This window comes from Pezoporus wallicus, unplaced genomic scaffold (assembly GCF_028554395.1).
Source record: "Pezoporus wallicus isolate ANWC-B61680 ecotype Strahan unplaced genomic scaffold, APGP_CSIRO_Pwel_v1 contig_8542, whole genome shotgun sequence".
NCBI lineage: Eukaryota > Metazoa > Chordata > Aves > Psittaciformes > Psittacidae > Pezoporus > Pezoporus wallicus.
Window position 1 is genome coordinate 897883 of NW_026640148.1, and position 144179 is coordinate 1042061.

General features: G+C 45.0%; 1 protein-coding gene across 2 annotated transcripts; it reads right to left on the reverse strand.

Annotated features, from left to right (window-relative positions):
* Window positions 1-26536: 26536 nt before the first annotated feature.
* TXNRD3 (thioredoxin reductase 3) lies at window positions 26537-87665 on the reverse strand. 2 transcript variants are annotated; one of them, XM_057417655.1, is made up of 17 exons: window positions 87661-87665; window positions 46438-46571; window positions 40127-40187; window positions 38502-38611; window positions 38216-38329; window positions 36994-37066; window positions 36038-36157; window positions 35496-35638; window positions 34021-34136; window positions 33687-33912; window positions 33364-33459; window positions 32865-32941; window positions 30264-30420; window positions 29971-30078; window positions 29049-29144; window positions 28057-28191; window positions 26537-27788 (listed from the first exon to the last, which is right to left on the reverse strand). In XM_057417655.1, exons 2-17 carry the CDS (start codon window positions 46558-46560, stop codon window positions 27726-27728), a joined length of 1818 nt encoding a protein of 605 aa, XP_057273638.1. In that variant the 5' UTR covers window positions 46561-46571; window positions 87661-87665; the 3' UTR covers window positions 26537-27725. The 2 variants fall into 2 exon arrangements, 1 of the variants encoding a protein (XP_057273638.1); XR_008973249.1 differs by lacking the exon at window positions 26537-27788 and having other exon boundaries at window positions 28150-28191; window positions 29971-30035.
* Between the last annotated feature and the right edge of the window lie 56514 nt (window positions 87666-144179).

Genomic DNA, 144179 nt, shown 5'->3' on the forward strand with positions numbered 1-144179 from the left:
GCTAATTCATGAGCATCCCATAGGACCAGAAACAAGGTCCAGACCCCTGGAGAAGGCAACGTCAAGTCAGCTGCAGTGCAAATCTGTGTTGATAACCTTTTGGAATTGGGTCACCACCAATCGTTCCTGTGTGTGGAGTTCTTAGAGAAACCCATCTGGTCCTGGCATCCATTTGATCTGCTCTTCATGCTGTTACCACAGCAACTGATGCTTTAATGAAAACCTCTCAGCAAGTCAGATCTACAGATGGCCCCACTACATCACAAGGTAGCAATAGTGGATGCTTGAGGCAGGGCTGGGAGGCATTTGTTGCATGTTTACTAACAGGGTTTTCAGCCTTGTTTTCCATTTGTTCTTTTTCCTTTGATAGAAGAACCATCAGCACACCATTTTTTCTGTACCAGGAAGTACGCTGTAGGTTGGTCCCATCAACGCTGGCTTTCTGTTTGGGCTGCTCTGCAGCCTAAAGAGCTCTTAGAACATTGGGTTTCTGCCTTCAGTTTCCATATCACACACAAATCGAACACTTTTGGCTGTAAACACGATTGCTGAGAGATGTAACAGCAGCCACGCGCCCTTTCAGAAATAAAAGGCGCTTTACAAAAGTAGGAAAATCTAATTAGATCTTCCCAACGGCATCTGGATTGGTCCTGTTGGATTTGAACCAAATTTACCTAATACTTCAGGGAATACAGAGCTAATATTCCAGGTCTTTGCTGGGTAATTTCATGTTTGGCAATACAGCTTTTAAAAGTCATTTTATTGGGACGGAGGGAGGGAGGGAGGGAAAGTGTGTTTGTAATAGAGGATATCACATGAGCTGATGTAAGCGGTGTTGTTCTCCCAGCTGACCACTGAACTAGCTCTGACATAGGTTTTATTTCTGTCTCTGGCATAACAGAAGCGCAAGAACTAAATCTGAGCTCTGTCAATCTTTGTCCTGAGGAGAGGAACAAACAAGGGTAGTTTTGCCCCAGCTCATGAACCTGATGTAGGCTCCTAAAGCAACACCTACATAGACTAAATATGCTGTGCAACGCAAAGGGGAGGGTGAGCTGCGGGTGAAGTGATGCTGGGGTTGGTACTAGTTTGCATTGTCCACATCTTTAAAGTCAATACTGAATAATGCCAGTGGAGGTTAAAGGGAGGAAGGTAACAACTATGTCCTTGAGTTGCTTTTCTTACTACTCAAAAGCAAGAGGTGGGACTAGTTTAGGCTTCAGATGTTCTATGTCATGGGTATTATTTCTATCAAAGGCCAAGAGGAAGGAGAGAAATAGATTGAAGGATACTAATGGGAGAAGTGAGAAGTGTGGAAGATAACTAAGCCTGAAACAGCAAAGCACATTTCAGTAAAGCTTCACTATTACACAATTTGCTCACCAATTCCTTGCAGTCGAAGGAACTGAAAATATTTCACCACAAAACCCCTCCTAAATCTTTTTACCACAAGAGCATTTGGTTTAAAAGCTTATTAATTCCTCACGGATCAGATATCTTCCAACGGGCTGCTTAAAATGAGGCAATGAAAGAACATCAGGTAGATTTCTGTTTGCGGAGAAGTCAGAGGGACTTTTGTTTTCATGTTTCCAACTCTTTCTGCTCTATCATTTCTTAACCAAAGTGGAAAAGAACGAGAAAGAATAAATCATGGTGGTTGCTCTATCAGGAGCAGAACAGCGACCCATGAAAATGTCTGGCACAAACCTTCCTGCAAACACATTTGCATGTTTAGTAGCTGAACTTTGCCTGAAAAACCAACCAACAAGTCATTAGCGCAAAATAGAGTGGAAAACACATTCTAAAGGCCAAGAGAGCAAAAGCAAACTGGAAACGTTCATGTTTGGGAATTGGGTTGTCCAATGAAAGCACCAAGAGACCCATGGTACTCAGGGTCTCAGTTTTGAAGATCCCAAATGGCAAGTTCTAGAGGGCATCTTCTCTGCCAAATGGAAATATATCCCTGCTCATGGCAAGGGGCTGGAACTAGATGGTCTTCAGGTCCTTTCCACCCCAAACCATTCTGTGATTCTGTGAGCAGGAGGAACAGCCCAGTAGGAAGAAATGATGTATACCCTATGCAAATAAGCCCAAATTCTGAGGGAAAATTGCAGTAATTTAATGATTTTCAATGGAATAACCCTGTAACTACAACTAAGCTTTCTGCTGACATCAATCAGGTAAAAGCTATTGAGGAAATGAGGGAAGAAACTAAGTTAATTGAGGAAGAAAACTTCAAATCTTAATTTGACCCCTTACTGTTAGTGATTCATATAATAATATTTATATAATAACATTGAAAATCTGATTTGGAAAAGCATATGTCACACCATGACTCTTCCTGAGCAGTAAATCACTACCAACCACTTTCCATCTGTGAGGGCAGAGGACAATAATTCACTTGTCTGATAACAAGTACCATGTTTGTTCTTGCCCTTCTCCAGTGACTTCATGGAGTTGTCTTTAACTAGGAGAGCAAAGATGCTTGCAGCTCCTGTCTCTGGTCCAAGCAATTGTTTTAACTGCTCCTGAGTTATTTAACTGTCGGTGTTGACAGGAAGCTGAACATTTCTGCTCTGATGAGGGTTTTGTTTTAAGGTGTCTCAGACCCCTCTAACTTCCTATCTTAGAGACCTAAAAAGACTGCTATTGGCTATGCACACACAAGACTCCCTCTTTCAATCTCCTATTTGCATTTTGCAGGAAGACCCTCAGGAATATCGGAGCTTGCCCCCTGATCCATCCCATTACAATCAATTTTCACAGAGGCAAGATCACAGTCTCAGCTTCTCCCTGCAAGCTCCCACTAAGATCATAGTGCCTTCTGCTCTCCCAAAGCCAGCTATTAAGACAAATCATATGCACAATAAAACCAGATCCTACCAGCAGTGTACTGTACATTTGTATTCCAGACAAGATCCTGGTGTATGCCAGGGTCTTAGTCGCATATTGATCTGGTGGAGCAAGTACAAGGCACATAAACTTCTGGTCTGCATTAATTTGGACTATAACTCTTGGCAAGGTGTCCGCTGCAAATGGTCTCCACCATGTTTTAAATCAATTACCTGAAGTAGTAATTGTTTGTTATCAGTAAGGGGAATTTAATAAACAAGGCATCCTTGTTAAATCAATCACAGAGAAATCCAGACATTCCCATTTCAATTAATTCACATGAATTTATAAAAATGAGACTGCTGGAATTATAGTATTTCAATAGAGAAAATTAACCTTTCCAGTTCTTGTAACTTGGTATGTTACATAAACCCTGTCTATTTTCGATCTGTTGACCTTTACTTCTGGTGAGATAATTAAGTATTATAAAGAGGCCAGGCTCTAAAGCCCGGACTGTTTTCCTCTTTGGAGTATTGTCTTAAGAGAATCAGTGAAACAAAATGATGAGTTATGTTGTTGTATCAGCAGAACAGCTTCTACAACATACCTCTGTTCCTACCAACTTGAAATATAGTGTTTTAAATGGGCTTTACTTGTCCACTCACCTGTAAATGAGCACTGCTGGAGCAGCGCTGAGCCCACTTCTGCTTTCCCACCACCTACATCTGTTTCCTGCTTCTGTGAAATCACTGCTGGTTTACATCAGTGTGAATTAGGTCAGAAACAAGCCAGCGACTGCTCATTGCTGCTAGCGAAGAGCAGCAGCACTGACAGATACATAATAATGCTCCTCATCTCCAGTCAATTGGATTTAGACCACGCGGAACTGTAAGTACACAGCAAACTCGGGCAGGGTGACTGGCAAGCTGGAACAAACCTGAAGTGTGTCTTAAATCCATCTTTCCCATGAACTTTAATCAAGAGCTATAAAAAACCCACCCCAACTGAATACAATACGAATTTAAACAGTGAAGAACGTTAAACCAGACGCTTCCCGTTACCTCGCAGTGACTTGCAGGAAAACCTCATCAACATAAGATGCTCAGCCCCGGTGTTATAATCATCACTCACCTCCCTGGAAAACAAACAGCACGGTAATGTCTGCATTTGCTAACACTGTGTACTGAAGGTAGATACAGAGGAGAACAAACATGTTGTTCTAAGTAACAAAAGAGGATGATTACAGAGGGGATAGGAGCTTTTGGAATGTGCTTTCGGACATAGGAGTGTCTTTTGAGAACCATCAAATGTATCTTCAACTGAAAACTATACATTAAGTGTAATTATTATTTCTGGCAGCTTGCAGGTGGAAAATAAAGCATTTATCCTGTCATTGTGGCTCACAATCTCAGTGCAGGACACATGCTGTGTCCTTCTGGAGCATCCACACCACTGTTAACACACACATTCCTTCTGGATTGTCCCCGCCACAATTGTTTTCCATGTACCTCGTTTCTCTTCAAAATTATGTGTCTAAAGAGTTTGTCCTTTGGCTGTTGTGATTTTTGATACCTTCCCCAGCAAACCCCATCCCTCAGTTGTAATCCTCTATGAAAAGCATAATTCAGCCCTCACTTGCTGGCCAGCCACCAGCTCGACATCAACCATCCTCTCCTCCCATCTTCAGCAGCAAACCCAGACCTTTCTGTGTCTGCCCTGCCTGTATATCAGGTATTATTTGTTGTATTTATCCACATGCTCTGGCTCAGAATTTGCCTGTTCACATCTTTAAGCTTGTAAGTAAGTACACTTCATTAGTGCATCCCCTCCATCCTTACGTTTCAGTCCATCAGCCCTACAAGACAGATCCTTTCTTTAAAACCACAAATGACTGCTCTGCAAGATCTGCTGCACTATTTATAAACCCAACACACATTTATCTGTTTATACAGAAGGTTCCAGAGGGCAGGGGCTTTTCTTCTTTGCCTTAGCATAGAGCTTGTCATTTAAAACGCTGCTACTAACAGCCACTACAACAACATCGACAACGCTACTTTGCTGCAATTAGGAGGGAAGCTTGCCAGCAGAGGACCGGGTTTAAACTCTTCTTGACAAAGAGAACAATGCTGAGACAATCAGTTAAGCCTCTGTTTACAGAACCCAAAGGGGTATCTAGAAACCCCAGTTCAAACACAGACTGTCTATACAAGTGACATGTCATGTAATGGATGGTTTAGCTTGGCAAAAAAACAGAGACAAGTAAACAGAGTAGTATTAGCTGCAGAAACTTGCCCCATGTGCAACAAAATGCATGACCTGCGTTTAGAGGCAGGTTTTTTTTTGAAAGATAGCAGGTTTTTGGTTTCTTGATATATTTTCAAGTATTACGTTTGATACGCAGCAACATGTATTACCATATTCTGCTTCTGAGAAGGAATAAAACCCACATGCTAAGGATGATATTAAAAGCTGACAACACAAAATCTTTACTAACTCACTTCCCTGCAATATTTTTATTATGACATCAGTCTGTCAGCACAAAATCCAAGGTAACAGGGCTTTAATCCTGTAAATACATTGCTCAGAAGCAGGTTTTCACCCAACAACAATACTCTAACAGCCTCTGAAGGCAGAATGGACCCAACTGTTACCCAGCCATGACCATGAGCCAGATCTCATCCCAGAAGGGAAGAAGCAAAGAGAAGAGAGGATGATGGTGTTCTTCAAAGCCAAGGAATTCCTGAGGTGTCCCTGGTTGGTGGAATAACCTTCCAGGTTGTATTCGTTGATATAAATAAAAAGAACACCACCAAATCTGTGCCCAGAAGAGGCCAGAAATGGTTTTTATTCATAGCAATAATTGCTCTGTTTTGGAAGGCAGGCTGGATACCCTGCAGACAGAAACAGGGCAAGACTACTGCGATTAGAGAAACCAGAGCCGTTTAACATATTTAGGTTTGACACTGTGTTAGATGACAGAAACAGCAAAAACCTTCTGGGTTTGACTGTTTCTGCCACAACTGCAGAGGCTTTACTCTGCATTGGCCCCTTAGGGTTTCTACAAAGAGGTTTCACACAGTATTACAGGTGGAGTAGGATGCCCAAGGTGCTCTGGAAGCTTCCACCACGCACATACCTGCCCCTCAGCAGACATCAGCAAATACATCTTAAATCCATATTTGAGAAACTAAATATAAAGAACCTGGGGTTTTTCAGATCACCAGCAGATTCTGTTGATAACAGAATCATTTACTCTGTGTGTTGTTTTAGGCTTAGATTGTGTAATACAGGTTGTTATATACGCTCTGGTTACCATCTTTCCTTGTGTAAGCTTGCTTACATTTACTGCACTGTTTCCAAGTATAACCTATAAGGAGAGCAGGTAGAAGGGAGAACAAATCAAGACTAATGATGCATAGGAAAACTTGAGGCTATTCTTTGACCTCCTTGTCAGCGTTTTGAGAGAAGGCAGCTTATTAAGAGATCAAACCCTACATCTTTAAGATGGGGTGATGTGACCTGAACTTGAGCCAAATTCAAACATATTCAAGTTTGCCTCTGATATGAAAGGTTCAGAGGGGGTTCTGCAGAAGGTTTCTCTCCAATAGACAAACTGATAGAAGGGTTTGTGCACCTCGTTGTTATTTCAGGAGACTATCAAATCAGTAATTTATTATATGGGCATAAATCTGATGAGCAAACTTAGAACACATTGTTTCCTTTACCCTCAGGAACACCGTTTGCATAGGTTAACTTCCAGCTAATGCGTTAATCACTTCCTCACCATGAACTGAAACCATCTGTCTTTACATCAAGATTGGTTATGTGCTTAATAAGAAAAGTAAAATCCCCTACCAATAGCTTTTAACTATCATTTTGGTGTTCTAAAGACCAACATTGATAGCTCTCAGATCAATTTTATGAGCAAGCACATAAGGACAGTTGCTATTATCTCCATCCACATGGATTGAAACCCACCAACACTGCAGAACCTTTGTAATAAATATCCATGCTAATAGTAGAGATTATTCAAATCAAGCATTGACCAACATTGCACCTAAGTCAACCAAAAAGATGAATTATCTGAACAATTCTATAAACTAGAAACCATGTTCCAAGGAGACTCCTTTGTAGTTTATTCCATAAAAGTTGTATCTAGATGGATGGAAAAAGATGAATCAGTGTACAAGGAATTACCACTGCCAATATTGGTGGGTAAGTAATGAAAAGATGATTGGCATAAATCATTCAGAAGCCTTATTGCACAATCCTGATCCATGTGTTAGATTGACTGGTGTTCCAGAGCCGAGAGGTACTAAGGGTCAGATTTACTCTGGAGCACTGTATTTCTTCTCATACTGTACTGTAAAGAGAGAGTGGAATTCTCATCCCATGGGAAATTCCAACGTTTTGACATTTATTATCACTGCAAATAAAAAACATTCCGAGTTTGAATCACCGAAACTCTTATATGAAATAGTAAAAGAATATCAAAATAATGTAAATATCATAGAAGTGGAAATGAAAGAAATAAAATGCCAATATAAAATATTACAGCATTGCCAGAAAGAAATAAGGGAAAATTATTCATTTTGATATTTTCCCATCAAATTTAATCTAAATCAATGTAGTCACTTACGATGATTCATTTTTGATGAAATTGCATTGTCTGGAAAGAAAATGGTAGGTTTTTTTTTTCACTGGCTCTCATTATTAAAGATTGATCAGATTGTGCAAGTGGTGGGGAGAAAAATCATTAAGAATTCCACTTTTGCAAACTTCTGTTGAGAGTAATTTTGATTAAAGTTTCACAATCCCCAGGAAGGCAAAGCAAATAGGCGCAGTAATTGTTGAGCATATTCAAAGGGCTTACAGATGGCTCTAAAGTGACTTCATAAAAGACAGCTAACTGAATTGCTAACATGGATCCAGCCCTTTGAACACCAGCTCTGCCTTCCTCCTCTGCGGGTCCTGTGGTTATTACACATCCTTGGTAGCATCCTGTGCTTTGGTCTTTTCTGTACTTCTATAGTGTAATCCTGAATATAGGATTTAGAGCCTCTCTGTTGAACCAACTTGACAGTGTCCAACTGACCATCCTGTTTAGGAGGAGATATTCTTCTTGGTATGTTCTTCCTACCATTTCAAATATTGCTCCTGCACCTTGTTTCTATAGTGTTAGGTGTCAGCTCTCTTCTCCCCTTCTGTCCTCATTGTGATCCCCTCATCCACTTCACTTTTTCATCCTCACTCACCTCCTTCTCTTGCTTTTCTGTTTTCCTACCACTCTACAGAACTCGTGTTGTCACAGACCAGAATCTTCCCTTTCCACAGGAATAATCTCCTCACTCATTGACCTGTCTCTCATCCTGCATTAAGTTTAAACACTTCAAGGCTCTTTGGGGGAAAAAACCACATTTCTATAAATGGTTTGACTGCAGAAAACAAAGAATAAGTGAGCAGCAACATCTTTTCTGCAGGGATAGCAATTCAAGTCTATGCCAAGCTAATTAAAGGAACTCATGAAGATAAGGGATGCCTTCTGTTCAGATGGTGCTATATTTTCTTCCTACAGCCTGCACTGCTTCCATACATCCACTGTACATCCACTCACCAGGTGCAAAAGGAGATCAAACCTCAAGTGTTTCAATGTCCTTCACTGATTTATTATAATGGTTCTACCACGAATCCAGCAAAATGATAGTAAAATCAGGTTGAAACAGCAGATTCCCCTGGAACTGCTAATAAAGCAGTAAGTAGGACAAATGAAAGAAATCAGTGTAGTGTACTTCCTTGCCAAAAGTTCTGATGCTGTTGTGCATGGAGAAAATCCGGCTTGGAAACTTGAGCTGGACCTATTCACACATATTGAACCTTTCCCTACCTTATCCATCACTAAATTTCTTGCAGACATTAAGTGACTTATATGAAATACTACAAAGAGCAAAAACATCAGTAGAAAGTGCCTTGCTTGTCCAATTAGGAGCACCAAATCTAGCCCTTGGATACCGTGGCTCTATGAATGATTTGGTACACTTTCTGTACTAGGGTTAGGAAATCGTGAAATAGAAATAGTAAAATAAGCCAGAGGCTCATACAAAAGTATTTCTTCCTGTATAGTCAGTATTTCTCTGGTCAAAGATGCCAGTTTCACAAGTTCTCTCCCAAGGAAGTTTTCTCTTCTCCTTAAGTCCATCTAATTACTCATAGGTGGCCCTGCCTCGTTCCACCCTAAGTAATTCCTGTTGGCACTTCTATGCTATAATTGTGGACATCTATCACTGGCAGTCCTCTCGGCAGTCTCGTGACTTGGACACAGCAGAATGGAACTGGTGTTTAGCATTTGCTTTGTGCGTTTCCAAAGCACTAAACAACAATTCATTACCTGCGTTTGGCAGACGCCCAGAAAACTCCAAGCCCTTGTGAAGACGGCGACATTATCCAAATCTATTCTCAGAATCCTTCATCTGCATTTACTCCTGCTGCAATTAAAGCATTTCTGCTTATTTCCAGCCACCTGAGAGCGCCAGAAAGATGGTGATGTAAAAAGATAGGGGAGAAATTCTTTATTATGAGGGTGCTGAGGCGCTGGCACAGGGTGCCCAGGAAAGCTGTGGCTGCCCCATCCCTGGCAGTGTTCAAGGGCAGGTTGGACACAGGGGCTTGGAGCAAGCTGCTCTAGTGGAAGGTGTCCCTGCCCGTGGCAGAGGTTGGAACTGGAGGAGCTTTAAGGTCCCTTCCAACCCAAACCATTCTGTGATTCTACATAATTCTTTCCCCTTTATATTGGGTATCTTGCAGTGCTGCGTATCACCAGCCCTTTTGCGAACAAGTAGAAGGAGCCAGATTGCTATGGTCAGTGTGGTATTAAGAAGAAGGTGGACAGAGGTATCAGCTTAAGCTCTGGGCTGCCTTCACACAACTGCACGTCAGTAGAGTGAACTTGAATTTGCCTAGAAAAGATGCAGCAGGAACACTGGGTTTGCTTCACCCAAGCACATATTCCTACCGTGCTAGAATGGACTCAGCAGACAAAGTACAAGCCCTGGCATACTCAGTGCTTAAAAAACAAACCAAACAGGTAAACAAAAGCATCACAACACAAGAAAGAAGAATAATAGAGGGCTGGGTAAATGCCTAAAACACTTTTTGGCTTGATGTGTTTTTCTGGTTTCACATTGCTGTCTTTCCGTGCCTTGGATGAAGCGTTGTTATGTATAATTACCATTAATAACAATATATTACAACTTGCCATGATCAGCACACCAGAGAGGAAAGAAAACCTAAATTACATTCTTCTCACAAGAACAAGGCTAATAAATTGGCCAGGACTAAATTTATCCTTGATTACAAATGGGGTTTAGCCATCGAAGCAGAACTATTTTTCTGCTAGTACAAGCAGCATGAGCAAGGCAGCTCTTTCATTTACATGTTTAAAGGAAAAAAGGGAGGATTTCCACCCTTTTAAACTCTACTGACTCCCAAATACTGGCATGTCCATTTCAAAAGCAAAGCTGACAGGGCTAGCGCATGGAAGAAGTGAAAGGCCAGAATTCCTCGGTGTTTTGGCTGAGGGAAACTCAGATGGAAGCACCCAGTCTGAATGAGGAAACCAGTCAAGGTGTGAACTTGCACTTTACACCCCCTGGATGAAATCTTGAGCACTGGGACAATTCCTTCCCTGACACAGATTCCGATACAGCTGGTATGTTCCTAGGAAACACTGATGATTCAAGTCCACGTCTCTTCCTGACTGCTGATTTAGTTGAGAAGTGTTCCTCTTGCTCTCGGTAAAATCTCAGTTCTACCTCAGTGCTTTAATTTGATGCTCTGGCACAAACTTCAGTACAACTCTTGGGCAGTCACTTCATTTCCTGCATCCCCACGCTCTTGCTGTGATTCCTCCCCTCTCCACAAGCTTTTCAGGGAAGTGGAGTGTCTGTAATTGTGCCTATAACTCATTGCTCCATCTTCACATCGCAAATTGCCACTGCAATAAAGCTCAGGAGTACTCAGTGCAAGAAAGCATTTCCTGATGCCTGGAGAGCTCAGCCCTGCTCAGTCGCAGTTCTTGGTTTGAATATTAGAAGCAGTTTTTCATATGCAACGATCCCACGGATTGCACAATGCGACTCCCGGTACCTTTAGGATTCCAGCAGGGTCACACCCATCCATCCATGGATAAGTCAGCGTGGTAACAACCTTCCCACTGTTCATCTCGCCATGAAGACGTAGTAAACTCAGGTGAACCTCAGCAGTGCACACAGCCAAGCGTGTGAGAACAACGCTCACCACGTGAGCGTCTCTTCACCCACTGACTCATAACAAACCCTTGGTTCTCAGCAGCTGCACAGTGCTGCAGAATGGCTGCATTATTCACCCGGAGCTGTGGGGCAGCTTCCTTCAGCGATTCTGGAGTTAAAGCTGGCTCCAACAGAGCCAGGGGTCAGGTAACAACCACTTAGGGCTCCACAGAGACCCCGGGTTAGATAACACAATGAGTCATTCCATGCACTTCCCCCTTAATCCCTGCCTGGGGCCACCATTAGTCTCCCACTCGCTCTGGCAACTAAATAGGGATTATTACACCTCTGGGTGTATGAGTGCACATGTGTGTAAGAAGGAAGAAGGATTCTGTTGGGTTTTTTCCTATTGCTACACAGGTAGTTCTCTCACGGCTTTCAGGCAGAAACCATTGAAACCAATGGCGTGTCTGAGGATGCAATTCATAGGCAGAGGTTTGCGCAGTACAGTTTAAAATACACCACTACTACAAAGAAATGACAAACAATGAAGTAGATCTGCCCTGTACTTGCAATCCATTTCTCTACACTCATTTTAGTGAAAACGGATGATTTAATAACCTTTCCTTGCAAACAGCATTACAGCTCTTACAGAACCCAGTTTGTAGTTTGTGATTTTTCGCATCCCATCAATACAACTCCCAAGCAGTTTTCAGGTGCAGAACCAAACTCCATTGCCCTCCAATACCCCTTTCCATACCCTCTGAGACTTCCGGTGTTACACAGGTTTTTCTGTGCAGTGGGAACTGCCATGGTAAAAGTACAGTAGGGAATTTGTCTAGGAGGAGTTTCACTTAATGCCCAACGCACCATGACCTATACTGGTTGGGTTTAACAATCCGCGACTGCGTGGCTGAGTGCGTGCAATGATTGTGAGCAATCCACACCCTACATTACTGTAAAACCATAGAACCAACTGGGTTGGAAAAGACCATTAAGATCATCAAGTCCCGCTGTCACCCCAGCACTGCCGACTCAAAACGCAGTAGTTCCTGGTTCCCATCTCTGCTCTGAAGCAGTGGAAAAGGGATTTGGCTCTGATTCTTCCACCCATAGGTCTGTATCAGAACCACGAGGACAGAACTATCAGAGAGAGCAGACCTGGTTTGCTTTGGCACCTTAACCTCTGGGTAGGAGATGGAGGTTTCTTACCTCTGATGGTTAATTTAAAGAAGTTTGTACACTTGTTGAATGCCTTTGGTAGCTTGGGAATGAAAGTTGCTCAGGTACAAGGCCCTTTGGGACAGGGCTGAGAGCAAGCTGCTCTAGTGGAAGGTGTGCTTGCCCATGGCAGGGGTTGGAGCTGGATGAGCTTTAAGGTCCCTCCCAGCACAAAACAGTCTGTGGTTCCATGATGCTTCATAGCACATTAGGTTCTTCTCTACCTGCTCCATGGCACTCCTGGATGTGCCTTGCTGAAGGATCTGGTTAACAGCTTTTTGAAATGGAAACTGGAAACGCAATGAAAACTAGACTTTGAATGACAGCCTAATGCTCAGTGCTCCAACTCAATCCACAGGCTTAATAATGTAAAAGGACGCATCATGCATAGATGCATACACAAGCAACAGCACAGGTCACCTCACCATCCCCAGGTCTCCTGCATGCCTCCAGCTGTTTGCATGCTAGCTCTCCATGGCACACCATCACCAGAGATAAACATCAGATGGGTGCTAATCCAAACTAATCCTTGCCATTATGGATGAATGACATCCATTAACTGTTGTGCTGATGCTTTAACTGTGGTTTCGCAATTCATTGAGCGCACCAGTAAAAGCAAAGCTTTCCTGGCCAGAATTGGAGCAGCAATGCAATAAGCTTCCCTGTTGAAAAGGAATGTGAGAACTTACAGTGACAGAAAGGCAGCAGAAACCATAGTTCATATTGCGAGTGCTGTAACACTTTGCTTTACTTTTTGTACCTTAGATGTGGTCCTTTTTTGTATTTTTCCTCTCTCTGAAATACAAATGAGATAATGGAATTGTTGCTCTATCACTTGGCGATTCCCTAGAAACACATTAGAATAGCCTTTGGTAATTGGCTCCGCTGCAAAGCAAATGAAAGCACCTACGAGTCACTATTACATTATACAGGAGCCACGATTTAGCAAGATTGGAACTATTTTATTAGACAGTAAGACATAGTCTAGCTGGAAACGCTGCCTGCTTGAGAATGCAGTCATTACCTGAAATGGTATTTTCTGGTTTACTTCGGAGAGACTATTTTAGGGGGTCTAAAGAGAAATAAGTACTGCTTTTCCTAGTGAAACTCAAGCGATCTTATTTTGATTAGGGGAGAAACTATACATCTAGTCTTGAAACAAGATGAAAATGAAGCTAATAAGTGTTTGCTTGAGTATTTGCACGGGATAAGTCTCCTGGATACCTGTGCCCACAGCTGATGCAGATACAGCGCGCTCTGATGAGCGCTATTCCCGCAGGTATTTTTTGCTTGTCTTCGGTTAATGCATCTCCACATAACCCCAAGCAGAGTTGCTTTGCAGTACAGAGGGACTGGGAACTCTTTGTGACACCCCTAAATCCCACAGCCGTTTATGTAAATAAACCATTTCACACTCCATCCTCTTTGCACACACATCAGCTCTCAGGGTGCTACCTGCAGAGGGGCTACTTCAGGAGACAAAACACGTAGGCTCCCTGTTTGTAATCTGGGCTTTCTAAGGGTTGGATTTAGACCTGAAGCAGGCTCAGAACACAACTAAAATCCTATTAAAATGGAAATGAATTTTCTGACTCTTTTTATCAAAACTTCCTTCCTTTCACTTCCCCTCATCTCCAGCAAAGGTGCAATTTAGTGTTCGTAGCTTCTTATTTAGTCCAGCAGAATAAACAGTATTAGCAAGGTGAAAGCTTGTATTAATGCATAAAAGCCCTGGTATTTTTTATAGTATAATGAAGAGAAACTTAAACAGCACAGCTTCCTTTATAGTCAAGTCACAGAATAACTTCTTCTATAATGTGAGGTTCATAAATAAGGGAAGCAAAAGCATTCAGCTAATTTGAGACTCTCAACGCTCCATTTGCTATAAACAGGTTCCGGCAGCAAAGGCTTACAGAGAAAACAAGCAGCAGTATAGAACCAGCAGTTCTTTCTTCCCTATTTAAGCACTTATTCACCCTCTTTGCCTTTATATTTACACTTACCTGTCTGTCCAAGTAAGATGAAGTGGCTCCAGTCCGTGCTATACAGTTTAATAGCTTGGGAATTCCAGTCCTTTTTTCCCTTCTGCTGCATGCTTCTCATGTCTTCAAACTTCTCGCTTCTTTCTCCTTAGAAACTCTTTCTAACCTCTTTCTCATAATCCATTCATTAATGCAAATCACTAACAGAGCCTTTCAACAAGTAACAGAGCTTTTCAAGGCTCAGTGGTTGAGCCAGATCAGTTTTGAGAGCTGTGCCTACCTTACCTGAAGAAGATGGACTAAATCACCTTTAGAAGTCTTTTTCTATGTCTTCTCTGTTTTCTTCCCCCCATAGAAGAGGACCAATACTGACATTTCAACCAGAAGTCACTGACATCTATAAGGAACCAGAAGAGATATATTCTTATTGTCTACATTCATATATGCACCCCCAAACACCATTATCTGATCTAGTTTTGGATAGAAATCCTTATTTCTAGTTCTTCCTTTACCAAGAAAGGAAGAAAAAGGGACACCTGAACGGAACACATCAGCAACTAAGGGATAAATTAGAATAAGCAGTGCTTTGAACAAGGTACAGTGTGAGAGGGCAAAAGTAAAACCAGCTCCTTGCCATGTAGGGTCTGATGTCCTACAGTATCCAAAGTGAGTCCTTCCATTGGGGTACTTGTACAGAAGGTTGATGGTGGAGCAAGGACACAGACAGAGCATCGTGTATGGGCGCAGGAGGAATGCTTTGATCTTAGCAATAAATTAAAAGTAGCAAGGGAAAATGATAAGGTAAAGCTGAAGTTTCACTAAAGGAAAAGGATTACCTGAATTTACCCTATAGGGCTTCCAGTCAGCTAGCCCTCTACTGAAGAGCAGGCCTTGTTATAATGTATTCCAATGAAGTCCTACATATCCACTTCATGCTACAATCTTGTCTCAACTGACATGTTTAGATGGAATCAGCACATGCTTTATACATTATTTAAGCACTAGAAAGTACTGGAAGCTTTCAAACAGTGATAGCAGAGTTGCAGATGATGAAAGACCAACCCTACTTGAAGATGACCAGTTCCAGCTTTGCTGGAAGCCATGCTTTTTGCTAAGATCTTGGTTGGTTGGGACCTTTCCCAGGCATTTCTTAGTGAATCTACTCCTCATTCCGAACTTCAGAGCTTTACCCAACCTTCCCTGTGGTAGGCTTCTTTCTGGAATAGCATGTTCCCATGTTTTGCAATCCTCATTAAATCCACAGACCTGTCGTCAGCACTCGGATGGATTTTCCAGCTCCCCTGTAAGGACTGGATTATGGATAACCCCAGACCTGGCTAAGACCATTCAGATGCTTGGAGGTTGTAATAAGAACAGCACAGCAGGTTCCACTTCGTCAGGAATCAGTGCTCTTTCACCACGTAGGGCAAACACAGCAGAGAAAACCATGGACTAGCCAACATCAGTGGTGACAGACTGCAGGTTATATTGCATGTGGCACTCTCCCAAAGCAAATCACCTGCTCCTATAAAGAGGTTTTTGTGTAGTTTTTAGATTGTAGTAATTTGCTGAGAGCTCAAGATCAGGAAAAACCCCAAATATCAATTACTTGCTACTAATGGCTACTGGAATCAGATGCAGCAGTGGTATGGATGCGGCAATAGCAACGACATGGCTTTTTCCCTCTTGTTAGTAGAGATTATATTGCATTAAATGGTATTAAGAGGGTGGAGAGAAGTAGAATGCTCCTAAGACAGTGATGTATTGTGGAGCTGGATGAGCTAATTTTAAACCATTTAAAGCCAGGAGCTGGCAGCAGGTTTTCTAAGAGCTCAGTTAAGACTCATTTACCTTTAATCGTGCACCGAACTCACCCTGTGCATCCCCAAAACGTAAACCCATCACGCGCTTAGAGAGGATCAAAAACCACCGTGCTTGTTCCTGCAGGTTACAGAAAACTGCGTTGGGAAGCGGTGATGCCAAGAGGACATGACTTGCGTTTTTAGGCTCGTGAATGCTCTTCCACGGTAATTAAAAATGACATATCCTATTAAATCACTTAGCACGTACCTTAAAGCATATGATGCAGAGGGCTCTTGAAAAAGCCAATTACACCGGCTAGCGCTGTACAAGGCCAGCGCTTCAAAGCAATTTGCAGATTTTATGGGTTACATATGCTTCAGAAAGGGAGAAGCTTCATGGTTTTTCCTGCCAAGAAGATAGACTGCAAATAACATATAAGGCGCTCTGCTTCGTTCTCTTGTTGGTGCTGTGAGTTGAAAGGCCATTGCATAGCTGAGCCTGTAGAGCACAAACAGACACAGGTTATAAGGGAGGTCTTTGAATGGAGACATCCCACTTTATATTGATCTTTGGTGTAAGAAAAGAAGCATTGATGGCTAAATGATGCTTTTGGTATGACTTTGCCTATTCCCATCAAAAGAACTGCTACGATTCATGGGTAGGAGAAGCCTTGAGTATTTGCCATGTTGTTAAACCCAGCTGGGGTCAGAGTCAGACATACCCCACAAGCAAATTAAAAGCAGAAATGGTGCTCTTCATCTTCATCTTGTGAGCCGAGAAGGCTCAAGTCATCTCCTAACCTCAGCATCAAATCTGACTGTAGGAGCTGGAAAGCAGGACCTGTGTTAGCATTGTTAACCTCTTGCTGAGCAGGGAGTGTGTGGCACCTCAAAAAGCCCTCCTTGAATGAAATCCAAGTTCTTTCTGCATTTTTCCTTAAAGAATCACCTCTTTGTCACTTGGAATTCAGTGTTTCATCTCCTCAGCAATACCTGTAAAACACCCGCATTGTGTCCACTAAAGTAATGTCACTGCCCCATCCAAGGACCCAAAGAGAAATGAAGTATTTGGGTGCAAAAGGAGACTTGTGACAACCTAGTTATGTCCATGACACACACAAAGAGCCCTTTTTATTCCAGCATGGGGCTGCTTTCCATAATAATATCAAATCACATGCGTTAAGATTAATTCCCAAGGAAGATAGAGAATTCCTCCATCCCATTATTTTCCTGGGAACACCATTAGAAAACAGACAAATCATGGGATAAAGGAAAACCTACTTTTTGTAATGACAAGCCCATAAAGGCTGAAGTTGGGCCGTAGCCAAAGGGCTTTTTAAACCTCTAAAGAAGCTTTAAAAAACGTTAAGACCATACTTTATCATATTCTAAGTTATATACATTTATATTTATAATATAAACTTTGTGATCATATTTTTTCTGATGAAGATTGCAACAAAGCCATAGTCCTGGAATTATTCTAACGTTTCGCATTGGTTTTGACAGCAACAACCAGATGTTTCTGCTTAACAGCAATGCAAAGTCTGGGCCAGCCTAAGAGTAAATTAAAGACATGTGAGGGGCAGGAGGTTATGGGAGAGATTTCTGGGGGGTGGCAGCAATTAGAACCATTGACACCTTATTGTAAAGTAATGAAGATCATAGAATCATAGAATAGTGTGGGTTGGAAGGGACCTTAAGATCATCCAGTTCCAACCCCCTGCCATAGGCAGGGACACCTCACACTAAACCATGGCACCCAAGGCTCTGTCCAACCTGGCCTTGAACACCGCCAGGGATGGAGCATTCACAGCTTCCCTGGGCAACCCATTCCAGTGCCTCACCACCCTCACAGTAAAGAACTTCTTCCTTATATCCAATCTAAACTTCCCCTGTTTAAGTTCTAACCTGTTACCCCTTGTCCTGTCACTCCAGTCCCTAATGAAGAGTCCATCCCCAGCATCCCTATAGGCCCCCTTCAGATACTGGAAGGCTGCTATGAGGTCTCCCCGCAGCTTCTCTTCTCCAGGCTGAACAGCCCCAACTTCCTCAGCCTGTCTTCATACGGGAGGTGCTCCAGTCCCCTGATCAAAGATAACAGAACTATACAAACACATCTGAATCAGTGCGCTCTAAGTTCGGTTTGAGCAGCCAAATGCCTTGGCTATCCCAGAGAATGAATCCTGGATGTCCTCCTGTAACAGTCCTTCAGTGAGGTCAGATGTTAATGGACAAGGGAGGAGAACCTGACTTGTGTAGCTGCTGGAGCTGGGGGAGAGTTTCTAGCAACATCCATATTCATTACAAGTCAACACCATCCATCATTTCAAGTATTGATAGGCTCCAGGGAGCTCTGTGTCTGAAAATGAGAGGAATGACAAATGCCCTGAGGATCACTGATCCCAGTACCCGCCCCTCCTGGAAGCTGACTACAGCTGAAGTGCTCATCTGGAGCGTTAAGAGCAGACACTGCCACAGGTCCCTTCAGAACTAAAGCAGATTGAGCTAAAACAGTGGTGGCTCATTCAAACAGTGCCACTGTTGCCTCATGAGAACATGAGATAGATGAAAACCTGCCACCATGGACTCCAGCCCATGCCCATCTCATTGCAGGGTCCTTGGAAGAGGACCAGGGTGTGATAACAGACACACAAAGGGATGGCAGGGACAGGCAGGAACAAGCTGGAATAGTGAGTTCCCTGAGCTTTCATAGCAGATGTGACAGCCAATAAAACCAATACGTTTCCATACGCTGACACAGGCTCTGCTCACACACCAGTACTCACATGTGGAGATTGTGTTGGAAAACTAACATTGGTAAGATCAGAGCAGTGTTAACTAAGGGGGAATATGTAAAAGCCCAGTATAAAAGGCCTTACTGAGACCCCTTTGTGACGGCAATAGAACTTGATTCTGTCTCCATCAATTAGTAAACCTGCTTCCCAAACTCCAGCAAAGGAGTGGGATTACACTGCAACATGCTCAAATCACCGTGTGGAAAACAGTAGTAGTGCAGAAGAGAAGGAAACAACACAAACAAGCAACAACTGAGGCTAAAGAAGGGCTCCATATAATATCCTATCCTTGCCAAGGCCACTGGCATCCTGATTTTAGCATAACACAAATGTGCTATACTCAAATAGATATACAAATAGATATACACAAATAGATATACACAAATATGCTATACACAAATAGATATACAGTAGATATACACAAATATGATATACATAAGTACATAGAGGCTATGAGACTATCACTTTGTTTCTTCCAGGTAGGCAAGAACTCCTCAAATTCAAGATTCTAATCTTTCAGGTTGAAGTAATTAATGACTACATTTAAAGTCTCATCACTGTAATAAAGGATGACTTAGGAGGATAAAAAAAACCCAATTTAGTATAAGAATTACCTTGACATTTTTATGTTTCACTTTGATAATCATTAGGTTCTTTAATGTACATTATTTTTAGGGCTGGGTGGAAAAGCTATTTTGATCATCAGAGTATTAATCATCTTACAGCACAGAAAGCAATGAGAAGGCAGCAAGATGAACACTCCATGGCTCAGCACACCAAGTCACCTCACCAGAGGCAGCGGTGATGGGTGATTCCACAGTGCTACTGGGGGAAAGGCACCAGTGCTGACCAGAGCCAGAGATGAACACAGCCCCTTTTCTACTGCATATTGCACCCCTTGCTTCCCAACACCAGCCAAAATGCTTTGCAGAAGAGCTGCATTTAAATCAGTTCTTTGCCTTATGCTTGCTCTTCCCTGCTTCTATTTGAGCACAAAATTTGATGTCACAAACAAAAAGGAGAAAGAAGACACCCCCCCATGTAAAATGTAACAGGTATTTATAAGGGGAAACACAAGTGACAGCAACTAAACCAGTCTGGAGGCAATAAAATGTAGGGTTTTTTTTTCCATCTCATACTTTCTTATACACAAAAATCACTAAAAACCCCCTTAGTGATAACAAGAAACATGCTGAAAACGATTTCTTCTCAGAACAGAAGAAAACAAGCCCATAAGCACAATGTGCCCCAACCCTGCTCGGGACCTCACCTTAGAGCTGCTCGAGTTCTCAGCTGTATCGATTCCTCCATGCCTGACAAATACAGCTGGTTTCCCTACTGTTCCAAAAGGAAGTAACTCAAGGCTCAATCTGCAGTTTTTAGCAGCAATCCATCCTTGCTGTCAGATGCCACTAGGATGAAGTGCAAAGACAGTTTATTCCCTGATTACAAGTGCAGACTCTTGGAATACTAGAGCGATGCACAGATGGTGTGACACTGAACGGAACAGCTCTGCCCGACTAATACTGTTTTGTGGTCAGTGGCAGGACAACAGGGGAAGAGCCAAACCGTAAAATCACAGCTCAAAAGCATTAACTGCTGATAATAAAACAGGGATTGAAGGCAGAAGTGTAAACCTGAGTGCCTGTGAGAAGGACCCCCATTGGAGGGGTTTGGGGACTGCATCCCCTGGCATGGAACCGGTGCTGGAGCACTGGAGATCATAGGATCCCAGCCTGGTTTGGGTTGAAAGGGACCTTAAAGCTCCTCCAGCTCCAAGCCCTGCCACGGGCAGGGACCCCTTCCACTAGAGCAGCTTGCTCCAAGCCCCTGTGTCCAACCTGGCCTTGAACACTGCCAGGGATGGGGCAGCCACAGCTTCTCTGGGCACCCTGTGCCAGCGCCTCAGCACCCTCACAGGGAACAGCTTCTGCCTAAGAGCTCATCTCAGTCTCCCCTCTGGCAGGTTAAAGCCATTCCCCTTGGTCTGTCCCTACAGGCCCTTGTCCAAAGCCCCTCTCCAGGTTTCCTGGAGCCCCTTTAGGCACTGGAGATGCTCTAAGGTCTCCCCTTCAGGAGCCTTCTCTTCTCCAGGCTGACCCAGCCCAGCTCTCTCAGCCTGGCTCCATACAGGATGATGAGGAAGGAGCAGTGGGGATGAAGCGTTATGACCTGACCACAACCCTCCACCCCCCATCCCCGTGCCGCAGGGGAGGAGGTAGAAGAGCTGTGAGTGCAGTTCAGCCGAGGAAGAAGGTGGTTTTAGTTTTGTTTCTATTTCTCAGTATTTCACTCTAGTATCAATTGGCAGTAAGTGGGGTTTTCTTCCCCCAAGCTGAGCGTATTTTGCCTATGATAGTAACCAGTGAGTGCTTTCCTTGTCCTCATCTCAATCCTGGAGCTTCCCTGTCCTTTTGAGGAGGCAGCTCAGTGGGCATTGATGCCCAGCCAAGGTTAACTCACCTCACCTGGCTTAGAAGAGCTTGAACAGAGAAATGGAGGAACTGAGTTTCTCCCAGGGCCCCTTACAAGACCTAAGACAACTGCTGGTCCCCAGCCAGCAGCAGATCAGCATCCAGCAGCTCCTGTCAGCGACGCATCTCATTTTATAACTTTAAACGCTGTGCAAACAGAACTAATCCTCTCCCTCATGCAATAGCTGCTTATCCCCAGTGATGTTAAGCAACCGGCAGTCACACTGCAGATGCGAGACAAAGCAAAGTCCTGCCCTTCACTGTCACTGCCCACATAAGCAAAGGCGAGCACAAGAGACACAGACACGTTCTAAATGTGTGCATTGCTGCTGATTGAGGTGAGGCTCGGTGAGGTGAACTCCAACCCCTGCTGAGGGCCAGCTAAATCAAATGGGAACACCTCAATAGCAGCAACTCAGGTTTCCCAAGTTAGAAACTCAACTCCTTTACTGAAGGGAAGGGACAAATCAGAGCCTGAAGGGAAGGGACTGTTGAAGGATGCTTCATCCGATGTGGGAGGCCCTTGGCCTGTTTCCCAAGCTTTTTTCCTCCACCTTCCTGGCCCAGACCTTGAATGTTATGGAATTGCCCATCTGGCAACCAAGGAGCACGTTTACTCACCATTAAGAGAAGCAATGCTTGTAAAGGTTGTCCTTGGAAGGAGGGAGTGGGTTATCAAAGGTCAATACAAGGAACATGAAAGAGCAATAGAAAAGCAATGGGGAGATGACAACTCTAATCAACAGCCTGGAAAGGGAAAGAATTAGGGCAATTATGCAGAGGTGTTTGCTCCAGAGAAAATATGGGGCCTTTTATTTTGGAGAGAGAGAGTAGGAAGATCTCATATCCCACAGTGTGGGCCATAAGCTTTGTCAATGGGGACAGACAGGTAGAGCAAGAGTCAATCAGGCAGAAGGAAGCTCTGCCTGCACTGGAGGGAGCAGTGCACAGTAAAATCTGTGCTTCCCAGTGCCCTCACCTGCTGGTGTCACTGCCTACACCCAGAGAAGGCAGGAGTGAGGAGCAGACACCAATTCCTTCCTCTTCTGCCCTGCCATTGACAGCATGGGTCCCTTTTACCATCACACAGTGCGCTCCAGGGACATCCACTCGGTCACCACTGCTGCACTTCAGACCCCATCACTGCTCCATCCACGCGCTACGGGAGCCCCAAGTCAGAGCATGGCAAAAGGAAGATTGGACAAGGAAGCCAGCACCAGGCTCCCAAGAGTCACAGGTTCCCAAGGCAGGACAGTGGTGAACCATGCCAGCACCTCCCCACAGCCATCAGCCTCTGCTGGATGCAACACCAACGACACTGGAAGCGCAACTTAAGGGGAGTTTCCTGCTCAGACACTCTTAGGCTCACACACCTCGGTTCTCAATCCACTTACAGCTCGCAGGTACCTCCACTTAGCAGGCACACTGCTTGGAGCAGCAGGCACAGACAAGTCAAATCAATCACAGCGGGGGACTTGGCAGGGGGTAGCGGGAATGGGAGACAAAGGGAATTTCTTTGAGGACAGAATCCCCCTAATCTTGTATTCCAGATAAAAATAGGACTGCGGTCATTTTTAACCCAGTTAAATAAAGAGATAGCACTTTCGTCCTTACAGTGGACAAATCAAAGCTGCTCAATGATTACAAACCTTGTTTATCACCGATGGTTTCTCTTTAGAGATTAAACCGTTTAGATTTTGACCACTATAATACTTGGACTGAAAGCTTTGTCAGAATAGCAAGTTATTTAAATGAAAGCCAGGAGAAAATACCATAGCTCAGAAAAACCTCCAAACTCTGCTACCTCTAGATAAGAGAGGGATTCTTTTCTCCATTATCCAGACCCATCTGCAGCAAACATACAGCCAGCTCTGGGAATTGGGTAACTCCTGTCCTGCACCACAATGCACACATAAACAACTACAAGTCACACTTGCTGGTCCAAAAGTAACCATTGGATCAGTGATATTTGCTCTGCAACATCAAGCAATAGCATTTCCTATCCTGCCCTGCAGTTCAGAGGCATCAGTGCTACATCCCAAACGTGTGGTAACACTGAGCACAGGACTGCTCCTGGTTTTGCCGTGCAAAGCAGTTCTCTGCATGGACCGATGCTATTTTTGGAGGCAGCGCTGGAAGCCAGGGAGCTCAGCTCCTACCTGTGAGCTCATGCACTGTAATGAAGGTGAAGCTGTTCCGTCACAGAGCACATACTCACTGTGCCGTCTCAATTAGGAAAGGTCCTTTAAGGAGTTCTTAACCAGTCTCTCCATTTACTTGAATTACAACCTGGAGAATAGCTTACGCAGCGCTGCAAACCCACACATAAGTGGTTTGCTCCATTAGATCCACTGTCTATTTTTAGTTAAAACACTTGACCTTTCCTTCCTCTGCTGTTCCCACCTCCTCTAAAGCACATCCAGCAGTTTTTCCCTTGGCAGTGTTCAGGGGAGGCTTGACGAGACTTAGGCACGTAGAAATTCCAGTTTGGAGCTAAAAACCCCTACTTAGTCTTTAGTTTTCTTCCACTATTTGAGACCTGCTGAAAGAAGGGAAACGCTTCAAGTTGTTGTCAAAAGCCACTCCAATGGGAAACAGTGAGAACCTGAATATCAAACAGTTTTGTTACACAGGGAAAACAGTCCTTCAGGTCTTAGTCTAGCATTTCAAGGCTTACCACAGAGTATTCAGCTTCCCCTTTAGTCTCTCACTTGCCTCCTCAGTTCTTGCACAGGGCAACCATCTGCTCACGTTACTCAAGACAGTTTATAGCGCTCAAAATGCAATTAAAACCCATGCTATGTGGAAAGCCATCTACTCATTTGATGGTTGTTCTCCATGCTTATAATAACCATAACCAGAGGGTGCTGAGGCGCTGGCACAGGGTGCCCAGAGAAGCTGTGGCTGCCCCATCCCTGGCAGTGTTCAAGGGCAGGTTGGACACAGGGGCTTGGAGCAAGCTGCTCTAGTGGAAGGTGTCTCTGCCCATGGCAGGGGTTCAAACTGGATGAGCTTTAAGGTCCCTTCCAACCCAAATCAGTCTGGGATTCCATGAATACCCCTTTCAGAATCTGGTGAACAACATTTAGAAAAATAAAGACGTATGCACACCATTTTGCCTTTAATGCCAATGCTTCAGTGTCTGTATTACCCAAACTCACAGAAGATTCAAGGCAAATGAGTTCCAGGACAAGGCATCTGCTCCCTGTTAGCTAGAAGGAAGATTGTTGAAGCTCACTGTAAGCCTCGTTAGACCTACATTAGCTGAGTTACCATCAACGCAAGGTTGAAATCTGGGCAAACATAAGCAAATACTCATCTAAATGCTATTTAGGTAGGTTTAACAGCCAAAGATTCTCCCTGCAGTTCTAAATGTCTACTCCTGTCAGTCATGCAAATACACACTAAGTGTTGTGCTGACTCCCTGCAGTTCCTCAGCCTACAGAGGATCATTTAATCAGCATGTGTAAACCTATGTCCATCTCTCCCAGGTCTTATCAAGCCAAAGCCCAGCTGATACACCTCATTGCACCAGAACGCACGTAATTCCCCACAGGGTTCTTGTCAGAGGCAGCCCAGCGACCTTGCAACACCATAAACAGGTAAAAGCTGTTTCAAAGGCTTTTCAGAGCTGCATCAGGAAGTTCTCCCCACACTTGGCCATTATACCAGGCCTGTAACTTTTTAGTTCCAGTTCTATAAATCATGCATTACTAAGAAACAAGCCTGAAAGGTGCTGGGCAAAAGAAGAATGAGATGACATAGCCCCAACCCTTGGGAGAAGTGACAACCTGAGCGTTCGGGTCACATCACAGCTACACTCCAGGCACAGAATGCTTCAGGATACTTTAGAGAAGGTTGAAGCAAGAAGCCATTCTTATTTAACTCAATCACAGACCAAACTGAAAGAGACTGAAAAACCAGTGTCAGATCTGCATTCAAGGCTATTTCATTGGCTGTTGTAGGCCTTTACTTCACTAATTCTACCTTTTTCTCCAACATCCACTGTCGAGCCTATTATTTTGGCTTTTATCTTTATATCCTGCTGTTGTGGCACCTACTGAAACACAAGCACTATGTTCACTTAAGCCACTGCTCTTGCTCAAAGCTATTTATTGTACATTTTAACTGGAGAGTTTAAGGCTTAAAAGCTAATTGTATGGAGTGCTCAATGCTTGTAAAGTATCACTTAGAGCGCTGACAGCCTGGGCAAAGCTGACATAACGAACATCCGCAATTAGTACAGTTACAGATATGCAAGTGGTAATTACTGATCAATTACCTTGAACCTGCAAATCAAATCTGAATTCGAGATAAAACTCAATTAGTGCTCACTAATAGTAAATTCAGGAAGGGATTTACTGACTTGATTTGTTTCCTCCTTCACTTCAACACGGCTAGACAAGGTGAAATTTGCCATTACCAGTTTCTCATCATAAAAAGCCTCTTGAATGGGTGGTTTATCAGCCAACTTCCATTTCAGCTGTTTAGATTGTACAAAGTCTGTAATATATTACCTGCTATGAGCTGTCCACCCTTATCTCCCCTTGTAAAACAGCTGAGTCTGGTTCATCCACTTCAACTCGGACTAAGGTTACCTGTACACTACTATTTTGCCTTTTCAAACTACAACCTCTGACCTATTAAGAGGGAAACTTTCAGGCCGCTCAAGTCACTGCTGCAGATGTTCTACTGAGTATTTCTATGGGACCAGAAGAGGGAACTCCCCACAGTGCTGTAGCAAAACAACACCAGAAGCTCAGTGAATGTCCCCACTGTCAAGTGAAAACATTCAGCAGTACTATTAGGCACCCACAGCAAAACCTCAAGAGTCAATAAAGCTGAACACCAGCAAGACCTTGCTAACACTGTAGCTAGATTCCACTGGGCATCTTTCAGCTATGCTGCAGTTAACACTTCAACATCAGCATTTAGGTTCTCCTGGAATACACAGCAGTGGTATGAAACTGTTCTCAGCATGAACAGACAGAATTCTGCACACCAAAATAAAAACACATTAGGTTTCTTGAGCAAGCCCCCAGAGGTTGCAAGACAACTTGTTTCTTCATTTGAAAGATTACAGCATGCACTGGTCTCCAGAGGTTGTAGTATTGCCTGTGATAGCATAATTGAAGCACAGTAAAAATCTCAAGCACATGATACCAAAGCATGAGGTCAGACACCATGGAGTGTTGTATGCATTGTTTATTGAACTGAATTCAAATCCCATGGTACATCATAGATTAAATAGTTAAAAACTGTTTGTTCACTATCATACAACGTTCAGAAGAGTCTTTCAAAACATCTCTTTGGACAAAACTAAAGAGCTAAATTCAAGCACGACTCCCCCAGAGCAGAATGCTGGGGGTGGAAGAAAGCTTCAGAGTACAGACTGTACATAACACTACACAAAGCATGACAGCACACCAAGAGCTTGTTCTTTGCTGCAATACATGCTTCAAAGAAATTCTATACAACAATCATTATCATCATGGGCAGGCACCTACCGTATTAGTGGGACAGATTACTCTCAGACCCTGCTCCTGCAAGACTTCATTACTCAACATAGGAGCGCAGACCTGCAGTTCTGGGTTCTGTCATGTTTTACATTACAGAGCTGAATCTGGATCCGAGACTAGCAGCACCAGTCTCTTGAGCTTATGCTCTTCACCTCTGACACACAAGATGCCTACAACTGGATTTTTTATCTTAAAGACATCGTTATCACCTGAGGTCAAACAACTACAAATGTAACAGCAGCGATGTCTGAGATTACTTTACAGTTTCACACTGGGTGAAGTGAGAGACTAGTGCTTGAACCGCACTGCTCAACACTGCATCTTCTCTGTGCCATCTTGCCTCAAATGAACAGACAAATGAAACAAAATGCATCCAAAAAGATAAATCAATCACCTGTAAACTGTTGGCAAGAATCATTCCATTATACATTTGTCCTCTATCTCAGGCATTTGTACAAGACAGTGGAGCCTAGAAGCATTAGCTTTACTTTGTGCAACTTAATTTCCTTCAGGAAGAGTTCAGTCATCTGACCAGACAAAGCGATCTCCCAACCTTGCGTGGCAGCCATCAGTTGTAGCTCACCTCACAGTAAGGTTCCGAGCTAGAACATCATAAAAGCACAGTAGTGCCGATTCCAAACAAAGTCAGGATTTACAGTTCAAGATTTCCCTGCTGTGTTACTGTTTCCATTTGCACCACTATTTGCTGAGGAAGCCTCACAAAGGCACCGCTCCCCGCTGCACTACATACAGTGGTACCGATGCAAGTTTTTGCTCTGCTGCAAAGCAGTTGTATTTGGGCTTCCACAGAACCAAGTGCGCACAACATGAAAACACGTAAAGCAGCAGGTTTAGCCTCAGCAGCCCCTTTGAGTGATGTCTTGTCCTGATGATTTTGTAATATCCATTGTAGTGAACACCTGTAAGGCACCAAAAGAACAGCTTATTTATTGTTGCTCTGTATTATCACCCGCACAGCTATTGGTCTCCTCTTGTAAAGTAACAATGCCAGATTTCTTAGAACTCTTACAATGGAAAACAAACTGCAGTGCACAATGAACACATTTTCTATCACACATCAATATTGTGTGGCTACAAGTTAAGCAAATACCAAATAAATCTCAAAACACAATGTAGTTGTATTTTGTAGTTTCTTTTAAATCAAGCTGTGTCCTCCCCCTCTCTTACCTCTGCACAAGTTGGATGGATACCAATTGTTTCATCAAGCAACTCTTTGGTGAGACCACATTTTATTGCAGCAGCAAAACCCTGGGTGACTTCACCAGCATTAGGTCCAAGAACATGAAATCCTATTACACGATTCTTTAAAGAGGTGAAAGCAAAACCAGAGTTAGTACTAGGTAATGATTAACAAAAGCTCTGGTATGTAACCCCCACTACACTAAAAATAGATGTTGCAGAAGCAGGTCAATAGCAAAGTCTGTTACAAGAAGTGAATTACTCCAGATCATTTCCAGGGAGGCTCCAATACAAGAACTTCTAGCCTTTTTGCAGTCTTTGAGAAAGGGTTAGGGGGCTAATAAGGAAGAGCGAGCTTGCTTCCTCCTAGCTTTAAAGCTAGGCTATTTCATCCTATCATTCCTTCTCTCCAAAGTAATTTTAAACACCAAAGATCTTCCTTTGTCTGTTCTCCCAGACAGCACTGGCACTTTTGTGGCTAACAAAAGAAGTTGTTCTTTTTTGCAACAATAAGAACCTACTGATCACTAGAAATTCCTATTTCTCACCACTTTTCTAGGACCAAGCACATGTTTTCCAGGCTTTTACTGACTACATAAAACTCTGCCCTTTGCAAAGGGCACAAAACACAAGGCTCAGAAACGTGAAGCAAGACGCCAGACAGTGAAGTTATTCAAAACCCACTGGGAATAAAAACCCTGGCAAATTCCTTCACAAACCTATCCTTAAATAGGAACTCTGGATGAAGTGTCATAATGTATAAAGCTACCACTTGCTCAAACAGCTGTTACACCAAAAACCCCTCAAACCAAAGCAATCAGCTCTCTCCAGATTGATTAGACTTCCTAAAACTAATACTTCTGTTAACAGAATGGGTAGAGCTGGCCTCAGGAGGCCAAATAAAAGGTTAAGTCTTCTGGCTAGTCTGAAAAGCCATTTCCAAGCTACACTCAGCACACCCATTCCAGCCTGCTACTTACATTGTCATGTTTATTGCAGATAATTTTTCCATAACAAGTATTGTTATCTCTGCCTGCTACTGTCCATTCGAGTGGCCAGAACAAACTGTGATAAACCTTGGAGGATGACAAGAAAAAAAAGCATTAGAATTTGAGGAGTTCAGATATAATTCTGATTTCTAATGCCTTCACAAATAGGTTGTTTGATATTTAACCCACCAGGTTTTCATAACATACACTAGACAAGACTAGACTCCACTAGACTCCTGATTTAAATACTTGTAACAGCTGTAAGACACAGTATCTTAAGATCATACTTTCAGAAAGAGAAGTGCTTCACTAATACAAAGTTAATACCTAGTTACTGTAAGTTTAAACCTATTCTTCAAAACAGTTAAAAGAAGAAGCTAAATAGCCACGTGGTTGAAAGACGTAAGGAGTCAAACACAAGGCATACAAACAGCTTTAATGAAACTCTTCAAGGAAGTGCAGAAGCCAGAAATTACCATAAAACAGGGAAGTTACACCTGATGCTCTTATAGCCACAAAAAAAAGGTCAAGGAGAAATTAATTCCCAGTTCAAGTACAGCAAACAAGCCAAAAGACAAGTTGATCCCAACTTTGGTACACTTGAGTAGTTACGTCTTTAATTCACAGCCACAATAAAAAGCCACCTACAGTTTGGCCACCCAGGTCTGGCCTGAAATCAAATGGCTCTCTGAAGCATGCAATAGCTACGCACAATCCTAAAGTTATCAAGTTCAGTCCTGGATTTCTGGGAGTCCAATACTTTGTCAGCCAGATGACAGCACTTCCCACGATCACAGACCTGTCTAGCTAACCTTCTGATCTTGTTTTAACATCATGCCTTGAGTGTACAGCAGCAAGGCCCAAGGAAAACACATGCTCAGGCTACAAGTTAACAAGTGTTTGGCGCTCTCACCTCCAGGTTTTGCTTTCCATATTCTTCTATGGCTTTTTCTTCAGGTAACCCACAGCTGCCATACTCTAAAGGAGTAAACACTGTTGTTGGTACATTGATATAGTCACACTAAAATAAAGAACAAAATTCATATTTAGACTATGCAAGTTCTATACAACATATAACAGGAAGAGCTGTTTGGGTTCTTTTATTGAACACTTGCAGTGCCCACAGACAAGTGGACAAATCAACTTGTGTAATTGCTATTTGGAGGCAAAAAAGCATAGAAATAAGTTGTACTCTTATAGCTTTACCTTTGTGGAACTACCACCATAAAGCCTGCGGGCTAACAGTTTCCCTGCTTGAATGGCAACTGGAGTAAGTTCAAGCTTTCCCTCCAGTATATCTCCGATAGCATAAACATAAGGCACGTTGGTTTGTTCTTCATCATTTACAGGTACTTTCCCATTCCTTTAAAACATACAGAAAAGAGAATTGAGATCAGTATCAAAACCTTCTTCAGAGCTCAGCAAAACACAAAGGGGAGAAGTTCTGCTACTGAGATTTTATCCTAACTACTGAGCACGTTTTATTAAATATGCTTCTTCTTTTGTTACCTCAACTGCAAGCTCTTCAGAGCATCAATTACCTCTGACTGACACATGGCTGGAGTCAGTATTCAGTGGGCCAGTTTTGACATGAGCAAAAGTGCGCATCTGACAACAATGAAGTTACTCAGACTTCTGTGAACTTATTTGGTTATTATACAGCTTACAATGTACATTTTCCCTATGGGGAAGAAAGGCTGCAATATCACTCACATGTTTAAGTTGGCTTAGTAAGCTGCTAGCTGCTGCAACCTGATCTTAGTATTTCTCCTGAACAACAGAATCCTGCCTCTTCCTTTGCATCAGTTCTGCACCAATACCAGGTAGAAACAAGAACCAAGCTGAATCTGTAGGAAGCAATTAGTTTGCTCCCTCTTTAAGTCTCTAGATTAACTTGCCATGAGCTGAATAAAATGTTTCATTTAGCAGAATATTAAATTGTAGTTTCTAAGCAAATTAAGCAAATGTATTAAATCTATTTCTTAATTTCTACTTGTTGGCCACTGTGCTTAACTAAAAATACTTCTTTATGAAATATATATAAAAGAAATGGAGTTCAGTGGACAACTGTACTTAAATCCAGGAAACAAAAGATTTCAAGGGTTCACGTAACTGCTACGTATGAGAGTGAGGATAGCAGGACTGGAGCACCTCCCGTTTGAAGATAGGCTGAGGAAGTTGGGGCTGTTCAGCCTGGAGAAGAGAAGGCTGCGTGGAGACCTCAGAGCAGCCTTCCAGTATCTGAAGGGGGCCTATAGGGATGCTGGGGAGGGACTCTTCATTAGGGACTGGAGTGATAGGACAAGGGGTAACGGGTTCAAACTTAAACAGGGGAAGTTTAGATTGGATATAAGGAGGAAGTTCTTTACTGTGAGGGTGGTGAGGCACTGGAATGGGTTGCCCAGGGAAGCTGTGAATGCTCCATCCCTGGTGGTGTTCAAGGCCAGGTTGGACAGAGCCTTGGGTGACATGGTTTAGTGTGAGGTGTCCCTGCCCATGGCAGGGGGCTTGGAACTGGATGATCTTAAGGTCCCTTCCAACCCTAACTATTCTGTGATTGTATTAAAAAAAACAAACCTAAACACGGTCTCCCACAGCATCCTCACGGCTAAAATGAGGAAGTGTGGACTGGATGATCAGGTAGTGAGGTGGACTGCGAACTGGCTGAAGGAGAGAAGCCAGAGAGTTGTAGTCTATGGGGCTGAGTCTAGTTGGAGGCCTGTAACTAGTGGAGTGCCTCAAGGGTCAGTACTGGGACCGGTATTATTTAATATATTCATCAATGATTTAGATGAGGGAATTGAGTGTACTATCAGCAAGTTTGCTGATGACACTAAGCTGGGAGGAGTGGCTGATACGCCAGAAGGCTGTGCTGCCATCCAGCGAGACCTGGATAGGCTGGAGAGTTGGGCAGGGAGTAACTTGATGAAATATAACAAGGGAAAGTGTAGAGTCCTGCATCTGGGCAGGAACAACCCCAGGTTCCAGTATAGGTTGGGGAATGACCTGTTAGAGAGCAGTGTAGGGGAGAGGGACCTGGGGGTCCTGGTGGACGACAGGATGACCATGAGCCAACACTGTGCCCTTGTGGCTAAGAAGGCCAATGGCATCCTGGGGTGTATTAGAAGGGCGGTGGTTAGTAGGTCGAGAGAGGTCCTCCTTCCCCTCTACTCTGCCCTGGTGAGACCGCATCTGGAGTATTGTGTCCAGTTCTGGGCCCCTCAGTTCAAGAAGGACAGGGAGCTGCTGGAGAGAGTCCAGCGCAGGGCAACTAAGATGATTAAGGGAGTGGAGCATCTCCCTTATGAGGAAAGACTGAGGGAGCTGGGTCTCTATAGTTTGGAGAAGAGGAGACTGAGGGGTGACCTTATAAGTGTCTATAAATATATAAAGGGGGAGTGTCACGAGGACGGAGCCAGGCTCTACTCAGTGGCAAACAATGATAGGACAAGGGGTAATGGGTACAAACTGGAACACAAGAGGTTCCACTTAAACTTGAGAAGAAACTTCTTCTCAGTGAGGGTGACGGAACACTGGAACAGGCTGCCCAGGGAGGTTGTGGAGTCTCCTTCCCTGGAGACATTCAAAACCCGCCTGGACGCATTCCTGTGTAACATTATCTAGGTGTTCCTGCTCCGGCAGGGGGATTGGACTAGATGATCTTTCGAGGTCCCTTCCAATCTCTAACATACTGTGATACTGTGATACTGTGAAAAACATAATAAAAGCATAAGGATTGTTAGATATTGTTAAAGAGGTTAAAAACCCCACCACATTCATGGGTTAAGGGAATTGAGCAATACTCACTTCTCATTGATTTTGACACCAATTGTCTCTAAACCAATATTTCTGGTGCATGCATCACGACCAATGGCTAGCAAAACCTAAAATAAAAGAATAATTAAATGCAGTAATTCTATGCAAGAAAATCATAATTAGCAGAACATTTCCTTTGGTCTTTTTCTGAAGAGCAGTGAAGAGATTCTTGAAGTGACTTTTCCAAATACATTTTAGAAGAGTCATCAACAGTACAGGGTCCTCAGTGTGCAACTTGTTTCAGAGATGCAGCAAACAGAACAAAAGTGGAATTCGTAAGAACTAAATGCCAGGTACATAAAGTTCCACCTATTCTGCTGACAGGGCTCAACTGAATATATTATTTTCATGTATTTGTTTCTGCCAGCTTTATACAAAAAACTTTTCAAGCAAGATTTCCCTTTCATTTTTTCCTGAACAGCTTTTAAAGTATTTTAAGACATTGTTGTGTGCTTCTATGTTCAGTTATTTCAAATCCAGAAATGCTTACAGTATTATATTCTTCTTCAAAGATTTCTGGTTCTCCTCCAGTAGACTTTGCTGTCACTTTCAGTCTTCCGGGCATGCCTTCCTCCAGCTGTTCAACCTATGTAAATATATGTAAGCTTAGAATGGCCTTAAGCAGTAGAGCTCACTTACATTGTCACTTCAAACCCTGACCTACTAATCCATCATTCAGAAGGAAGAAAAGCCTGATCTCATAAAACATTTATTTGTGTACACAACCAAAGCCTTCCCAGACAGCATGTGCCTTTGACTGTGCTGTTTAAAGTAGTTTTGCATGGAGACAAGACACCCGAAGCAAGCACTGACCTGAACAGGTACAAACTTCTTGATGAACTTCACGCCATGGGTTTCCATGTAAGCGCCTACTTTTTCTGCCATTTCTTGGTCAAAGCCCCGAAGGAGTATGGACCGCACCATCACTGTGACATCCATACCTAGACCAGCAAGAAATCCTGCACACTCTAGAGCCACATAGGAAGCACCCACAACTAGAGTTTTGCCAGGGCAGTAAGGCAGGGAGAAGAGGTCATCACTAAAAAGAAAACAAGTGTAAATTACAAGGTTCTTTCAACACAAGCTCATTTGTCTTTACAAACACTAGAGCTGAGGAAGTTCAAGCTGTTTTGCCTTTTCATCTCACCTTGTAATACAGTATTCTTTATCTCCAGGGATACCCGGATACCTAGGCCTTTCTCCTGTTGCCAAGACAAAAGTCTCTGCTGTGTGATAGGTTACTTGCCCTTTTCTGTTAGTTGCCTGTTTACAGAAACACAGTTAAGACACTCTTTATCACAGGAACAGGTTTTAACATAAGATAAAATATGTGATTCTTCCCTTAAATATTGTGGCCATGTTAAGAATCAAGAACAAGGAATTTCAACAAGAACTAATGCATTTAGAGAATACACACAGGTCACTGAAGAACAATAGGTTTCAACCATAAACTCTCAGGCTTTCCTGATATTAAGAGCACTTAAAATCATTTACTCTGAATCCTGCCCATTTCAACTATTCATTTACACTGAATGGTTCATAGTTTTACTTTCAAGCTATAAAAAGCCACAACAAATTAAGTCCCTCTGGCCTCCCACTTCCAACACAATGGTGGTGACAGAGGAACACAAAAATTCTTAGGCTAATGCAGAAATTAAAAGCACCTAGTTACATTATTTCAGAGGGCTGAAGACTCAGCCTTAAATGAATTCAAACCAATACGACCTCTGGACCTGCATGGTCTTGGGAAATTTCATTTTGCCAATGCATCTCAAAGTAGGACCTTCATTCTTGCTCCTTAGTTACTTTCCAACACAGACAAAGGGAAATTTCCCATTGAGTCACCAAGTAATTCAGGCGGGAAGGGATCTCAGGAGGTCATTCAGTCCAACCTCCTGCTCAAAGTCTTCCTGTTCTACTTCATCTATAGTTTATATTTATTATACTTATACTTATGGTTTATACTAAGTGTCCTTAGGAGGACACTTACGCAGATGACCTGCATGCTTGGACACTAGAACAGCTAGTAGATGAGGCAAGTTGAGCATATTGCTGTCGTTTCAATGCTGGTCACTTGGTTTGAAACACACATAATTCAGCCTTCATAAACTCATTCTGAAAACAGACAATTACACCCACTGAACCAGTTGCCTTCAATATGCTCTTCTTCTAAGTTAACCTTGCTACAACCTTGCCAGCACATGTTTTGTCTTGCAAAACTGACAGTTGAATTCTTATGCTGATACAGCATAAGGTTCCAGCGGCGCTCTTACGCAAGCACTTAATCTGAATTCCATTTCAGATTTTATGCTATTGTACAAAGATTCCCCAAGTGGCAAAATCATACAGCTAAAGCTCCCCCACTTGTTCTATTCCTGCAGGCCCTTGTCAAACATCCCTCTCCAAGTCACTCTTACGTAACAGTTACTAGGTTTGCAAACACTGTGGTATGGACTGAAGTACAATACTTTGAATCAGTAACTTATTTCACAAATGAGTCTTTACCTTCAGCTGACTAAAGCTGGCAATGTCACAATGAGGCCTTTTATTTGTTGGGTTTTACAAGGCATTTTAGAATATGAGTCTTCCCTCCCAATTAAATGCTTTAAACACAGCACATACCTTAATTTTGTGTGGTTCAACGAATTCTCCATATGAATTGAGGTACGTCACAGACTTCTCTCTTAAGGACACTCGATAGCCCCAGTTTAAAGAACCAATGTAGTTTTGTATTGCTTCTACCATGGTCTCCCAGTTGTGTTTAACTGAAACAAGACAGTAATTTTGTATTTAAGGAAATCAAAGCACAATGAATCCTTAAGGAAAAACTGAAGTCTTACTCATTGCACATCATGTTAAAAAAAAAACTATCAGTAGTAATGATGATACATACTAAATTCTTGTTAAGCTATGCTAATATTTACCTGACGTGTTACTATCCGAAATAATCCCATTCTAGAAGTTTTCAGGTAATACAGGGTGCAAAACACATTCAACATTGCAACCATTGAGGTTTCTATGGCTCAAGAACGAGGATGCCTTCCGATTCACTTAAAACTACTGAACTCTGCCTCTAGTTTACCAAATCCAAAGTAAAAGAATGAACTTAAGCTGGAAGTCTCATCTGTACACCGTCTTGATCTGCCCTCTGTGCTCTTACTAACCTTGTTCTTCATACTGCCATCCATATTTCCTTGAATCTTGGAGTGCCTGACCCATAAGCGCTGCTTGATGCATTAGCTTCTTTGGAATGCAACCTACATTTACACATGTGCCACCAAGACCTAAGATGGAAAGAACCATGTTATTACCTGTAGGGACACAATATTTATGTTGTGCCTATCATGTGCTTTGTATAATCAGCCATCAGTGATTATCAGTTGGTGATGTCTGGTACAGCCACACAAGTAACATGAAATCTCTGTTGTAAGAGACATTTTAAAATACAATGAACACACAAAGCTTACAAGTTTGATTCAGTTTAAAAGATGACTTGACTCATTGAACCAAGAAGGGTACAGTGTGTTGTCTTAGACCAGGACACTTAACTCCCACGTGCTTCAGATTACAGCCAGATTAGCAAGTAAGCAAAGCAAAAAAACCTAGAGTTCAGTATCATCTATTATGTGGCATTTCAAACATGTATTCCTCTGAAATCTTAGCTATGAAAGGGCATTCATTCCTAGACTCGATAAAACTTGACCAATTAAACTCCCTTACTCATTCTCAATTGCCAATAGCATTAACAAGGTTAAAGAGCAACTGTCTTCAATTATGTAAGGGTGAGAAATGCACAGCCATATAGTCACACTGTTCTAGAGGTAACCTGGATCAGTTGTCCATGAAACAGATTAACTAAAAGGCAACCCTCCCCCCCCACTCCCCCAAACACGAGAATGTGAAGTGAACAGAACTAGAAGAACATCTGAGTGACAGCAATGCACAAACCAGAAATAACTGTCCAGAAAAGCAGGTGTGCAAGGAACATGGCTCCTTTGGTATCTGTGTTCCAGTATTACAGGGAGTCAGACAATTTCTAATACCAATTTATAATATCTAACAACTCAGTAGGTATCAGTGGCACTCCAACACCGTAAAATCCAAGTTCACAGAAGCTTACCCCATGAGGTTCCAAGAGGTGTTGGAACAACATAATCTAAAACCAGTACTTTCTTTCCAAAGCCAGCAGCTTCCTATAAAAGACAGAGACACAAGTCAGCATTCCTGAACCAAGAAAGCCTCTCTGCTCCTTTATGGTCACAATATACACAGTACTAATGGAAGGCTCCTTTGCTACTTAGTCTCATTATCATCTATGGCTCTCCTACCTCCTTCACTAGATAAGAACTGAAATCCCTCACAAACTATTAGCTTCTTTCAAACTTTGAATGATGCTTATGTTCAGTGCAGCACCCGTATCATACAAATGCTGTCATCTGAAGAGGGCACGAGATCTATCAGCATACAATCCTCTTCTATGTCACTCAAATATTTATGCTGTTAGCTCTCCTTTTCTTTCAGGAGGGCAGGACTGACTTGTCCCTTTTTCATTCATAAGCATGCCATTAATAAACTGGAGACTGGTCAATGGAGGCCCATGAAGATGCACAGGGGACTGAAGCACATATCCTACGAGAAGGATGATGGAACTTGACACATGCAGCCTACAGAAAAGGTGGCTTTGGAGAGGACACTGCAACAATTTTTAATACCCATGAGAAGGTCATTAAGATGACTGCACCAGGCTGCACAGCAATCCCCAAGGCTGTCAATGACAACATCACTATGCCCAAACCATAAACTGACGGTTAACATACATGGCTGAGAGGTGTGAGAGTGTGTTCAAATGCTTCAGGTAGAAAACCTATTCCAAACCTTAGGTCCTGAGGTACTCTGAACAACAGCCAGTTGTGCAAGAGGTACACAATCTCTTTCTCTAGAAAGAGAACTAAAAAGTGAAGCAGTTCCTTGAGAGAACAGTTGAAAGCACTTCAGTTTAGGTAACTGATGATCCTGAATCCTAACCAGTTAAAAGTACTTCAAGAATAGCCTTTAGTTTTCCAGATTACCATTTGGAAACAAAGTGCCTGTGTACTACACATGAAGAGGAAATACTTAAAAACTCTTGGTTCCACCCTTAGCCAGGAACCTAAAGCCTGTTATTAGGATTGAGACCTGAATAGACATTGGCTAGAAACTGGTCCACACAGTGAGCACATCAATAACAAGTTGAATGGTAGTAGCCATCAAAATACAGACTGTTTCATATTACTGTGATTAACAGAGACTACTGAAGAAGTTTCATATACAACCTGTTCTTTAATGCAATTTTCATGTCATACCTTGGAACACGCAAGTCCACCTGAGCCACCACCAATAATAATGAGGTCATAATCATAGGGTTCAGCATCTTTGTTATCTCCAAGAAGTTTCTGCAGGGATCCATCCTGGTAAGCCTAGGAGAAAAGTAAAAATCTAATCACAACACACACTTGTGAGCAAACAAAACCTGACATTCCCTTCTCTGACCCAGATCACCCAGCCTGATGTGTCCCACAAAATGTAATTATGATCAAATAGTAAATTCATTCTATAGTCTTGTCTACTTCCAGCTGATTTTAAAGTTACCTGGTACGTTGCATCACAGCCACCTATGTGAGTTCCATTCACAAATACATTAGGCACTGTCCTCTGGTTAGTTAGTTCTACTAACACTTGCTGAATGCTGGGTCCATCAGCTAAGAATAAAAGAAAGAGGTACATTATAGAACAATTTGCAAGAAGGCAGCTTTTAAAACAACCTGAAGTATTAAAGATTTGGACTGCAATATACTGTAGGGCTGCCAAGAAAACAACTCTCTTATAAGCGTGACATGGGTAGACTTCCTGAACATAAGCAAGCCTTCACAAACTGCTTCTCAAAAAAGTATGCTTAAATACCAAGGATGTTAGTGTAATTCAAGCTATAATTCTACAGAACAGAGTAAAGATGAAGTAACAAAGTTTAGCCCCTATCTTTCCTGGAGTCTTATCAGCCTCTTCCTGGCAGTGTCACACTTAGCACTACACAAAAATTCTTTTCCAGGTATCATAACAGCTTTTCTTTCATGAGAGTTGTCTGGCTGGGAAGTATGTGCTGTGTAAATGCACATACTTTCACCCAGCAGCTTTGAATTATGAGACTACGGGAATGGGAAGAATCTCCTACTTACCCTAATTCCACCTTCAGACTTTCTCTACCCACCACAGTGTCTTAAACCTTCCAGTTCTAAGATTATCATTGCCTGGCCTGTCACCTAAATCATCCATCAGCACCTGCAACCAGGCTCAATCTGGACCTCTCAGCAGTAAATGTAGGAACAAGAGTTTACAGTAATCACTAAAATCTTTTTACTGCAAGACTATCTCCTTATTAGCAGAAATCAGAGTAATTATAAGGGAAATACATTATTAATTGAGGAGTTCCAGGAAAAAATATTGTGCATTGTACTTTGCATATCTTGGGCTGTAATTAGTTCACAGTATCACAACTTTCAGTTAAAAGAGATGCTACGGATTAATAAACAAGTGCACTTCCCAAACACTGCTTAGACACAAGCACACACAAAAAAAGTATTAGCACTTCAAGAAAGCATCAGACATTAAGTTTTGTACAGGAAAAAATATTACACATTCAACAGTTTACCTACAGTGCAGACATGAGTTTACTTGTTCATAAAGCTACATTAAAAGCTACACGCATTATGTACATTACGCATAAGCAGCTATACATGTACTAAAGCTAAAGCAGCTCGGGCTTTAAAAACAACACCACAACCTCAAACTAGCAACAGCCAAGGCACTGGAATTTACCCTGCCCTGCAGTGACTCAGCAACTTTCCCTAGGAAGGTCACTCCTATACCAAGCCAAATATTAACAACTCATTGAAGGCACCACAAAAGAATCCGAGGCAGGAGGAAAAATACCACAGGCTTTTTCCCAACAGACAAAGCTTCTCAGAGGGAAATCAGATCTCACAACCTCTATCAGCTGATGACTTGTACACAAAGAGTCAAAGCCTTCAGTTATATCAGAAAACACATCCTATATTAAAAATCCATTGAAGCCTAATTGCTTTTACAGCCCCATATATTAGAATTTATTTTAATTGTTTTATATATCCTCCAATTAGTTCAAGGCAGCTTTAGGGAGTCATGCATCCATTTTTAGTTACATTAAGCAGTACGTGATAGATTTTCTTTCTTCTACTTACCAGTTACATCAAGCTCCAATGCATAGTACTCTACATGCAGGGAACGGAAGAGTTCTTTCACCTACAACAGAAACAGACACAGTGCCAGTGCAGTGTTTTCACAAGACCTGATAGCTGAGAGTAAACTTGATGAATGGGCATAGAATCATAGAATGGTTTGTGTTGGAAGGAACTTTAAAGCCCATCCAGTTCCAAACCCCTGCCACGGACACTAGATCAGGTTGCTCAAAGGCCCTCAGATCACAGCAACTTTCCAATAGGAGTTTCATTACTTCTAATTTACTTCCTATATACAATTTGCTTAGCTGCAGAATAACTGCCATATGAAAAAAAACATCAAGAGGAGAGATAAAGTAACAGCCAGGTTCCTTGACAGTAATAAGGAAATAAAAAGGGAGTAGAGGATAAGATGTAACACAAAACAGTGTCAAGTAAATGCAAAAAAAAAGCCCAAACCCAGTGTATCTGAGCACAGTTTTAGTACAAGCAGGGAACAACTACTGCAAGGAGTCAATGAGTTGTGTTTAACATAGAAAAGAAGGGAATTAATGAGCTGTGTTTAAATAAATCATCGGCTACCTCAAAGAAGAAGAGAAGCAGTGGTGGATGGAGTACAAACTAATGCTCTCCAAGTGCATCAAAAGATTAGGAGTTTTTCCCAAGAGCAAGGCACTGGAATGTATCGCCTAGGTAAATGACAATCTTCATCAGTGGCTGGTTTCAAAGTACATGTCAGAAGCGTTTGAACCACAGGGGACAAGACTAAATCATCTCTTGCAGTTGTTTTCCAGCTCTGATTTTTGGCTTTCTCTTTAACTTCATCTCTCTCAGTGTCCAGGTTCAGAAAGGAGTGATCCCAACTCGTTTGCCATTGTTTTACTAAACCAGTCATATCTTGCTTATGAGATATGTTCAAAGTTAATATCAGAAGGTAACAGTTATGGTTTTTAACCTTTTGAATAGCTCCTTTTCTCCATTAAGCAGAAGCCGCATTTTGAAGATGCTCTTGTCATTAAAAGGCTGCTTTTTCCTGCATGGCCATGAATAAACGCAGACACAGCATCCCTAGAACGTGTCCTAGAAACCCATTTTATGCATTCAGAAGTGAGCAATAAATAACTCTATATAGAAGCTAGTCTGAAAGAAAAAAAAACCCAACATCCTAAATGACAACTTAGTTGAGATTTACTGCCCCCACCTCCCCAGCAGAGTCCTGGTGTTTTTCTAACATCAGTTCTGGATGGATAGAGTGTGCCATTACCAGATTCAAATCAGGAAGCCTTTTAGAACGGTGATTTTTATAGTAACATTATCTGTTAAACTGGCAGTATTGAAATTGTGAACTGTCCTTCCAGATGGACAATGCCATACCTCATGGCACAGGATTTAGGATTACATATGGCAGTATTTACTCCTTTGAAATATAATTTGCAGACTTAACCATGCAAATAGATATTGTAAGGCAACGTGTAAAGAAAATACCTGCTTTAAGCATAACTGTCTGGATGTGAAAACAGCTCTAGCAAGAAGCACTAACTGCCTGTGTGATGGATCCACTTGCCAGCAGGAGTCTGAACAATGAAGCACACTAAGTTCCTGCCAATTTAGAATAAATCTTTTACAACCAGCTTTGTGATGAACCTCACATTTCTTGACAGCACTTCACTAAGAAAAAGTTGAGTCACATCTAATAAACTTAAAGATGTCAAACACATGATGAATAAAATGTTTTTAACGTTACTGTGAGCTACTTTGCCCAAAGGCTGAGTATTCCAGTGCTTTCTGCTGGAGTTTCAGCTTTATGCAGACACACAGTGTTTATATTCTCTGCCAACCATGTTGCAAGTTTCTTACTCTACCATATATCAACCATAATATAAAAAAAAAAAGCTTTGCATTAGTTCTAACCAAACTCCCTGCTCAAAGCAGGGCCAAACACAAAGGTCGATGATGTTGCTCCAGCACTGTCCCCTCCAATTCTGAGCATTTACAAGGCCAGAGGTACAACAGCCTCTCTAGGCTGTTCCAACATTTGGCCACCCTCACTGTAAAGAATGAGGATGTCAGCATCCTAATTAGAAGTAAATATTGCACTTCATGCTTATGAATAGATCATGCTTGTGCTGTGCTAATGAAAAGCAACAAGTATACGGCCAGTTATGAAATCTTCAACGCAGGCAACAGATTAGTTCAGTTTGGAAAAGAAAACTATTAGGAGTAGAAAGATAACATCCACTATATATATATATATACACACACACACACTATATATATATATACTAGATATATAGTAATATCTAGATAAGGTGAACAGGAAATGATTTCTGGGAAATACTCACTGGAACAAACAGCAACAACTGCACTTCCCAGAAACCAATTTTGAAATGAAGAGGAAATAAACCTCCACACAATACATAAACTGGAGAACTCGCTGTCAGCTGACAGTGACAAAGCCAAAATTAAAAGGAGATCAAAAAAAGATGAGACTAACTAGTGAAAGAAAGATCCACTGAAACCTTTTAGCTCAAAAGTAATTACAAACGCAGGTCAAGGAGTTCCTGAGCCTCACAGTGCTAGAAACTTCAGGAGGACACTGGGAAATTACTTTCATTATACCCCAATCCCAAAAACGGAATTTCCCTAGTAAGTGTCTGAAACAGGATACCAGGTTGCACGGTCACTGATACAGCCACTTACTTCCCTTCTGACCAATGCAACTGCCTCTTTACCTACTAAACCCTTCCAGTTTTCACAAAAAGAGACTAGAAAACCTTCCAGATATTAAACAGAAGATAATTGAGGATTTGGACTAACACATCAGAAAACTCTGCCTGGAGATGCTTTCTGCAACTAGGGTTGCCAAGCAGGTTCAAAATATGCTTCATATAGTAAAGCAATAATGGCATTATTGCCATTAGGTCTGCTGTTTCACCTCTCAGCTAACATTCTATAATAGCTACAGATGAAATGACCAGAAACCCCTATGGGTCAAGGACAAAAATCAGTGACAGCATAACATATAACTAGAATGACCTGCAACTTCTATGCAGCCACAGTTGTTGCTCTTAAAATAATTCCAATGTATCACAGTGCTCAGATTTGGCAATTCTTCATGCTAAACCCCCATGTTTTATTTATGCATTTATATCTTTTTTTTAATATTAAATATTTTTAGGGTGGTAAGAAACTAAAGAACAGTCAAGTTAAGTTATGAGAAGGAATTTATTCTAACACACAACCCCCTCCACTGCTGCCTGGCTAAAGCAAGTGAACAATAAATTTCATTTGCAGAAACAGGACTGCACAATTGCCTGGCCATGCTACCAGCTAAACTGAACAGAATCAACTGCTTCATTCATTTAGAGAATTTATTTGCAGCGCTGTTCTAAAGGAAAGCATAATCTTAATTTTCTTCCAGTGTGGCTACCTCCATTTGAAATAAAGAATCCCTTCCACATCCCAAATTAGGTCATTTTAGAGCACGAGTTTAGAGCTTCTCTGCAGAAGTGCTAGACATCATCAATTTTTCACTTAATCTGACCAAAGCTAACAACCATCCACGTTAAAAGGCACGAGCAGTGCACACTATTCATATCCATCTGTCTTTAAGAACTCAAAACTGTGTGATTACAGGCTAAGTACCCAAGCTGTAACTACACTTTCAAATTATATCCACTTCATTAATTCTACAGAATAGATCAGCTAACAGGAATGTTGCATTCACAGAACCGCAGGATGGTTGAGCCAAGGGACCACCACAGGTCATCCAGTCCAATCGCCCTGCTCACCTAGAGCACATTACTCAGGATTGTCTCCAGATGGCTCTTGATTATCTTCAGGGAAGGAGATTCCACAACTTCTCCAGGCACCTATTCCAATGCACAGTAAAGTTATTCCTTATGTTCAGGTAGAGATTCCTGTGTTTTAGTTAATGCCCACTGCCTATCCCCTGGCCAAGAACAGTGGTTTGCTGAAGTCCAGGTAGGCAACAACTACTGTTCTTCCCTCATCTATCCAGGCAGTTGTGGAGAAGGCAATCAGGTTGGGTATGCATGATTTCCCTTTGCTGAATCCATGCTGACTACTTCTGATCATCTTGTCTTCCACGTGCTCAGGATAAGCCATTCTATCACCCTTCCGGGACTGAGGTGAGGCTGACTGGCCTGAAGTAGTTCCCAGAGTCCTCCTTCTTGCCTTTATTGAAAACTGGGGTGACATTTGCTTTCTTCCAGTCCTCAGGCACCTCTCCTGATTGCCATGACAATCACCATTATCCACTGTTTTCCACTCCTTTCACTATTTTCTAAGTCTGTGGTGGGAGGAGTGGTTAATACTTACACTGTTGCAGATATTTCTCTGGTGTATCACTTGATGCCTCATGTGTGGCTTCCTTTCATAAGCTTTCTTCTTCCAATTCTCCCTCTGCAATATATACCTCTTCTACATGTTTTCTTCATTATATTTCCTTTCTCTTCTGTTCCAAACAGAAAAGTAGGCCAAGAAAATCTACCTACAAGAGCAATCAGCTCTTCCTCCTCCCCCTTATCACCTCTTCCTTCATAAAGATTCATATGGTCTTTCAACTCTATAAATGGATGTGAGAGGGGGCCCTCCTACTCACAATATTCATTCCTTCCCTTTCTGAGACAACAGAGATAACATTCCTCATATCTGATTGTTTCCCTGAAGCAAGCAATCCTGCCTAATGGAGAAGCTCTGAACAAAATACAGGAAAGAACAAGAATCTGGAATTTAATTACTGGGCTATAATCAAGTCTGTATCTCCCTTAAGCTCTTTGTGTTAGCCTAGCCCCCACTGCAATATCAGAGACAGATGAAGAAAAACACTGCAAGGTTTAAGACATTACTGTGCCATTGTATGATCTCAAAAACACTGGAATGAGTGTCATGCATATCAACACTTGAGCAATCATGAACACTAAAAGCACACAGAGCAATACAGACTGATACAACTAAGTATTTCTCAATGAAGAGCAACAAAGTCCTCAACAACAAGTACCATTTTTGTCAACTGGACTAGACTTGCGCAAGTCTCCAACCCTTCATTTGCTAAAAACTTCTGCTGGTAAGCAAGTACATTTTAGGAGGATCTGAGCTGCCTACAGTGCTACAATATCTGCCAAAGCAGTCTTGGAGAGAAAGGCATTGATTGGTTTTGCCTACCCTCTCATACGCAGAGGCTTCCCCTCCCAAAACCTCATTTAAATTGCAAGTGAGAGAAGATACAGTCATGTAAGTTTCCTACACGAAGGTCATAATATCTCCTCCCTTACAAGAGCTACTGGAGCTAAACCTAACTTCGACATGGGAGTGCAACTTCTGAGCATTTTCCTGGTTGTCATTTCCATTGAGGAACACCAAGACTCAGTCCTTTGTTTTTCCACCATGGCCACATCACATGCAGTATTATGAGGTTTAACTTAACGTTTCATAACATGCTCTTTGCAAACATCCAAGAATCGCAATACCTACAAACACCCAGGTGCTGGATGGGTTATGACTATAGTGCGTTGGTACTGTAATATTCTAATGAAGATGCTGGTTTTCTTTAATGACTCTGGCTCACTAGTTACAGCTACCCTGTCATACTACTGCATAACCAGGGGTGGAAACACATTTTTCTTTAAACATCACAAGTAACCAATAATGTTCGCTTGGGTTTTTTACGCACACATTATGGCTGGCATTTAGAACTTCCAATCTTGCTACAGACCGTAGTTTCCACCTAGCTTAACGGGCAGAAACTGAACTAGCCCCTCCCTAAGGACACAACTTTATCCAAGTTAAACACAAATGCAGGGCTCAAACTTTCAGTGAGGCAGCAACATAACCAGCACTACGACCATCACGTAACAGATACAAAAGCTGCCGAGGTGGGAACAAGCACATTGTGTGGAGCCTCCCACACATGCATCTCCCCCTTCACTCACGGGACAAAGGGAAAGAGCCACCAGCTCTTTTCCTCTTCTAAACGGCCCCAGTTAGGCTCTTTTCAAGACCGAAACGGGGGTTCCCAAGGGGTCAGCACCTAATGCCTACGTAGGGCAGATAAAGAGCTGTTTCTGTGCCCTGCAAACCCCAAGGAGCAGCATCCCCTCAGCGCTGCTCCCCTCGCCGTGGCGGGCCGCCAGCCTGCGAGCGAGCGCCTCAGGGCACATGTCTCCCGCCTCGCCCGGCGGCCGCGCCAGGCCTTGAGTCCTCCTCAGGGCGGGACAAGGCAAGCGGCTCCAAGAGCCCCCCCCCCCGACCCGGCCTGGCCCATTCCAAGGAGCCTCCCGCCGCCGCCTCACCTTATTGCAATAGGGACAGTAGCTCTTGCTGAAGATGACGACGCGGTGGGAGGCGATAATGGTCCGCACTTGGAGCTTCAGGCCGTCCCAGTCCGGGAGCTGGGTCTGTCCCGGCGGCGGCATGGCGGGGCCGGCTGCTGAGGTGGGAAGCGCCCGGCGGCACCCACCCAACACCCGCACTGACCCCTTCCGGAGCGGGGAAGGTGACGAGCCCGACCGGCCTATGCGCAGGGAGCGGGGGGGGGCACGCTGCCAAGGGGCGCTTCCCGGCCTGCCTTTTATCCGTACGCAGAGTGACTCATTGTAAAACAATAAAAACTGTTTTTGTTTTTTTTTATCAGAAGCAGGAGCGTCGCTACTCACCTAAAGGTGGTGCAAAAAAAAAAGGGTAAACTTTCACTTTTATAAAGCCACTCCTCCCCTCTGAGAGGCGGGGTGGAATAACCCAAGAGGAGGTAGAAGAGAGCGCGCATGCGCGGGGGGCATCGTGGTGGCGGGAGAGTCGTCGTCGCCGTGGTGTCTATGGGCGCAGCGGCCGTCCTTGGGGCGGGCAGGGAGCGGGGGGCACGGGCTGGGCCGGGGGGGGGGGCCATGGGGCCGTGTCCCGGTGTGGAATAAACAGGGCAGCGGGGGCCGGTGCTCCCTCCTGTGTGCCCTGTTAGGTAAGGGCTGAGCGGAAAAGCTGCCTTCTGCCGTTGGTCTCATGCACAGATGCAGATGGAGCTGCTGTAATAATATGGATTCTTCTATGATAAAATGGATTATCCCGTAAGAACACATTAGCCACCACAGCAGAAAGGAGCTCCCTTTCCTTACACATCCCAAGGTTAAAGGCAGGGAATGCTGCAGCGTTTGGTACTGCTTATCGTTGCACTGATCTCTGGTTGAATCGATTATTCTCCTCCTGAGAATCACAGTAATTGTCAGGACTGAAGGCCTGAGCAGTGGGAAGAGCCTGTATCAGGGCATGGAGCAGGAGGAATCCCGTGTGGTTATTCCCTGCACCAGTGGGTTTTGGCTGGGGAATGCATGCCGAGGTCCCAAGAAGAGCGAGCCAGGGTTTATCAATGGCTACAGCAGGTTTCTGTGCCCATTCACAAGGGGCTGGCCTGATTTAACATCTGAGAACTTCACTAATGGCACCACGTCAATCCCTGCAGGCTCCTGAGTGATGGGAGTTACTTTCCACAAGAGACAGAATGGTTTAGTAAGGTTCAGTAGGAGTTTGTAACTAAGCAGGTAATAAAGGCCAGTGGTCCCTCCCATGCCATGCTACTGCTATTTACTAATGCTAAATATAACCACGTATAAAAGCTGTAATGCCCCTGGTGATGGAAATGAGCCTAGTGGGAGACAACTGAATTAACTTGCTTTTTGATTATGGTTATCTGTGGTGCTCACAAAGATGTATATTATCCCAATGTTAGCAATTAAAGAGTTCTAGACCAAGAGCTCTTTACATTCACTACAGAGAAAAACAAATCTTAAGATTGACAGGTTCTTATTTCAGTAGCAGCGTGTAAGAAAGCGGACACGGTTGATGCAATACATTGTACATCTGTGGTTGGTTGTCATAGTTACTGCATCTTGAGCCTGGGTCAAGATGACCTTCATTAACTGAGGCATTCATGAATAAAACCAGGTCCCGGTTTGGTTTGAAAGATCAAAGGAGATCATCTGGGATGGGTTGTAGCAAGGATGAGTTATTTGACAGCTTGGCAAAGTGACCATCTGACTAACTAACTTGGCAATGAAACTAAGTTTTCCTGAAGTGAACTTCAGGAATATTGCTTCATTATAATGCTAAAAATCACACCCACAGGTCAAAAAGACCCTGTCCCAGGTGAAGAATCCTTCTCTGAGCATGCGTAGTGATTAGAAGGGATGACACAGCAAATATTATAATTATATGTAGATTACAACCAATCGTTTTAAGTGGGAGTGTACTGCCTTGTGCCTTTTGTGTACAAATGTAATGAAGAAGCTGGCATTGGATGTTCCTGATTTGTGGAACAATTCACTGAGCACCCAGGTCTGAATAAATGCAATATCTCTCCGGAGCATATGGAGTTGGGTTACTGCATGCTGGGCATGAATCTGCTTTTCAGACAGCATGGTCACTGCAATTACTGAGGTTTGATATAACATGCAGGGGCTAAAACTATCCTCTATACTTTGTTCATAGCCCAGCCAAAACTGCCTGTTTGCTTCCTCCCTTTGCCTGGTTGTTCTCCCTCCTTCTCGAACTAACCTTTTATCTGATGAGAAACATCATTACCCTTAGTATTCTTACAGGAATTAATATCACAGGCTCAAGGGTTTGTGTTGCCGTCTGGAGGCTGGTGGGTTTTCATCTTGCACTTGGCATCCATCAGCTCCAGAAAGGTCAGAGAATGTAATAAATACTCAAAATACCTTTTTCTCAGCACTGATGGCAACGTGCCGAGCACCCTGATGAATAAATGTCCAAGGCAAAGTATGTCACTTGAGAGTTTTTTTTTCCCTTCTGTGCTCTCTCTGCTGTTGATTATTAATATCACTGTTACCTTAGAGCAAGGATGAGGTAATGGTTTTAAACTAAAGGAGGGTAGATTCACACTAGATATAAGGAAGACTTTTTCATGATGAGGGTGGTGAAGCACTGGCACAGGTTCCCAGAGAGGTGGTGGATGCCCCATCCCTGATCACATTCAAGGTCAGGTTGGATGTGGATCTCAGCAGCCTGCTCTAGTTGAAGACGTTCCTTCTCATTACACAGCGGGTTGACTACATGACCTTCAGAAGTCCCTTCAAACCCAAACTGTGCTTTGAATCTATGAAGAATGGACGATGGGGGCAGTCTCAACCTAGAACAGAAATGGTGATCTGGAAGCACTATAATGCAGTATCTTGCTTAGCTTTGCTTTCCTCAAAGATGGAGTGGAGGAGAGAGCAGGGAGGTGAGGGCTTGCCACGTTGGCAGTTGCTGTTGATGTTGAGAGAAAAAGAAAGGATTGAACTCTGGAGAAAGAAGAGGGAAGATGACTGCTCAGTTCTAGAGAGAAAAGGACCACAGCAGTAGCATCCTCCTGTGCACCCCAATAGCTTAGAGTAGCTCTGATTATTGTTAACAGTATAAGCCCTGAATCTGTTATTTGTTCTGTGCTGCTGGGTTTTTCTCCCTCAGGATACCAGATCATACTCAGCTCTCAAGATCTTACTCTTCAGCTGTGCTGGGGATAGATTGAAGGTGTTGACTAGAGCTCTTTGGGCACCCATTCCACTCACTAGGAGACTGTGTCGGAATACCTGAAACAGCAGAAGTGTTGTAAACCTTTGTGAGTGAAGTGGTTTCCAAGAAGAGATTTTGAGGAAGGGGCAAGTGGCTGTGGAAAGAGTCAGGAAACTGTTCTAAACGTAGAAGTTGAAAGACTTGCTTAATAAAGGTTTAAGCATGCTTGAACTGTGGCTCCCTCCAGGCCAGTGAGCAGCTACACAAAGAGCTTATGGATGATAGTAGGCTTCCCTACCTTCCACATGAAAGGCCTTGGACTGCTTTCTCCAAAGCAACTGGTCTCATTAAGACAGTCCTTTCCTCTGCATTACTCAGCTTAGTCTGAGGATTAGTAAAAACCAAACCACATCAAATAGTTCTTAATGATGTAGCATAAGGTACCATGGGAAGGCATTGAGGTAGGAACTCCTAGGGGAGATTTATGAAGGGAAGTGAAGGGGAGGGGATGGGAGGGAAGGGAAGGAGAAGAGATGGGATGGAATGGGATGGGATAAGAGGGAAGGGAAGGCAAGCAAAATGAAGGGAAGGGTAATTTCCTCAGAAAAAATAACAAGTGTCTGCTTTTGAATTGCCTTAGAAATTGGTCATAAGCCAGGAGACAGTCAAAGTCCTTAGCCATGAGCATGGTTACACCCATTGTCAACGCTAACAATGGAGACTCCATGGAGACCGAACCACGCTGGAGGCTGTTGAAAAGCTGTTTTGATAGCCAGTCATTTGGGTGCCATGCAGATGGCCTGCAGCTCAGAGTTTTATGGTTTAGTGTTGGTGGCAAATGAAGTCTGGCTCATGCATAGATTTTGGCGCTATTAAGCGTATCACCATCATAATACAGAGCCCTAATAACCCTGTGCTCCGGTTCTGAGATTGGGAAAGTCTTTTGGGTATAAGAGACTTTGGCCAGGGTGAGAGGGAAAGATCTTAGGGAGAAATGATTATTCATTCACTAAAGAAAGAGGAAAATAAGGCCTTCAGGGAGTAGCAGTGCTCTGTAGGAAGGGCTGGTCATAGCAGTAACTTCTGTTAGCAGTGGTAGTGCCCAAGTAGTGAGCATACACACAACAGAGGGCAGTCGCATCCTCACTGTTGTAAGGATCCGACATTCCACCCAGGAAAGCTTGTCTGGGCAGTGGTAGAGCATTGAAATGAGTTTTGGATGTTAGGTGCTACTGAAAAGTCAATGGGGGGAGCTCAAGACCCACCAGGAATATTTTTTCTTCAAGCACTTGAATAAATAGTGAGAAGCTGCTCTGCTCCTTTTGAAAAGGCATCAGAAACAAGGCAGTTAAAAAGAAATAATCAAAGTGGAAGAGTTCGGACCTGCATCTGTTAATGATGTACATGCACGGCTTTTTCCATGTGCAACTCCTGCCTGTGAAGTTGTCAAAGGGAGAGTGGGTGCTTTGAGTTTGCTTTCCTGGCTTTGCAGACCATCTGCTAGCTTGTGCCTGTAAATGAGAGGTGGCTGTAGAGCTGCTGTTCTGCAGACCTGGTGGTGGTGGTGGTCCTCTGTTTCAAAGCCTGGCTTTGGGAGCCTGCTGAATGTGTCCCATCTACTCTTACCTGTCACGCTTTCAGGTTAAAATGTCCGGTTAGCATCCCTCGAACGGGGTTTAACTTTGATTAATATCAGTATTATAAAGCGCTAATTGTGGGCATGAGGTTTTCTGAGTGCATTGGAATTCCGTTGCCGGCACTTAGGCTCAGGGAAGGTCTCCTCCCATAGGTGCAGGGCACAAGGGTTGTTGATGGTGTTATATGTATTTCACAATAAACAGGGGTATAGAGAGTGCCAGGTCTTCTTCCTCAGGTGGCTGGAAGCAGTGAGGCTGTCAGGCTCCAAGGATTTGTGCAGACCTTCACCCTTTGCCCACGTGAAGCATTAACGAAGTCAGAGAGACCCAGGATCTAAACCTACACAATAATGGCCTCTGTGGTTCAATTGTGTTAAGTGCTGCAAGCCAGAAGCTGTTCTGGGGCTGACAGCAACTGTTGGTGCTCAGCTACTTTGCAGGATGAGCCCTTCATTTTTCTGCTTTAACGAACAGCGTGGTGCCCATCTCCCGTGCACCGAAGTCACCTTTCCATGCTAAGTTTCTTAGGAAGGCTTTTCAAAAGAAAAAGGAAAAGAAAAGAAATGTAGAAAGAAAGGATGAAAAAGTCCTTAATCTTTTAGAAATATGGGAACTTGGCTGTGTTTCTAAGCAAAACCGGCTCCTTTAAGCAGTTATATGCTGCACATCTCTCAGGAGGGTATTTTAATGAAGGTTGTTTTCTTCTTTTTCAATTCTAGTCAGCTTTAGGACGAAAATGCTTTTGCACTTCCAGTGCAGGGGTCTTGGCCTGGGGTCTGCTCCCCATGGCATTCCTCACTTCCAGTGGCATTCCCAGTGTCTTGATCTGTGCGCTATGACTGTGCCATTCTCCACTTGAGAGAGACACCGTCAGAAGTAGCACAGGTTGACATTTCAGAACAGGGAATATCCAAATGTTTCCTACCGTTTCTTTAGCTAGACCAATTTATTTCATCCTGCAGCCGTGCAGGAGTGCTCAGCAGGGAGGTCAGGTAATAAACTCAAAAGCACAGATTCCTACATTGCCTTGCGTCATACATTTATTATCCGGTGTATCTCCTCAAGTCTACGTACATGGTTCTTCCTTTAGGTAATTAAACACGGTGCTGAACGAGCAGGGATTCTCCCCGTTTTCCACCCTTGGGGTAGCTGCATCAGAGGGATATCTTTCTGGACGTCTGCATTCCCACCCTATTGGCAGTCACCTTCTCAGTTCTTAATTCCTTTCTGTGGGCATCTTTGAAACCATGGAGTTGAAATCTCTGCCCTTAGTGCCTCTTGGTTCATACATCCTCTGCTCTCTGCTGATCTGAATAGTGTTGCTATGTGCATATGTCAAACGAAGCCATCCTTTAAGGACTTTTGCTGCCTAAGTGGAATGAGGTGATCCTTTATAGTAGCTGATGCTGACGAGGAGAAGCTCTTGGCTGGATTTCTGGATCCATTCAAGGTTTTGCATCAGCTAAGTAAGGTGGTTCCTGCAGTAAAAACAGGCCCGCCCAACAGGCTTATAGTATTTCCTGCTCTTGGGTGGTGATCTCAAGGAGCAATCTTTCTTGTGGTTATTTGGTGCTCCCAGGCCTGGCTGGGACCCAGGGAGATGCAGGAAGCACAAGGGAAGGTTTTGTGGAAAGGAGAAGACAGAAAACAGACCTGTGTTTACTGAGGGTTTAGAGATGAATGATTTCAGGAAAGGATCAAATAAACCCAGATTTGTGCTGGAATAGATGTCACGGCCTTGCCAGATAACAGCATAACCCAGGCACAAACCCAGCGTGTTGTCACATCTCAGCATTTCAATTCCTGTATTTTGCTTGAAACAGCGATGGGGCAGAAACTCTACCTTCTTTTTAAGCTTCCATTGCAAACAGTGGCTTGGAAACACGGGTCTGACAATCTCAAATGTGAGGCCAACTGTGGCAAGGACTAAACCTTTCTTAATGGCACAGTTTCAGAGCCAATTGATCTTTGTATGCTTTAGAGGCAAGACTCAACAGTCAGCTCTTTAGAGCTTGTCATCTGATTGACTCCGGGTTCAGTTTGCAGGCGGTGCCTATTGTTCTAGCAGGTTTAAGCAGAATGAAACACTCCCAAACTGCCTTGTTTGATTGGATATCATCTTTTAATATAGTTAATATAGTCTTTTGGAGTATCAGAAATGGCTTTGCTCTTCCGCCTCAGCACCAGCAGGCTGCTGGTTTCAAACCCTCATGCCTGCGTAGTCCCTGTGTTCAGAGGTACTTTACATCGCCAGGACAATATTCACAGCAGGTCTGGCTAATTTTAAGTTATTGACTCTATCATTGGTGAATCTGTGAAAGGAAGCCTTAGAACTGCTCAGTGACGGCCTAAAATCCAAATCACAGCAAATGCAGTTATTGATTTTAATTAACTGAGCCCCGAGTGATAGCAGCTCAAAGGAAGAATTGCCAGAGTGCTGTCACTGGCCTTCAGGTTTCCCATGGCTGCCTTGTGTTTGTCCTTCTCTTCTTCAGTAATCCACAAAGATCCCTGTCCCCAGCAGCTAGCACTGCTACCAGAATCAAGCTTGGGATGACAGGAATGACCGCTTTCTAGCCCATCCTTCTCTCCTGAAATGGTGGTGCTTCCAGCCAGCTCCAATTCATAGAATCGTAGAATCAACTAGGTTGGAAAAGACCTCTAAGATTATCAAGTCTTTTGGGTGCCATGGTTTAGTGTGAGGTGTCCCTGCCCATGGCAGGGGGGTTGGAAGTGGATGATCTGAAGGTCCTTTCCAACCCTAACTATTCTATGATTCTAAGTCCAACCTTTACCCCTGGACTACCAAGTCCACCACTAGCATCATCCTTGGTCTTGCCAGTCCTGCGTGTCCTTGGGTTTGTTCACATCGTTCTTGTAAGCCTTTTGTCCCAGGAGGATGTGGTGAATGGGGCTGAGGGTGGTGGGAAGGACAAAGCAACAAGACTATAGCAAGTAGTTACTTAACTTTAATACCTGGAGCTCTGTGTGGAGAGGAGGGACAGGCTGGCTAAGGTGAGGAGCTGCTCCGCTTCTGCACTCCCTACTTGATATTTCAGTTGCTTTTGCTCTCCCTCGTATGGAATCCATTTTGTTGTTTCAACTCTTCGCTAGCTAAAGTGGTTTATGTAGCACCTTGGATGTTACGGAGTCATTGGTAAGTGCTAACAAACCATCTGCTTATCTCAATTTGAGCCAGAGGATAGGCTGCAAAGTATGGCAGGGTTGGGTTGATTCCCCCCCCCCCCCCCCCCCCGCCCTGCTTTTAATATGTCAAGGAAAAATGCAGCAGAGGGCACTGTGTTGTTAGGATTCAGGGGAACACTTACTCATTCGCACTGGGTGGCTGGGAGTAGCCTCCTCCTGATGCCTGTACAGCTAAATAACAGAGTAGTAACAGCGCTTCCTCTGAACACGAGGGTTGCAGCGTTTCCAAAGCAGCCTTTTTTATGCTGCGAGGACTTGGCTGTTTTCATTTTGAGAGCACCTGGGAAGTGCTAGCATCAGGGTCTTTTCCTATAATGTGCAGGATCTGAAAGACAGCCTTATTAAAGGCGCAGCGCAGAAAACGGATGGCACGGAGTAGGCAGGCTGCCTGCAATAGTGTCATGGTTTGTCATTTGTAATGGGTGGCTCTTCCAAACCTTTGGGATTCCCATGGCACTCGACAAATTGAATATGTGAACGTTGGTCAAGGGAAGCTTGTTCAAAGAGAGCGGGCAGCTGGGCCCTGGGACACGGATGCGGATGCAGGGAGGGGTGGGATGCTGGAATGCCGCTTGCGGGAGGTCCCTGTTCACACAGAGCATGTCGTGGGACGTTTTAGAGTGTCTCCTCAAGAAATACGGCCTTGTTGAAGGCATGATTGGAGAGAACTGCAGACAGCAGATAGCATGCAGTGTGCTCGCAGCACTGAGCTCTGCCGCACGGCTCTCGCGCAGCAAGCGGTGCAACCCCCTTTACCTCTGTTAATGGCACCTGATGCATCTGGACACAGAGTCCATGGGTTTAAGAGGCCCTGTTTGTTCAGATTGGAGCCTGGCAGTGCAAACCCATCTCCCCTTGCCAGCCTTTGCTGTTAAGATGTCAATTAATTCTAGATGCTTCAGGTGAGTGCTGAAGGTTTCTCTGGTGGGTAAGGACTCTGCTGGAGTGGGGCAGGGGCAGGTCTCATAGACTATACCCATGTACAGTGAAGCATAAGCCTGCAAAAGAGGCTCATGAGGTCAACTAGATTGCTTTTGTGCTTCAAGTTAAGCATTTGCTTAGTTAGATACATGATAGTAGAATCATAGAACCCCAGCCTGGTTTGGGTTGGAAGGGATCTTAAAGCTCCTCCAGCTCCAACCCCTGCCACGGGCAGGGACCCCTTCCACTAGAGCAGCTTGCTCCAAGCCCCTGTGTCCAACCTGGCCTTGAACACTGCCAGGGATGGGGCAGCCACAGCTTCTCTGGGCACCCTGTGCCAGCGCCTCAGCACCCTCACAGGGAAGAGCTTCTGCCTAAGAGCTCATCTCAGTCTCCCCTCTGGCAGATTAAAGCCATTCCCCTTGGCCTATCACTATGTGCTCTTATAAATAGCTTATATTTAATTCATGAAGCTGGATTACTGGAAAAGGGAAAGAGACCCAGGGAAGAGGATGGACTGCTCTGACACCATCCCGTCAGGGCAATGCCAACATGGCAGAACATGCTAAGGGTGAGGAGCAGGTAGAGCCTTGGAGAATAAAGCTAAATCCCATGGGAGCAAGGGGTTCAGTCTGTCCTGTTTTGGGTCAAAATCAGATGTCCCATTTCAGTGTAAGTTCATGACCTTTCAGATGGGTTGTTAAAGGAAATGGGAAGTGGAGAAGCAGCTATAAAAATGAACAGCATTAAAAATCCCCCCAAATTAGAAGAGGAATAAAAGGAAGAAGTGGAAAGCTTTCCTCTCTCTCCCTCACATAATTGATGTTTTTATCCCAGTAATGGTGACAGGAGGTGGTCAGATGGCATTATTTAGCTGAATGGCCTGCGTCTTCATGTGTGCTCAGATAAAGTGCAAAATGACCTTTAAAAGAAATCCATTTTTAAAGATTCTTTTTGCTTCAGAAAGGTCCAACTTCAGCAGCTTGGATTTAATTCTGTCCTTGAGGGAACTGGCTGTGGGGAGGGAAGGCAGTGCTGGAGGTGTCACAGGAAATGAATGGCAGGGAAAATGTCACTTTAAGAGCGAGTGGAAAGCATGTGTGGCTGCAAAGAGGAACTGAATGAATCCTCTTCCCCTTATTCCTTTTCTCATGCTTGATTTCTGGTGTCTTCTTCTCACTGCTACTGCCTCTGCTTATGTTAACACCAACTTATTAGCTGGCTCATTGGTTAGGCTGAGCCCAGGATCACAAGAACAGGGATGCTGAAGCGGTTCAGCTGTACACACAGCCACAGGCATGGGAACACAAGTGTCTCCAGCTCTAGAAACAGGACAATCCCCACTGTGCTCCTTGGGAAACACAGACAGTGCTTTTTCCCCTGTAGATCTCCAGCAACTGACTGCAAGCATCTCACAGCTGTGAAGGACCAACACCAACATAAGCACCAGCAGATAGGTACAAGGCCAGGGGTTTCATCACTTTGTAAGGAGTAGATTCTCTCCTTAGTGCCCACTCACACCAAGCCTCCTTTCCCCACAGCACATGGACCTCCTGGGCTGAGCATTTCTAATGTCAACCAAAGACCAGTCGCAGAGCTTCCCAGGGCACCTTTATTTCCTTGCACTTGAAGTGTCCAGCTGCCTATTGAAGTGAAGCTGGGATTGACCGTGCTGGCAGCATTGGTTTGGCTTGTCCTTTGGTTAAGCTGCTGACAAGCTAATTCACACTGCTTCATTCTCCTTGGAGATCCCAGCCCTCTCCCGGCCTTGTTGGGAAGAATATAGGAAATTGGGATGGGGATAGACAGCCAAGACTACCTGTGTGTTGGCCAATATGGGAGGGTCATGGAGGATTGACTCCTGCCCTGGGATGAAGGCATAAGATCACTATGGACTGATGGCTACATGGTGCTTTGGATAACGTTTTGCACACAGACCCCTCCCTCTGTGCCTGGATCTCGATGCAGGATGATGCCTAATGGCTTGGCTGTCTTGGCTTGGCCCCCTTCTCTCAGCCCTGGTGTGTCTCAGAGATAATGTCCAACAGGAGATCCAATTAGAAGCTTGACTGGCTAACCAGAACCAGCAACTGGAGGCAGAAGCTGGTGTGCCTGCTGTGGATAAAATAGAAAGCTCTACCTGCAGATCCATCTGAAGGCTGCTATTGGAAATTACTGTGTCTTGCTTCTTTATTGCTATGGAATAGTCTGCTGCTTCCAGGCCTTGGATGCAACGACTCATTCACAGGAGTCCAGTAACTCTTTGTTTTCCCTCTTGCTGCTGACAAACACAATAGATCTCCCTCTAAGAGCAGTTTGTGTTGGAGCTGGTTATTACTGCGGCAAACAAGGAATTCAGGTATAATCCCATTGGCCTCTGCAGGAAGAACCTGGACCTCAACGTTCTGCCTTCCTGGAACACTTGGAATCTCCACTTCTTTGTGCATCATGTAGCCACGAGTCTCAGCTGCCTGGATGACTGCAGGCAGATAGTCAAAGATGACTTTAAAGGCTGGATAATGTGTTTCACACCTGCATAATCCCGCAGTAGCCTAGAGGTTCAGAGTTGTTTTGGGCTGGGTTTGATGTAGGGCTTATTTTAGGCTTTCTGGAGAGATGTTGCTTTCTTAACTAACACCACAGCAGCGAGCGAGCTGCTCTGCAGAGGACCCATTTGCTTGAGGCTCTCTGCATACAAACCAGTACTCGGTGTGTGTGTGTGTGTGTGTGTCTGTGTTCAGACACACACACGGGTGGAGAAATGGGTGAAATGCTGCCCTATGGATGGGAATGCACCCCTGCACATACATGCAGGTACTCTACGAAACTGCCACCTGAGGAAAGATCTCTGTCTTCTCAGGTCTATGTGTATGGGCAAACACATGCTCATGCATGCAGAGGGAGCGCTGCCTGTCCTCAGACACAAGGCATGTGTCTATACAGAGATGGGAAGGAGCAAAGTCATAAATGCACTTCAGTTAAGAGGCATCCTTTTATAAGGTTTACTCATGTGATGGTGCATTTATCATTGCCTGCAGCCTGACTCTACTCAGGCCTCTCACAAAAGAGTTTCACCTTAGCCTGTGTGAACCCATGAACTAGGGGTGCAATCTAGAGAGAAAACCATGGGACATAATATAAGAGCAATGTAGAAGTCCATTTTGAGCTATTCTCTCCTCCCTTTCCACCCTAACCCTCCTAGTCAAGTCATTAAAGATGCTCCTGCTGTTTTTACTCCTCCAACATCATTTCTTATAAACTTTAATAAGTAATCAGGTGTGATCAATGCCAGTTACTTACTCCTGCTCTTCTTCTTACTGTTCTGGTGCAGAGTGGTTCTGTATAAACAACCTCCTGGGGATCCTGCATTGATCTGTTCTCGGCTGATCTGAAGCTCCAACCATTTGCCTTCTTTCATTGTCCCTGGGAGAACCTGTTCTAGGAAAAGGAGGATTCTGTGAAGGCAACTGCTGGGGTGGGATCTGGATCTGAAGCCTGAGACAGGCTCCGTGGTGTTACGATGTAGGGCAGACATGGCTCAGGTTCAAGTGGCAGATTCAAAGGGGGCACTTGAATGTTCTCTTTTTTTTTTGCATCTATTTTAATGTATTTATTTCTATTGCAACTGGTATCCGTTACTTCAGAACTACTGAGGAGAGGAGCAGTGAGGGATGTTGTGGATCATGGTGAGGCGCTGACACAGGTTGACCAGAGAAGCTGTGGCTGCCCCATCTCTGGCTGCAAACACAGATCCAAATAGGATGCAGTAGTGTGCCAGTCTCTCAAACAGGAAGAAATTAGCCCAGCTGCCGCATCCTTGTTCATTCCTCACTTAGGGAAACGAAACTCAGGGTCTGTACACCTCTGCTCATGATGCCAGTGTTGACCCACTCTTCCTTCTAGCTGAGACAGATGATGCAATGGGAAAGCACCAGAACTCTGGCAACTCTGACAACAGTGACAACTCTCCCCCTGCCAATTCACAGCATTTTTGTTTGAAGCCTTGGCATCAGGACTCTGTAAGATACATAGGATATGTAAAGTTAGCAGAAGGTTAAAGCGCCAAGTATCAGAATGCCTGTGTTTCCAGCACATCTGTGTTTTCAGCTTGGATTAAGTGCTGTGGCACTCTTTGATACAGGAGTCACCTTACAGCCTGCCTGGACCTGTCACAAACAGTCTGCTTCTCTTTGCTCCCTCTCCCCTTGTGTCCACAGCCCATTGCATCAGTAATGCTGAGGGTGAGGACAGGGAAACCCCCCGACCCCAGTGTGCGGCCTCCCTGCATCTGGGAGAATAAAATCTGCTTACCCCCTCGAGCAATTATAAGCAATAACTATTTTGCTATTCAAGGACTGTGATTTCAACACTCGAGGGGTTAATGCAGCAGGGAGGCAGCTGATGCTTTCATGCCGGTATGCTGTATCAAACAGCACAGTTTCCAGGAAGATGAATATCCGTAACCAAGTAGCACAGCAGAGCCCAAAGCCTGTTCAAAAGAATTCCTTTTGATGATCTGGTTTTATTACTTTCAATGAACTGGAGTCTCCAAGGTACCGGTGAATAAGGGATGCTGTAAAGCGGCATCTTGTATACATGTTTCAAGCTGCGTCTGCTGGTGCTAAAAAGGATGAAAGAGAAACTGCTTAGCAATGACCCTAGGGCCTAAACCCAGCTCAAGCTTCCACAGGGCATTTGCTGAGACAAAAAGAAGATCTTAACCATTTGCACTGGGACATGACAACTGGGACATAGCCTACATCATTCACTTTCCCACTGGGAAAACAAATCCATTTCCAGGACGGAGCATGTGGCATGTGTTATAGGTTTCATAAAAGCTCTTCTGCCACTGGAGGAGAAAAGAAGAGAAATGTCAGCTCAGGAACAGGTAGATGTGAATTATGGGGCTCTGTGCTAGCTGGAGAATACCTGTGATTTAATAATATGCTGTGTGAGACACTACGCTGGTCAGAAACCCTCTGCAGAAATACAGTGCTTAAATTCACCATTCGTGCGTTGTCTCTACATGATATGGGGATTTGAGTGTAAAAGCCAGCTTGGAGACCCACCTGGGAATGTGGTTCAACATAACCCCCACCAGACATGCAAAGGGAGGCAAAAAAGAGGGAAACCTGATCAAAATCAGCAAAAGGAGCACCCAGTCCTGGTTTCTTCTTTAGGCATCATCTTGCCATTAGTGTAACAGCACAAAAGAGAAGCTTCATAGCTGTAGGCTCATGTTCTGAATGGATAAGGACTGAACTGTACAGAAGCCCAGGCTGTTTGACCCTCCTGTTATCATTAAAGGACATCAGCTCCTGCCCTTTCTCCCTGTGCTCCGCGTACACCATTATACCAATATTAGCCTGTGCACTGCCTCTCAGTGCACTCACTTTGGAATTCAAATCATGTGTATGTTTTATAAAAGGCTCTCTAGTGTGAGCCTCAGAAATACATATGCACTCTCCAACTGTGTGGGTTTTCTCTTGCCTGCCTAGTGCACAGATTACTCATTGTAACATGATAAATGAATGGGGCTCTGCAACCCGCTTTATAGTTTACAGTTTTTATAGTGCTTTGCCGCCATATGTTATAAACTCATGAAGCAGTTGTAGTGTGTAACAGGTTTTTCTGTCTGTTTGTTTAGTTATTTGCTAGTTCTTACAGCTGTATATACATGTATGGATGTGTGGAAATACAGAGGGGTGTTTGGTGGACTGAAGCCTCAGAGAAGATCAGCAGCATCTGGAGAGCACTTGAGGGGCAGAAAACAAGAAGGACAGAAATATTGCCTTGGTATCTGGTGAGAAGTGAGGAGATTGAATAGAAAGCCTCTTCACAGGGAAAATTCACATTTCCTGGTCGGAAGCATTTTGGGGCAATTTCTGCTAAAATCAACTCTATTGTAGAGCGAAGGGAATGCAGGATGTAAAACTGCATTGTGAAAAGCCTGGGGAATCTGCCTGTGATCCTGTAGCGCCCAGACAGAGAAGTTGTGAGCCAAGGAATGAGGAAAAACAGCTTTTAACAAACTGGGATTTAATTAATACTGCCCCATCGCTGGCAGTGTTCAAGGCCAGGTTGGACACAAGGGCTTGGAGCAAGCTGCTCTAGTGGAAGGGTCCCCTGCCTATGGTAGGGGTTTGGAACTGGATGGACCTCCTCTTGTGACTTCCCTGCGAGTACTCTTAGGTTAGGTCCATCTTTGCTTCATCAGTTATGAATAGGGAATTCTATTCACTGAGTACCAGACAGGTTGATTTAATTTCCCCACGTTTCCTGGTGGGAAATCAAGCTGGTGTTTTAGTGGAAATCCCCAGACATTGAGCCTACTTGCAGTCAAGGCCTGACAGAAGGAATACATATAGCTGCCTATATATCTAGATCTGTGTAAGCATGCATTCTTTCCAAATATACAAACACGCTCCATGCATAGGTGTATGTATATATGTATGAGCATGTGTATTTATTCTGTGCCTGGCCGGTTTCAGCATCTTCCTTAAGCAATTCCGCTCGCATTCCCACGTGTCTCCCTGTTTAACACAGTTGGACAGGACGTGTTTACACTTTATTGAAGAAACACTGTAAAAACAAGAGGATCTTAATCATCACTAACCGTGGTAGCTGCAAATTAAATATCTGGGCTCTTGGAAGCTCATTCATCATAAATATCCTACGTGTCTGAGAGGGAGACTAAAGGAATCGGTGCTAGTTCTAGCTGATGGAGGTTCTTAGAAGGACATATATAGCATAGGTAAACTACAATAACATCTCTAATGATGGATCTAAATAAGAATAGTTCCTCGTTTTTGTATGTCTTATTTTACCTGTATCATATATCTTTCCCATTTAGAAAAGAGCTTTGAGACAGGAGCCACTCTTTAAGGTCATGAGTCAAACTGAGGAAGGCAGGAGGGAATCCACGTTAAGGGGTCAAACAGGATGGAGGTTAAATGCTGTCATAAAACGACAACAATAATTCACAGTACCGTTTCTCTGGCCACAGCAGATCAACCGGGGGACCCTTTTGTGTGGTAGCAGTTACAACATAGCTGATGATTCAGAGAAACACGACTGGCTTAATTAGTAGTTTCATTAAGCCAGTTTTCTAATGGCTCAGACTGAAGGGAAACTCTTTCTTCGCTCTCCTAGAAGGGTAAATTATGATGAGTATTTTCCCACCAGGCTGTTTTATTTACCTACTGAATTTATGTTTGTGTCTGTATTCTGGAAGAAAGCTAAGCCTAAACTCTGCATCCAATCCTACTGAATTTTGGCAGATGGAAGATGGATATACCCTGTCTTGCAGCACAAACTTGGCTTCGCCACTGTGCTCACAGGCTAAACACACCTCTCCATAGAGCTAATAAGAACCATACTTCATCTGAAGAGTATGATTTCCAGCCCTTGATTTTACATCAGACATGCCAGGTACTCAGCCCCTCCTGGAAGTCAGACCACTTCATTAAGCTCCTCAGCAAGGCTTTAGAGGGCTTGCTTCAGCTTTCTGCTTTTGAAATGAAGAAATGCAGATTTGCTTAATTGCCTGCATAAGGATTTAATTGAGGAAAAAAACACCCCATGTTCACAGTAAGCTGCAGACAGACAAGCTGTGGATATTAACTTCATCAAGGCAATGCAGGCCAGTAACACCTTAGTCACTGCAGATGCTCCTCAAAGTGTGCATAAACAACACTCAACACGCAGCTAAGCTGCATCTCCAGAAGGGCTGAGGTTTATGTGCTGTGCTGCAGCGTGGGGTTAGGAAAAGCAACAGTTGGGAGTTTTTAGAAGGAAACACAGCAATCTGGAGGAGCAACCTCTCTTTATATTATGCAAATGCTTTGCAAGTTTCTGTTGGGGGGGGGTACTTTGGTAGGCAGTTGGAGAGGATATGGAGGAGCTCTCGCGCGTAGAACTAACATAACAGTGCGTCAGCTTGCACTTCACCCAAAATAAAAGCAAATTACTGATTTGCTCTATAAAAAGGTCACTGTCTCCCAGATATTTTTGCTCAAGAGATGTTACCCACCAGCATCAATATGGTCTGTATGAGGGAAAGCTGCTATTGAGGGCCTGGGTGAGTGTGTGAGTGTGTGAGTGCTGGAAGAGGGGAGAGAGGAAGGAACTCCCTCCTAAAGAAGCTTAGAGAAAAAGGAGATAAAAGAATAAATCAACTGTCTCATCCCTTTCTCTGCGAATCAATTGAGAAAGATTAAACAATTCATTGAATCATTGCCAATCCAACGAGGCATTTACCAGCACAGCCCAAGGAGAGCCTTAGAATAACAGTGGAGATTCCTCAGCTCTGATGAGACTTGAAAGGGTCAGGAAGAGTGGTCTTGAAGGCAAGACCTGAGGAGTGGTGATGGGCGCACCTTGTTCTTCCTCTCCAGTAAGATGAGTGTTTGCAGTGCTGCAGGATTTCACAACTGCTTGGGATGTAATCGGATGGAGAGACCTGGGGGGATGTGGTTGTTCTGTGATGGGTGAGACAATGGTTGAGGTGTTGGTCTGTACCGTGGTGCCGCAGAGGCTGCTCTGGAACCAGCCCCGCTGGTGGTTGTGTTGGGTGTCTGAGCTGTGCAGAGGAATTTAGCCAGACACAATCTCTTGATGCAGGTGTCTCCAGTCTTGGTTACACGCAGGCTTCCTGGGGCCATCTCAGCACCCTGCTTGGCTCTGTCTCCATTTATTCACTGAACAGAAACAGGATTTAGCCCTCACCCATCTGCTCCAAGGGCATTCACACCCCTGTCTCTAGACAGCCCTCCTAAAGACATCACCTGAGTGCTCCTCCTCTTTTCTTTGTTCCTCATTTTCCTCCAGCCACATCAGGATTTCAAGGTAAAGTCTTGGAAGCAGGAACAAACTAGAAATGGACATAACATGCAATATTTGCAGATCTTAGGTCTAGATGCACCCATTTAAACAAATCCAGCCTCGGGTGCTGTTTGAGCCAGACTACTTCATTCAGTAATTCCTGAAGAATTCCTTTGATTGCTTTGATGTTATTTGACTTCCCCTTTGGCAAGTCATGGTCTCCTGTGAGATTCAATCTCACAATTACCTGAACTCCCACTGTTAAGTGTGGAATAGTCCTAACTCCCATGGAGTCTGTTGAAATCAGCTCTGGGCAAGATCAAGCCACGAGTCTAATCTCCCTCCTCCCCTCCTGCTCCCTTGCACATCCAGTTCTGTTGCTTGTTAAATCATGTAGTCCTGCCTTTCAGAGTCACCAGGTACTACATTAGTACTGCTGTCCCCCCCCTTCCAACACCTCCAAGGTGTTCGGATGGCAGATCCTGTATCGCGCAATGTCTGATGCCGAGGACACCGATGCCATCATCAGATGAAGCGAAGCTGACGTTGGTAGTACATGCAAATTCAGCCAGGAACCCACATCCCAAACTGCCATGTAAATCCACACTCTGACATCCGCAGGCACGTGCCCTTGGTTCAGGATCTTAAATGTGTCAGAGAAGGCGATTGCCAGGCACTGACTCCTGGCCCTGATTTACAAGGGAAATCTGCACCGCAGTGGCATAACCTTTTCATCGCCTTTGCTCTGAGCAGAGAAATGGATTGGTTTTAGACAACTCGGAGTGTGTTTCCAGGATGGCAAGTGATAAACCCAGACACAATTGGCCATCAGCAGAGCCACAGCTCCTGCCTGTGCACCTGCTCTTAAACCCTCCCTGGTGGCAAGAGAAAATGGTGTTGCTTCAGCTCTCGGCTTTGCGTAGTCAATGGAAAGAATCAGGTTGGGCTGATGTGGGGCTAGAGAAATCTTGGCTTCCCATCAAGGCTGCTCAAGTGATTCAATGTATGGCTATGGGCACTTGCAGCTCGATAATCAAACTGCTACAAAGCACATGGCCTTCAAGTCTGGCAGTGCATAGCCATGAGGTACATTTATTGTGCTGTTCCATCTGCTGCACAGGGACATGGTCCAGGTCTGGCCACATCCATCCCTGTGTCCCTGTGCCCTGTGAAGGTCTCTCAAGCTTCCTGCCTCCTCCTCTGTGCCAGATCAGAGTAGCTCCTATCACAGTAAGGATGAGGAAGGCAAACAGCCTCATGCTCTACCAGGCAGCAACAGTGGCACTCAGATCTTCTTCCTGCCCTGTGGGAGATCTGTGCTATTTATCTCATTCTGAATCTCTGGCTTAATATCTGCAGCTTCTTGTTTCAAATGATGAGTGATCTGATGACTGGCATTAACAGTGATTAACAGAAACTGCAGAGTTAGAAGCACAGAGTGCGTATGCACTATCTGAACCAGGCCAGTCAGTAGACTCAAGAGAGATTTATTCTGCATCACTCTCAGCCCTAGAAGAATGATGCTAAACTCTATCCTTGCTTTATGAAGCCTCTTATGGCACCCCACTGCTAGATTCAACAAACCATTTTGCATATATTTACTGTCTTCCGAGCCCATAAAAGCTGGCTTTCCTTTATTAACTACAGTTTACTGCCACTCTCAGCAGAAGCAAATACTAATGGAAATGAAACTGGACTCATTTTGAAGACCCGGTATGCTTCCAGATGTTGTTCACGTTCACAATGTCTTGTCAGACTGTACTTGCATGTATTGTGATTACAAAATGGTTAATAAAAAGCATACTCCAGATACTATCACTTCCTCCACCCTGTATAACTATCTTAATGCATGAATCCTTTGGAGGCTCCTATTGTTTCTATATCCCTGACTCCCATAAAGCCTTAGTGCCAGCAAGTGCTGAGCACCCAGCACTTACTACACACCATGTGTGTGATCATCACTCTGGTGATGAGTTCTGACAGCATAATCTTGATAAAATTCATTCCTGACAAACAATATACATATGGGTTTAGGGGAAAAAAATCACACCCTGGTAGCAGTGACAGGGTAACCCTTATGAGGGTACAGTCCTCCTAATTGCTGCAGAATTCCTACTTTAGAGAGGTTCATTGGGCTCACAGTTGGCTCACAGTTTAACTTTGACACTGTAATTAGTTTGCCCTCGTTGCCTTCCCTTGAGGCCATTGCCTCTATCAGTCCCCAAAGGGTCTCTCAGCTGTATTGCAGGAGCAGCTCATAGGGTACATAAACCTATCTAGCTCTGGATCCAAAATCTGGGCCATTCTCTTCTCCTTCTGTGCTCCTGGCCTCCAGAAACAGAATGTTTTTTATGATTTAGTGTCTGATTTCTATGCCGAGGATACAATGATGCAATCACTACCATTTGTTTCTTGTGGTAGCACCATTTGTACAAACGCATCCCTGATGATTCATAGGCAATCGGAGTTGGTAGGTACCAGGATGTATGCACTGAATGGCTTTTTAGTAATGTATTCACGAGAAATTAAGCTGAAACTTAGCAGCTCATTTTCCAGATGCCACAGATGCAACTGTCAGACAGGAACAACTCCCAGTGCCTGCTTGCCTGAGCCAGAATGGAACTGGAGATTTGCAAGTCAAAAGCTTTGGCGCACATTTTCCATCACCAGTGATGATTTCTTTTGGCATTCAGCTTTACACAAAACCACTCTCTTGAAATCGGGTCCCTTTCACTTTGCTCAGCTTGGACACCCATAGGGCAGAGGCACAGAAATCCATGGGCAGGTTGAGAAAATACCAGGTTTTGTTTCCAGCTGTGAAACACTGAAGCTTCCAGACCTCCTGCTTCTTTGTGTGCTGTGAAACTTACTGCTACTAATGGGAAACCTGCCATCCGGAGCACCTTACGGGCATGCAGTGAGAAGAACAGCCTATGCCTTGACTAGCACACAACCCACAGCAGCCTCGCATAGCCTCAGGTGAAGCCACAGAGAAACAAAAGGGAAAGACCTCTAAAGCAGCCATTTGCCCCACCACCAGCTCCCATTGCCCAGACTGAGGAGTACATCCCTCTGAAAGTCAACGGCATTCAAACCATCTTGAAAGTTCAGAGCGTTTACTCAAGGTCACCCAGGACATATGGAGCAGAGGTACAAGCCATGTCCAGCACTTGGAAGTCCTTGGCCAAAACCTAAACCACTCTCTTCTTGCTCAAGACCTGTCCCCATCCACACAAGCTCATAATGACGAGGACTTGGAGGACGTGCTCAGGCATCACATATACCTTTTTCTGCGTGCAGAGGGGATGATGTTAATTACCCTCTATTCTGGAAAGCAATAAATAAATAAGTAGATGGAGATCCGGAGGAAAAGAAATAATCCATAAATTAGAAACTGATGATTTACGAGACGCCACCTGAGGAAAATTCTCCGTCTCCTTTATGCTTGGCTATTTCAGTGCTATGTTCTGAGGCTGAGAGAAGGGCTCCTATTATGCAGATGAGGCTGGGATAATGATTTTGTGCTGCCTGGATTACAGAAGCGTGTTTTGGATGCGGGTGTATTTAAAGCATCTTAGCAGGGCTCAGAGTTCCCCACATAATTTGATGAGCAGTAAGTAAGACACAGGTATGCCATGCAAGCAGCAAGATGTTAAAAGGTTAGAGAACTGTATTACATCCAGTCATGTGAGAGAGCAAATTAACAGTGCTGTTCTTCCAAAGAGACATAGGCTGTGGGGGGAAGATGATCAGACTGAGGAAGAGAAGGCTTCTTAACTGGAGACCTTAGAGCATCTCCAGTGCCTAAAGGGGCTCCAGGAAACCTGGAGAGGGGCTTTGGACAAGGGCCTGTAGGGACAGGCCAAGGGGAATGGCTTTAACCTGCCAGAGGGGAGACTGAGATGAGCTCTTAGGCAGAAGCTCTTCCCTGTGAGGGTGCTGAGGCGCTGGCACAGGGTGCCCAGAGAAGCTGTGGCTGCCCCATCCCTGGCAGTGTTCAAGGCCAGGTTGGACACAGGGGCTTGGAGCAAGCTGCTCTAGTGGAAGGGGTCCCTGCCTGTGGCAGGGGTTGGAGCTGAAGGAGCTTTAAGGTCCCTTCCAACCCAAACCAGGCTGGGATTCTATGATGTTGATCTGACTGGGAGAGTTAAAAGCAAAAGTGACCCCAAAGAGACTTCCCAGCTCTCCCTGTTGGGCTGCAGGGACTCAGTTGTTCTTTCAGCTGAGTTTGACTTTACAATTTTAATCTTTTTTTATGTATTTATATGAACACATGGCAAAAAAACACCCACATTTATTCATGCAATGGCATTTCCTGTGCTTGTTTGAGACATCAGTAAGAGAGCCTTGGCCCCAAAATCAGTCCCTTTGGAATATTTCCCCATTAGTTCTCTCTGATAGCAAAGTGGGAAGCATGATGCTCCAGCATACAATTCCTACTGACATCCAATCAAAACATCTGACCTAACATTTTACTACTGACACTCAAATTACAGGGCATCTTCTGAACAGCAAACCAGTCCCTTTTTCCCTTTTCTCTCCTTCTCTACCTCTTTTCCTCTCTCTTCCCTGTCCCCTTTCTTCCTTTAATGCAATGTGTGATTGTTCCTTGTCAGGCTGGAGCACGTTCCCATCCCGCTAAGTGTCAGCGTGCAGCAAATTGTGCTTTCCCTGAGCAGTGGCTGATGGAATGAATGGCAGCCCTGAGATAGTCCTGTCCTTCACAATGCAGAAAGGCCCAGAGTTCCCACAATTGCTTTTCCCTCTGAGCGCATTATGGTAGCAGGTCAAGAGAGCCAGAGAGTTAGAGGGGAGAGAGCAGAGAATTAAAACTATGGTCTGGTAAACTTGCAATATCCTGATTAGAATCAGAGGGAGGCAAAACAGAAAGGGCATGAGAAAAAAATCACCCAGAAGAAACCACTCTTTCTCTTTGTGTCAGCTAAATCTCATGTGCTTCTGCAAGGCTGAGGTTTAGGGCTTTAAGCTGCCGATGAAGCCACAGCTTCATCTCCTCCCACTGTGACGGGCAGAAAGGTGATGTTCAGTGGCAGCTCTTGCATCCTTAGTGCTTGTCATTGGATTTCTCCACGCTCATATCCTACATGTTATCATACATATCCTACATGTTATCATACATATCCTACATGTTATCATACATATCCCACATCTTATCATACATATCCTACATCTTATCATTCATATCCTACATGCATTCTGTGCAGAGGGCTCCTCCTTAAAGGCTTGTCTTAGCTCCTGATGGTTCAGGAGTTCAAAGGCAGTGAGCTCTGCCCCAGCTCTTTCTCCATTGGGAACCAGGAGACAAACCTTGTTAAACAACCTGATTTTGTTGCTGGTGTAGTTTTAATGTCATATTTCCTAGGTAATGGGACCTAAACTGTCTTTCAGCATCATCTGCTGCGAAGATCCATGCCATGACCACTGTGGACACCTAGGTCATAGGTATGGACACCTCGTATCCACACACACAGGATCTTAAACCACGACAGAGAGGGAGGCAAGTGGCTTTTTGTATGGCCTCCCATCAGCTGCCCCACTGAATGTGAAAGGCCCATGAGACTCTGCTTGAGGAACTACTGGAGCAATGCCTGCTTCACCTTCACTGTTTCCAAATAAGGATGACAGAGCTGCACATCATTGCCCCATTACATACAGTTATGTTTTGTACATTGCCCCTACTCTTCTCTCACTTCAGTGTTTTTGTCTCTCTAGGCTATGGGATCTTTGGAACACAGATGTCTCTGTACCAGACTATTGCACTTGGATCCCTATAGAATAATGCTAATATCAGGGCTTGTCTGTGCCCATTGACTGCTCCCTGGTGCTCCCAGTACCACAGCCTGGCCCTGGGCTCTGCCCCCAGCCCTGAGCATTGCACAAGGGCGGCAAGGGCACTGCTACAACACCAGAGAGCACAACCCGAGAGCATCGCTCCAGGGAGCGCCTGCCTGCGATTAAACCCTGCCAAAGACACTACAAGGCTTTCCTGAAGAGCTCTCCAGCAATAAGCACTTTCCTGCCCTCCTGCCACCTCGAACAGTAACAGCAGCTGTTACCAAGCCAACAGGAAAGCAGACAAAGCTCTTGCACCGGGGCTGGGAGATGCACCTTAATGGTATTCACTTGCTGCAGTTTGGAAGCACTGTCAGAGCGATCACGGAGCAGTTAGGCATCCTGGATGTGGAAACACTGGATGCTCATGTAGGGGTGAGACTCCCTGCCTTTTCCACTGGAGGCTTTATGGGGACAGCCTAGATGTAATAACAACATGAGAACCAGGGGTACTTTCCTGAGTCCCACCTCGCTCCACCTCCGTTGCCATGGGCTCTGAGCAAACAGACGGTTTCTCCTGACTGCCTGGGCTGGTGGCATATGGCTTTCTAAACGTGTTTACTTGAAAGGTTTGAGTTTGTATCCAGCTCCTAACTTCCAGCAGGTCCCCATCAGTGTGCTTCATTTGCCTGCCAGAGTGATGGGCCAAGCACACTTCCCATCTACTTTCACTGCATGGACTCATGGAATGGTTTGGGTTGGAAGGGACCTTAAAGCTCATCCAGCTCCAACCCCTGCCATGGGCAGGGACACCTTCCACTGGAGCAGCTTGCTCCAAGCCCCTGTGTCCAACCTGGCCTTGAACACTGCCAGGGATGGGGCAGCCACAGCTTCTCTGGGCAAGGTCAGGTTGGATAGGTCTTGGAGCTGGTCCCTTCCAATCCAACCCATTCTATCCTATGGTCCTATAATTCTAGGCTATGGGATTTTCAGGAGCACAGTACCAGACCTATGACATTTGAGTCCATACAGAATAACGTTAATTCTTTTCATTTCTTTCTTATCCCAAGCAGTGAACTTCCATCCCCAAGCACAAAAAGTAATGCTACCTTAGGAAACGTTGCTGATCATTTCTCTGTCTTCTAAAGGTCTCTGTCATCCAGGGTACAGAGGCATAGCAGGAACCAGCGTCTTGGAGCTAAAGTCAGGTAAATTGAAAGGAGGAATAAGGAGCTAAGGTTCACATTTTAAACAGTGAGGTTGATTAAGCACTACTTCAAAGCAAGTGGTAGATTTCTTATATCCACCTGGCCTTAAAACAAGCCTGGAGGCACTTTCTGGAAGATGTGTTTTAGCAGACACAGGTTGTTAGGCTCAACACAGGGTTATTGGGTGAAATGTAATGGCCTGAAATAAACAGGAGCTTGGCCAAGCTGTGCTAATGGCCCTTTCTGGCCCTGAGCAATCTGACTCAATGAATAGCATGCATATCAATATGCACTCTCTAAAGCAAGCTACTTAAATACGTGCCCAACTCTAAGGTGGAAGTCTTCCAGCTCTCTCCTATAGGACTTGCCTAGTAAATCAAGACTCACATCCTGCAGGCTTGATCTGATACACCTTGAAGTCAGCGGGGATCTTTCCCCTGACCACTTCAGGCTGCAGATCAGGCTGTCAGAAAGACATAAATAGGTTCCTGCAACTCCTGGAAGTGCGTTTTCATGCTGAAAGCACTTTGCACTTGTCTGATGAAGGATCTCCAAGCACTTTGCAAACATTAATTCGCTACTTAATTAAACTTAAAACACAAGGCAGATGAGCTTTGTGTCTTTCTTCAAGCACCATTTATCAAAGGAACAGGTTGCGCTTGTCATGCTGATAACAGCGAGTAACTTTCCCTGCTTGCATTGTGTTTCTAAATCCAGTTTAAGTTGTTTTCCTTCAATATGAATAATTTTGGGAGCCGTTTCTGAAAGAAAAAAATGCAATCCAAGCACACTCCCTGATTTTGTTGGTGGTGCTGGAAATTAGAGTACAAACGCTTTATCTGCATTACAAATACAGTACAAAGTGCCGGGGTGCTTTAATCTATCTCCTAGAATATATTTCTGTTATTATTATTCATGCTTGAAGTGCTTCATCTTAATGCTCACAGTCGTTACCGTAGGCACACGCAGCAGCACCAACCCCAGCAGAGGCTTTGCTGGGGTTTGTTGTCTTTCTCCTGATGCTGTTATTACTTGGATGACATTAAAGCATAAGCAAGCCACCAGATGTGCCCACAACCTGGTAGCTCTCTTGGTGGGAGGAAATACTTGATCGGAGGAAAAGGGGGTTTCTGGGTGTGTGTGAATATTGGGATAGCGTCCTAAGTGCTGCTCGATGGTGGTACCAAAAAGCAGATTGGAAAACGTTGCCTAAAATCACATGTGAGGAAGTACATAGCTGCAGGGAAAGACCTGATGGTGCTGGATTTATACTGGGGTTGGCTTGACTAATCTTCCAGCCCCTATTCTGAAGCACAGATACGCCTGCCTCCCTCTGGCTATTGAAAGCTAAAGGATGATGGATCTGAGGCTGCAGCATGAGGGGGAATTACTGGAGCTTCAGTTCTTTCCAAATGAACCATCTGCTTAGCAGCCAGGGCAAGTGTAAGGCAGGAGACTTCAGCTTTCCAAGGCTGGTGCCTCATATTTACTTCTTCGTACAGATTAAGGGAGACTTGACAGATATGGGACAGATGTATTTAAGGATGGTGAAGAATAACATCCTGGGTGCTCATTACTTGCTATAAACTCAGCACAAGGTCAGCCTGAGACCTGGTGCACCCACAGACAGAGCTGCAGGAGGAGTGACCACCCCAAACACGCTGCAGACATGACAAAGCCAAGAGGTCCTGTACTGCAGCATCTCGGGACTGAAATGTCACCTAATGTAAAACAACGGTTTCATCTAGGTAGGTGCAACTAATGCCCTTTAGAGCAGCTACGATCTGGCCCACAGCAACCAGTTTTACTCCTTGATAGCTCAGAAAGGGCTCAGTCATTTTCTGCATCATTTGAAAGCGGAGTGAATGGGAACTCACAGATATTCCTATCAGAACTCCAGACACCAGCCTCTTTTATCTGATTCCCCACTCTTCCCTTCTGTTTTTTAAGCAAAATCTCATTAATCAAGCCATTATGAGGAAGCGTTAGTGTTTTGAGTGCATTTGCTATGTATGGACAGAGTCAGCACACACATCCAGCACATGAAAATTTGATCATCCGCACTTGGGAAAGAGGTATCAAAAGGCATAATTTAATATGTTCTCATTGAAAAAATCATGAACTGCACATTCCTCCATACTGTACATTCAACAATCCTAATTACTGAGGCTATTTACTTTAGGAGGATAATTGTCACAGCCTGAAGGGTTAGAAGGAGCTGGTGCGGGGGGGGGCTGGTTTGGTTTGGATAGCAGTGAAGGCCATCCTCCAAGACCACCATTGAACTTCATATGGGGCCATGGAAGTGCTGTTTGTCATAATGATTTCTCTCTTAAGGTGGAGAATGATGGAATTAGGCCATTGCATTGGAAAACGCCTGGCAGAAGCAAAGCCCCTGTGATTTCTTGGCTGGTTGTGTTTGTGTGTGGTTGCTCGAACCTACAGGCTGATACAAACCTTTCTTACTTGTGGAAGGAGAAATGGAGTTGAGGTTGTTCAGATGGGTCTGCAGATGGCCATCTAGAAGCAGAATGGCAAGTGCTTGATTGGGATCACCTGCAGCAGCCTTTGCCTTCGGTGTGTGTTCTAGGGCAGATAAGAATAGAGAGATATGAAATTATTTTATCACCTGTATTTTAGGCTGAGCTGCTCCATCACAGAGATGTTGTGCGGTGGAAATTGTTTAGTCCATAAATACCTGTGAATCTCCCATCTTGCCTCTGCGTGCCTCCTTCATCATACAATCCCAGCCTGGTTTGTGTTGGAAGGGGCCTTAAAGCTCTTCCAGCTCCAACCCCTGCCACAGGCGGGGACCCCTTCCACTAGAGCAGCTTGCTCCAAGCCCCTGTGTCCAACCTGGCCTTGAACACTGCCAGGGATGGGGCAGCCACAGCTTCTCTGGGCACCCTGTGCCAGCGCCTCAGCACCCTCATAGTGAAGAATGTGGCCCCTTTAGGCACTGGAGCTGCTCTAAGGTCTCCCCTTCAGGAGCCTTCCCTTCTCCAGGCTGACCCAGCCCAGCTCTCTCAGCCTGGCTCCAGAGCAGAGCTGCTCCAGCCCTCACAGCATCTCCATGGCCTTCTCTGGACTCACTCCGACAGCTCCACATCCCTCTTGTGCTGCTGCCCCAGGACTGCAGGGGGGTCTCCCCAGAGAGCAGCAGAGGAGCAGGATCCCCTCCTTTGACCTGCTGGTGATGCTGCTGGGATACATCCCAGGATATGTATTCATAGATGAATACACAAAGGTGGTAGCATTTTCCCATTAGAGTCTGGTGGACAATCCCCTCCTAATGGGAGGGGATGTTCGTCTGAGGGAATGTGCTGCAATGTATGCAAATATGTGCAAATGTATTCAAATTTGCAATCTACTTTTCCCCCACCTTGTTTTGCAGAGGATATTAGCAGGTATGCAAAGGTCTAAAATTATCCAATTGAGAGGAATGCTGTGTGAGTGTCGGGGGGGGCTGGTACCCCAAAGTTTGGGGTTCATTCAAACGGATGTACACTGAAATCTCTCCTCCCACCCATTCCTAATAAAGAGATTAATCGCTTGCTCCCTTCTCTGCAGGAAAACCTAACTCATAAGCACCTAACTGGGCTGGGGGCAGTGGATTAATGTGAGAACTGCTGGCCTGCTGCTGCAATGGAAGGAATTGGCAAACCTCATGGCAGAGCTCCTTCCGCTTGCTTTTTACTCTGTGATTTGGAAATACAGTGACAGAAGGATGGTTTTCAAGCTACCTCCTCTCTGGATTGAACACAGGCACCCAGAATTTGACATTTGGAACAAAACAATGCTTGATCCAAAGTCATACAGCAACTCCGTGATTGCACTGCAGGGGTTTTTCTTGCTCTTGTAAGAGATGCTTTTCCTCCCTGCTTGCAGCAAGCCAGAATGTTCAGCACCCTCAGAACTAAGCAGCGGTGCATTGGATGATTCCCTCTATGAGCTGGGAGCAAGACATCTTCCTTACTTCATGTCATCATGCGGAAAAATTAAGAAGAAGCCCTCAAACCGTCCAAATACGCAGTTATCCATGAAAGGAAACACTTGTAGAGCTGGGGCTTGGGTCTGAGCTATGACAGAGCTCTGTCTAAACCTGCATCCAGATCTGGTGTTGGTGAGCCTGGGAGCACTTTGGGTTAATGGCCTTAGAATCACAGAATAGTGTGGGTTGGAAAGGACCTTCAGATCAACCAGTTCCAACCCCCCTGCCATGAGCAAGGACACCTCACACTAAACCATGGCACCCAAGGCTCTGTCCAACCTGGCCTTGAACACCGCCAGGGATGGAGCATTCACAGCTTCCCTGGGCAACCCATTCCAGTGCCTCACCACCCTCACAGGAAAGAAGTTCCTCCTTAGATCCAATCTAAACTTCCCCTGTTTAAATTTTAACCCGTTACCCCTTGTCCTGTCACTCCAGTCCCTAATGAAGAGTCCCTCTCCAGCATCCCTATAGGCCCCCTTCAGATACTGGAAGGCTGCTATGAGGTCTCCCCGCAGCTTCTCTTCTCCAGACTGAACAGCCCCAACTTTCTCAGCCTGTCTTCATATGGGAGGTGCTCCAGTCCCCTGATCATCCTCGTGGCCTCCTCTGGACTTGTTCCAACAGTTCCATGTCCTTTTTATGTTGAGGACACCAAAACTGAACAATACTCCAGGTTAGGTCTCACAAGAGCAGAGTAGAGGGGATCTTGCATCTACATCATGCCTGAACAGTTATGAGAGTCTGGATCTGGGTCCAAAGATGACTGGTTCTTTGCTGTGTTTTGTGTTGGCTTAGGGAAAGCACAACGTGATTCTTTGCCCAAACCATTCAGCTCTCCACTCTTGTCTGAGCATGAGTGGCAATCTCAGAAGCAAAGATATCCTGAAGTGTAAGTACTTTGCTCAGGCCAGAGCTATCAAAAGATCCTGAAATCTTATCACAGAATCAGAGACCTCCAGCAGGTCCATGTCCCTGTGTTGGTGCCCCAGAGCTGGGCACATTACCGCAGATACGGAGTGATGAGCCAACTAAAATCAGGGGCAGGAGAGCAGCAGTTCGAAACGGATTGGCCACATGGGGCAGAAAACCTGTGGTCCCACTCCGGAGGCAGAGAGAGCCATTTCCATAGGACCTAAACGGTGGCTCCTCTTCTCCCCCTCCTTTGCAAGAGCCCCATCTCTGTACACCCTGAAAGGGGAGAGATCCCTTGGGAAGGACGGTCAGAGACGTCTGAAACCATCCCATTCCCATCCCTTGCTCGTTGCCAGCGCTGGCGCTCCGGGAAGATGTGGGGAGAGGTGGCCACAGGGTGTCACTCGCACCCCGCGAGTGAACCACCCCACGGCGCATCCCGAGCTCCTCCCGGGGCAGGGGGGACATGGACGGGTGCCTGTGCTAGATAGACCCCAGAGCAAGACAATACAAACCTTGGTGCTGCCGGTCAGGAATCGCGGCTGTTTTTCACAGCACTCCCCATAGGCAGGATGCTGCAGGAGTATCCAACCTGTCTGTTCCTTCTCCATCCCCCGGGATATGGATTTCCACGGTCCAGTGCAGTCACTGTCAGGTGTAGTAGAGGATGCAGCTGGGAGTATAAAGAAGAAGAGGGGAGTCAAATAAAAGGGGATTCTCTATAACCTGTAGTATTAATATTAGCCTAGGAGACAGTTTGAATGGGAGATGTTTGAATGGGCTTTGATTCCCAATGTCTTTTAATGGGAAAAGGGTTAGTATCAAATTTGTTAAGAAATATTCCTTAGACCCATGGGATTTGTCTCTTTTGGCCGAAGTTCTGGAACATTTGGTTTGAGGAACTGTTCTTATTAAGCTCTCTCCAGCAGTCTATCTGTCACAGGCACTCCCTGCATCCACAGGCACACTGTCAAGTGTCTTCAGCTTCTCCAGCTCGAAAGCCTTCACATTTGGAGTTGGCAGCTTCTGGCGTGTGAGCCAGGTGGGAAGCTGATGCAGCACGTGGCTTCTGCCCCTGCCCGCAGGGCTTGGCCAGCAGCAGGATCCCTGCCCTGCTGTGCCCACTGTGATTTCCAAGGAGTTTTGCTTCTTGACCTAGGAAAAGGGATTAGGCAAGGAACGGATGCACTGAGCTTTCCCCTTCTCCCCGTTTTGGCTGCGTGAGTCACATCTTGCCAGCCTCAGGCATAATCCCTCCTGCTGGGTCTGTAATTTGCCCATTTGTGTCAATTTACAGGTTAAAAAGAAGGGTCCCAGTCCTGTTGCTGCTGGGTCTCCAGACAGCTTGGGTAGAGCTTTCCACCTGGGTAGTCACAGTGTTTGGGGATATGGGTAAAGGACACGCTTCCTTTCCTTCTTGGCTCGGATCATTGTAAGAGTTTGGTCTAGTTACCTCTTGTCTCCCCTTTTCTCCTGTGAGTTCTGTAAGTGTAAAGAGATGATAACTCTTTTTCTTTTCATCTAGAAAGACTCAGCATGATCCACTGAAAAGGGAAAAAGAAGGAGGAGAGGACCCCCACTGCCCCACTTCTAATACGTTAGCTGGCTCATCAGCAGATCTGTGCTGTATTTTCTTTCCTGGGTGTATGCAAACCTCTGTAGGGAAGAAAAGAGAGAGATGCATTTGAAAAAAGGGAGAATATCTGCTATTTAAAAGTGATAGCTGTCCAGCAAAATGCACTGATGTAATCTTTGGACTAATCTCCTCCTCGCAACCCTTCATGAGCAGCTACAAGAAACTCAGTCTGCGCAAAACACTGAGGAAATGGCACGAAGAATCCTTCTCTACACTGCCCATCCCACTGCTGTCACACTGTGATCTGTTGGCTACTTTGGCATCAATAGAATCAAGTGAAGAAAGCCAACAGATGCATATGACTTTTGTATAAATCTGTTTTCTAACTTGTCTCCTTAAGCTACTCTCTATAATTCGTATGCCATCGCTAGGGCTAGAGGTGCGGTTTAGTTTTGTTTGCTCGAAGGGAGTACCATATATGCCTCCAGCAAAGGAGGAAGCACTGGAATACCTTAGACCTTGGGAGCAAAGGGCCCTGTCCTGGGTGATTCCCTTTGTGCCCCTTTCTGTTGCTTCTGTAGGTCCTCCTGACCCACTGGAGTGGGAGATCAGATCTGTTTAGAGCATATGGAGTCATTCCACATCACTAAGTTAGCCTGGAAATGGGAGTTGGCAGTGACTGTTATCTATTACCACTCGACAGAGGGTTGGCTGCCTGTCAGATTTGTCTGTACAGTCTCCTTGCACAGGCATGTGTGTCCCCAATGCAGAATTCACCATCCCAAATGACATCGACTGTGCCTTCTCCGCAGGAGCTGAATTAGCCCTAGAGACTCCCTCATCCGTCAAAAGCTGGAGCCAAGTCATGCTAGGAAAACAGCGGGATGAGGAAATAGTGCTTTCTGAGTCCCACTTGCTTTATGGATAGGTCAAGACCTCCAATCACCAGGGTCACCAATCCAATTAGAGAGCACACTTAACAAAACCCTGAGAATGCTTATTATCAGAAAGAGAGCTGCAATGCGCGAGATAGGAGCAGCACAACACAGCCCGGTGATGCTGACCCGGTCAAAGAACTTTTCCATGGGTATGATTTCTGTGGCTGTCCCTGCAGCTTCCCATATATGCCATATATTGGCAGTATCTCAGAGGAAGCCAGTATGTGTGAGTCTAATTGTGCCCGCACATAAAGTGGAGACGATGGAAGCTGTGGGCTGCTGCTTTGCAGTGGGATTGTGAGATTAATGGAGGGGAAGGGCACTGAAACTACACATATTCTTCTAAAACGTCTGGCTCTCTCACTTCACTGCCCTCAGATCAGCTTCAGCTCTCAGTGAAGCAGAGTTCTCCTTCGGCACAGATGTCTTTGCAGACATCCTGCTTATCTCCTCCATCCGAGGCCGAGCAACTCCAGCTTCCAGTTGGCAGAGACCATCAATCGAGAGATATCCACCGAGTCTTCCACAATAATGAAAATAATAACTCTTTTCCACTGGAGGAATGTTGGAACCAGATGAGCATTAAGGTCCCTTCCAACCCAAAACTTTCTATGAATCTTTCAGTCATCCAGCCCATCACTGAGGCACGGTTTGCCTCGAGGAGCCCTATGATGCTCACAGCTTCCTAAGTGGGCACCTAGTTTTGAAAGGCTCCATCTCCCCTTGCTATTTCTAAGCATGATGCTCTCCCCTGCTAAGCAAACAGCAGGAAACCAAAATGGAAACAAGGGAAAATATGACACCCTCTGCTAATAAATGCAAAGCGATGGAAAACAATTTTGCCAACTAGGCAACTCAAATTAGACTTCTCTCTCCGAGGAATATGGTCGATTTGTAGCTCTTATTACAGTGTAATGCTATTTCCCTAAAAGTTTGTGTGTGCATTTTAATGAATTCATAAAACCTGGACTGTAAAAGCCCCATGGGGGAAACCTGGCAGCTCTTTAATTCAGCATTAAAGCTCAACTGATGTCAATTGAATTGATTTCTGCGCATAGAAATTGCATTCGTTGAATGAAAACTTTAGCCCTTGCCATTCCCCCTTTTAAAGCTCACCGTAACACAATTGGCTGCTCGAGTCAGGTTCAATTACATGTTGAAAGTTTATAATCTGGTGTGCTGAACGGAGGCTGTGAAATCAAGAGAGAAAACCTAGCTAACCTGATTAAACCCTATACCATGCCATGCTGCGGCCAGTGGATCCTCGCTGAAACACAGGGGACTGGCTCCTCTCCGGGTATGCAACGTGCACCGATTGCAGCCAAAGACTTCATTCTGGTAACAGCCCCAGTGACCTCAGTGTCTCCAATGGGAGTTCAGAGCTCTGACCCAATTTCCAATTTTGCCTCTTTTAGCCTAGGGAGAGCTTGGAATCCAAACAGGGATTGTAAAGGGAAAGGAAAAACTCGGTGGCTGTGCCGGGCTTGGATTCTCTTCCATGTTATAGGCACATCTGTGTTAGGGTATGGCCCTGTGAATGGGAAGTTTCCAGTTGTGTTTCATGCGGGTTTACACATCCCTTGGCTTTTTGCTCTTAGCCTGGGGAAACTGCCGTAATCCCCTAAATTTTGACCCAAACGGAGCCAAAGCCAGGAAAGTTTTACTTGATGGAAAGCTGTACTTGTTTCCACAGGCCCCTCCTTGGTGCACAGGACGAGTTGCTCACTTCTGCAGGTATTTCAGCAGAGCAATCCGCATTAGATGTTATTTCCAGAATTGTTCCCAGTCCTCCTATGAACATGGTGGAAACCTGATGAAAACGGCCTTGTTCTGTTGAGGGTCAGGTTAATGGTAGATGTTCACTTTGCTTTTCTAGTGTTTTGACGCTCTTTCACTGCTCCCAGACCCCAAAGCATATGAACAAAAGAATTGTGCGATCTTCCCACCATTAAAAACCAATCAAATGGGCTTTTTCTGTATTTCAACCTTCAGGAGAGAGTTGACTTTTTCAAACCCTTTGCTTATCCTGAGCCAACACCACCGTAGCTTACACAGCACGGAGCTACCCTCCACAACCTCATTCAGTTTGTGGTCATATGTAAAGCATTATTCCCTAGTAACAGTGAAGGGATGGTACGGTGCATTCCAGCCAACAGCTGCAGGGTTTATTACAGCCACAGACCCTCACACACCCATCTGAGACAAGTGTTAAAATCCCTTTTTATAGATGGAGACACTGAGCAATAGGGATGCTCAGCGATTTGGGAGGGGTTGGCTGGGTTTTCACTGCCAGCCCTGTGCTGTGGCCTCCCCCTCCTCATATGGGACACGCCTGAGCCCCAGAGCCTGAGGTTTTGGGTGGAACAGCTTAATTTAGTGTCCCAACCTGCAGTTTAAAACTGTGTCCCTACTGGCAGCCCCTTGGCCAGTCTGGGGCTGCCTGTAGTCACTGTATTGATGTCAACCCAGAGAAACTTTAGTCTTTAGTGAAGGATAACTGCAGGTCTCTGCTTTTATTTGGGCTGCTGGTCTAAGGGAAAAACCTCATCCCCTTCACAGCTGTTGAAGGTAGGTCAAGGACAAGATGCTGCAGCTGGGTTAAAAAGAGCTTGTTGACCAGTGTTTGCTCTCTGTGGTGCACATTGAAAGCCCTCAGTGTGCTGGGCTACCAGGTAGTCACAGGGCAGGCTCAAGACACCCAGCACATTGGTAGTCTCCATTGGTACGTAGCATGGATGGGATCTTTGTCCATCATCCACAAGCAGATTTCCCAGTCACAGCCCAAGAAATCTTTCCAAATCCTTGGAAAACATACCCCAGACTTGCTTTCTTTAGCAATGCTGTAAGAACTGAGCTAATTGCAGAGGTACACATGCTTTCATTTGAGCATTTCAGTATATACACTATGCCTTTCACAGTGGTCCCAAATGACTGCCAAACACATGGAAGGTCTTTAAGGAACGGTCACAGATGATCATTAGCATCAATGATACAGAAGCAAACACAGACTCCAGGGGCTTTGAAAAGCAACCAACAATTTTGGGCACAGCACCATGGAAAGACCTAATACCCCAAAGCCCTGAGCAACCTCTCTGGAATCACAGCAGACTAATACAGCAGGAAACATTCCTTGAAGTTCCATTTCTGTTCCCTTTGCTAATGTTTAGCATCCTCAGTCTAATGCCATGTCCCACAGACTCAAACAACCAAATAGCAGGGCTGCCTTTCCCCATTATTGGGCTTTTCATGCATGCTTTCTTAGACCATGAACTATAGAGCCTCATAGGCTGCTGTAGGACTAAGTAAGGGGGGTATAGGGGATAATGGCTATTATGCAGAGAGCTAATTACTCTGTTGCCACATGCCTGAATGGGAAGACACATTGATAATCAGTGTCCTTGATTTCTTCTGACCTTCTTGTCCCAAAAGACATAGCTGCCCTAGTAAGCTTTAGGGCAGAGAGGAGCATCAAAGCTAAAAATGAAGATAATGTTCCACTTCATACCGAATCCCTGTGTTCCTAACTAAATGCCAGGGGAAAAACATCCTTGGTGTAGCCCATGTGCTTATCATTTTACAGCCACAACATACTTGGCTTTGCCAAGCAACATGGCTGAAATGCAAATTGTTTGAAAGAAAGGAATAGCAGAAGGACATTTTCCTTCCCTTTTTTCCCTTCAAATCTTTTTTTGCTGTATCAACAACTTTTGGCATTCGGCAAAAATAGCCGTGAAATATGGAAATGCCTTGTTCATAGCACAGTGATTTTTAAAGGCTTCTGCTGTGCAAATGCAGCTGAGATAGGCTTCTATAGTCTCTTGTCATCTCCCACTGTAACAGCGCTTCCTCACTATTTCACTGAATAAGCAGATACAACAGCAAACTATTCACCAAACTCCAACAACATCAAAAGCCCATTAAAGTTCTGATTTAAACTCTCCAAAAAGCATGGAAACTCACAGCAAAATAACAGGCACCCAAGATTTGTTTGCAGCTAGCCATCACCCTTAACATTATCCAACTGTGCTTGCATATTGGATGGATGGCACTTGCCTGCCAGTCTCTTAGATGAAGGTTTAAACCAAACTCTTAATAGCCTTCTCAGTGCTGCGCCTTCTTAAACACCCTGAGGCTTTCCCCTATTCTCCCTTTATTTTCATGTCTGTTTAGCAGGACATGGGCAGAATAGGAGGCTAAAACAATCCCCTTGCAAGAGCAAAAATACCTTGTTCGCAGTATCAGAAAGGCCTCTGTACAGACAGCACCAGTTACCTTCTTTGTAGTGCCATGTAGTCATCCAACATATCTTCTCCCTCTTCAAACTGAGGAAGAGACTAAAGACAATACAGGCATTGCAGGCAGATTAATACTGAGGAAGTAAGGTGTGGCTATCAATTAATTAAATCTCATTAAGCTCAAGTAGATGCGGCCATTCACAGTTCCAGTGGCAGTGTCATGTGATGCTTAGCATCACCAGCTGAAGCCCCTATAATGTTTAATGAGGAAATCCCAATAAATGGGTTAGTGCAGTTTCCTCAACCCACTTTGCATTTGCATTGTAATTATCCTGGAGGAACATTGCTGGAGCAATCCTGTGGCTGTTTCTCTAAATCCACCCGGCTTTGCTGCTGCTCTGCCCCTGGAACCAGCACATCTGATGCTCTGAGCCAGTTTGAACTAAAATAGGACAAAAGCATTTCTTTCTCTTATTTCCTTCTCTGGTGGCTTGCTTCCCTTAACCAGCTCACTGGGTGTCTGCACAAGGGTAAATAGGGCAACACTCTTGAAGGTGGCAGGGTCTGCTGCCATCAAGCATCACCCTGTTGTACCCAGGGCACTCAGGCAGGGAGCAGGACAGAGTCTTAGGTCAGCCCTTTCTAGAAGGGCTGCTCCTATGGTCCTAACTGAGCCAGAGGGGCCTCTGGTGCTTTACAGATTCTACCCATGCACTTAACCAGCTCAAACTGAAAATCAAGGAGTTGTATTACCAAAGTGAATCTGTTATTGATCGTTGTAGACCAAATGCAACTGTCAAATCAAAGTCAAATCAGTGAGCGAATCTCAGTATGAGACTGGAGCTATATTAGGCAAATCATCAGCTAGGCAGCAGAAATAACCTCTCCTTATAAAGCCCTGAAAGAATCTGAGAAACTAATTCTATGTGTAGTTTGGAAATGGGAAAGTCAACTTTATGCCTGGCAAATACCACTGCTATTCCCCTGCCCTTTGCTGCAACTGGAAATAATGCAGACTTTGAATCAGAAGTGAGGGCAAAAGATGGAGACCAAACAAGCTTTATTTCCGTCTGCTACCCCTAAGCAGAAAGAAGTTATATTCTGTTATTCCAACAGGAACACAAGGAAGACTTACATTATTTCAGTATCTCCTGCTTGGAACAAGAAATCAGGAGTCTGGGAGGCAGTTAGCTGGGTCTCTATTCCTCTTGTGCCTCCTCTGTACCGCAGTTTGATGTCTCCCAATACCCTTGCTCTCTGCAGAGACAGGAGGCTATCTTGTGCTTCATTCACTGTATGTAGGCTGTCATAAAGGAGAAATGCCTGCCCTATGGTCTCTGTCCCAGAGGATTTTATTTTGCAGCTCAGTCTATAGCAGAGCCAGCATCTATCTCCTCTCTGCACATCCCCTGCAGGGTTCAGCACCTTTCTCCTCTTCTTTTGCCTATTGCTGCCTATTGCCAAGGTCTTTCTTGCTGCCTCTATCCCCATCCCTCTGGATGCAGCCATAAGAAGAGCCTCATGCACTCTGCTTTTGGAAGAAACCCTACATCCATCATCACGTATCCCAGCAGAAAATGCTTGGAAAGGGCATTAGTGTTATCACAACCTTTGTGATTCTGTAAGGCATAGGAAAGGTGGAATGAGAAAGAGAAGGGAAAACTCCTCTGAGGACACCTCGTCCTTTTGCCAGCCCTTTTTCTGTGTGAAATCCTGTACTGCATGTGGAGTGCATTAGTATTGTAAATCCTTATAAATGTCTGATAAAAGAATCAACCTGTCAAATAAATGAAAGTCTCCATATGCCAGATACGGAAATGCAATCTGAAATCCTTTTAAAGAGAAGCTGATAAATAGTGGGAATCCAGAGTGTCAGCAGAGATAGAGCTCAGATCCCTCTGCTGCCTTTAATCTGATCTCCAGGAGAACTGTAGTAAGAAAGGTCACAGGGCCCACAGGCCATTGAGATGTCATAGAATCATCAATAGTTTGGGTTGGAAGGGACCTTAAAGCTCATCCAGTTCCAACCCCCTGCCACCGGCAGGGACACCTTCCACTAGAGCAGCCCCATCCAACACTGCCAGGGATGGAGCAGCACTGCTTAATGTCCTCTGAGATGGGAAGGCTGTGGCAATGCAGGAGGGTGCTGACAGCAGTGCAGGCTCCACACTGGCATTAGAAACCTCCACTGTGCAACCCCAAGGTACATTTCACCCAGCTCAGATCAGTTTGCAAGTGCCCACTGACCTTCACACCGCAGGGAGACCCTTGTCGCACATCCCTGGCTGCCCCACTGGTGTGCAGTGTTTGCTATGACCTTACCAAGGTGTAGGAACAAATACAGAGAGACTGGGATAGGAGGGCTGAAGCTGCCCCTTTCCCACCTCATGCCACGTCTCTCAGGCAGTGTTTTGTATCCCCTGCAGTCAAGGATAAAGTGGGCTGCTGGCTATTAAGACATTTGGCAGCTGGCATCACAAAGGATTTGCAGCTTGGTCTTTGTCCAACTTCCCTGAACTCTGCTGGATCAGCCGCTCGCTGTGCTGAACATCCCTGTGTTCTGCCTGGGAGCTCTCTCATCTCAGGGATGCAGGTTTGATCCTGCCTGGTCAATGGCTGGGGTAGTTGTGCTGCTGGAACAAGGGAAAAACAAACACACACAGAAGGGGAGCCCAAATTAAAGCTGCTCTTGGGATGTGAGTGAGGAAGGGCTGGGATGTTGTGGCTCGGGTGGAAAGGACAGGACATGAGAAGAAACTTTCATGATAAGAAGCATAACTTTCAGTAACTCATTTCTTGTCCAAATTGTTGTAGATCCAATGCACAACGGTCATTAAAGACCCTGTTTCAGCTGAGTTGAGTTTTGCTTTTAGTGTTTGTTGTGTTTGGACCCCTCTGGCGTTACCTCCTGCTTCCTCCCTTGGCTAATATGCCTCGTGAGTCCAGCCAGCTCCCCTTCTGCTTCTCTTTCATTCTCTTTTGCTTCTATGTGCCTTTTCAAAACTCAGTTTCCCCCTTTTTTTCCCCTGCCTTTCTCCTTGCTGTGGTCCCTCTGCCTTGCGAGGGCACCTCCTGGTATCAGCACCATGCTGCCCAAGCAAACAACGGCATCAGCCTGCAGGGCTGAAAGGGACCGCAGGTATTCATCTGTTCCTCATCCTGCTTCATAGAGGGTCAGCTTCATTTCTGCCTTTCCTACAAGTGTCTAGGATCATTTTGAAGTTTCCCATGACAGAGACTCTGCAGCCATTGAAGGCAGCCTCCTCCAGAGCTCAAATACTGGGTTTCTGTAAATCAGTGTCCAGTCACAGGACTGCATTTAACTGGACATCTTTAGATGATGCCTTTCACCTTCCTCCCCAGCTCTTGCGTCTCTATGATATATTATCACTCTAGCAGAATAGCTCCTCAGGACTCAGCCCCACTGACATTTGGGGCAGCATCACAGAGCCTTGATGCCCTCACAGGTTCTGAGGAGGATCAAAATCCCGTTTCCCAGTGGCTTTTGAAAGCAGGTCAGATGCTCAGCCAGAGAAATCCAGGAGGTGTCAGAGTTCTCTGCAGAGGGAATTAAGGCAGGGGGGAAAAAGGAAGGTAATGTCCTTTCAGGTAATTCAAGGCAGTTCACTTTAACAAACAGAGATGCGATGCCTCAATTTGCTTTGATTTTGTGTCATATTTATAGAACAGAATATAATGAAAAAAAATAAATGGAAAGTAATTTCCAAATGAAAACCCAAAATGTTTCACTTGTGAAATGTTGAAAAAGGGCATCTCAACCATTTCACAATGATGCTTTCAATCTCTTTCTTTTTTTTTTCCAAGGCAAGAAATGCATTGAAAACAATCCTCATCTGCAGAACTTTTCCCCAAATTGACTTTATTTTCAGTGAAATTCGCGTATCTGTAAAGGGTTTTTGTTAAAAATATATATCCAAGGATCTTGAACATTAATTTGTTGTTCGGCCTCAGAGCACTTCCGAGAGGTAGTTAAGCGTTATGATCCTCATTTTGCAGAAAGGGAATCTGACTCATAAAGAAACATAAAATGCAATTGAGTTCCCACTTACTTCAGTGGAAGAATTGACGTACCCAAGGTCAGAGAGAAAGTCAATAGCAGAGTTGAGGGGGGAAAACAGGAGTATGGAAACCAGTGGCTGTTCTACAACCACCAGGCAGCCCTTCATGCAGAGGGAGCAAAGTCCAGAGTCAGCAGTGTCCACTCCATTAACCCTTTCCTGAAGCTGGAAGGCAGCCCCAAAATCAGAAAGGGACTGAGATTTTTCCTTCTCAAAGACGTACGGAGCCATGATTCAGCTGCTGTGTGTTGGATCCCATTGGTTTCTGAGCAGTAGACTATGCCTATTAACTTCCACAGGAGGTGGACCAAGCCCTCTGAACTCTTGTGGTTTAACTTGTAGTTATAGGTTTCTGCACCAGACCAGCTCCTCTGCTCATGCCTCAGGAAGAAAGAAGAGAACAAAGCTGTCAAAAGGCAGTCATGTTTTATTGCACTGCTGAATAACTTATTTCTGTATTAACTCTGAAATCTGTAGAGTTAAAGGTAGAATGTACCTGGCATTGAAAACAATGTATTAATGTAGAAAACACCAGGTTTTAAGATATCATCTTCTCAGTCCCTACAAGCTACTGTGCCTTACAGGCATGGCTGTTAAATCCCTTCTGACCCTGGACTGATGCACTGTGTGTGGTGACACAAATCATAGGATCATAGAACGCTTTGGGGTGGACCTTAAAGCTCATCCACTTCCAACCACCTGCCACGGGCAGGGACACCTTCCACTAGAGCAGCTTGCTCCAAGCCCCATCCGACGTGGCCCTAGTGTAAATATCCCAGCCTCCCTGTGCCTCATGCTGGCAGCCATCCCACAAACCACCTAATGCTTGTTTCTCTGCCACCCAGTGATTGTGCCGGCTGCTTTCCCCATCCAAAGAAGGGCCATGGGTTTGCAGACACCAATGTGATGTCCTGCAGTGGTAGGGCAGGGAAGTGGGTTTCAACAGAGAGCGAAAAAGAGCTTTTCCCCCTCCGCCTGCCCCTATGCGATCATGTGCATTCCTCTGCACCTACAGCCCTGCACCACCTCCTCTCCACCCAGAGCTGTGCAGACAGCATTCAGGTGGCAGCTCAGCCCTCCTGCATTTACCTTTGCTCCATCACTTAAATTGGTCACGGGTTACTGCAGCAAAGACACGTTTTATGCTCTCCCTTCCCCCACCCCATCATTTGGATTCACATAATCAAGCGTCTTGAAGCTGAAATTGCTCATAGAAAAATAATTTGAAATTGGTTCATTAATGCTCATTTACACAGAATTCTTAAATATGATAAGAACATGAGAGCAGAAGAGAATGGATCTGAATGAGAGGAGGAGGAGGTTGAAAGCAACTTCCCCGTAATTGTGAAATCTTGTGTCTAAATATGTTTAGACATTGTGAAAAGTCAATTTAAGAAGCTAGGATACATACAGCCACAGCAAGGGAGGAGATATCTTAGAGAATGCAGGCATCCCGTAGCTAAAGCTTTTTTGTTTCCCTGCATGGCACAGGAGCCTGATTCTGTGCGGTATCCCCTTGACAATCAGTAGCTGCAGCCTAAGTGGAGAAACGGGATGAGAATGGTGTCTTTCGTAAGTAGGTTCATCATTCACATGCCCATCTCTATTTGGCAACAAGAGAGGACAAAACAACAGGTCCCTCCCTCCAGTGCTTGGAGCTGAGTTACACCAGCTGAGGGGCTTTGTATCACATCAAGTCAATGATCTGTGCTGTTGTATGTCACTGAAGGAGCTGGCCCTGGAAATACATCAGCCCTGCGGTGTTAGCCACTGTGGCAGCTGAGAGATGAGCTCCTACATCTCCAATCCATTTGTTGTCTTATTCTACATCATAATGAACCAGTGATGCTCTAAGTGGAGAATACTGTCCCTGATGGTGGCCGTGTACTCCTCGGAAGGAATTAAACTGCTCAAACACATCTAATTGTACAGTGGCTTAACAAAAAGATCCTCTGGCAATTACTTCCTGAGTTAGGCACTGATCAACTTACTTACACCATGAAGCACGAGGATTGATAGCCCTTGTAATTTTATTTAATAAAGATCAATTTAAATAGTCTGCCTTAAAAACAAAGGGAAGGTTAATGAAGGTAGAGTCTTAAATTATATAGATCCCAGCTCTGATTTTCATGCTAACAGAAAACAGATCAATGGCAACTGTGCAGTATAATTGGAAATGTAAGAAAACTGAACAGAGCCATACTGTGGAAAAGGTAATAAATACTGCTGGCAGACTGGAATGGGGGCTATCAGAGGAGGATAGCACTGCACAGAAAAAAAGATGAACTAAAGTCTTGCCAGAGAAGAGGCAGGAGAGGTCAGACTGCAATTCAATCAGTGGGAAGCATGGGCTCTTCTGTATTACTTTGCCAAGTCATATCAGGAATTGAAGCACAACAGAGTCTACATCGGGCCTGATTCACCATTAGAGCAATGAACATCTGAAAGTAAGCACGCATGTATCTTCTCCGAGCATCAGTCAGGCTGGGGAACGCTCCTGCTCCAGGCATAATTGTTTCCTGGCATGAAAAGCCACAGAGCTGCATCAAGGACTTGGGAGGAGATGGAGAGCAGCCCGTGCAGGAGTGAAGAGCTGCAAAGAGCTGTTTTCACATGCAGTGAGGTGGTTGAGGCTGGTGGTGGTGGAGAAGGAGATAACTCGGGTTAATATCACCCCATGACGACACGGCGCCGTGTTAACGCAGCGGCAGCATGGGAACAAGATCCCCGCTCGTAGATGTCAGGATGGTTCAGAGCTCACCAATGTGCTGCTGTGCTCCAGCGTGCCATTACCCTGCAGTGCCTGGCTGCTGGGTGAGTATTCCTGCTGCAGCTAATGAGGGGGCTCATTAGCAGCCTGCACACCCATTGATCAGACTTGCACACTCAGGCACGGGAACCGCGCGTATGTTTGGTCCTGAGCTTGCTTGCTTCTTCTTGAAGGGTGTGCTCAAAGTAGTTGGAGCCATCCTGCCCTGAGAAATAGAGGACCGATACTGGTTAATTACTAATAAAAGCTGTCTTCTCTCTGTTTGATAAGCTGGGCACTGCTTATTTTTCTGACTTGTGGAGGCATCTCATGCTAAATCAGACTGTGACGTTCATTACAATTGGTCTTTGTCAAGCTTGGAGAAGTCCCTTAAAGTCTCATCAAAGCAATCTGTGATGCAGAGGCTGTTGTCCAATCTTTGTGTTAGCAGATACCTAAATAGATATGTTCATGTAATGAGAAATCCGTATCTTTATCAAGGGGATCACTGGAGTGCCAGGTACTAGGGTGTTTCTGGTTTTTTGGGGATTGACAGATAAGTCAGCACAGGCAAACTTCAAAAGGTTGATAGCTAAGAAGAGCTTAGCATGTGGTATGGCTATCTCCCTGTCCTCAAGGCAAGAAATAGCATGGGATCAAACCCTCTTATTAGTATTTCAGCATAGACAGCCAAAACCTGACTGCATGAAAATAAAGCAGACTATCTCTCAATCACATATTTTCTGATCACAGCCATCATTCAGAGTTCATATTAGACACCATATTTGGGCTTGTTCTCATTTTATCTGGAGTAAATGCTCAAGCATCCCTCTGTTCCACACATACAACAGGCTTGCTCTTTAGCCTTCACCAGTGAGCACCAGGGTTAGGTTCCCACTGCAGATTCATACCTATGTGAGAGACTTGCTTTTTCTGTCTCTTTACTCTCTCTGCACTTGTGTGACACGAAAAGCTCAGTTCTCATCACTCCACAGTCCCTGAGTATCTTTGGCATGCAAGCCATCTGTAACATCCCCTATTGCCTTGCATGAGAGGTAGCCAAAACTTGAAGTAAAATGAAATGTATGCTAGTTACATCACTCCACTGCAGCTGCAGAAATACTGCTTCATCTCTTTACCAGCTATGGATGTTGATAAAGAATGCAGATGTTTCCAAAGTACTGAGACAAGCTCAAAACGCAGCTGCCTTTGGATCTTGACTCTGCCATCACTTGCTGTTCAAGGACTGTCCAGACTTAAGTTTTGGGATGTAACTTCCTCAGAACATCCTGATCTTTCATTTCAAGGAAAAAGGAATTCACATCTGAGGTGAGGGAGATTTTGGCTTTCTCCTCCCTGCTTGCTCTGATCAAATCTCAGTAAGTGCTTTTCTCTCTCCTGTTTTAATTTCAAAACTCACAATCCCCCAAATTGTATGCAAGCAGCCTCCAAATGCCTCCCCAGCCTTTATAGTCAGGGGAAAGAAATGAGCACCTGCAGGGTATAGTCAACAGCACCTCATGTTGCAGAATGCCAGTGGAAATGACAGCAAACAGGGGAAATATCTTCTGCTTGCTTCAGTCACTACCGGAGGGCTCTGCATTGTATCACCTTCTTTTAGCAGAATACTCCTGTCCTTATCTCCTGGCTGTTTGCACAACCACTAGGCAATTGGGTGAGTCTTTCAAGAAACAAAACCTAAGTGTGTGACCACAGAAGGACCTTGCCTTGGTCTACTTGATTCATCTAAAAGTTAAGTCATCTGTGCCTAATCTTGACACCAATGCGCTCTGTTAGTCAATGGAGAACACCTCAAAGTGCTATTCCTTTCTAAGAGGGTACCCGAGGAGGATGATATGAATATAGAATCACAGAACCACAGACTGGTTTGGGTTGGAAGGCACCTTATAGCTCATCCAGTTGGGCAGGGACCCCTTCCACTAGAGCAGGTTGCTCCAACCTGGCCTTATTATAAATATCCTTACATGGAAAACTTAAATAGACATTGACAAGCACACATAAATATTCCTATGAGGGATCTACCACTTTTACTGGCAAAACCTACAGTCTGAAAGATCTATTTGAGCTTTGTCGGCTAGACTGCTCTCACACCTGCATAAATCAATGGGAATAAGTGCACTGAAGTGAAAGGAGTTATTCCAGTGCTAAGCAATGCAAAAGCAGTACAAGACAGCTCTCTCTAATACTTCTCTGTCTGCTGCCCAGACATTAAATATTCTTCTATGGGTAAATCCTAACAGCTTTAATCCTTTCTGACTTCCAGCACTGCACTCGTGCCTAGGGGAGCGGTGACCAGGGAATCTGGGAGTTGGGCTGCTGGTCAGGAGCGTGTCCCATTCCCCAGCCAACACGTGCCTCTGTTTGTGTCGGCATCCTGCTGCCACTTGTGCCCTCTCATAGCATCTGAAGAAGTTCCTGTTATATCCCCTCAGTGCTTATTCTATTCCAATCCCAGCAGATGGTTGTGTCCCACTCCCTATCCTTCTCTTTTCCACTTCTCTCCGTCTCCGCTTGTTGGCACAACTTCTCCAGCATGTCTTGGAAACTTTCAGCATTTCAGTGGCTCAGCACATCACCTGGATTTGTCCCTTCAGAGCTATCCAAGGAAATCTTTGCTTGGGGGGCAGAGCCACATATATCATCCTGAGTGTATCATGGTTAGGGGGATGTAGTGAAAAGAACCTGTGTGGAGGAGGGATGTCTTTCAACACATCCATTGACTGGTGAAAGAAATATGGCAGGAAGAGGAGGAGGAGGAGGAGGAAAAGAAGTTAATTAGCTGTGTAAGCTGTGGAAAAAAACAATATTAAAGGAGTTAACCCTCACATGTCCTTTAAATCCCGAGGCTGCTTCCTTGCTCTTACATGTGTGTGTTCACTAATGCACAGGTTCCTACTGCACCCCAAACTCAGTGAGATGCAACAAACAGGCCTGGTGGGGGGGAGCAGGGGACACAGCACCTCAGAGAAGCTGTGGCTGCCCCATCCCTGGCCATGTTCAAGGCCAGGCTGGACACAAGGGGCTTGGAGCAAGCTGCTCTAGTGGAAGGGGTCCCTGCCCGTGGCAGGGGTTGGAGCTGGATGAGCTTTAAGGTCCCTTCCCACCAAACCAATCTGTGATTCTGATCTCCCCTATACCCACTCTGTAGCTCAGGAAAACTGCCCATAAACAACCCTGAAGCATGTTAGAAAAGCCCGGTGGACTACAGAAACACAAAGCTTTCACATTAGGGCATCTGTGTCCCTCTCTAACACCCCCCCCCCCCCCCCAGCACTGACAAATATTTGACTGCCTTACAAATCTACAGGCATAGTCCCTCCTGACGTACCCGTCTCCATTGCATTTCACTGTATTAATAATCAGCTGGCCTGGGAGATCATTCGCTGTTTGCAATGCAGTGATAAGTGCATACTCTGGACAAACAGAGCTTGTTAAGGAAGACTTTTAGGTCTTCTTGCTGGCCTCGTTGCTAGGGAACTGGAAAAGCTACTGAAAAGCTGCTTGAGTGTGGTGGAGTATATTGCTGGCAATCAGTGTCACTTGCCCTAGGTGATAGCCTGCAGCCTTTAAAAGCACTAGAACTTACCCCAGTGCCATCACGTTAGTACTGGAGATGTGAGGACATGCAGTTAATTAAGTGGCCTGTGTTTGGATGCTTGGAGCTCATAAGGCCACTGCAAATATGGTCACTTCAAAGGAGGAATGTTTAAGACAAAATAGGCTGGCTATACGAGTTGCTGGCCTGGCTCATTATAAGTCAATGCTGATCAAGGTGTGAGTTTGCAGCAGGGGGATAAACATCTCTCATGTGTGTCTGCAGTACTGGCATGGCCCCTCAGTCTCACTGGGTGTGCAGGGTGGCAGCTCTCCTCACTTGGAGTCACCACGTTCACCCTTTAGTCATGACAATGTTAACCCTTCACACATGTCCAAGTCCTTCTCTATAGGATATATATGCACCTTAATCTTACTACTATCTGGCTAATAGTTTGTATTGATTAACTAACAGAATTATGGCTAGAAGAGACCATGAAGACAGTATGACAGTGTGCCAAACTGTTATCTAGTTACACCCAGATACCCTGTCTTCACAGCAAAGACTTGTGCTAGGCAGGGGATGCCTCTGGTCTTGACATTGGAACAGTGATGGTTCAGAGCCCACTTCTTCCTTTCTCTCCAAAGGTGAACCAAAGCTATTGCTGTTCTATTCCCACTTAGTTGCCTGTCATTTAGTTTATGGCTGTTTTTCCTTGCTGGGCTTTCTTTTAGTACCTCAAACTCCCCAGGACTTTCTCTTCACAGAAGCTGTCAGATTGCTCTGAAGCGCTGCTCTGTTGTTGGCTGAGTGAGTTCAACCCCCAGAACTAGAGGACCGCTTCATAAAAGCCATCCAAAACTGATGGCAACCTTTCTGATGGTGCAAAGCACACTGTATCCATCAGCAGATATGTCTGCATATGGAATCTTCCCCCATCGGCATAGGGTGAAGGCGTCTCACCCACCCAGGCTGCCTGCGTTCCCTCCCTCTCGGAGCTCAGTGGCATGAGCTCTCCTCCCTGTTCCTTGAATGAAATTAAGGCTTTATTGCTTGCTCAGAGGAAATGAAAACAAAACACAGGTGCCATGCAGTAAAAGGAGATATGAGGAGGGAAAGTGTGGCATTCAAGGGTGTAATAAATGTGTTTACTGTTGTGCTGTCTGCTCCCAGGACTGGGTATCAACAAAGATACAGCACAAGGAAAGGGAGATTAAGATGATACCAAATACTTGAAGGGATGCCAGCCTCACCACTAAAGCAGACTTTGGTTAAACAAAGCAAGGGATGTAAATTCAAGAGGTTTGTATACTCAGATTCAAGCTGATGCAAGTGGAATAGACCTCTCCGTCATGTTCCAAGCAGAACCATTGTGTAGCAAAAAGTTTCTCTCTCAAGGCCAAACTTACCCTGAAAGAAGTTGTGCACGAAGACTTGCACAAAGGGAAACTGCTGGAGCACTGCAGATGCCCTGAAGGATTTTACTTGTGTTCTTGGTGGTCCTCTAGAAGATTCGTGTAAACACATCAGCACTTCAGGGCGTTAAGTGCCCCATGTGCATAGCTCCTACTCCCAGTGCTTTGTCATCTGAGAGGCCAGTTCCTCCTTAAGCTGATAGCGTGTAAGGACAAGACCAGACGTGATTTTATCAGAGGTTTCATTCACCCTTGTAAACATCCCACTGGAAATTTATATTCATGACTGTGTTGCCCACGTACTTCCAGCCATCCTTCTGCTGCTTAACATGGAACATGTCTGAACTGAAATAAAGCTGTCAGTATTCACTGTGCTCCCTTAACTCTGCCTTTTAGTTGCCAAGGCTTCCCTTTACTGTGGTATCTGGGAACTCAGCAGTCATGAATACACACCATCACTACAATGCCCCTGAAGGGAGATGGGGCAATACCACGTTGTTATATGGATTGGGCACTTAGGCACAGAGTGGATGTATCCACTTCCCTAGGGCCAGGGTATCCAAAATACTCCAGTCCTATCTTCTTTCAGGGCTATTTTTCAAAGGCCTTTATTCTGCAGAGGTCTCAGCCAGAAGGGTAAGGATGAGAGAAGAAACTCTAAAGGCACCAAAAAGGTGATCCTCACCATGCACTTCTCTCAAAGTCTGACCCCTTCCCACCTCCAAAACCTCAAGCTATGGAAGAGCAATGCCTGGCTATGTAACAGGTTCATGGTGGAGAGTTGCTGGAAGGAGCTGGAAGCTGGTGTCCACATAGCAGAGCTGTCACCATCACAGCTCACGTTTCCCCACACGCCTTGTCCTGCTCTGCAGTATTCCCATGAATTTACCCAAGCAGCAGGCCCTGCTTTGTGCTATGAAGATCAAAGAGTAGGTGTCCAGAATGAAAAGCTCACAGTTACCATGAGGGCTGCCTCTCAACATGCTGGGAATAGAAATGTGGCAATCAGGCTTTGGGATGAAATCATATTGGACATGCTGGCTTAATCTCTAAAATATGAAATTGTAAGGGAAGAATTACAGCTAAAAAGCATTTTACATTTTAGAAAGCTGCTCTGACCCGTGCTGGATCAGAAAAGAGGAGAAAGGAGGGGGGAAAGCCTGTGGGATGCAAAAGATTACAGCCAGTTGGGTTGGGAGAGAAAATAAGAAATCCATCATCAAATAAACAGCCTCCTGCTCCTGTCCTGCGCTGCGTGGTTCTGTTTGAAAAGGAAAGGGCTGAGTTTGTCTTATTTCAATTCTCAGGATCAGATTATTTGCTACTTGCAAATATCTGGATGTTATTTGCAAATCTCCCCAAAGCTTCATGTATTTTAGCTTAACTCAGACGTTCATTTCGCAGTCATGCTTAGGTGGGATACAGTGCAGCACTGAGTGAGTTGCTCTCCCAATATACCTTTATTTAGCCAGGCCATTGGTGAGCAGAAACAATAGTCCATAGCTAGCCAGCTGCAAAAGATGAATAACAAGCAGAATAAATGAAGAAACAAGCAATTTGTGGGTTCCTTGTTGAAAAACATTTGCAATTCAATGCCTATTTCCTAATGCACATCCCAGAACAGATTCTCGCCATTCTGTGCTGTGGGCTGCAAAAAAAATCCCAAACCCTGAAAGTTTTGGAAGCTTTGTGTTATTCCCATGTCACCAAGAAGAGAGGACAAGGATGCTGAATGATGTCACCCTGATGGCCTCCTTGAGTTTCTTAGTGAACACAAAAGCATGGCAGATTGCTGTTGCAATGCTTGAACTGCATCTTGACTATATGGCAGAAAACTACCAAAAGCAGAGATTTAAGAGACCCTTCCCCTGCTTCACTTGCCAGTAAAAGTTTTCCCCCTTCGTTGTTCAGTATTGTGCCAGGCACTAAAAATACAGGAATGTGAGTGCTTCTCAGCTTTCAAATATTCAACACACTCATTATTTTTGCAGGATCGTGGGTGTTTATGGATGTCACATCCAGGAAGATTAGTCCTGAAGTGCTTATAAACCATGTAAACACTGTCACATAACAGGATATGGAATAAGGTCTCCCCCATGAGCCTAACCCTGGGCAAAGGGGTGATGGATGGACTGACCCTTTAGGCCATGAAAACCATCCCATTATCTTCCTCACTGAGAGGAGGATGGATTAAAGGCACTCAGTGAGGCTCAGCAGGAAGCTAAGTTTATTAACAAGGAGCAGGAAGCACATTGTGTGTAAGAATCTCTCTGCTCTTGTACCTGGAGGGAACATTAGCACTTATCAGCCTAATATTTCACTGCAGTCTTTCTTTCACAGGCTCTTGCTTCCTTCTCCTCACACAATAGCCTGATCGCACTGACAGACAATCGGAAAGATGTGCCCAAAAAGCTTCTAATTTGGATGATATTTGGGGATTCATTCTCATCTGGCCAGCCTGATGAGAAGAGAGGAAAGAAAATAAACAGTAAGTGAAACACGGTCAGGCTAAAACCTGTGCATTAGGTCAAAAAAGGAACAAATCTCTGCAGGATTCCGAGGGGAGATTCTGTTTTAGTGGTGTTTTTATGTACAAAGGGAAAGGTTAATAGAAGGTCTGAACAGAAAGGTTCATAGGAAATTGTCATCTGTATGTATTTTCGTTTTGAAGTAATAGTTTGCAGGAGCCAGGGGAGGGGGTAAACCAGGAAAGGCCAGAGGTAAATTGAAGGTAGAACAGTTTGGAAGAACTTAAAATCAGAGAATGCAGCTTTGGAATGGAATGGACTCCTGAATGATGCCAAATTTTGCCCCAATTTTGTTTTGGAGGAAAGGGGAAGAATGCTAATATTGAAAATACCATTGGGAATAACACATTCTTATTTTTGTTCTCCAAATTAATTTTCATTTAAACCCATTTTTCTAATTGAAATGTCTTAAGGGTTGTCCATAAAATAACAACGAATCTCAACCACTGCTGATCTAGAAAGTCTGAATTACTCCTAAATGAATCCCTGGGGGGTAGATTTCCTTTTGCAAGGAATGAGGTAGGTTTCCATGCTTGGTTTTAAACCGGACTGGAAGTAAAGGTAAAACCAGACAATGGTTGGGCAAAGCCCAAATCGCATCAGTTGTCCGGGGATGGTCTCTGCATTGAGCAACACCAGAGGAGGCAGCTGCTGGGTCTGAGCTCCTCTCCAATTGGATCTCAAGAGCAAACTACTCTCATGTTAAAGGGCTTCTTTTCAGCTTGATTTATGTTTTGTTTAACATCATGTCTGCTGGACTGATCAGACCAGAAGTTCTCCTCACCCCGTATCTTGTCCCGAAATAGAATGGATTTTCCAGGGAAAGGAGATAAAAAGCAATTCCTGGGTAGAATGATTTTTCCAATCACATCGACTCAGCCCTGGCAATGAGCCCTTTAGGGATTTCTTGAGTTAGAAATTGGGATCTAATGGAATGTCAGCAGCTATTGGAGTTCTGCTGGGCTCTGAGGGCTTCACACTGCTCTAGGGTGGGTTCCCTGCAAGGGGCAACCTGTCTCATGATGATCTGTATCATGGGCTGCAGGGGAGTCTCTGTTTGGTGCCTGAAGCACCTCCTTCCTCCTTCTCCCTGACCTTGGGGCTGCAGGGTCTGTGTGTTCCCCGTCTATTCTCACTCCTTGCTATGGCTGCAATTGCTGCAGCATGGTCAACTGGCATTGGTTCTGTTGGACATGGGGGAACCTTCTAGCAGCTTCTTATAGAATCCACCCCTGTAGCCCCCCTCCTATCAAACCTTGCCTTGCAAAGCCAATAAAACAATGTTCCCAAGACTGACACTGGACCCATTTGGCTTAATATGCAGCCATGAGCAATAGAGAGCTGCAGCAGCATCTCTTCCCCACCAGCGCAGGGGCACAGGACAGCAGTGAGGCTGAGTTATGGAGCAGACTTCATTGTAGGCTGGAGAAACCAGTGATCCCATTTCCCTCTTTGGGATGTGACTGATACTGAACCTGCCTTAAATCTGTAGTCAAACTCTAAACTCTTGCTCTTAACAGTTTCTCCTAATACAGGTGTATTAAGCCTAGGATTGCAGAGAGATGCTCAGGAAAACGTGTTCCTCAGCCAGGAGGGTTGCCATAGGACAGCATTGCCATAGGGTCTGTAAGCAGTGCTGCAGGGTCGTTTGTGCTTATGTTTGACAAAGGCATGTACATGTGACAGGATAACAATTCATCTTAGAAATTAGAAAGAAGTCTTAAAAAGATCTGCTTTCAGTGAGCATAGGGATATGACTTACCAGTTCATTGTGATGGGGTTCCCTGGGATTGGGTGCTCACGTTGGAAGCTGTGTGCTACATTTCTAAGATGGTTTACCCAATTTCCCAGGATATTGTGTCACATCAGCAGAAATTCTACATTATGCAGCTCTTAAGCAGCAGAATTTGACATTTCCATTCAGCTTTAAAGGGAGTAGCATTGGTTCTTCTGATCCTGAGACTTGCCAATAACTCAGGAAAAGCAGGCTAAGCCAAACTATAGATACAGCAGTTTGCTGCTGGCAGGTTACTAGCTGAGCTTTTCAGTATACATTCACAGGGAAACACAATGCTCTTCAATTAGTTGGCAAACTGCAGCAAGAAGAATAGCGGAATGTTGAGCATAGATATTTATCTGATCATTATCATGAGTTGCACTGTGAGAAATAACGACAGGTTTGCCATTGAGTTTGAGCAGAGAACGCATTTGAACGTGAGAACATAACCACTTTTGTCTTGGCAACATGGAGAGAATTACCGTGGAGAGATTAGACAGCCTCGATGGGTGGATAGGTGGGTAGGTTGGTAGGTAGAGAGAAAGGAACACAAAGAAACCTAAACAGAAGCGAGATAAATGAGGCTAGTGAAATAAAAGGAGGGTGTAAATGCCATTTCAGGGCTTTCCCCTGGTGGAACTCGGAGTGCTTAAAGAAAAAAGACATAAGGGTTTTCTCTACAAGGACAGCTGCGAAGGCAGGAGGAGAAAAATGGGGACCCAAAAGGCCAGTGCTCGAATTAGGAGCAGGATCAAGACCGTGTTGCTCACCCCATGGTGCTCTATGAGACAGCACCGAGCACATCTAGATGATGGGAGAGCTCCACACCAAAAGAGGCGAGATATTTCCTTGTGCCACTGCTCTCTGAAAGCCCAGCACAATAACTTATCAGGAGGGAGAGGGGTGGGGAAGTGCCACCTCCCACAAGCCATGGTAAGATGAGTTGCTGTGCTCCACGATGGATCATCCCCCAGCTGTCCATTGCACTTTCTGCCTGAACCGCTGCCGTCTACAGAGAATGTCAGGTCCTTGGGGCCTCGTCTCCTTGCATCTCCCCCATGATAGCGAGGGCCTGGCAAACACCTTCCCAATAAATCATTGTTATAGCAAGGAAGGGAAGAGGTAGGGAAAGGGCTTTGCAGTGATCCCAGCAGCGTTCTGCCTCTAGGAAGCACGTGTCATGGGAGAATTTCAGAATGCTTCCAGGAGCCGAGGAGGCAGATGCAAGTTAGAAACCTTTGAAGGAGATGAATAGCAGGAAGCATCTCTAAAAGACCCACAACGGCATTACTGCAGAAAAAAACAGCTGCAAAATGAGGTAATGACTCTTCAGTACTCTCCAATATGCTGGCACAAGTCCTCTGTGTTTCATCTCGCGATCTATCAATGTAGCATTAGAAGATCTTAAAGTGTTTACAAGTGGATGCAGGGTGAGTCCAGTGGTCTCCTGGGGATGCTGACCTCTCTTCTGCAGGAGGCACATCAAGGCGAAGGTTGTCCTCCTCCGTGCACTCAGTAATAAAAGAACCAGACCCCACTGTGGTTTTTTCCTTCTGAGAGTCCCCTCCTGGGTCCTTACTCTAAAATTGCCTCTTGCCACATATGTCTTTCTCCTCAGATATTAAAAAATAATTAAAGATAGAAAATAAGAACAGAGGGAGGCTGGAGGAGGAGGGCAGGAGAAGGGAAAGCCCTGTCTCATTGTGCCCCTCAGGAGCCAGTACAAAATCACTGCTGCTCAACGCACAAATGACATCCTGATTTGTGAAGTGCCTGAGCTGCCTCTCCCAGTGCAGCACAACCCTACAGTGCCATTATGTCCTGCTCCTTCCCTGCCCCACTTCAAGGGGGCTGTAATCTGCTGTCATCCAGGGCAGGATAGATCCCGCCTGGAATGCGAACTTCATCGGCACAAAGCCTCAGAGGGGACTGACTTAAGCAAGTGCCTCTTCTCTATAGAAAAGGGAGCATTCTGCATGCAGGCAGCAGCAGAATAGACGGAGACCTGTCAAAAAGTGATGCATAGGCAGCTAAGTGAAGCTCAAGCATTCATAAAGAAACAATGTTATCAAAGATGAATAGCTTGAAAACTGCTTTTAGGAACATTTACACAGGGTTTCACCTCCTGGCAACACAAACGTCAATGCTGCTCTGGCAAGCTGACTCATAGCAGAGCAGGAGAGCGCTGCGGAAGGCTCACGCTTGTTCTCTCCTTCCGCACCAAGGTCTGTGCAGAGGTGTGTGTGTGTGTGTGTGTGTGTGTGCAGGGCTGGGGGTGCTGCACTGAGGGATCACCCTAAATTGGCTGAGAGAGGAGTTGTTTTCAGACTCTTTGCCATGCTTTCTTAGCGTGGAAATTCAATAATCTCATTAATTACAGAAAATAATGTAAGGTGGATCCGCCGGGCTCCTGAACAATTTGAGCTCTCTTTCGGTGGGTAATTGCCAATGACATGTCTGAGAGAAATATCACAATGATACATAACAAAGGGCAGCGCAGCTTTACAGCATAGATCTTGTTGCTATGGGAACTTGTCTTTGCTCCTATCCCGGAGTTAGATGATTTATGTATGTGCAAGGGTTCCTTTATTTTAGGGCTTTTGCAAAAGAGAAAAAACCCCATCAGGTCTCTATCCACATTTATCCACTCGGTTATCTATCCAGTTATCTAATAATTCTTTCTTTATTATAATTACATGTCTATTATAATCTTTATCCATTGCCTCATTCTTCCAAATATTCCACTCACTGCCTACTCGTTGGGGCCAGGACACAAGACAAGCTGCGGGAAGAAGGAAATGTGGGCATCAGTTACTCTTTGTGTGTACTGCATGGATGTGACTGCCGTGGAACAGTCAAGCTGTGCGTTGTAAGCCCCTGCTGCCCTAGTGATGCTCCCCGTGCCCACATGCAGCAATGTGACAAAAGCATCTCCCTTGTTTCCGAAGTTAAAGGGAATTGTGGGGCTGGAATAACCCTCAGATCTCACTCCTTGTGAATGGTCACAGAGTATGAGGCTCTCCTATAGCTGTGCTGGGCAATGAAGGCGGAGTACAAGGAGGAAATACTGGCAATCCTGGAATGAGTATCCAAATGGTTGCAGATGGAGCATAACTCCCATTAAGAGACCTCTTTGGCCTGTTTGTCTTGTATAGTAAGTGGTTTCCTTTGGTGGCCAGGTGATGTTTGGCTAAAAGGTGTTAATACAACGTCTTTATTCAAAACCAGGTGGGATTTGGCTGCAGCTTTTTGCTGTCTTTGCATTTCATGACTTGTTAGCCATTTCCTGGGTCAGGATGTACCTGAATTTAATAGGAGGTCTTCTTTTTGTGGGGTACTTTGGGTGCTCCAGTGGGACCATATAACCTAACTGTGCACCAGTGAGAAACTACTGAAAGCTTCACTCTCCAATTTGAATATCTTGCAATCACCAGAGGCCCATCAAAGAAGATGTTCACATTCTGGTGTGCAGAAGGATTTGCATGATTTTGAGACGCAAAGCTGCTCCTGAGAGCTTCTGCCTCGAAATTCCTTTCATTCCACATTCTCTCCAGTTACATGAAAACTCCTTTAAACACGTACGTGTGCTTGTGTAGGACGTTGCATGTAACAACTCACAAGTTCAGTGCATGGGAGATGTGGCCACAAGCCATATTCAGGTCCAGATTTGTCTTTAAATCAGTCAAAACAAGACCCTGGGAAACCCCCTGGCACTTCTGTTAGGCCACAACAGCATCTAAGATGCAAGAGCGCTCTCATTTCGCCATATGCTGCAGTGCTTCTCAAGGCTACCATTTGACTGGAAGAGCGAACATGATGCCCATGACTTTAGTTCACTCGATGGCTGGAAACAATTGTCTGCTAAAATGTAGCAGAAAGTCGGTGCTTTAAATTCGCAAGGGAAAAAATAATCACGTGAAGCACTCGATCTTGAACAGAAAGTGAGTGAGATTCCATATTTATGAGCATTCTCTTTCAGCCTGGAAATTCAGTGATCAGTGAAACCTCCCTGCTCAGGGAGCTGATTGCGCTCCTGATCTAATCAGTTCCTTGCTGCATGGAAGCCTCTACCTATAGACCTCCTGCTTGACTTTCCCCCCACCCACCTCAGCCCAGATGTGGTGGAAGCCTCCCTCTGCCTGCTCCCAGCTGCTGAATTGCGAAATGGGAACTGCGTGTGAGGTGACCCGCGATAAGACAAGCCTCGTGGCGTCTGAAGCACCCTCATCGCGTGGATGGGATGGATGCAGAAACCACTTCCCTAATTCATGCCGAAGATAAAAGTTAATCCCTTGGCACGCCTGATTGACTCTTCATAACAGGGCTCTGCTCCTACCACGAGGCTGTAGTCAAGAGCAGCAGTTCCCTCCTCCCCTGCTCCCTCCCTCCCTCCCCTGAGTTTCAATTCCTTAAAGCTAATCAATATCCTTATTAATGTTCTGAAATCAATTACCCTAATAAAGCCTGGAGGGAGCCGAAGGGTTGCTATTCAGCGCTCACCTTTCATTATCCCGACTGTTTATTTCCCCATTGATAGAACTGTCTGACTTTATGACAGATTATGGGTGAAACTGCAGTACTCAACACACTTGTCAGCCCTAGAGATATGTTGTGTTATTATTACTATTTCAAGAGCCTTTTGCTTACATTTCCTGGTCGCACGGATGCTTTAGAAAGAGTTCCCTGGCTTCAGTCTACTGGAATATGATAGGGAGTGCTGCAGCTCTGTGCTGCACATCAAAGAGATAATAATCTGGTTTATCTATTCAATTAGAATATTGCCCTTGGCCAATGCACTCTGCTTATGCAGAAGGGAGTGCTCTGTGATCTGCAGTGAGATTGCAAGATACATGCAGGGTGGATCACCTCGTGGTAATTCACAGCAGAAGGGGCATGCAGGAGCATCGTCCCTAGAGCATCAGGCATTTCTCCTGCAGTTAATTCCCTCTTTTCCATATAGAAGTTATGCCAAGAGCCTGGAGGGGAAAGGGAGAGAAAGACTACAATTCCCTGCAGCAGTGTGGCATCAGGGACGTGTTCCTGCAGGAGCAGGGGCATGGGGAAGCATCATGGGAGGGAAGCAGCTCTAAATGCTCCTCGGTCTTCTGAGCACTGAACTCAATCCCTAGCTACTGAACATGTCTACATGTATATTTTAAGGAAATTCAAGCACATGGGGTTTTTCCTTCCTTCCTGGGCTTATTGATCAGCCATTTAAGAGCACAGAGTACAAGAGACTCCAGGTCAGGTTACCCTCTAAGATCATTCCAGCAAGGAGCTGAGGTAGGAAAGGAAATGAGAGTCTATAAACGAAAGCAGCCCTTCCTAAGTGCCCTTCATCACCTTGCATGCAGTGTCCCTCCTGGCCAGCAGCCTGCTCTGCTCACCTTTGGATGAAGGTACCCGAAATGCTTCTCTCTGACCATCCTGGGATGGTTTAAGCGCCTGGTACAGTAAATCTTTAATCCAAAAGATGACAAGTGAATGGGGAAGGACTGACAGGGGCCTTTCCCACTTACCGGGGCCAGAAGAGAAAATATATCACTTCCTTCTTTTCAGTTAACCAGTATCAGATAAGACCATTCGTGCAGTCATCACACTGATAATGAGACAGGCCCCATTTCAGGGAGATTATTGCTTTATTATGGAGTGAGCATTCGGCAGATGTCTTAATTTTACAGAATTCATTTCGCATTATCAAGATTTCTGTCCATCTTATTTGATCTAACATTTGTTAAGAGTGATTTGTCTCTCTCTAATGCTTAAGACCAGTGCAGTCCAATCAAGCAAATTGTCTGTAATTTAAAGAGTTCCTGGGGGATTCGTAACAACAATAGGACCTTTTGGGTTTTCTTCTGAAAAAGAGAGAAAAAAACCACCCCAAAAAATACATCCTGTGCTAATGATTTTTCTCATCCCAGTCTTCTTTTATCCCAGCCTTTCCTGCCAATATGCCCGTATAGCACAATTCCAGATAAATCAGAAATGCAGTGAAAAGTGGCATGAAAGCAGCGTCATAAAAAGGGAAAAAACCCTTGATTGAAGTTGTGAGCTAGCGAGAGGAATGTGAGCCCATCCGAATCTGAATTAATTACAGATTTTATTAGCATCTGATGGCACCTCAGGGAAAAGTGCTTTTAAAAAAGCCTCTCTCTGTTTTAAAGGCAATATACCAAGCAAAAGCATTTAATGCCAAAAAATTCAAACCCCCCCCCCCCCCCCCCCCCCCCCCCCCCCCCCCCCCCCCCCCCCCCCCCCCCCCCCCCCCCCTGTTTGGAGGGTGATACAGCTCTCCTCTGGCTATACCACATCACTGGTGATGGTGTGAACAAAGCCAGGCCAGTTGGGTATCTTCTTCAGGAAGGAACAGACAAGCCTGTGCTGATCTGGAGCTCACTTGAGTAAGAAAATCAATGCATTTTCCACTGGAACATCCCTCTTTCTAGTTTTTGCAGTGGAAGGGAGCCCTGAAAGCTCTGAAGAGCTGAACAGCCCCGTGCTGGGTCACACAGCATCTGAGATCTCCTGCCCCTCCATGTCTCATCACATGAGTGATGAGCAAGAGCCTTGGTTGACATGGTCTAATGTTAGATTTCCATGCCCATTCTGGTTCTTAGATAATCTTAAGGTCCTTTCCAACCCTATCTATTCTATGACTCTATGAAGAGGATCAGTCCCCTGCTCTGCCTCCCCCTTAGAAGCATTGCCTCAGTTACATGGGGCTCGGGGTCCTGCAGAAAAAACCTCAGTTATGGAAAAAGGGGATCTGGGGAGTACTTAAAGGAGAGGAATTTAGAAAACAGAGGCACCAAGGAGCAGCATGTGTTGCTGGCTCCACCTGAGTGCATCAGAAACAGAAATGCTGCCAGATTTACACAGTGCTTGCCACTGAGCTGTGAATTCCAAGCCCCGCTCCTTGGACACGCTCTGCTGAGTGAAGTCAGGAGGACTGAAGCGTATAACTCCCCTTTCCATCCACCTCTCCCTTCCCTCCCCATCCCACTCACAGCTTGGCTTTTATAACAAGGCATTTTCCTCCCAGGCTGAGAATAGATTCCCTCAGACCCCAAAGGCTACGTGCAAGACATAGACATGCTCAAACGTCAGTAAGGGCTGGTGTTTGCTAGGGTGGCGATGCATTAAGGATAATGACTAGAGCAGATCAGATATTTAAAGAAAACCAACCTATTCATAATTCATCTCTCTCAAAGAAAAGCCTTGGCTCAGTGGTACAACACTTAGCTGAGTCATTATATGTCATGTTCAAAGGTAGATGAGAGTAGATGTGTCACTAGAGATCTTGCTCAAACTTCCAGTGTAGTCATAAGCAATCAGGAGGAGCAAGAGAACTGAAATGCTAGAAGGCACTGCATAAGGTATATCCTGCTAGAAGCCTGCATCATTTCATGGGAGTCTGATTTGGGCTTTCAAAGCCTTGGTGAGAGATCTGGCAGTTGGGGAGAACCAAAAAATAAGTGTATCCCATGTGGGGTGTGAGACAGCACATGATGCTCTTTGGACCAATGCTCTTTGAAGCAATGGACTCTTTAGAGTCCATTGATGCTCTTTGGAACAATGGACTTTGGAGATGCTCTTCGGAGCAATGAACTTTCTGGAAAAGGAGGTTTTGGGAGCTGTAAGCGAGGAAACTGCTCAATGCTGACCACGTCCTGGGAACTGGGATTTCAGACATGCTTTGTAAAGAAATAGAATTGCTTGTCAAGAAAACACCTGGCTCCGTTGTCAAAATCTGCAAAAGAAACAGTTTCAAAGAGGCAAATGATTTGCTGACTTCTTGGGTCAAAGCACAGCAATAATCCGACCCAGCCCTGCCAGCGGTTGCCAGTCCCCTGGATGCACAGATTTTAAGCCCTCACAATGATTCATCCAACAATTCAGACTTTGACCTTCCTGTTTTAGACACACGCTCCAGCAGCAGAGAAGCAGGGGACTGCGCTACTCCAGCAATCCCTTCTTCAAAGCATTTCCCTCTGGATCCCACTCCTGCACTGTGTTCAAGAGCCTTGACCCTTCTCGTCTGGTGTGACTGATCCTGCCTTGGTGCAAGAGCCACAGCACCCCATGAGAGGGATGCTGATAGCGGATGTGGCAAGGAACCACCGTCCCTGTGAGGCTGTGGAATGCGTTTCCCAGTCTGGCCTTAGTGGATGGGACTTGTGGCAGGCACAAAGGGAAGGATTAAAAAGGCTAATCTGTTTGAAATGAGTAATACTTGTGAAAAACCCCCACTTTCCTTCCTTTAGTCAGGCGCAAAGCTAGACCAAAACAATCCTATCCGCTAGTATTAGAGAACAAGAGGTAGAGACCCGGGAATTGCCATGCTGTGTTGCATGAGCTGAAGGGTCATAAATCAATATACAGATTTTTCCAACAAATCCTTGTGAAGAGAATCAAAGGAAAGGAGGATCCCTGCAGAGCCTAATCCTCAGCCAAACTAACCACCCATTCATGAAGACCACGGCCCAGGCCTTAAAACTGCTGTATTAAACTGCAGAGGATAAACCCAACATGATAACGTTTCCTTTTGTGTCAAAGGATCCTGGGAGAGTCTGTAGTTTGGAACAAAGGGTGGAAGGATAAGGAAGAGTCTTGAAGTTAATTGTTTTTATTATCATCTGCAAACCACACTTTTGGCTTAAAAACTGTGATCTTCTCCGCACCCGTACTGTTGAAATACCATTTTCATTCTTGCTTTTATTAGTAGTAATTTTTTCCACTTTCCATCTTACTTGATTTCTGATTGTTCCCCACTTTAGTAGCCTGGCTTGTTATTCTATTATCTGCCTCAAGAGGCTTTTATACAGGCTCCGTAGGAGGAGATGGAGGCTTCAAGGGGGAGCTTCCAGCAACAAACCCTTTCCCATTACTTCTTGTCTGCATTTCATGCGCTTATTTATTTAGGTAATAAACACACACAATATTAGGAGAAGGAAGAAATAAAGACCAGAAAATCTAGGTTTGGTTCGAGAAGCCTTAAAGTGAACACCAAGATGTGAATCTTGGTTTAACATGCAAGTAGCCAGGATGGTGAGTGAGTTGTGATGCTGAGTTGTCGTGATTGCTTTGGTTTCAGTGGGTCTAGAGGCTGCATGGAGAAGCAGTTTTGTAAGCAACAAAGCAATGTCATAGCATTAGCCTCAGCAGACATTCAGGGAAGTGTCTTTTGCTATGGGTACCTCTCTTCATGCCAGGATGGCTGGGCACATCTAGCAGCATTTTGCTATGGGATCCCAGATAGCCACAGTAACCTATTCCCATGCTGGCTGGGAGAAGGTGTCCCTGGGGCACAGAGATGTGCTGTTCCTATTTCTCAGCTGAAAAGCTGAGACACAAATAGCTTATTTATCTAATCTGAAGCAAAGAAACCCTGTGGCAGGACTGGGGAGCACCCTCAGATCCCAGCCCCAGGCAGATGGCCAAGGCAGCAGCACCACTGTTCCTTCACTCTGAGCTTTCAACAACGGAGAAGCATAAAACGAATTAACTTCTGCATATGAGCAGATGCTGGAGGGGAGATTTGTTTTCCTGTTCTTTCTTGCAGGATCTGCCTGGCTCTGCTGGAGGCTGAGCAAATGAGATAAAATGCTGAAGCAAAGCTGCAACACCCACTGATGTGAGCTTTTCTTGGCCAGTGCTCATGGCCACCTTCATTTTCTGCAGAGAAAGGAGTGTCTGGTGCTCAGACACTAGAAAACATGAGTTTGCTTCAGAGCCTGATAATTCCCCACAGCCTACACGTACCAAGGGAGCAGCCAACCAACAAGTGATTTCCTAATCTTCCAACAGAGATGGCCTCTCAGAAGAGGAAAGGATACAGTCCTGTCTCCATCCTAAGCTTGGTGGCCTGGTGTCCTTCAGTTGTTCTGGAAGCATAACTCCTTGTTGCAGAACTAGCACTAAGGGCATCCCTATGGGATAACACAACAGCCACTTTCACATTCTCAGCTTCACACTAAACTGCAACACAGACCCCACTGACAGACAAATCAGCCAAGTCAACATTTGAAGGATTCGTACTGCTAATGATCTGTGGGCCATGAAGGCAATAAGACTAAGTCTAAAGACTTCAGGCTATACAAACCCATTGCAGATGAGGAGCCCAGCTGTTGATACAGCTGGCATCGATATAGCATTTGTCATGTAGAGTCCAAAAGAGATGTGTGTATAAAGCACGTTGCTGTTGAGAAATCATGTAAAAGTCAAGGGGTGTGCTGTTTATGAAGCTTGGTAGGGAAATCTCCCTCAGCCCTCCTCAATGCACAGACAGCCCAGCCTACCAGGACTGAAGAGGTTGCAAATGCACACTTGATAACGCACAAGGTTCCCTCCAGCAGGGATAACGCTGTGGGATTACAGCCACATGGAGGGTAACAGACAGAGGGAGGAATAGAAGATGATGGTAAAAGCAGGATTGGAAAGCAAAAGCAGATCTACCCTGGGCAGGGAGGCAGGAGTAGATCCAAGATGCTAAATTAAAGGTATGTGAATCTTCAAGGCATATAGTTAAGTAAAAAGGGTGGGAGATTTGTCTTAAACCTTTTCAGAGCAATGAATGCCATATAGGAGGTGGGGGGCTGTAAGTGCATCCCCCCAAGCTGGCGTCAGGGCTCCACTGCTACTATCAGGCACCTCCAAGGAAAGGACCACTTTGATTCCAGGACCCTGGCCAAATACTTCAGCTTCACTGGACAGCTGAGATGTCAAAGAACTCTACTGAGAAATGCCTTGGAAAAATGAGCTTGAACAGACTGAGGTACGTTATAGGCCCAAGGAGTGGAGTGAGGGAAACTAAGGCAGGAATCAGCTCCCTTTGGTAGAACCCAAGGGAAGGCAGAGATGTGCTAATCCAAAGGGCAAGGCGAGGGCACAATTAAAAACAGAGAAGTAAGGGAGATGGTTGGAGTCCAAGAAACCAGTTTGTAAAGTCAGGTGGTGGCTGTGGCAAGGTTAAAAGAGGTACAGATCGGGTCTGAAACAGGGCTTGAGGAGGCAGAGATTTGATACTGGATTAGAGGGAAATTAGAGTGCCTGGGGCAAAATAGTTTTAGGTACAGGAATCTGCAGCAACACTGTGCCAAGAGCTGTTTTAGACAGTGGAAAGCCTGTCTCCTCCGACCTGGTGTGATTGTGTGCTTGCTCCTATTTGACCTCCTCCTGCCTGGGACTCGTGAGGCTGTGTTGCACCATAAGACTGAATCAGCCCCAGCAACATTTACTTGCTTGGTACAGAGAAGGGATTTTGGAGAACTGATTAGCTAATATTTGCACAGAGCTTTAAACATGTCAAGGGCTTGGTTTTAACTGAGCTTTCCACTGCTGTACAGTGATCTGCAGGTAAAAGGAAGAGGCAGAATATGTTGGCAAACAGGGTTTTAGCTTGCTGGGTTACAGACCTGTCCTCTTATCTGTTTTGTAGGCTGGTATTCAGGGGCCAGGTTTGATGATAAACAGTAAAATCTGTGCCTTAAAGCAGAAATTATGACGATAAGAGGCAGTGGTGGTCTTCCAGGATGGTATCTGAGTTTTCCTTCCCCCAGGGTGATGCAGGGGTCTGCCCTACATGCCCATGACATAGCTCCAGACCAGCCCTAAAGCTCCCAGCCTTGGAGAGAGGACAGTGTTGCAGCACAGCGCAACAATACCAGGCTTTTCAAAGCTTCTGGGCTTGTCTTTCTCCATGGCAAAGCCAGGCTCCTGACCCCAGTCCCTGCTGTCTGTCTCCACACTGACAAACCTTCCCGAAACAACCTGAGCTTCCAAGTTTCTTGGGAGCCAAATTACTTCCCCACCACCTCCCAGAGGGACCAGGCTAGTTAAGAGGAGAGATGTCAGTGCTGTCATCAGAGGGCATGGAGTATATCTCACAGGGGACTCCTTAGTGGGGAAAGCGAGAGGGAAATCTGTGCCTTTCTGTCTACAGGAAGAGATGTTGAGGATCCGCTTCATCCCCTTGTCATCAGAGGGAGGAAGGGGTAAGGGAGAGAGAAACAAAGCTGGTAATTAGCTTCCTTGGCTATCCCAAGATGATTGCAGTTCAAAGTGTTTGGTCAAGACCTTGCTACACGTTCTCTAGCTGCACTAGACAGCGTGAAAGAGGACGAATGAGTGAGAAAGCAAGTGAATTGGAGACTTCATCTCACTGTTAATTAAGTGTCTGGTGCTATGAGAAGCAGCTTCACCAGCTGCCTCTGGATGGAAGAGGCACTTGTGAGCATTAGGAGAGAGTCCTGTAGGTAGCATCTTAATAAAAGCAGCACATTGCATCAAGGAAAAAGAACAAGGAGAAGAAGATGAAATGAAGAAATTAAGCTTAGTGTCTCATTTGTAAGGCTAGAAACTGGCCCCAAAACCCCAGGAAAGCAGATCGGGCTAAGGCTCCATTTCCGTGGGAGAGACCTGACAGGAGGTGTCTGGCTGGGCAATGAAACCAGGCTCATTAGAGGCAGACCTACAAAGGCATTGACCTGCCTGATCCCACATAGGTGTTGAGCACTTGTGCAAATCAATGGAAATTTAGGATATAGAATCATAGAATCCCAGCCTGGTTTGTGTTGGAAGGGACCTTAAAGCTCCTCCAGTCCCAACCCCTGCCACGGACAGGGACCCCTTCCACTAGAGCAGCTTGCTCCGAGCCCCTGTGTCCAACCTGGCCTTGAGCACTGCCAGGGATGGGGCAGCCACAGCTTCTCTGGGCACCCTGTGCCAGCGCCTCAGCACCCTCACAGGGAAGAGCTTCTGCCTAAGAGCTCAGCTCAGTCTCCCCTCTGGCAGGTTAAAGCCATTCCCCTTAGAGGTAATGCCCTCACTGCTCATGCCATCTCATAGCCTCGGTTGCCCCACTGTGCACTGGTACAGCTCCCTCCTCCTCTTCAGTGTGGGTAATTATGTGCTACCATGGGGCAGGATTAAAAATGCCACTGTACATGTGGTGATGCTGTGACTGTTCCTTCCAGACCTGACCCGAGTGCTGAGGTAGATGTGATTTCTCTCCTATACTGTGTGCCAGAGAGCAGGAGCTGATGTCAAGCAAACAGCAAGAGGATGTTTGTGAATTAAGGGAACACTGAGAAATGTTTAATACAGAATAACAGAAACTGCCTTCTCCTTCATAAACCATCCTAAGACGTGTAACTCACAACGTGTGATGGAGACAGGTACAAATGCCTCCGTGCGCACTGGTTTATAAGTGGCTCTGTAACAGGTGTTATCATTTTGTCTGCTCAGTACTTTAACATCATTCATTTGTGCCGTTGCAACGTGGCACAACAACGCATCTTTAGAATAATTCACCAGGAAGAAGCAATTGCTATGAATCACATCATATTGTCATTATGAATAAAGTACATCTCCACGCCGTGCCTTCAAGGAAAGCGTGGAGGAGATGTGCTCCCCATTCAGCTACACACAGACCCGCATTTACTTTTCTCCTTTCATTTCAGCTGTTCTCAATCTGCCCCTGCACAAACAATCACATCTCAAGGCTCAAAAGGGTGGGGGTTTTTTTTGCCTTCCTTTTCTTCTTCCTTTTCTTTGTTCACCACTTGTGAAGGCTGGCTGACCGTGACTTGTGGGCTGTCTGGAACAAAGACTACAGCTAGCTGGTGCTCATAGATGCAGAAGAAGTCAGGTTGGATGGGATCTTTGGAGGTCATTTAGTCCCACCCTTACTCAAAGCAGGGCTAACCTGCTTGCTACTGACTTTCCAGTACGTCAGCCTGGGAAATTGAAGTCAGCAGGGACTTAGAAAAGATGAGAAGAGGAAGGAAAACCAGAAGAGCCCTTCACACTCAGCAGCATCAGGGTCAAGGTACCGTCCCTAGAGTTGTATATCCTGATCCTTCTCTGCCTGATATAGAATACACATTATATAGAATATACATTATGTAGAATATATGTTCACCGATTAATCAATGAATGAATTAATACATAGAAATCCCCAACCAAGAACTGCTGCCTTCATCCAGAATAGGAATATGACCTTGAGACTCCCAGAGCCTCAACTTTCAAGCCCTGGCCATGTCCTTTCTGAGCAAGCATCCTGGTTTCTCCCAAGTTATAGTCAGAAAATGAATGCTTTGTCCCAGTTCCACATGCCCCCCATCTTGTTTTCTCTGCACAATTGGGGGCAACCCCCGAAAAAACAGAAAGTAAAAGACAATTTTCAAGCCTCAGAAGCTGACACAAACCAAATTTGCTATTTTCTCCTCCACTTTCACTATCTCAGTCATTGTTTTTGGAGATCCTCCTGATATCTTTTCTTTCTCTCCCCCCTCCTATTTCATTTTCAGTCTGGTCTCTCTCTCGCTGACAGTTGTGCCTGGCTGCTATCCAACAGGCCTGTCCAGCTTCTCCTTGTACAAGCACAGAACACAAAAGAATACAAAGAAGACTGGAAATGCAATTATAAAACTGTCTCTTCCGCCCAGGCACAGATATTTTAGACGCAACCTCCCTTTCAGCACAGTTGGAAGGGAGTTTAAAAAAGGGAGCTAAAGCCCTTCTGAGCTATGTCATTATTTATTCTGGATGAAATGTCCTGCAGGAAGCTGTAATTAGCCCACATGTGTGATAAACTAAAAGAACGGGCTGAAGGAGGAAAATATGCAACAAAGAAAAGGGGTAATGCTGCAGTTACCTACATTCCTTAAAGCCATAACTCTTGGAGGTGAGCTCAGCTTATTCTGAGCTCAGGAGCTGAAGCTGGGACACGGACGTTGCGGTTGGAAGAGGTGCGCGCACACATGCACACACTGAACAGCTTTGCACTGGGTATATGGGTTTTTCAAGTCAGTATTGGGAAATACCTCCTCATGAACGAGAACTGTCTGTGAAAGCAAAATCCTGGGGTATTCAGTGAGTACAAGAAAAGCTTTAAAGTGAGATGGAAGAAAATCTCCCTTGTCAGAACAAGATTTACATGCACGCCTCTGTGTGTGTGCGAGCTGCGTTGTCTACATGCCCATTGACACATGCACAGGCAGATGTGTACCTGTACGATGGAGCATTTATTTTATGAGAAAAACTCTTAAAACTGTCAGCCAAATTGCTTAATTGCAGAAAAGTAGGCCAGAACAAAAAAGTGCCATAAGATCAGCACTGTCTGAAAACACAGCATCAGCAATTAAATGGAAGAGCCAACCCACCAACCGCTGAGCGGCAATCTATAATCCACGCTGCAACATTCTGCTGATGCCTTCTGCATTCTTCTCCAGTGCTCACAATACCACAAAAAACATTGTTTCAGACCTCAGGTGAATGTTCCTCAAGTGCTTCCTTCTGAAATGGTTGCGTTTATAAGCAAACATACTGAAAAAATATAGGAAATATAGGAGAAAACTTGGAAGGAGGAGACTGAGGTGGGCTGGGACACACTGGACCTGTTTATTGATGGAGGGAGGACTATGGAATGTGATTTCTATTATTAGATACAGCGTTTTCTCCATTCCCCTGGAGAAAAATAGGTGTTTTCATTCTGTTCCTGCACTGCAACCCGAAGGCAAGTGAAGAGCCAGAATGCATCCCCATTCATCTGCCCTTAAATGGGAGGAGATACTGGTGAGCACTGTGGAGTGATGTGCTTTGTCTGACTGCAGCTTGTGCCCTGCCATGGGTCAAGAAACCCAGGAGGAAAAGGAGAGCTCAGTGGTCCATGATGTTTTGGGGATCTGTTATGATAAGACTGTCATCCAGTCATCATTCGAGCTAGTTATCTTTCAGATGGAAAGAGGCAGGACAATTGTCCCTGGATTTTAAGGCACTGGTTGGAAACAGCAAGCTTTTGAGGTATCCATTGAAGCTACTACTGAGCTAATACAGACTGATACTAAAAATCATTGAGGCAATTTAATTTATAGAGATGGAAGAGTAAGCTATTATTAAAGACAAACAAGCAAACTTCCATTATGGCTAATGTGACAGTTTTCCATGAATAACTATGGATTTGATTGCTTTTTAGGCATTTAGGGAATGGCAGACAAAAACTATAGCTTTTAGTTCTTTCTTGTATGGCTCCTGGACATTAAATGGTGCCTGGGACCAGTGGTGTCCAAAGCATGTGGAGTGGTTCACATTTCAAGTGCTCCCAATGAAGAGAGGTATCTGCACCTTGGATTCTGACTTTTGATCACCTGCCACATCGAATGTACTAACACAAAGATGACAGCCCTTTGGCACCCCGTATGTTCAGCCTTTCCCGTGAGCATCTTTTGGAGCCACATCCTTTTGGGGAATCCTATTTTAGTCTATGTAACTCTGGGTTTTCTCTCTCTTTCCATACAAGAATTGAAGACAAAGTCCTCATCATTTCCAGATGCTTCAGAATAGCTTTGTGCACCTACACTGGTGCCTTGGAGACATCAGGGTGTCTACACCTCTGCAGCTTGACATTCCTCTGTGGGTTGCACAGGCAACCTCTGGCTTTGTTTAACTAGGAGACAGTGAAGGGCTTTGGGTTGCTTCAAATGTCCTGCAGTGCTTACTCAGCACAGTATCTAAGCCTGTGCTTAAGGATAAACACATGCTCCAAGCTTCATTGCCTTACCCAAGATTTAATCCTATCAGTTTAAGCATATGCTTCTGAACGATGCTGAATTCAGTCCTTGAACTCACAAGCATATTCCAATGGAAGAAAGGCAACGATCATCAGCGCTTTAATAGGAGAAAGTTAGGGCTTCCAGCCTTCATGCTAATATCCCAATTCAAAGCAAAAAAGGGAATTCAAAGAGAAATTCAGAAAGGATCTGCTCTGTCAGCAACGCTGGCTCCAGCTACTGGGCTTCCCAAAGTGTTAACATGAATGTGGTGCATTAACATAGAGTCAACACAGAGGCACATTCACAGGATGTATATGCAATGTGCCTTCCTACTATGCATTGGCTTCTGCCTGGTAAACATAATATGCACTGATGAAAGGTGGCAGGACCTGAAGGGAGCCCAGCTTATCAACCACAAATGTCTGGAGGAATCAGAAGCTGAAATCAAAGGATAATAATACTTACAATTTGAAATGGACCTGCCACGTGCATTAAAACACAGGCTGAGCCAGTCTTGCTCTCCTTGCCCCCACAGCTCATCACATCTCACATCCTCAGACATCTTTAGCTGGGGAAATGAATGGAGATAGAGAGTGAGTACAGGTTAGTGCAGTGAGCTGATGTGTGCGTGCTGGGGGTCAGCGCTGTGTTCACGGGTGTGGAGAGCACCCAAATCGCAGCTATCCTCATCCTCCTGGCATGACTTTTGACTTAGCCACACTCTACGCTGCCATTAAGTCAATCCAAGCAGGTGGACCAGCCTGTGTGCCAGCACCCCTTCCACCTGCAGCAGCCATAAGCACACCAGAGCGGGTATCACTCTGCAGAGATACCATACTCTCTGTTAATCCACCTTGCAAGCACCTGAAAGGACTTAACTATGTGTACCATACAAGCACCCTGCTGAGACAGTGGGAATAGGAACAGACCTGTAATTACCAAGGAAAGACAATGAAATCACACGTATTCCCACCACCTGCGGTTCTAAATGAGGAGAAGTGTTAGTTACACTGTTGTATTTCTATAGCATCTCAGGAGAAGAAACAGAGGGCGTAATGAGCTACCAGGCTTGTGCTAAAGCAGAATTAAAGCGCATTCACTATTTACCCCAATCCACCGCTCGGTGAGGAGGGACGCAGAGGGAAGCACAATTAAACTTTCACACTTCCCCTTTAATGTGGGGAGTGAAGATCATGCCTGAGAGAACGATTTCGTGTTGTTTCACAGAGCCCAGCCATTGCCACCCCCAAATGGAAAGAAGTTATCACGAGGAGAGGAAAGACACAATCCGCAGCGGCTGCAAACTTTTGCTGTGACATTGCAAAGGACCTGAACCTGAGTGGCTTGGGCTGAATTCTAAAAACCAGGCATTCACTTTGCCTTAAGTGTAAAGGGGGAGTTCACAGGGCTGAGAGGAGAGCTGCTGTTTGAAAGAGGTCTACAGAAAATGTCCCTTTCTTCTTACATAGACTTAGGAAATCTTAAGGATGGGGACATGAAAATAGGATGGTGAAAGAAGCATATTCCCAGAAGCAGGTTCCTCCATGAAGGCTCTCCTGAGGGGAAGTCTGGGTTTTAACGCTCTGTTTTAAGTACTTTAGAAAAGAAGTATTCATTCTGAAAGCATTTTCTTTGGTCCCTTCTTTAATGACTATTGGTTTCTGTTACGTGGTTGGGACCCCTTTTAGGTGAAAGGGTTTAACCAGCTCTTCTGGTGGAAAGGTCTTTCCAAAGAGGATGTTGCTGTAGTATTTCCTTTGGATGCTGACAGTTTGCATTTGGTACGTCTGGAAACATCACACAGCCTTTTCACTGGGATCTCAAGCTAATTCAAAAGCTGTCAAATACCCATTTTCTTATGGGCAAGAGTGTGGGGCAAAATCACAGCCCACATTATCTTATTCATCAATAGGGCTGTTCATTTGAAGAATCTTCTTGGGTCAATGGGTAAATACTTGAATCCTTTCTTCAGATGGAGGAGGTTAGAGAAGCCTCTTTGTATGTGTATTCTTAGGTAGCTTCTGAACAGAAACTACTGTGGATTCAAAACTGAGCTTCTGACACGAGAAATTGTACTTTGGCCTCATTCTAAGGCAAGAGAGTTAATCTGTTCCGGACAGACAGGCCCTTTGGAAACATTCACTTGAAAGGAGAAGGAAAAAAACCAACCCTGAAAGCCATTTTCTTTATTCACAGAAAACAGAATGTCATGGAGCAAATGATGAGGGAGTGTGTGTGTAATCATGTATTTATTTATCTGAATCGCACACTGCAGATTCAGTAGGTACAGAAGATGATGAGAAAGATAAGGCACTGAAGTGATTGTTTAAACTGAAATTGGGTCTCACCCACTGCAGAGTTTGAATTAAACAAAAATAACCCAAAGCAGCAATGTAATAACCTTAAGTGAGGCGCTTTTTAAAGCAGCTTCCACATAATGGAATGCTCTCAGCTTCGTACAGATGTTCCACATAGGTTCAGATAATCATCGAAGGGATGGGCTTTCCTCGCAGACAGCTGAAAGTAAGCACTGCTCTCGGAATGTGAGCTCCCCTTCTTCCCTTCCACCATACATCCTGCTTCTATATGTTGGTCTTTATCAAAGTATCTAAGTGCTTTCAGTAGACGAAAGCATCTTGGCTTTATAGATGTATAAATATGTTTTACAGCCACTATAGGGATTCCTATGCTACAATACACTAATGGTTCACCAAGCAAGATACTCTCGCTATAACAGTGATCAGTGCTGGATGTTTCAGTGTAAAGAAGGGCTCTAGTGTCTCTCTGAACTAAGCAACCTATAAATTGCTTCACATTACCAGTGCTGAGTCCTTATTATTTTCTTTTGGTGAGTGCCACTGTAGAGGTAATATGCCAATAAAATAATTATTCTTAATTGTTAACCACCATTTTCAGTTTCAGAGACATGGGGTAAAAGCAAATAGCAACCTAGGAAAATAAAACTGGAAGGAGAAAGGCTGTAACATGGAAATGGATATGAGCTAGAAGTATAAATCCCACCACAGATGGGTCTGAAACAGGGCTTCAGGCAAAGCCGGTCTGTGCAGATAATGAGGATGTTTGGATTTGATTTTAGTAAGGTGGACCCTACCTATCATCCCATTAGCTTATGTATACAATTATAGAGGAACTATCTTGATTAGATTAGCCCTGGAAAAGCAACCTTTAGAGGGGAGATTGAGATGAGCTCTTAGGCAGAAGCTCTTCCCTGTGAGGGTGCTGAGGCGCTGGCACAGGGTGCCCAGAGAAGCTGTGGCTGCCCCATCCCTGGCAGTGTTCAAGGCCAGGTTGGACACAGGGGCTTGGAGCAAGCTGCTCTAGTGGAAGGGGTCCCTGCCCGTGGCAGGGGTTGGAACCGGAGGAGCTTTAAGGTCCCTTCCAACACAAACCAGTCTGGGATCCTACGATATTGCAGGTGCCCATCTGCGAGGCAAAAGAAAGACTTGGATCTAGATGACAGCACTGGGAACATTGCTGAGGTGATTTAGACCCTTTGGCTCTGCAGACCTGAGTGAGCAGCAGCAGCAGCAGCAGAGCTTAGGAATGTGCTCATCCATGCTCTGGTATTAAACATTCCCCAAGCACCGATGAGAGCTGCTCCTTCAGCTGAGCTTGCCACATCCTCAGCTCTGAACCTCACGTGCCACGCGGTGAGGTGTGGATGGTGCCCAATGACAGGAAGCAAACGTGGAGCCTGTGCTGATGCAGTCTTTTTCTACAGAAGGGAAAAGTGCAGGGACTTGAAAGAGACTCCCCGTAACTGAATAACACAGTGTCAGTTCCTCTAATGAATACGGATCCTGAGCGCATGATGGGTAATTAGTGACTTTGATACCTGTGGGGAGCAGGTCATGATTTTGCTGTCAGGAGCTTCAGCGCAGGAGACACATCATTACTCCAGTCAGTGCTGATTATTAACATACCTGCTCAGAGCGATTTCATATTGCTTTTGGGGTGAAAGACAAAAACATTGTGTAGGGGTTTGAGAATTCTCTCCCGCCCCTCCTTCTTTTTTCCCTTTTGTTGAGGAAAAGGAGAGCATCCTCTGTGCTTTCACACAAAACTGTCTTATGAGGAGATGAAAATGAGGGAGGGAAGGAACCTGACAAGTATCCACTGGAAACAACTCTTTAAACCAACAAAGCACATCCGCAATGTGCCTGGATCAGTAGAGATCAATAGAAGATGATGTTACTGTGGTGTCTGCGTATGCATTTGCCTATCTTACTTGTCCAAGATGGGAAGAACACATTCCTGTTAGATACATCCCAGGAGGCAGAGGAATTCAGCAGACCTCCCTGGTTCTCTTAATAAAACACCGAAGGAGTCAGAAAGATAGATGAAAAGAGAAAGAAGAGTTGTTAGAAGACGGCTTGGTTACATCCTTGGGACTGAGGAGTTACTTCCACTGGCCCGAGTTCAGAAAAAAACAATCATGCAGGCTGCAGCTCTCTGCTGAGCCGTGGTGGACCACCGAGCATCTTCTTGTCTCCTGGTGTCTGGGAAATACTGGCAAAGCTCCATAGTGCACATAGAGCTGGGATGCAGGGCACATACTGGGCTGGGATCTGCAGCACTCATCAAGGTTAATGAGGGGTGGCTAGTTAAGTCACTGGGGCTGAGAGCTGAGTTAGTTACATTTGTCAGTACAGTGCCTAATTCAGTAACTGACAGTCAATCTCTTTCTTCATTTTAAATACAGTAGATACAGTATGAGCCCAATCTTTCACAAAAAAGGGATGAGAAGGAAGAGATTAACTCAACTATTTGTGCATTTGTCATGGCTCACGCATGCTCTCTTGGTTAAATAGCTTTTCCTGGTGTGGAAATGCACTAGGTGATTTATTTCCTTTTCATAAATAAAAGATTTTGGGATGGCTATTTTCTTTTATACAAGCTGTGACACCCTAATGACAAAGATCTCATTCAGCTTCCTATGGGCAGCTTTAACTTGCTCTCAGACCTGCTCTGTGAGGAGCTGCTATTGACACCAATCTTTGTGCAGCCCCTCACATTTGGGTACCTCAGTATCATTGGTGATCATAGAATCCCAGACTGCCTTATGTTGGAAGGGACCTTAGAGCTCATCCAGTTCCAGCCCCCTGCCACAGGCAGGGACACCTTCCTCTAGAGCAGGTTGCTCGAAGCCCCATCCAACCTGGCCTTGAACGCTGCCAGGGATGGAGCTATCCCAGGTTTGCCTCTGTGTGCGCAGCATGTAATTATACTTCCTGTTGGCTTTTCCTCCAGTTCATTCTTCAGTTATTGCTTATTTATAATATCAGGGACATGAAACTTCTCCAATAATGATCCTGATAATTACAGCCATCTTGTTCAGTCTTAACTCACCAGTGATTGTATCCTGAATCGGGATCAATGGGAAGTTAAAAGAATATACTCATCAAATCCAATAAGGATAAGTTACTAGTTAATGGTGTGAAAATTATGTCACCAATAACTGTGTAATTACATTCTTATTAATGCATTCAAACATCTTGCCATTTAATTGGCATTTAACAAGCTCATTATAGCAAGATAATTAGATAGCCATTAATTGGTAAAACACTGATTGACGTGTAGTATGTTAATAGATGCCTAGTTTGGTGTAGTTGTCTTGCTATATGGTAATTTAATGCTTTCATGCTCCTATCAATTCGGTCATTTCAAACATACAAACGCAATGCATGATAAAGTGATTGTATATTTATTGGCGAAGTCATCATGACTGAATCAGAGTCAATGTAGTATTTGCATACATGTTTATCTTACATTTCAATACAACCTCTGCTGGTATCTGCAGGAACTACAATAAAGGACTGAATTCCCTGCATCTCCTTTAGTGATTATGTCACAAAACGAAGCAGAATTGCCCAAGGTGTGGTTCATGACCAACATATGGCTCTTGAACCACATCAGAGCTGAGTTCTCTCACCAGAAGAAAGGCCCTGCTAGATAATGCTGAAGCTTGGTAGAAATCAAGCAGTGCTGATCACTGAGGATGGCATCATTATCATGCCAAGGGTGTAGCTGCGTGTCCAATCCAAGCCAGCGAAGAGCTGGCACCCCATGGGGAACTGTTGTCACCTTCTACATGTGCGGCACTGCCGGAGCATGGTGTTGGCCACACAAAGATTTTGCTATGACACTTGCAGGATGAGGAAAATTGATGTTTCTCTTCTAAGCGTTACAGTGCCTGAAAATCTCATCGTGGACAAGAATAATTCGTAGACTCTCTTATCCTGAAGTTCTGACTACACGTTGCTAGGTGGGAGGCTTGAGGAGTGATCTGCCTTGACCAGTAATTCTGTTGATGGCCGTTGATGTGCAAACATACTGACCAACCCATTATCTTAATTATCCTTCCGCATGTCATGCCTGTGACAGTTCATTTATTTGTGACGCTCAGAAGATGATCTGGAATTATGTGCTGTCCACTTGATGTTAGAGCTTCTTCACATACGCATAATACATACCTCTTTTTTTCTAAGAAGGTTGTCAGATGTGTTGAAACAGGACACATAGTTTAAGGATGTAATATTATTATTAGCTGCATTACAGTAGCAGTGAAAGGTCCAGCAAAAAATCAGCTTCCCTTCATGCTGGGCACTGTATAAATATACAGAGAGAGGATGTTCTGAAGACCCTGCTGTCAAAATAGACTGGACAGCCAAAGGGCTAGTGGTGGAAAGTCAATGTCAGGAGGGAGGAGAGGACAGAAATGAATATTGCAATCTATGCTAACACATGGAGATGAAAAGGGTTTTGAAATGGTGCTCTGAGATGTCCAGAAAGCAGGACATGAAAGTCTCGCTGCTGCCCCAATCCTCTGCATTGCTCCAAACCACCGCCACGAGCAGCCTGTTTCCATGGCACATCTCACTTCTCCAAGTCAGGCAGTACATCCAGCCCTTGTATCTCTATTAACACCCTCGTGTAGCCTGCGCTGCTGACAGCTCCTCTGCAGCACCGAGGTGTGCAGATACCCAGGTCTGCAGTAAGGACCTTCCTGCACCTGACTTCCCTGTAACAAGTAAGCTCATTGCACAGAACAGGAGATCTCGATTAAGCACCGAATCGTACCAGAAATAATGAATTAACTTATAGTACATTTCCCCTGCTAGCACAGGATTGGTCCCAATGGTGTATTAAGTGGAAATGATAATGTGAGCCTGATTGCAATGACGTGAATATTGTTAATGTTGATATCCCCAAATTAGCTCAGAGGGGGAAGTTTCAGTTTGGATTTTGCAAACAGTATGTGACTACTGTAACCTTTAGAAGAATCCTCTTAATTCTTTTTCCATTATTTTTAATTTCAAAGCCTAGGAAAATAACAAGAATGACTGGTTCACTAAAAATAGCCATTACGTGACCATGGAAATATGAGTTTTCCTTGAGGAGACACTCAGCACTGCAGAACATACAACATCGTGCTATATTTTGCTTAACTATGGCATCATTTGTTCAGAGGTAGGTAGATCAGAAAGGCTCAGAAGATGTGGGCAGTTTCTATTAGGGGAAAGCTTTTGCAGGGCAGTGAGGAGAATGTTTGGTTTCCTCTAGCCATTATGGTAAGAAAAGTGATTTAATGCATTGAGAAGTGAAGAGGACAGATTGCTCTGAAAAACTAATGTGTGGTAGAGTTAGGGGTCAACTGAGATGCACAGTGAAGAGCAGCGAGGGTGGAAGAGTGGCTGCAGAGCAAAGGGATTGGATGTTGCTGGGTAGATGAAGCTTTATGGTCATTGGGAAAACTTTGATTTGGTTCATGAATAGGGTGGGTTGGAAGTGTGGATAGGAACAGAGATCTGGGGAGATGACTGGGTTGGAGAAGGGCGTATCAAGATGGAGGTGCGCTGCCAGAGCTTGTCCCCATTGTGTGAGTGGCCCAGGAGAGGTTTTGGCTGGTGATGGAGCAAGGCAGCCAGTGGTGGGATTGGGGATGCAGCCAGGGCATGATGGAAGAAGCCATCTCCTCTTGAGCCCATCTCCAGCAAGCATAAATCCCAGTGCCATTGTCAATGGCATGTCAGGGAGACAGCATTTATCAAAATGCAAATAGAAGCTGTAGCAAAAAAGGGATCTCTGTAAGTACAGGTCAAATAGGCTCAAAGGACAAACTTTCCTACGGTTCAGGTAACTTGGAGAAGTGCCCTTCAATGCAGTGGGAACAAGCAGTGATGAGCAGAGCTGGCTGCTCACCCCCGGGCATAATTCCTATGTTTTCCTCACTGCTCCTTTTGTTTTGAATTAGCAGGCAGGAGCAGGTAGGCAGCTCTTGAAAGCATTTGCTTACAAGCCCTGATACCCATCTGGGATCAGGACAGAAATCAGATTAAGCTTGTTTGTGTGTTAAATGTTTGGGAAAGAATTACTTGTTCTAATAAGGGACATGGGCTGCAACGTGCTTCTCAAAGCGGGCAGCCCTGGTGCTTATCTGCAGCCAAAGCCTGAGCAAACTCCAGTCCCAGCAGACTCTTCCCTCATCATCGTGCTGCATTCCCACCTTTCCAACTTGCCCTTTGCCTCCTTCCACATGGAAAAGATGGGATTAAAGGAAGAGGAAAAAACCCAGAGAGTACTCCTAGCAAAATGCCAGGGTTTTAAATTAAATTTAAAACAGTTTAATTGCCTAATTGCTCAGCTATTTTGTGCAGTTTATTAACAGAAGCAATTCTTCTGCAGTCATGCCAACATAGCAGAAAATTGGCATTTGAGCCAGGGGGAATTAAAGAGGCAGAGTGCGGAACTAAAACAAAAAGAATGCCTGGAACCTAGTGGAACAGACATTTGAGGCTTTCATCTCATTTTTATCTCACTCCCTAATCTGCTGTAGAAAGATCAAGGCTTGGTTTTGCTTTTTAATGTGGGAATGACAGTTGCTCATCACCAGTGCCTTTGCGTTTGGAAAAGGACTGGATTTCCAAAGAAATGAATATCTAAAGAAGCAGCACATTTACAAAGAAAATAAAATGCAATTCTTGCCAATAACATTGGCATCTTATAAAAGACTTAATTTGACGGCATTTTTCATAATAAACCTCACTGTTAAATATGTGTGTGTGTAGTCAAACAAAACTAGCAAATCATCCATATAAATGAATGCATGCACTGACTGAATGGAAGAGATTAATATTCAGTTATTATATACCACACTCATCAAATGCTCTTTCCTTACCGTACAGAAAGAAATAAGAAAGGAGAGGAAAGGAGAAGGCAGTCATGATGCAAAATAAATAATCCAATATTTGCTGCCTGTAAAAGAGGAGTTCTAGTTGACTGTGGATGATGCTATTGCTCTAATCTTTAGGGCTGCATCCAAGTACCCATCTGTGATGCTGTCGGTGTGTCCTTGCTGATGTCTCCTCTATTTTCTGGGTAGGAAGCCACTCAGGAAGCTCTTTTCAGGTGTTGCACAGCAGAGATTTAAGAGGGAAACCCTGGACAAGCTACTGGGACTTCAGTGTAAGTTTATTTTCTTTGTGTATTGAAGGATGGAAACGATTCTTACTGCTTTAGGAAGGATTTCTATAGCTGTGATGAGCCTGCTGCATCATAACTCACCTTGCCTCAAACTGAGAATCCTCTGCACAGGGATGGTCGAGATGATGTTTTTTGTTAGTGGTATAAGCCAGGGTCAGAATTATACCCCAATGTCTTTAAAGCAGTCCTGATGGTCACTGTGTGGCTCACTGGCATATGCAACTACAGGAGTTATGTTCACAAACTAATTGCCTGCTGGTGCCTGCTAAATTTGGGTCATTTAAGAGATGCCACATCTCAGGTGAAACGGGCCAGAGCAGAGCCCTTCAGTTGTGGGTCTGAAATGCATTTCAAGATCCCTGTTTCTCCCGTTTTCATCACTCAAGTATCTCAGGTTTTTCCTGCATGTGGAAAGGCGAGGATGCAGTTACAGACGCACTGTGGATGAAGCCAGCTGTAGGTGAGCTGGATATTATTCACTGGCAAAGTCAGAGAAGTCTAACTTCTCCCTGCTTGATTTTCTGCAAACAAACCCACCTCACTTTTAGCTCAGACAAAATACGGTTGATGTATTTTGACATGTGACATTTGAATGTATTTCTCTATCTGAAGAACTGACATTTTACCATGAGAAGCATGTATTCCCTGCAAATGGGATTATTTAGGTGCTGTTTATTTCAGAAAGTCAGTTCCAATGGAAAATATTCGCGCTGGCTCCATCCTTTCATCATGTGGCACATTTCCCTTCTTTTCTGGTGAGCTTTCATAGCACCATCTCTCATTCACAGTCTGCTTGTTTCAGTCCTTGGCTGTAATTGTACAGGGAAGCAGTGTAGGTGATGATCACATTTCCATATTCCCAGGGCAGAAAACTGGAACCATCAAGAGAAGTGGCCCTGGTGATATTTAAAGCAAGTGTGTGGGATTTCAATCTAGAGATGAAGGGGAAGTCTTATCATTCATTCACTGCAGGTAGGAAGGGATGAGGTAAAGAACTCGTTTCTTCAAGTAACTGACAACTGCAATTTCTCTGGCTTCTTTTGCCTCTCGCCTGGAAAAATGGTGAGCGGAGCATTCAACTTCCTATCTGTTTGAAGCTTCTGACACTGGGTGATGACCACACATTTATTTTCTCTCCACCTCCCTGTTAATCTCGCTGTTCTCAGATGGTTTATCTCGTGCTTTGCTTTTGTTGCTAAGAAAAAGTGCATTTTCCCATGGGAAAACACATGTGCTTGAGCCAGGAAGGACTTGATAAGGGCAGAGAGATAAAAGTGCAGCCAGGACATGGAAAGTAAAGCAGAGCAGGGCTGCTCTGTGAGCTGCGGGGCATCACAGCAGCACCACACAGTGCTAAGGGGCACAGAAAAGCATCGTAAGACCTGAAAGCTGTCTGATACCGCTTTCACTGTATGTTGTGACATGTGGCAAGTGCTGCCATCCCCCTGCCAGACCCCTCACCATGCAGTGAAGGCAGCATCTCCAGAGACCGCAGCACAGGTACTGCAGGACACGGACTGCAGATGCTCTGTGTGCTCATGTACTCCTGCCTCAGTAGCACATGAAAGAGCTCCTTGGTGCACCTGAGAAGGAAGAGTTTACTCTGAGTTTACACTGAGCTGTGACCTACTTTTAAGCTCCCTTATGGTGCTGCAGGTATTGAGCGTGGTGTTCATACCCGGCTGCTGACATGCACTTTTGCAACTTATACCTGAGGGAGAGCACTTCTCAACCACGGAACAGCCTGGTCAGTGCTCTGGGGAGTTCCTAGCTAGTAAGTGTAGATCTCATACAGCCTTCAAGCAGCCCCAGCAGCATCTGCTTCACACTGAATCCCCACTGATTTTAACCCCCAATTGGCTTTGATTCTTTTAAATCATTTAAATCATTTCTAGCTCCTAGCCCCTTGAGGCAGTGGGTGCTGGAGGGCTCATACAGCATCCTAGGACTTCTCATGGCCCCAGAGACTTCCAGCTGAACCAGTGCCATTCGCTTTGTGTCTTGCAGTCCTTTTGCCAAATGAGTGCCCTAATTTTCTGTCCTCCAGGCTTGGCACCATTCATCTGCACAGCACAAAGTCCACCCCTTTTCTGTGCTCCTCCTGTGATCTCTGTCCTTGGATGCAAATGCCTGCTTACAGAAGTCAAACTCCTCTGTGCTTCATGCCCCAGAGGGGTGACCTAGAAAAGGGATCGCAGGTAACCCCTCACACACATCTTTTTACATCCCATGCCAAAACTCAGGGTATGGATTGCTCAGGTAATCTTTAAAGATCAGTGGGGGAAAAAAAAGTTATTTCAGGTAACTGACAATAGTAAAGAATGCTGATAACATAGGTGGGGGAGATAAATCCCAGTCCCCTGACCCCATAGCAGCTTTGATGAATAGAAAAGTTCATATGCAAAGTAACATTTCATAGAATCATGGATCACACTGCCAGGGATGGGGCAGCCACAGCTTCTCTGGGCACCCTGTGCCAGCGCCTCAGCACCCTCACAGGGAAAGAGCTTCTGCCTAAGAGCTCATCTCAGTCTCCCCTCTGGCAGGTTAAAGCCATTCCCCTTGGCCTGTCCCTACAGGCCTTTGTCCAAAGCCCCTCTCCAGCTTTCCTGCAGCCCCTTTAGGCACTGGAGCTGCTCTAAGGTCTCCCCTTCAGGAGCCTTCTCTTCCCCAGGCTGACCCAGCCCAGCTCTCTCAGCCTGGCTCCAGAGCAGAGCTGCTCCAGCCCTCCCAGCAGCTCCATGGCCTCCTTGGGACTTGCTTCAACAGCCCCACAAAGCAATGGAGAAAGTCCATTGCAGAGATAGATAGAGCTAAACTTTGCTTACTGTGCTGGAGGGATATTCGGAAGATGTGTGGCATCATGGTTAGACATGCCAAGGAGCAACCCCATTAGAGCCCACCAGAGCCTGGGAAATGCAGGGTGGAGACTGAAGCTGGAGGTCTTCTCTCTGTTCCCATTTGTTTTGCTTCTGTCTCCGAGTTTGTCTGGAGGGCACTGTCTCATGGAGCTGGGATGGAAAACCTTTGCAGGATGGTCTTCACCACCCAGAGAGAGGGAACGGGTGGGAGATGGTGGGGTTTGTTGCTTGCGCAAGCACGAAGAAGGAAGGTGTAATCTCCACCACAAATCTGGCTGATTCTCTTTTAAGGGTGAAAGAGCGGAGTCCATGAAGCAGGGGAGATCAAAGTGCTGGTGTTTAGATGTGGATTAGAACTGTGCAAAAGGTTTGGCCTTCAGGCAAATCCAGAATTAAGCTCTCATTTTGGGTTTGAAGGTAACAAATTCCCACCAGTAGATCTGCAAAAGCATCCACCAGCCTGGAAAACACATGATCTGGTCCTGAAGAGCCAAGTCTTTTATATGTGGGTTTCAAGTGAAGGCTTAATGTTTTAGAGGAAAGAAGCGCTGGATCCAAGCATACAAATCCCCACCACCCACAGTCATGTTAATGTAGATTATAGATCAGAGGGAGGTTACACTCAGGTCATGTTTCTGTTTGCCAGTGTATCCTTTGGATGCAGAACTGGGAAACTAACAGCACCTCTAAACTTCTTTGATCACTGAAATGAAGTGGGAAAATCAGATGTGGATGCGTGGAAGAGCCCCCATCTCCCACCGTTGCTGAACCTTCAAACCCTACCTCGTATTCCCAGTGAAAATTCCAATACTGAGACAACTCCCTGGATTCTAATGTTCTTTTCTTTCACATTTTAAAAATAAAGAGTAATAGATCGTTAACGTGACAGCCCAGTGATTAAACACATTTAGTTCCTATTGAAAAGGAACCAGGTTATGACTCCGCATGCAGCCAATGTATCATTGCTTCTAAAGAAAAAAACCCAAAGGATAATTCCTCTTAACAGAAACATTTTCTTTGGCTAATCCCTTTCCTCAGCCTGCTCTGCCCAAATTGTTTTCCTGAGAGGACCAGCATATGATACAGATCTGATAGGATGTTTTATTTTGGACCAAGTAATTGCATTAATTGCTACAGCCAATGATCAATGTTAATTAAAAAAAAAAACCAAAACCCACTACAAAGCCTTCCCATTTCAAAGCTTTCCAAGAAAATCTTTGAGGAGTGAAGCCATTTTATGCATATAGTTAACCCTTCCATCTGCAGCTCTGTCAAATAAATCCTCTCCGATGTGCACACGCACAATAGGCCCATTAATTTTAACTGGACCAGAGAAAGGAAAGCAGTGCAGTTCAATGCCATCCTTCCCTCCCTCCCTTCCTCAGCTGAAATGACAAAGAATGGATCATGACAGAAACACTCATTATAATGTGATGGATGTTTTCCATGATACTACAGGCACACAGTGATCTGGAAGGCCCTTCTAGGCGGACACATGGGATGAGTCCTTCCTCTTGATAGACCCACTGACCAACCTCTCCCCTTGTGCTCTTGTGGGTATCACATCATTAGGGCTTTTTGTGATGGTCTCTGACACTAAACATGACTTATGACAACAAGAATCCCAAGTGGGAACTACTCAGGGCCAGGCTGGGATAGATTTCCTCCACAGCCATGAAGTTAGCAGCTTGGCAGATTAGCAATTATCTGTGCTCTCATTCTGATGGCCTCAAGAAAGATGTGGTGCCTGTCCTGAAACAGAAACTGGAAACATTTGGATAGCTTTTAATGCAGACCCTTTGGAATCCAGCATTTCCTGCTGCCCCAATAACCTTTCTTGCTAGCAAAACCTATCACCTCTAACATCATTGTAAGTGAGCGTGTTCAGTGGGAAGCCAGGGATGCATCCGTCTTCTGACAGTAGGAGCTGCTGTAGTATTGTGCATGTCCCTGCAGACACCCAGATTAACAGTTTGACCTGGTTCCAAATGCAAAGAAGTGTTTGTGGCAGAGGCTTTGTCACAAGAGGCTGCCAAAATATTCTGCCAGACAGCAATAAACTCAATTTACATTATAACTTAACACTTCCTTACCCCTCGTCCTCCTGCCAAGTATGACAACATAGCATACAGGAGCCTGCACTGGGGGAAAAAACCCTCTTAACGTTTTCAGGCAGCACAGTCCTGTGAAAGACCAACTCCCTCTACCAAAGAGCTGCTGGAAACTTAGAATCATAGAATCATAGAACAGTTTGGGTTGGAAAGGACCTTCAGATCATCCATTTCCAACCCCCCTGCCATGGGCAGGGACACCTCACACTAAACCATCTCACCCAAGGCTCTGTCCAACCTGGCCTTCAACACCACCAGGGATGGAGCATTCACAACTTCCTTGGGCAACCCATTCTAATGCCTCACCACCCTTACAGTAAAGAACTTCTTCCTTATATCCAATCTAAACTTCCCTGTTCAAGTTTTAACCTGTTACCCCTTGTCCTGTCACTCCAGTCCCTAATGAAGAGTCCCTCCCCAGCATCCTTATAGGCCCCCTTCAGACACTGGAAGGCTGCTATGAGGTCTCCATGGAACTTCGCTGTGAGGTGTCCCTGCCCCTGGCAGGGGGGTTGGAAGTGGATGATCTTAAGGTCCTTTCCAACTCTAGCTATTCTACGATTCTATGACTGCTCAGAAGAGGCTCTGCCTTCTGCAGTCAAGCTAGAGCCAGATTTTGCCCTTGCCTGTGCTGCAGCATATGGAAAACTCCTGCCCACCACAGCCTTCCAGCTTCCTCTCTCACCTTCCCTTTGCCAACACTTTTCGCTCCTCATCATCACGTGGGGCTGAAAGGATTTAAGGTTTTATGAGACTCATGCTGTTTAAGAAGTGCAAAGGGAATTGCAGTTGATAATCAGAGTTTCCTCTGCGCTGGTGTAGGTATAACCAATGCGAAGAGAGGCAAAGCATTGCAAACTGTTCTGTTGCTTGTGTTTAGACCTGACTTAACCAGCTCTGAAGAGCATTTCTGAACTCGAGAATAATGTGCTTGGTTCCTGAAGAGCAAAGCCAACAGTCCCCATTAAGGAAGCACAACAGATGTCCAGAGGACACAATGAAGAGCGGTTCATGGAAGCAGTTCAATTGCTGCTGGAATTCTGCTGTCTTCACCAGTCGCGCTGCTATAGTGACCTCCAAACTCTTCTAAGGACATTAAAACCAGCAGAGCCAGCTCTACTCAGAAAACATTTAACACGAAGGGAAACAGGTTCAAATGGAATGAAAAGCAGAGCATCAGCAAATTGCAGCAAAGCACAGAATCTGTTCCCAGAATAATGAATGTATTCCGACTGCATCAGCTGTGTGTATCCACGCAGTAGCCAGCCATATTCAATATTTTTAATGTATAGAGCCATATTTTGCCTCCAGCAACAGATTAATGCTGTAATCTCTATATTAAAACCCTGGCATTTTCCAACAAGAGAGATCCATCTCTGAACAGTTCTGATGGAGCTCCTCTTTCCTTTTTTTCTGGTACAGGTAAATTCACCCACAAGCTCATGGACTCTTGTGTGACCTCCTACTTCAAATGCTCAGCTGCTTCTGTCCCAGTTTGGACAGCTAATAGCAAAGACCTACTTATTCCCCTCTCCTCATTTACTAGATACGGTTATATATTACCATATCTATGGTTATAACCTATATCTATGGTTGGATATGGTTATATATGGATATGGTGATATGGTTGGAGCTAGATGGTCCTTTCCAGCCCTAACTATTCTATGATTCTATATCCCTGAGAAAAAGGCCTGGTGATGCTGTACTCCTGTATCTTTGAAGGAAGAATTCCTCATTAATATGTTTTGCTGGAAAGTTGCCTGTTTGTTAATGGCCAGCTCAGAGGACAGGCAGAGAGGACACACAGATTTCTGGTTGTGGATGTAGCTATTTCACAGCGTTTTGCAGTTGCTACTCTTATGCGCACAAGCAGCTAGGAAGGAAAGCTATGTGGTACAATCAGGCTTTTATTTTATGATAAGCAGGGACAGAAAACAGTGTGTTTTCCCAATGAGAAAATGGTGGGCACACGCTTTCTGAGCTGGAAATGAAAACAAAGAGCATTCCCATGAGTGCACTCTGGAACAACACCCATCAGTTTAACTCCAAGAGGAAAACAGGATGGTCTCCTGGGTGTCTGGAACTGTCTCAAACAAGCCACCCATCCATTAGTGCTAGTGATTTGCTTTCCTTTTCAACACACAGATGCAGTTTTATCAAGCACAGTAACAGAATTGTTCACTCTGCGGCTCCTGCCTCCAAATCAGCTGCTGTGGCCATCACCATGAGCTAACTCCATCAAGAGCATCTTTGGTGATCCAGGGGGAAGAGGGCAGCAGTCCTGCTCAGCTCCTGCCAGGGAATGACCTACAACAGTAAATAATACATGTGTGAGGGTAGGCTTGCGTTGATCTTGCTCTTGGCAACCCCACCACATAGGGTAAGAACTGGTCCAGAAGACTGCATTCCTTTAATGCCCTTAGAGGGTTGTGATCCAGAAAAGCCACCCTGGGTCTGTGCTCCATGCTGAACCTGTGTGGGACTGTGGGCTTTGGTTTTAGCAGCTTGTCAGGCAGGCTGCTTTCCCTAGCATGAGAACTGCTTTTTAAAGGAATCTACAATCTTTTGTCTCCCTTGTTCTGCTGACAAAGGCAACGCAAATTACTGGGAAGGCTGAAATGGAAATGGAGAATGAAAATAATTAAACCCCTCTCCTACCAGCCACACAGGGCCTGGCTTCCTGCTCTAGCATTATACAGTTAGAGTCAGCAGGAGCAGAGCTGCCTGTAAGAAGGACTCTCAGGGTTATCTTCAATAGCTCTGATGTAGCTGATGTCTTTTGTCATTTCTTCTACGTGCCAGCAAACGGCCCTATGAACCTGTCCTCTCAGTTCAGCACTGTCTGTGCATGGAGCTACACTCTGGAGCTCCATGTATCTTATTAACCCCATACTAGCAACCGAAATACACCTTGCTAAGCACAGCTTTGTGCAAAGCACTGCTATGGTCCCAGAAAGACAAATGTACAGTTTTGGTGGGCCCAGACACTCATTTCTTGGTGCTGGAGAGCTTTTCGGGTGTGCAAACATGAAGCTTAATGTTGTTGGGGAACACTTAGCAGGGAAAAATTCCTGCATGTGTTTTCTTTGCATCTTCTTTTTAATGAGTGGATGTAACACTGAAAGAGGCAAATATGAGTTCAGATTTGAGACAGAAATCCTGAGGGCAGATACCTTGCTGGATTCCCCACTCAGCTCTGCCAAGGCTTTTTGTTCCTGACCTGAAATGGCCTTGTTCTGGCACAAAGGCTTAACTCTGCCTCTACTCCTCTGTGCTTGATTTCAACAACCTTTGGCATCCCTTACATCAGCTCTGGAGCACCCTGGCCAGCAAGGGGCTGTAGACCACCACCATAGCTATGATTTAACCCCCTGTCTTCATCGTCTACAGACACAGGGTGAAGCATTTGACTTGCAAGCTCCTTTACTGTCACAGGTCTGCCTTCTCCTGGAGACCTTCTCCTGATCCAGGATGATTGAAGATATTATGTGTATGACAGAGGAAGATGAGTGAAATCACTCAGCTGGATATGGCTGAAGCCAGACCTGAAGCCTGGTCTCCCAAGATGAAAGTTGCTCACATGTGAGCCACTTTCTGGAAAACACTGTTGTGGGAGGATTCGGCAAGCACTTGGCACTGATTCCGCTCTGCTCCCCTGAAGCCTGTGGGATCGCAGCCCTTGCAGGAGCGGAGCTTTACCCTCAAGAAGTGTTTCAATATTTTTGACTGATGAATTTGCACATTATATATGTGAAGCCATATGTGACTCTGTCGGAACCGCTCCAGTTTCCTATCCCTTGCAATGTGTTGTGCTGCTTTTAGCACACAGAAACATACGCCTCCTATCACTCATATTGACATGCCATCAGTTTGATTGGACTGTTCCTCGACCGCTGGAGTAGCTCTGCTCAAGACAAGGGGTTACTCTGATTTATACCAAGTCCAGCTTTTGCCTAGGATGATGAATATGTTCAAAACAGTGCCACATTGGGGTGAAAACAAGGCTGTGGCTTTGTTCAGAAAATCAGGGGTCCCTTTTTCTTTTAATACAAACATCTTTCAGACCTGTCTGCTATGTTCAGCTTGGACATTTCAATAACTTCTTTCCATGGAGAGAAAGCCTAAAGACTGAGAGCAATGGTCTCTCTAAATTGTCGGTCTGTCTTTGGTGCTGCCCTAGGAGCTCTTAACATAGCCATAGGAGTCCTAGGGAAGGAGCCCTGCATGAAACACTGTGCAGAAATGCTGCAGAAAGAAAATCCCTGTCCAGAGCTGTTACCATCAACGTGTTCAGCATCCTTACACAAGTAAGCTTGGCTCTGCACCCATCTGTCAAAACAGGCCAGAAGTTCAGATACCATGGGGAAGGTGCAGTATAACCTAACAGAACAAAGCAGAACAGAAACCTAGAAAGCTACTTATGGCCATTAATAGCGTTCTTTTCTCCCCCGTGAATAGAGGCACAGGGAATAATAATGGGCTTGTTAGCAGCAAAACACTGCCACCAAATTTGCTCCAAAACACCTACCCTCTGTCATGCAGTATCCAAAAGAAAAAGGCAGAGCAGTTCAAAGGCAAGAGGGAGTCCAGGTTCAACTTGCTGAGCAGAGTTTGATACCTTTGAGTCTCATTAATATTTATGTAGGTTGGGAGAACCAAAACTCCATGCAACAAGCATGCAATATATGTCCTCAAAACTCCACTCAGTGTAGAGACACACACACACACACACACACGTCTTCCTCTGTACAAGTCGGTGGCTCTTGATGCTTTACAGTTCTTATCAAATCACTGTGCCTCAGTCAGAGTTACACCTCGTTTCCCCCTCCCCATAAATATATTACGACCACATAATGTTTTAATAACTTCACAGGAAAATTGAAAATAAGGCAAAGACAGCAACTTATGGATATAAATTTCAACAGCCTGGGCTTTTTTTTATGAAGTCATTAAATGCTTGGAATTGAACAAAAGGGAGGCTCATGGCTTTGTTTCGCAGCGAATTGGAAATACGATGAAGTCCATAACTCTGGGAAAATAAAACCGACTTTGCCGACTAATTTCCCTTCCATTAGGCTCCACAATTCAACAGACAATGATACGTTTTTAAGAGGATCAGTAGACATCTTGATGAATTCCCAGCCTGACCATTGACAGCGATTTCATCACATTGCTTTCATTCACAACTACTCTAAGCAAATATGCTCTTTACTGTGATTGATGGGGAAGGAATGCATTTCAGCATATATATGAGGATGCTATGAAGAAATAAGCCACTTCTTCAGCTTACCTTCTTAATGGGAGTCTGCTTTTGTCTTAAAATTAGGGACTAAATGTTTACGTGGGCTCAGTTTGAACCTTCTATATCTTATTTGCTGGATCTCAGCTCTTTGTGCAAACCACCTCTTAATACACTAACAGCAGCTCTGAACTTTGGGAAGTAAGGGCTGAACACGGCATCAGGTCTGAAAACCAAGGGTTAAGCTTCACAGATAGAAAGGACCAAATCAAACCCACCTCATCAGTAGACTTTGCATTCAGTTGGCACCCTTAACATCCCTCTAGGTTGGTTCATCTCCCACAGCTACTCGTCCTACATGATGGGCTCCAAAGCAATTTTGGAGCAGTTCACAAGGAAGCAGGTGGCATCTTTGGGCTGAGAAGCTTTCCCAGAGCAGTGTGAAAGTCCATAGCACAAGAGAAACAGCAGCTGACAGGCTGGTGAAGATGCTCAGAGTGTGGAGTTAGAGAAGATGCTCTGCTGGTGGCTAGAGAATTCACACACTGACTCTTCATGGGAAGAAATACTAGTCACCTTCATAAAGAGAGGTGCTCTGGGAGGCAGAAAGGCATCATCACAGTGCTAATTCTTTCTAAGGCTGATTTATTATCTGCTGAGCTAATAAATTAACAAAACAAAACAGTAACAGTGGGTGTGATGTGCTGGAAAGTCACCAGCCTGATGAAGATTTACATGTGGTGATGAGAAGGGAGAAAGCCATCGCTTTCCAATTCAACTCATCTGAACCTGCGCCAGGCACAACAAGGGAATTGTGATCTGGTGCATGCATAATCTGTACGGGTACGTGGTACCACGGTTACTATGAGAAACACAACTCACGCAGGGATGCTGCACTGAATACAGGTCAACGTGCAAACAGTGAGGAAAAAACAGTTGTGGAAGTTGGATAGTACAAAGCCAGGGATAATGAGGAAGCCTTTGTGTTTGTTTGTGTGTCTGCATGTGAGCTGGACATATGCTTGCAGGGGGTGTTAGGAAAACAAGCTTTGTCTGACAAAGCTTTTTATTATTCCCATTGAAGTATGAAACTAGGCCTGGACTTGAGCAAAGAACTCACCTTCCCTTGAACAGCGCTAAGAGAACCAGAAACGCAGGAGAATGAAGAGCTGGTTTCAGAGAGTGTGAGCAAAATACATAGGTCCCGCATTAGCTTCTCTGCTTTCACTGTAGGCAAGACCCTCAAAACCCCTCCAGACCCTCTTACTGCCCTTTTCGTTTCCTTTCTCTTGACCTTCAGGGTGGAAACATCACACAAGTGGTGACAGCAGCTTATTTCAAGCAAATGCTCCCTCAGGTTTTATGTAAGGGTTAAAAGACCCAAGTCTGAGTAGCTTGAACAGTCCCTCTTTGTAAAGTGGCTTCTTGAAGTGCAAGAAGCTTGGGTTTAGACACAGGATGACGAGGCACTGTCTCATCCTAACTCAATTGGATCAATTTCTCACTAATTTGTGATCAACTTTGGGGAAATTTTAGCAAGGAAAATGGGTGAGAAGAGACTTCAAGAAGCTCTCCTGTTGCGGAAGGCAGGCTGGGTAGGAGCACACAGTGCTGGTGCTCAGAAAATTGCATCCTTTCCTCTATCCCCCTTCTTCAGCATCACAGCATCTCCCCCCCAGAGACAGCAGAACTCCAGACTCTCCTGGGGGATGGACTTTCTTATCAACCAGCATCATGACTTCCCAACGCCCCAGACCTCCCATCACTCTTTGGGCAGCCCAGCTTTACCTGAAGCATTGCAGAGAAGCTCAACAAAACACCCAGCTCAGCAGCTGTACTTCTTGAGGTAGCAGTGAGCAAGATCTCTATGTAATGAAAGTGAGACACTGGTGATGTATCTACCATATTCAGATATGTAACGCAGCTCTTTCTCAGGCTATTTGCTGTTAGGTCAGTGTTGCTGTCTCTGTTACCCACCCTTAACTGCTTTGAAACACACACTGGCATTCGTCAGTGAGACGGATGTTATGTCGCTTAGGCCAGAGATGTATAGTGGGCTGTAAGACCATGTAAATCATCCTGGAAGCAAAAGCAATGTCATATTGTTTTCTCCTCGACTGCAGTCAATAGGGGTTCAGATGGGAAAGGAGGTGAGCACCTGCACATGTACATGTTGAATAGGCTATTTTCCCAATCCCAGGCTTGGGAATTACAGGCTTGATAGGGCTGAATTAATCCATCGTGTAGAAAAGCAGATGAAGACTCAGAAAACAATCCCTTATTAATCAATAGCTGATCTCTTTAAGCAAATCATTTCCAAATGTAGGAGCTGGGCTAGCACTGGGAGACCCAGTAGGGATTTCAGCAGCAGTTTTATAGCACAGAGTGCCACCAGCATGAACTTAATTTACTGAGCCTTTAGAAGGAGGAGGGTGAAATCGGGCTGTGGTACAAATCATGTTAGTACTGTAAGTTTAGTTTGCCAGACACAAATACCCTTCAGCCAGGTAGCCAAGTGCTATAAGCTCCCATATGTCAGACTGCCATAGACCTCCAATTTAAAGCTTCCATTCGGCTCCTTGGGAATTAATTGTTAGGTTCTGGCTTCTTGGGGTTTTTTCTTAATGTCAAACACCCATCCAGTGAGAGCTGTAAATAATACCCTCCTAAGGGTAAATGGGGAGCTCATTGCTCGCTTAAGTCACGTTGAGTGAGAATACTCCCTAGCTGCGCTCTGTGAATCAAAGACGGAGCATACGCAGTCATCTGAAGCAGCAGCAGCAGCTGCAGTTCCCAGAACCCTTTGGGAAAGCTGACACAATCACTGATCAATACCCTCTCCAGGTAATTGATGAGCCATGGAGCCGAAAGGGAAAAAGAAAGAAGGAAAGCAAGAGGCTATCAATAAATAATCTTAGTTAGGAAACTACGGCCTGAGGAGAGGTGCTTGAAGTGGAAGGGAGGATGCCCATGCCCAGGAAGAAAAATGAGCATTGAAAACAGGAGCATTCGCAGATTCGTGTGTCTTTTGAAGATAATGGGCACAGCAGAACTGAGTGAGATGTGATGATGAACCCTGGAGAGACTGAAACCAATGGGCCCTAAAGGCAAACATCCACTCACTGCAACTGAATCGCTACCCAAGACTTATCCTGACCCTTTACTCCTTCCTCAGTCCCTACCCACACCTGTATTTCTTCTACTGGGACAGTAGATCAGCAAAAAAAGCATCAGGGAAGGCTAAGGGCATCAGGTCAAGGCTAAGGGCAGGGAGTTTTGGATTGCTACCCTATGTGATAACCATCAATGCTATACCTCTTCCGTGACCTTATGTGATCAGCTCAGAGGCTGAGTGCCCCATACAATGAAGTGCACTTTGTCCACCTCTTCTGAAGGGAGCCAGAACCCTCCAGGGCAGAGAGCATCTCTCTAAGGACTTACATCCCACCTTTCTGTGGGCACATCCCCTGCAATTGGGCTGTGATTGCAGCACCCTGAAGTTAATCCCTCTGCTCTTGTTTGGATACGAGATGCCCATTGGCACTGGCCAGAGCTCCTGGGTAAATACCCTGGCCCAGGGCTGTTTAATCCACTGCAGCTTTGCAGCTATCACTTAGGTGCTAGATTTTCACTGCTAGGTTACATGGGCTGAGATTAGAGCCTTAAATACACTGGTATTACTTCAGTCATTTGCAATACCAGCACTAAGTAGCCTGATGCTTTTAAGGCAGTGGATCAGCAGAGCCCCGTTTGGGTAGGACACATAGGATACCCTTCCAGGGGTTATCAGATTCCTCTCCCTCCCACTATACCTGCCATTCACCCTTCAAATACAGCAGCTCTGGAGTGATGCTTTGCTCCTTTGGTGAAGTATGCTCTGTCTGTCACCCACTACTAATGCAGGCAGATGCAGAATGGGACTGAATCACCCTGTAGACACTGAGCCCAGCGTCCACCTCTGCTCCGAGCTCCATGGTGCGTCTGTCCTGTCACTCCTGCTTTGAGCCACTTCACTGCAGATGCCACTATTTCACCCCTCAGAAAACAGGGCAATATTTGTTCTGAGTTGTGTCTTATCAGTATCAGGAGGCTTCGTAACTGACAGCCAGGACAAAGATGCTGGAAGGGGCTCTGAGCCTGTTGCTGTTATTGAGCACTCGGGAAAGGCTGTTTTATCAGCTGTCACATGTACTAAAGACAACACCCTTTTGGCCAAGGAGCTGACGTGTGTTTGTGGCTAATCTTGGCCTTTGAAGGGACTATTTCTGAGCCGCTGGTTAGGCTGCATCCATCTGTCTGTCAGGTTTATAGCAGGAATCAGTGCAGTGCTCTACCTGGTTAACCCCCTGAACGCAGAAGCCCAGTAGTTGCTACGGGAAGGAAAATATGTGTTTGCATGTGTGTGCATGAGCATAGAAATAGGGAAGGGGGAACAAGGGCACCCCTTTGAAACTCCTTCTTGTTCTTCCCTTTGATGTGATGGCAGGGCTGGTGCAGACACACACAACTTTGTTGCTTTGATAAATCCATGCCTCACAGGCAAGATTTCAAAGGGAATTTTCAAGCACCTTCCCTCCCCTTTCCTGACTAGTCTGAGCAGGGAAGGGGGGAAGACGGGTGGATGTGGAGAAGTCAGGGTGTCAGCAGTGGAAGGAGCAATGTGATAACCATCAGCACTGCAAATACTCTCAGCACAGGCATGGAGGAAGGACAGGCTCCTGCCTTGCTTCTGTCTTCCAGGTTGGTGGAAGATGCTGCACCTCTGTGGCCAGATGGTGCAGATGAATATTCCCATGGATGGAAGAAACACTATTCCCACCATTCTGGGGGTCTGTTGTGAGTTCTGGCCTGTCAGCAAGGAAAGCAGAGCCCTGCTGTGATTTCTATTGACTCGCCTTTCTCATTTGGAGCCAGTAAATGAGGCTGGTGTCTCTTGTCCTTGGGAGCAGCACAGTTTTGCAGAGAAGGAAGGAATCCCTACATATGGGGAGAGGGAGGCTTCCCTCTATCTGCAGCCAGAAAATGAGATACTATCTGGAGTCAGAAGCAGGATTTGGAGCTTATTATTCAGAAAGAGTCTAATATAGGAGCTGGAGGCTTCCCAGGAGGAATCTGGCTTAAGAGTTTTAGTGTGACTAAAAGGACACACACAGGAGGAGACTGTAACCTCTAAAATGTTTGCACAGTGAATCACAGAATCATGGAATGGTTTGGGTTGAAGGGACCTTAAAGCTCATCCAGCTCCAACCCCTGCCACGGGCAGGGACCCCTTCCACTAGAGCAGCTTGCTCCAAGCCCCTGTGTCCAACCTGGCCTTGAGCACTGCCAGGGATGGGGCAGCCACAGCTTCCCTGGGCCCACTGTGCCAGTGAAAACTCAGTCTCATTAAAGCCACCATGGATTTCACCATCACCTCCAAAGAGAAGAGGTTTGTTTGCCCTTTTTGGTCTAAATGCCCCAGCTGAAGCTAGAGCATGTCTATCTCACATGGACCTTTTTGCTACTGTCCCCATCAGCCAGACAGGCCATTCCTTCCCCAAGCCTCACATGCTTCTGCATCCATCAGGAGTGATGAAATACACCTTCACATGCCTGGCATTGTGAAATAGGGACCACTGAAAACTACCTTTAATATACATGTAGGTACCGATCTGCATGTGAGCATGATAAAATCACCAATGTGAGGTCTCAGAACAGATTTGCTTTGCTCTGGGAACGTTACCAAATCTGATACATGCTCAGCTCTGCCCGACCCTTTTCAAGAGCAGAAGTGGTGGTGATGCAGGTGGTACATACAAAAGTGAGCACACCTTTCCCACAAAGAACACTCTTTCTGCCCAAGTATGCAACAGAGATTGGCTTAATACACATGACAGCTCCAAAACCTGCTGCTTTATTATGGGAGACTAAGGGTGGATGGATGACGGCCCTGGGATAGATCACGGGCATTCAGAGAAGCTGTGGGAAAAGGCTCATAAAATTCCTTTTATTTCACTCCAAATATTCAGTCCTTTGATTTCTCCTGTTCAGGTTTTCCCTGAAATTATGCATTTTGATGCCAGTCCATAAAAAAATCCCCTTTTTTTCCACCCAAGTCCCAATAATGTGATTTTGTTAGTTAGGAAGGTTTTATAGGATAGTGAATTACCTCCAAAAAGGACTTCAATTTTTATTTGGGGGTGAGATATTGGATAATTTCTTCATGGCAAAGTTGAGAGGACTTTGGAAATCACTGTCAAATGGAGAACAATACCCAGGGTTTTTTTTTCCCATATGAAAAATTGCTTTCCTGATCTTCCCACAAATCAATCTGATTTTTATCTGCACATTTCTTTCAACCACACTTTTCCCAACTCACTTCCATAGTGAAATAGCAAAATAGTTCCTACAAGATGGTTCTAAAGCATCCATCGAGCCTCAGATTTCTGTCAGGGATAAAACACAAAGCAAACCAACCCAAAACCCAAACAAAGAAGACAATTACTTTATTTCTCATGGATTAAAACCTATCCATTTCATTCTGCATTGAAGGATTTGGATTTATTTACAGAGCCAGGGGAAGACTTGGCTGAATTAACAATTTTTGCCTGGTTTCTAGCGAAAGCAGAACCCCCTCTTCTATTTCGCCTTTTATGTGATATTATAAATCAGCTTAAGTTCATAGGGAATTTGATGGTTTTCTACTCTAATATACCAATAGAGCAGCATAAAGGGCTTTCGCATGGACTGGAAAGTGGAAGTCGTCTCTATATACCACATATTGCCAGCAAGCAGTATGACATCAATGTGTTCCGGTAGCAGCAACATATGGTTTCCCAAAAAAATCCATCCTGAAATATACATGGGTTTTACTAAGATGGGAAACTTCAGGATGAAAAACCTGCAGGAGATGGGGCGGTGGACCTCAAATCAAATATTATGATCTGCTGAATCAATCTGAATTTCAGATTCATCTCACAAGCAGCAGAGATTCCTGCTGGAACTTCTGTAGTGATTTTTGAAAGCTGGTGTTCAGGAGCTTTGCCTGTTACCACAGAGAGATGCAGCCAAATTACTGCTGTCAGGATGAGATAGAGTTTCTCCTCTGACTGAAGTGCCATAGATGAAGAGCCCTGGTATGACAGATTCTCTTGGGAAAAGGAGTTTAAAAGCCAGAAAGCACCTGAAATAAACCAAAACGAAACATGCTGCAATGTCCTAATAGAAATGATGGAACTCATTATTTTGCCAAAGTTGTCTCTTTTGCACCAACCCACTCAGGAATTCACATAGGGTTGCAGCTTGCATTCGCCATTAGTTCCAGCAACAAGGTCTTTAGGTAGGGCTCGTCATTGCTCTGTTCTGTCCTAAACTTTAATTAATCTGTCCTTTCAACCCCCTTGCAGCCTGGTAAAGTAAGGATGCAGCTGGTATTCCTTTTTGCATGATTAAATGCCTTGCCCAGGGTCACCCCAGGAGTATGAGGCAGAGCCAGAAAGGCAGCCTTGCTATTCCTACTCTCAAAAGGCCTTCAAATCTCAGCCTCTGACAAATCTTGGCAGAGGTTCAGTCAAGTCTCATCCGAAATTCCTTCAACAGTCGGTTCATTCAACATTCACTAAGAGCTGAGCTCCAGGGGCAGAGGATATTCAGCCAGGCTGGCTGCTGTAGGTTGTCTTGGCCAATGTGGCTTAGGGGTGCTTGTATCTGCAGCAAGCCAAGGCTCTGAAATTCATCCTTACTGCTCACACCTCCAGACAAAAGGAAGCAAACTGCTCTTCTGGTAACAGTTAGAAGGAAAAGAAACTTCTTTTTCCACATTTATTCTATCTTATTTAGCTCCTTTTCTCTCTCTTCTTACAAAATTTATAGCATATAAGTAAGCTATAAAAAGCAATGAGATGCAATTTATGCAAGTAGCATGCTAGTGCACCATAAGTTCCTATCCCTTCGATGAGTTAGACTGGGTTTCATGCTGACATGTCTTCAGGTGCTGCTTAACACAGCATGTGCCAACTGGAGGGCACCTAATGCATCAGCCTTGCAAATCAACTACCCATAGAAAGACCTGACCGAAGTATTGCCAAATGGCAATTCCACTGTTCTACTTTGCCCAAGGGAAAGTGCAGCCATGGCTATTTGCTCCCTTCCTGGCTCTCTTTGGTGCAACACATCTGTTGCTTCAGCTGCTATGAGAGCCTTTGGCAACTCCTTGCTCCTATCTGGTCTTTGCCAGCCTGCTTTGCATGGTAATTTGCATACCACATCCTTTCTGCTTGAAACCATGGCTAATGAAGCAGGTGGCTGTCATTATTAACAGCGCTTGCTAACTAACCCCACTCCAGCACCACCGCTACTTGCAACGTGCCAGTGCTGGTCCTTCCTTTCTTCCACTGCATCGTGATGGGCACAGCCTGCTGGTGCCACCCCTTCTCCTGCAGTCCTGCCATTCCTCCAAAAGGAGTGAACAGGCTGTCACCAACCCACCCAGCATCCTCTTCGCACAAGCTGAATACCCTTCCAGCCCAGCAATTCCTAATCCAAACTCTCTGTGGTCCATGGGGAAGGCGAAGAATAGGTGGACAGATGGAAAGGGCTGGAAAGGCTGGGCAATGGCAGTGCCACAGCTGTGGGAGATCTGTTACAGCAGGACCTCTGCTATGGCACAACTGCTGGAGAAAAGCTGGAGGAGCTGGAAGGAAGAGCTGACCTGTGGGGTTGGTGCCCTGGCCAAGCTGGCCCCATCCCTTGCTGTTTTTCATCACAGATTGAACTGCCCACCTCCCATCACCAGTGAGTAGGATTGTCCTTGGGATTTTCAGTCACAGAGCTTTGTGAAGCTGTAGGAAGAACAGTCGAGAGAGCCATCATTCAAGAGCATCCTCCTTCCTGTCCTTCCTGCAGAGCATGGCTCAGAGTGAGCTTCCCTGGGAGCA

Coding starts and splice junctions, on each gene's coding strand:
- TXNRD3 (XM_057417655.1), bottom strand. CDS start 46,560: ATGCCGCCGCCGGGACAGACCCAGCTCCCGGACTGGGACGGCCTGAAG. Junction 40,188..46,437: donor ACTGTCCCTATTGCAATAAG/GTGAGGCGGCGG, acceptor TTTCTGTTGTAG/GTGAAAGAACTCTTCCGTTC. Junction 38,612..40,126: donor ATTGGAGCTTGATGTAACTG/GTAAGTAGAAGA, acceptor TTTTATTCTTAG/CTGATGGACCCAGCATTCAG.